Source organism: Somniosus microcephalus, chromosome 14 (assembly GCF_052327205.1).
Source record: "Somniosus microcephalus isolate GS21.2 chromosome 14, FLI_Smic_1.0, whole genome shotgun sequence".
Classification (NCBI taxonomy): Eukaryota; Metazoa; Chordata; class Chondrichthyes; order Squaliformes; family Somniosidae; genus Somniosus; species Somniosus microcephalus.
The window spans coordinates 92,832,488-92,957,351 of NC_141000.1; the positions used below are offsets into that span (position 1 = coordinate 92,832,488).

Consider the following 124,864-nt stretch of genomic DNA (forward strand, 5'->3'; position numbering starts at 1 on the left):
TTTACAAAGTCTTTTCACAGATCCATGCATGTTAGGTTTCGTTTCAGGGCCTGCCTTTTTGCAGGGCTTTGCTTTTAAAATCCTGTCGGTTTTGGTCACGAGATTTCAGAGGCAATTTTGGGTACCCTTTTTAATAACTTGTCCATACAGGGTCCCTTTATCCATGACTTTGGGAATGTGTGAATTTTGAGAACCCTACAGACCATGGAGGAGGATGGAATCTGTGGTGAGGGAGTTTTATGCCTTTTATTTACCTGCACTGCCACCTTTTCATGACCTGTGAATCTGCTCATTCAAGAGCGGTTTCAGTTCTTGCTGAAGAAAATGAATAAGATCTTCTTCCATTAGCACATAAGTAGCTGTCAATCTGTAGATGGAAAGCTCAGAAAGAGGGGAAGAGAATTAAATCTAATAGGAAAGTATTAAGGAATAACAAGCAAAGTGAAAAAGAAACACATTGTAGGAAAACAATAGTACAAGGGAGCCAAAGAAGACATAAAAAGGAAAGTTCCTGCGGGGTTGATGCAGTCATTAACATGTCAAGTAAATAGGTTTGTAGGTGGTTGAAGGAAAGTGGAGCAAATGGGCATATTGGATTCGGACTACTGCTTGTCTTGGCCCAAGACCGCACAAAGTGGAGGAGAAGCATCCGGGAAGGCGCTGAATACCTCGAGTCTCTTCGCCGGGAGCAAGTGGAAGCCAAGCGTAAACAGTGGAAGGAGCGTACTTCAACCCAAGCACCCCACCCACCCGCCCCTTCAACCACCGTCTGCCCCACCTGTGACAGAGACTGTAGGTCCCGCATTGGACTCATCAGTCACCTGAGAACTCATTTTTAGTGTGGGAGCAAGTCATCCTCGGTTCCGAGGGACTGCCTAAGAAGAAGACTGCTTGTGTGAAGGATAAACATTCGCAGGGAATGGTTGGGTCAAATTGGCCCATTTTTGTGTTGTACTTTCTGTGTAATTGACCTTGTCATAATACTTCTTAATCTTGAGGACTTCTATCAGTTCACCCCCTGAAACTGTCATCTCTAGGGGAAAAAAGCCTTTTGAAATCTTTCTTCATAACTTTAATCCCTTATTCCTGGTAACATTCTAGTGAATCTGAGCTGCACATTTTTATTGCTTTTATCCTTCCTATAATTGGGTTTCAATGAGATCACCTCTCATTTTTCTAAACTCTAGGGAATATAGGCCTAGTCTACTCAATCTCTCCTCATAGGGCAACCCTATATCCTTCCTATAATGGGGAGCCTAAAACTGTACACAATACGCCAATGCAATTTATCTAAGTTCTTGCACAAGTTCAACATTAATCCTTGCTCTTGTATTCTATGCCTTTAAGCACAAAAGGATTCTGCTCGCCATTTAGAATCTTCTTATCTACCTGCACTGCCACCTTTTAATCTGCACACCAAGACCCCTCTGTTCCTCTACTCCATTTAAAATTCTGCCACTTAAGGTATATTCCCTATTCTTACTTCCAAAATCTATTAATTCACATAGTCTGCATTTGTCATTAGCTACCCATCGTGCTAACCTATCTATGTCCTTCCTCTAACGTTACGCGTAGACAACTGTACTCTACTTCTACCTCCAGACACTGGATAGTGGTATTACTCCAGCTTATTTTCACTAAATCATAGTGATAATAATCACAGGAGCTTGGAGCAATGATGATACCCAACACCACCACACACCACCCGCCCCCCCCACCCCACCTTAACTGAGAAGGAAATGTGGCTTCCCCACCATCTCCCCTCACCCCTGTAATGATATCAGCAAATAGTGATGATATTTGTCTGTGTTTGATTACTTATGCCTTACAGCATATTTGTCTGTGTTTTTGATTACTTGTGCCTGACCAGCAGAGGTCATGGGAGAGACAAGCAGTCCAGAGGAGTTTTACTTTCAGTTTCATTCTTGATGCATCACAGCATAGTGTGTTCTGTAAAAAGCTGTAGAAAGTCTTGAACAAGACTTTAGATTAAACAACATTCTCTTTCAGAAATGAGTCTTTATTTAACCCAAAAAGAAATCAAAACAACCCCCTCCCCCCCCTGCATTTCCTGATGAGAGGAAACTCCAGCTTCCCCTCCCCCACTGTGCTAAAAATAATGCTTTCACCTTTCCGCACCTCCAGACTCTTTGAAGGCCCCTGCCTAGAAACAATCGTGGTGCTGAATGAGAAAGTCATGGATTCAAGACTCATTCAAGAGACTTGAGCACATCACCCAGGCTGAAACTTAAGTGCAGTATTGAGTGTGCTGCACAGTCAGGGGTGCCCTCTTTCAGATGGGATGTTAAACCAAGGCCTCGTCTGCCATCTCAGGTGGATGTAAAATATCCCATGGTACTATTTAAAAAAGAGCAGAGGAATCCTTCTGGTCCTGGCCAATATTTAACCCTCAACTAACCCAGATTATCTGGTCTTTTATCACATTACTGTTTGTGGGACCTTGCTGTGTACAAATTGGCTGCAGTGTTTTCTTACATTACAACAGTGACTACACCAAACAAAAAGTACTTAATTGGTTGTGAAGGTGTTTGGGATGTCCTGAGGTCGTGAAAGGTGCTTTATAAATCCAAGGGCCGCGAAATTCCCACGCTTAGCGCCAACTGATACGGCTGGTTTGAAGCAAAAAAATGGTGGCTGACTCGCTTCCGCCCACTTAAGGCATGGCCCGCGTTGGTCGCCATCTTGGGAAGGTGCATGCGCCGGCAGTATTCAGAGTAGGCAGGTTATGGCGTCAGTCAGCATGCAACACTGATTTGATGCAGGAGCTGCCATTTTGGATGTCGCCATGCCAAACAATGCTCTCTCCTACATACGCATACCTGAACATCATTCAGCTGCACTATTTAGAGGGATACATCTAACTTGCAGCTAAGTTGATTTTTTTCTCTTGTACTGGCTTCTGCAGAGTTTATATCGACACTGGCTTGCTGCAAGACATTTAGAAAGTTGTTAAAGTGTGCAGGGAGTGCTGCTGGACATTGGGCAGGCGTTCCCTCCTACTGGAAGGCCTCTGACTACACCACTTGCTCCCAGTCATGGGGGTTCTACTCGCAGTGCCCCTCACGCCAAAGCATGACAGGGAGATGGAGCAGAGGCAGCAAAGACAAGCAGCTCGCAGAGGGAGGAGGAGGAGGTGGAGGAGTGCGCTCAGCCGGAGGCCTTACCCCACTAGGGTCTTCAGGGAGCACTTCTCCTAACTGCACCCAAGCCAGAAACAGTGTATTATGAGGCTCCGCTTCACCAAGGAGGTGGTGACAGAACTCTGCCATCTCTTGGAAAAAGACCTGCAGCCTTGGAGCAGGGTCCCGACTGCGTTGCCCTCAAGGTGACCGTGGCCCTGAACTTTTCGCCAGTGGATCCTTCATGGCCAGAGGAGGTGATATAGCTAACATCTCGCATTTCGCCGTCCATCGCTGCATCCGGGAGCTCACAGAGGCTCTGTACTCCAGGAGAAGGGACTCCATTGTCTTCTCTCTGAATAGAGAGAAGCAAGAGGAGTGCACAACTAGCTTTGCCAGGATATCGGGCTTCCACATGGTGCAGGGCGCCATCGACTGCACACATGTGGCTTTGCGAGCGCCGCATATCAATGCTGAGATGTTATCATAACTGCAAAGGCTACCACTCTCTTAATTTGCAATTGATATGCAACCACGCCCAGCACATTATGATGGTGAATGCCCGCTATCCTGGCAGCAGTCATGATGCCTTCATCTTGCGCCAGTCTGGTGAGCCAGTAATCTTCCAGCGTTGAACCAGAAGGTGGCTGCTTGGCGACAAGGCTATGCTCTCTACACCTGGCTGATGACTCCCCTCCGCAACCCCATCACTTGTGGCCAGCAATCATATAATAACAGCCATGTTGCTATGAGGAAACACACTGAGCAGACCATTGGGGTGTTGAAGCAACGGTTCCGCTCACTTGACCGCTCGGGAGGAGCTCTCCAGTACTCACCGGAGCGGGTGTCTCAATTCGTGGTGGTCTGTTGCATCCTCCACAACTTGAGGGCGCAGTCTTGTCACCATGGATTCTGTGACCAGGGTTCAGGTGGAGGAGGAGGAGGAAGAAGAAGAGGAAGAGGAAGAGGAGGAGGAGGAGGAGGAGGAGGAAGGGAGGAGGCAGCTTGCAAATCCCTGTTTCGGACAGGCAGTCCATACATCATCAGACTCCGGTTCTCCTGACTGAAACCCCAGATCCCTGTTGCTCAACACTTCCACACCTTACCAGCCCCCTGTCACAGAACATCACAGCGTCCTCTTGGGCACAATGCTGAAATGAAAGCCATCACAAAACAAACATTCCAAACATAATTTATAAATGATTAATTCCAATATAACATTACAAAGTCAATTAATCACCCTTGTGCATTCCCTTAGTGTTTATCTTCCATGTTCCTTTGCCTATCCTAGTGCTCCTACGCAGTGCTACCCCAGTGACTGCAGCATGGCTGCTGACTTTCCATGGGGGAGACTGCAGGACGACCTCGAGCAGTTCTGGGCCTAGACACCCGGCTCTATATTGCACCACCTCAGCATGGGTGGCAGCAGTATGGGCTGGTTGGCAATCAGGCAACTGCAATTGTAGATGGAGTGGCAGTGGTGGAAGTATGAATGCTGTCATCCTCAGAGAGGACAGCAGGTTCTTGCTCCACGGAGCCACTGCCACTTCCCCGGGGTGGTGCCTCAACAATCCTAGTAATCTGTTGGAGGACGTATTGCTGAACTGCTGTAAGACCCTGCGGGCCCCTTTCCACACTCATAAACCCTGCCACAGTGGCGGCAGTCCAAGCTTCCACTGCAGCACTCAGAAGTTGCGTCACTTCCGTTTGTGCTGCAATGGAAGCTGCGACATCGTCCATCACACCCAGCATCATGGTTGTGTCCACAAGTGCTCTAATGGAGTTGCCCATCACTTCCATCCTGGAAATCATGGGCGCAAAGCCCTGTCCAATGTTGGAGCCAGACTCCTCCATCATCCTTGCCAGTGACAAGAGGGGAATTAGATAAGTACCTGAAGGAAAAAAAATTGCAGGGCTACGGGGAAAGGGTGGGGGAGTGGGACTAGCTGAAGTGCTCTTGCAGAGAGCCAGCATGGGCTCGACAGGCTGATGGCCTCCTTCTGTGCTGTAACCATTCTATGATTCTATTCTATGCGCGGTTTCTTTCATTGAAAAGTCAGTGAGCGGCCTGCTCGGTACCTCCAGACCGCTGCACAGCCGGGCAGCTCAGCAGGAACGTTGCTGGCTGTCTAAATAAGCACCAAGCATTTCAGTGTGCTGCACATCACCCTTCTTCTGAAGGCTGCCCCATTAAAGTCCTCATCTGAGCGTTCTGCAGCAGAACTCATGTGTGACTTCGCCCTCCGGAGAACTAACACCTGCGCTATCCTTTCCCCCTGGCCTGGCTGCAGTCCACTCATGCCCGGTGACCCACCACGAGCCGACCCCACCTCTATACTGCCCTCTAAAGTTCGCGCAGTGTCATTTTCTAAGCTGGTGTCTGGGAGTGCCAGATCGAGTGATGGTGTCTCTTCTTCTCCATCACTTTCCTGCTGTAGTTCTTCCTGCACAGGCTGGATTGCTAGCAGTTCTTGGGTATCTGAAAGGAGAAAGGCACATGGGTTGGGTTATGGTGGGGGGAGTGGGGGGAAAGCAAGATGTGCATGCTTACACCATCAGCAGCTTCTAAGTGAGAAGAAATTGTGCGATGTGGGGGAAGTGGGATGTGAGAAGAAGGATTAGGCATGAGCATACCATCATCATCAATGCTTTCAACCTCGCCGCTTGCCACGGCCTCAGTGACTGCCCCTCCAATTATCTGCAGCACATTCTCCTGCAGCGCAATAAGGTTGTGCAGCTGTGCTTGCCCCCCGCCTGTCTGTTGCTGCTCATGTCCCTTGTGTGTCAGTGCGGTGCAATGCAATTGGGTGATGTGTCTGTCATGATTGAATAGCTGAGATTGTGTGCAAGGTGTGAGATATGGGTGTAAGGCTTGCAGCAGTGGTAAGTGTGTGAGGGTGAGGTGAAACTATTATTGTGAGGTATGAGTCGTGATTGCTAGAGATTGTTGGTAGGTGAGTGATGGTGTGGTGCATTGAGCAGTGTGTGAGGCTAATGGCGCAGTTGGTGGGATATGGCATAAAAACAGAAAATGCTGGAAATACTCAGCAGGTCAGGCAGCATCTGTGGAGAGAGAAACAGAGTTAATGTTTCAGGTCGATGACCCTTCATCAGAACTGGAAAAAGCTGGAGATGGAACAGGTTTTTAAGCAAGTGCAGGGGCAGAGAAAGGGGGGAGGGGAGGAAAGAACAAAAGGGAAGGTCTGTGATAGGATGGAAGGCAGGAGAGATTAAGAGACAAAAGGGATGATGGTGCAAGGCAAAAGGAGATGGTAATGGGACAAGTTAAGAAACAAAAGCTGGCTCTAGATGAAGTGTAAATGGCGCTGGCAGAATGAAAGACAGCTGCCATGTGAGAGAGAGAGAAAAAAAATGGAATATGGTGGGATACGGCATTTGAAGATGCATTCACTGACCTTGACCATTAAACTTCTTGCAGCACTGGATCCATGTCCTGGCGGCAACACACGTGGCACTGATGGCTTGTGCAATCTTCTCAATCTGTGAGTAAAGGACCTGTGTCCTATATATCCCCTGAACCAAGGCCTCCAGTCGTGCACCAGAGAAATGGGGTGCCCTTTCTCTCCCCAGTTGTACTGTTGCTGCAGCTACAGTGACAATAAGGTACTTATGCAACAAACCACCTCTCCTTTAAGTGCTTAGTGATACAGGTTAGTAGTTTACCAACAGCTGAAGTAAGACCGACTGACCTATAATTACCTGGCTTACCCCGCCTCCTTTTTTTTAGAGGGATGCCACATTTGCCACTCTCCAGTCTTTTGGCACAATTTTACTTTTCAGAGCATTTTAGGAAATTATAGTCAGAGGCTTCCCTCAGGATGCTCGAATGGAAACTATCAGGTCCCAGTGATTTCTTGATGTTAAATTTATTTAGTGCTATTTTGTTGCAGATTTACAAAGCAGAAGTCCGAAACAGACTGATTCTGAATTGGTGCACAGTGACCTTCCAGCATGGATGAATAAAGCACAAAAAAAACTGCTCTTCCCTTCTACATACTCCGGCCCCTTTTCACATTGCTGGTTCTGATGACACTGCTGATGCTGATTCTAAACTTGCATCTTATTATGATGTGTAGAGTGGTAAAACCAGAATGTTTAGGAAAAACCATCATGTTGACCAAGGTTCAAAATAGCAGTGTTTAAAAATGTGATAGTTTGTCTCTCGTGGACCACCTGTTCCAAATAGAAAGTTTCAATATGGGCTTATTTCTGTTGTCTCTTTTAACAAGGGTTGGGTTTTCTCCAAATTTGGGTCCTGCTGGGTTATGTATTCCCACTGTATGGTGGGCATTGTGTTCCAGGCCTCTGCCCATGCTCTCTTTGGCCACATGCTAGGAGGTGCACAACAGTAGTCTGGTGAGGACGCCTTGGCCTTTTTCTCTCCTCCCTTCCCCATCAAACCTCTGCAAGTAGACATTGTAGCTTCTGCTGCACTGGTGCAGAGTTACACTGGGATCTGAGCAGAGTAGGGGTATTGAATTTGTGTCTTTCTACTGAGTGCTGAAACATTAATAAGAAGTGCCAGTTTCAATTCATTGTCCCTGGTGTTCTTTAGTGCTGCACTTAAATAGCAAGTGACCTCATTTTAATGAGGAACATTATCCAATTTTAAAGCTTTTGAATTGTAAGTGTTGTTTCTGACTTTCTCTTTTGTAACATGTAAACAGCAAGGCAGATGTGCATTGTATTAAAGAATTGAGGCTGTGCCAACTGATTGAAGTCCACAAATCTTCAGTCTGTCTGACTGTCTTCAGTTTTCTACACAATTAAGCTGTTGTCATTCACTGGTTGTTGGTGCTTATTGAACATTACTGACTGAAAATACTTTAAATTGTTAAGGATGCTCATGTAAAGAAAACTGAACTAATTAAAGCTCTCAAGATTATGAATGGAGGTATGAAAACTAATCCTGCTGGGATATAGTTTCATGAGCAGCCGGTGCTTTCCAGTACTTTGACCAAATATTTATCATTATTTAGCCTTGACAGTGAGTTTTAGGGTTTTGAAAGAAGTGGCTATAGAAATAGTGGATGCATTGGTTGTCATTTTCCAAAATTCCATAGATTCTAGAACGGTTCCCGCAGATTGGAAGGTAGCAAATGTAACCCCACTATTTAAGAAAGGAGGGAGAGAGAAAACAGGGAACTACAGACCAGTTGGCCTGACATCAGTAGTAGGGAAAACGCTAGAATCTATTATTAAGGACGTGGTAACAGGGCACTTAGAAAATAATAATAGCATTGGCAAAGTCAACACGGATTTATGAAAGGGAAATCGTGTTTGACAAATCTGTTGGAACTTTTTGAGGTTGTAGCTAACAGAATAGGTGTGGAGATGCCGGAGTTGGACTGGGGTGGACAAATGTAAGAAGTCACACAACACCAGGTTATAGTCCAACAGCTTTATTTGAAATCACAAGCTTTCAGAGCACTGCTCCTTCGTCAGGTGAAGTGGAGAAATATTTATCATTATTTAGCCTTGACAGTGAGTTTTAGGGTTTTGAAAGAAGTGGCTATAGAACAGAATAGATAAGGGGGAACCAGTGGATTTGGTGTATTTGGATTTTCAGAAGGCATTCAATAAGGTGCCACACAAGAGGTTATTAAACAAAATTAGGGCTCATGGGATTGGGGGTAATATACGAGCATGGATTGAGGATTGGTTAATGGACAGAAAACAGAGAGTAGGAATAAACGGGTCATTTTCGGGTTGGCAGGCTGTAACTAGTGGGGTATCACAAGGATCAGTGCTTGGGCCTCAGCTATTCACAATCTATATCAATGATTTGGTTGAGGGGACCAAATGTAATATATTCAAGTTTGCTGATGATGCAAAGCTGGGTGGGAATATAAGTTGTGAGGAGGATGCAACGAGGCTTCAAGGGGATATAGGCAAGCTAAGTGAGTGGGCAAGAACATGGAAAATGGAATATAATGTGGAGAAATGTGAAGTTATCCACTTTGGTAGGAAAAACAGAAAATCAGAGTATTTTTTAAATGGTTAGAGATTGGGAAATGTTGGTGTTCAGAGGGACCTGGGTGTCTTTGTAAACGAATCACTGAAAGTTAACATGCAGGTACAGCAAGCAATTAGGAAAGCAAATAGTATGTTGGGCTTTATTACAAGAGGATTTGCGTATAAGAGTAAAGACGTCTTACTGCAATTATATAGGGCCCTAGCGAGACCACACCTGGAGTATTGTGTACAGTTTCGGTCTCCTTACCTAAGGAAGGATATACTTGCCATAGAGGGAGTGCAACGAAGGTTCACCAAACTGGTTCCTGGGATGGGGGGATTGTCCTATGAGGAGAGATTGAGTAGACTAGGCCTATATTCTCTAGAGTTTAGAAGAATGAGAGGTGATCTCATTGAAAAGTACAAAATTCTTACAGGGCTTGACAGGGTAGATGCAGGGTGGATGTTTCCCCTGGCTGGGGAGTCTACTATCAGGGGTCACAGTCTCAGAATAAGGGGTCAGCCATTTAGGACTGAGATGAGGAGAAATTTCTTCACTCAGAGAGAGGTGAATCTTTGGAATTCTCTACCCCAGAGGGCTGTGGAGGCTCAGTTGTTGAGTATATTCAAGACAGAGATCGATAGATTTTTGGATATTAAGGGCATCAAGGGATATGGGGATAGTGCAGGAAAGTGGAGTTGAGGTAGAAGATCAGCCATGATCTTATTGAATGGTGGAGCAGGCTCGAGGGGCCGAATGTTCTTATGTTACCTGACCTATAGTTGGGCATCATAGTGAGCCCAACCCTGTTCTCACCCTATGCCACACAAGCTCTTCCAACAGGAGTCATTGGATAATGATCAGGAGGGGGAGCACTGGCTGATTATATATTCTTCCCCTCGCTAACTCAGGAGTGCTGAGGCTAACTCTGCACACACTGGGGATTAAACCTGGAACTTTCCCGGTCTGGTAAGCTTCAGGCACTGGCTGCATAAACTCATTCCGCTCTCTGGGAATCAATGGCCAGACTTTCTACCGACTTTTTTTTTCTCCTGGTCTGAGATGCAGTCTGAGAATGTAAAATACTAAATACAGACTGCTTCATTGAAGTATACAACCCTTTAATCATGATGTAGCAATCCTGAAGAATTCTGTGATCTGAACGACCCTTCCTTGCTTCTTTTTGACTGGAGGAGGATGTGTGTTGGGAAATAACATGTATGCGATGGCAATAGAAAATATATTCATTAAAATGTTGTTCCTTTTCATAGTATGATAAAGATTCAATTTCTGGATCAGAGTCCAAATGGAGGAGTTATCCAACTCCAAAGTTTTATCACGCAATGAGGCAGAAAGTGGAAAAAATAAAGACCCCTTGGGCACACAAATTGGTGCAGTGTGGCTACCAGAATCAGAGCTTCACCCCTGAAGAAAGGTCAGAGGGGAAAATCCTTATGAAAATGATTGAATGGCCAAAACTACCCAAGCCTGCTGTGCCCTTTGTGAAAAGCAGCGACCCATCACATACTCGCTTTGTTATTTTAAATTCTGGAAAGACTTTCTATGTTGGAGATCAGTTACAAGTGATGCTGCATGTGGTGTATGTAACCTGTTCCACCTTAAGAGAACTACCTTAAGAGATGTACTACTTTCTCTTGGCTGCTGTATACTGTAATACCGGTGGTGACCACACCGGTATATAACTGTTGTGTAGGGATCTGCTGGGCAGTTCAGCCCTGACCTCCGAATAGTAAAGACCTGTTAAAGTTATTCTTGTGGTCTGTGTCCAGTGATTTATAATAAGCATAACTGGGACACACAGACTTAACAGTGGCGACGAGTCTGATCTTACCCTGCGGCAGTTTTACATCCAAGGCAGCTTCGTCCTCAGAACGGGCGCCGAGAAGAGGCATCCGCCCTCATCATCCTGCTGAGCACCATCGAACGGGAGGCATCGAGAACCTGGGTTAAAAAGAAAAATTCTGACCACGAAGCCCTCCATCAGCGACAGGCAGTGATCATCCCTTCTACCACGGTGGTGGGTAAGCCGATCAGTGACACGAGCAGAAAGTCGGCCGCGTTGACTGTGGAGTGGGGGAGGGAAAACAGAGGAAAAAGGGCGGAGAACTCGACCACGGCCGGTGAAAAGGGCCGGGCTGCAATCGAGGCCGAGAGGTGCAGCGACTGGGGCAGCTTAAGGCACGAGAGCCGCGGAGAACTCAAATGCAGCCGGTGTAAAGGACCAGGCTGCATGCGGGGCTGAGAGGCGCAACAGCAGGGGAAGCGTGAATGCCCACGGGAACCGCGGGGAAGTAAAAGCAGCGTCGGGGAATTGAGAACCGCTGGGGAGGCGAGAACGGCAGCAGCACGGCAATCGCCATTGCAGCCAGCGGGGGAAGAAGGCAAATGCGGGAATCCGCCATTGTAGTCAGCGGGGGAAGAAGACGAGCGCGGGAAAGACCGCCAAGCGTGGGAAGCCACCATTTTAGTAGGCGGGGGAAGAAGACAAGCGCGGGAAGCCGCCATTTTGAGAAAAAGAAAAATTAAAAAACTTGCAAGGATGCCTAAACATGGGAACATTAATACCTTTGATAGCGATATCGAAGATTGGACCACGTATGTAGAACGCATGGAAGTTTATTGTAAAGCAAATAAGGTACCAGATGATGAGAAAGCACTAACCTTATTAAGCTCAATGGGTGCGAAGACATACGGGCTATTGAAGCACCTTCTATCACCAGATAAACTGGCGGATCAGACTTTCGCGAATATTGTTACTGTCCTGAAAAATCATTTAAACCCCACGCCGCTGATGATAGCGGAACGATTTAAATTTTACAGAAGAACGCAGCTGAAAGACGAAAGCAACGCTGAATTTTTAATTGAACTGCGTAAGCTATCAAAGTACTGTCAGTTTGGAACAGGACTAGCAGATGTGCTGAGAGATAAATTTGTGTGTGGATTGTTAAAAGAAGGAACACAAAAGCGACTGCTTGAGGAGAATGATCTTACGCTTGATAAAGCTGCCACTATTGCAGCATCGCACGAAGCCGCAGCGAGAGGCACTGCGGAAATGCAGCTACGGTCACCGGAACTCAGCACCAATCAAATGGTCTTGGGTACAGTAAAATGTTATCGTTGTGGAAAGACAACGCACGATCAGAACCAGTGCTGGTTCAAAAATCAGGAATGCAGAAAATGTGGCAGGCTTGGTCACATAGCTAAAGTATGCCGGTCAGGAAAGAAGACCAGCAACAAAAAGTCACCGCAGGAAAAGTACAGAAAGGTACACAAGGTGACAGAGAACAGTTCGAACGAACAGAAGTCAAATTCAGACTCCAGCAGTAATGAACTGGGTAGTCTAAGAGTACACAATGTTGGTGATGAAGCAGACCTCCAAACAATCTGGGTCACACTTCAGATAGCAGGAGTCCAAGTGAAGATGGAATTGGACACTGGATCGGCATTGACGGTCATGAATAAGCAAGATTACAAAAGGTTATTCCCACATATTCCCCTACGGGATACGGAGATTGTATTGAAAACATACACGGGGCAAAGAGTATACCCCATCGGGAAGATAGAGGTAAAGGTGGTCCACAAGGACAAAGAAAGCCGAGGAATGGACTTATATGTGCTACCTGAGGGAGGTCCACCACTACTGGGATGGGAGTGGATTAGGAAAATAAATATGGACTGGCATTCCTTAAAAGCACTAACGGTAGATTCCGGTAAAAAAGATGTCAAACCTAAACGATTGTCCAGAATATTGGACGATGCTAAAGAGGTGTTCCAACAGGGACTGGGAACACTGAGAGGAATTACGGCAAACATCAAGGTTGAAGAACATGCAAACCCGAAATTTTTCAAAGCCAGACTGGTACCTTATGCGATACGACCTGCTGTGGAAGCTGAGCTGGAAGGGCTAGAATGTTCAGGAGTACTGTCTAAGGTAGACTGGAGTGAGTGGGCCATGCCCATTGTTCCCGTCATGAAGCGTTCATCGAGCAACAAGCCGGGGGAACCGGGGAAGGTTCGCATCTGTGGAGATTTCAAGATCACTGTTAATCCGGTGCTTCACACGGTGCTGTATCCGCTTCCGCGGATTGAGGATATCTTCGCTTCGTTGTCTGGCAGGAAACACTTCACCAAGATAGACCTGGCGCAGGCGTACTTACAGATGGAAGTTGAGGAAGAGTCACGCCAGTATCTCACGATCAACACGCATAGAGGCTTGTACCGGTATAATAGACTGGTTTTTGGAGTGGCATCGGCTCCAGCAATTTGGCAGAGGGCCATGGAGCAGGTATTACAGGGAATTCCAGGCACACAATGTTACCTGGATGATATTCTGATTACAGGAGATGATGACGAGGAACACGTTGCAAATTTGGAACTGGTGCTCACCAGATTGAAAGAATATGGACTTCGAGTTAATCGCCAGAAATGTGAGTTCTTTCAGAAGCGGATCTCGTACTGTGGTCATGTCATTGACCAGGAGGGGCTTCATAAGTCTCCTGACAAGATCGAAGCTGTTGTGAAGGCTCCCGCTCCGGATAATGTATCCCAGTTGAGGTCGTTCCTAGGGTTGATTAACTATTACCATAAGTTTCTGCCAAATTTATCCACGGTGCTGCACCCGCTGAACGCTCTTTTGCAGAAGGGAGTACCATGGAAGTGGAGCGAGGACTGTAAGAGGGCCTTTCGCAAAAGCAAGGCATTGATCACCTCAGAGGAAGTGTTGGCTCACTTCAACCCAACGCTGCCTATTCGTTTGGCTTGTGATGCTTCTCCATATGGTATTGGGGCAGTACTCTCACACAAGTTGCCAAATGGCCTGGAGAGGCCAGTTGCGTTCGCATCCAGATCATTGACCTCTGCTGAGCGCAACTATGCTCAGATAGATAGGGAGGCTCTCAGCCTTGTGTGGGGAGTAAAGAAGTTTAATCATTACCTGCAGGGCCAAAAGTTTACGCTTCTGACAGACCACCAGCCGTTGGTATCCATTTTTAACCCTAAGAAGGGTGTTTCGGTGATGACAGCACAGAGACTCCAGAGATGGTCCCTTTTCCTAGGGGCACATCAATATCAGATCGAATTCAAAGGTACAAAGCAGCATGGTAATGCTGATGGGCTGTCGCGCCTGCCACTACCTACAGAGGAGGAGGCACCGACGGTTGACCCTGTTGAGTTATTTCACTCGACCATCATCGAATGTTTACCAGTCACCAATGCAAGTATTGAAAGAGAAACCAGGAACGACCCGACACTGTCCCGGGTCTACGAAGTGACAGTGAAGGGATGGCCAGCACATGGTGATCCACTGTTACCGGCATTCTCAGCAAGACGAGAACAGCTGTCCGTCTGTCAAGGAACATTGATGTATGGAACAAGGGTGATTATTCCTCCTAAGTTAAGAGAGAGAGTTCTAAAGGAACTGCATGAAGGTCATCTGGGGGGAGTCAAGATGAAAAGCCTTGCTAGGGCTTATGTGTGGTGGCCAGGTATCGACCAACAGATAGAGGATCTGACGAAAAGCTGCTCAGGGTGCCAAAAAGTGCAAAATGCACCTCCGATTGCACCGCTGCATCCATGGAAATGGCCTTCAACCCCATGGCAACGTGTACATATTGACTTTGCTGGTCCATTCATGGACTCCATGTTTTTAATTGCGGTGGACGCACATTCTAAATGGCCAGAAGTGATTAAGATGACTACCACTACCTCGGAAAAGACGATCGCGGTGCTAAGAACGATATTTGCAAGAAATGGATTGCCAGAACAAATATGTTCAGACAACGGACCGCAGTTCGTGTCAGAAGAATTCCAGAAATTCATGAAGAAGAATGGGGTGAAACATTATACCTCTGCCCCATATCATCCGGCTACAAACGGGTTGGCCGAGAGATTTGTACAAACGTTCAAAAAAGCAATAAAGGCAATGAGCGAAGATCAGATTCCACTACAACACAAGGTGGACAAATTCCTACTGGCATATCGAAACGCCACTCATGCAGTGACAAACCAAAGTCCTGCCATGATGTTCTATAACAGGAGGTTGCGGTCCAGGTTGGACTTGTTAAAACCAAATGTGCGGAGTGAAGTTGAAAACAAACAGTTCCAGCATATAAATAACAAGACCACTCGGAGTTTCGAAATAGGACAACCAGTGTTAGCCCGGGACTATAAAAACGAGAAATGGCAATCTGGAACAATTCGGGCCAGACAAGGACCCCTGATGTACACGGTAGATATTGGTGAAAATGTAATACGGCGTCATGCTGACCAACTGGTAGAATCGAGAACAAGGGTCGAACCCAGGGTTACGGCAGAGACAACCGTGGAAGAAGTTAGTGAACCTGAAGCATCTACCTCAGAAGTGAATGTACCTGATGATGATGTCCAATCCATAAGAGATCAACTAGATGAGTCACCCCAGCAACGAGAATCAGAGACCCCTGAAAGGCGTTATCCAACTCGAATCAGGAGGCCTCCTCAGAGACTGAATCTTTGAACTGTTTTGCATGAAGTTGTATATATATATATATCTATATGTTATTATGTTATGTTAAATAACTGTTAAGCTAAAAAGGGAGGATTGTGGTGTATGTAACCTGTTCCACCTTAAGAGAACTACCTTAAGAGATGTACTACTTTCTCTTGGCTGCTGTATACTGTAATACCGGTGGTGACCACACCGGTATATAAGTGTTGTGAAGGGATTTGCTGGGCAGTTCAGCCCTGACCTCCGAATAGTAAAGACCTGTTAAAGTTATTCTTGTGGTCTGTGTCCAGTGATTTATAATAAGCATAACTAGGACACACAGACTTAACACTGCATATGAATGATTTTGAAGGAAACCCAAAGCAATATGGGGGTGACTATCTCCAAGGCCGGATTCACACCCCAGCTTTAAAAGCCGGTTCAGCAGGAACAGTTATAGATAAACAAAATGGATCTCACTATCTAAATTTTAATTTATCTTGGCCAGGGAAAGTTGAAGTGTCTGTTTCCTTGGTTCATCCCAGTGAAGGGATCCAAGCACTTGAAAGGCTATGTGAGGAACGGCCAGATAGAGTGTATTTTGAAAGTACCTTCAAATATGGGGGCACTTCAGAAACCACTGTGTGTAATCTTTGTTTGCCTCAAACTAAACCGCTCTGTAACTTTACTGACGTCAGGACTGGGGAGCCCTGGTTCTGTTACAAACCAGAGAAGCTCCCCTGCACTGCTCGTATCAACCATGCTAAAAGAGGATATGAGAAAGGCCTCTTAATTGGAAAAGAGAGCCGTTATTTCCAAAGGTATGTCACTTACATTCTTTTATTCATATTTTGATTTCCATCTCTCATTCTGAGCCAGATTGTGATAGATGTATGGGGTATCGAAACAGATTTCACAACACTAGAATGTCAATTAAAAACTTGAAAATGAAATACCTCCCAGAGCACGACAATATTTAAATCATTTTTGGTGTGTTGATTTGGAGCCCTCATTATTTTAAGATGGAAAATTGAATAGCAAGTTATCGTCGACCACTCTCATACATCTATAAGGGTTGTCACAAGTGCAGTATTGGCAGAGGCCATAGAAATGATCCAGTTCTCAGACTAGGAGTCGTATGTGGTACAGAGAAAGGAGTTAAAATTGTATTCCAAGGCAAGATGCCAAAATAAATCTGCATATTAATACACGTATGATGGTTAATTGTGTATTTTTTTTCTTCTTCTGGTGATATTCTATATTAACCATTGAAGGTAATTAATCTGCTGCGATATGATTACTAGAATCTTGAATGTCTTACAATTCTCCTTAGAGTTGCAAAATCATTCCATTTGTACCCTCTGGTTGTATAGGATAGTGTTTAATGTCTGAGCTTAGAAGGATATTCAACCGTGAGGGCATCATAGCTGAGCTTGATTCTTTCTTTACCTGATACACCCACACTTTCTAACATTTGGTAGCAATCAGGCTTCATGTAATTGAGAGAGTTTGTTGAGAGTAAGGAGACCTGAGATGTATTACACAGCATTTACAATGAAGTTCCAATAATATAATAGACTTTGAGCAGATTTTCAGAAGTTTATCGCTGTCATCTAGTACAGGTAGTAACCTGGTGCTCTGGAATCTGTCCTTTTTTATATTGTGAAATAAATTTCAGAGCACCAATAATAACACAAAAACAATTGAGCTTGTACAAACATGCGCAGGAACAATGACTTAAAAGTAACTGTCTTTGGGGGAGGTCCATACAGACCTGTAGTGCAAAGCCAACATTACTGGCCTAAACAGAGGTCTCAGGCTAACTGCAGCCAGAAAAAAATAATCTCATTGCTGCCAAAGTTCATATTGGGCCGTTCATACTAGCTGGCAATGACGCCCTGCCTTTGACAATGTGAGGGGAAGGGAGGGAGACAAATCACCTCTGAATTGGTATTCCATGCTGCTGAGGTAAATCATTTATGTTGCAAGTCTGCTCCTGGCAGCAACTCTAAATGGAGGCACACAGTTGGTCAATGATAGGCTTGTTCTTGTAGCTGAGTGGATGAAAACTTGAGTGCTACACTTAAAGTCTTTTTCCCCCAACTTTCTCCTGTTATTTTCTTCCCTACCCTGCTCTCCTGATGGCATTGACTCCCTCATTGGGGCACATTCCCACGCAGACACTTGCGCTGATCCAAGTGGCCATTACTCATGTGTGAGCTTCGACAGTGAGTGTTGGTAAGCTATCTCTGACTTGGGGGACAACAGAGCCGAGCCTAAACCTGTCCCCGCCCAGCGTCCACACACAGACACTTCCAGTAGGGGTCGCTGTGTAGTTATTAGGAGCAGGATCTCTGGCTGATTTTTCCCTTTACTAACCCAAGGTGAAGGGATATTTAGTAGTCCTCGTCCCTTTAGGGCTACCCCAGATCAGGGATATTTCTCAGACGTTCACTTTCAACTAAAGTTTGAGGTAGCCAAATCCTAAAGACGCTTAATTGGGTCTAAAGGTCCGGGCTATCTCTCCTTAAAGGAAAGGAACAACCCGAGAATGTTACCATCCTCCAGATAGCGCTTTTAATAAGTTTAGCTAGACTGTAATGTCCCAGATATTATGAGGGTCTGGAAAACTCCCTCAGAATTCTGTAACTCTTCACCAAAGAGTGTACAGATTGAGTTCGCGAGTTATTGATACAGAAGACTTATGTGAGACAATTCTAAAAATATATAGAGATTTATTAAAAGAACCGATATGCAATTTACTGTTGGTGAATCAGTCAATCGCAACTTTAACAGTTCTAAAAAGAGAAAAAATACTATCTTATTATTAACAGAGAATCTTACTTTTAAATCTTAACTTCGCTACAGTATTACAGTTCTTAAAGTTTTCTATACAGGATATCCATCAATATCAAATACCTTTGTTCCCCGAGGTACAAAGAGTTGGAGACCACAGAGCCACCTCTGTGGTCGAGAATTGCTTTGTAGGGGTTGCAAAATTTCCCCTATTTCTCTGAAGATTGAAAATATTGGTCCACATCGTGGACGAAGAATTGGGTGATGTGACTGGCCTGCAGTGTTTTAAAATGTGCCGAGAACCACAAAAGACTGCTCTGAGATGGACAGAATGTGGACAACACCAGAGTTGTAGAGCTCTGTGGAAAATATTCACACACCTTAAGACAGTGCTTTTAGTAATAAAATTGTTCCCTGGAGTTTGGGCAATCACAAAAGATTTTAAAATGGCCAGAGAAAGCTTGGCCAAAAGGACAAAGCAGCAAAACAGCTCGCAGCGAGTTGCCTGTGTGAAAACGTGGGAGGATACAGGGGCTGTGAGTCAGACCTGCCAATCAAAGGGAGTTTCCCTCTCAGCACTTGAAGTTGTTTATTGACTTAAGCAATTGCCCACTTGAGAATTGACCGCAGGACAATCGATTTGTAACTGCTATGTTTACACAGCAATTCAAGGCACTCACAGTCAATGAGACATTGAAACCATGGAACCGGATCTTGAATGGGAACCATTTAAGCATTGAATGTGTTTAAATCACCCATCATTCTGGACAATAGGGCTGTTGAATTTCCCTTTTGTTTTAGCCCAGGTGGGCTCTGGATGTGGGTGGGAACATTTCGGCCCCACAGTGCAGACACACTAACCCAGTCCAACCACTTTGAGTTAGCCAATCACAACTTTTCTCTTGTGAATTGAAGCTTTTTGGGTGCGAATTTTCCAGACAGGCAAACAGCAGAGCGGGGGGGGGCTCACAAGGTATATATGATAGCTCCTGAGAAGCTATCGCTCTCTCTTTACTTCCTGGGACCACAGGTGAGCCTCTCTCTCTCGCTCTCTCTCACTTCGCTGGACCACATGTGAGCAGAGTTTCTGACTCCTCAGCAAAGCAACCTAGTAAGGAGTTGGGGGATGGTAATTAAGGGGATATTGCTAAGATTGTTTAATCAACATTGTAGTCACTTACCTCTCGTTTTTACCGTCTGCATTCCCCCATTTAAGCAATTTTACTGTAATTACTGTGTTCGTGTGGTATAGTTTGATATTTGATTATAGTTTCTTTTAGTTAATAAAACTTGATTTTTCTCTCATCCAAACCACGTGTCCATTTTTAATATCATTTATTATAAGTCCTGCAGTCAGAACTGGAAGGTGGGGTAGCGATTCGAAACCGCTGTTTGAAAATTGGTTTATTGGAAATTGGTTTACAGTGTAGCAGCAAGGCTGCAGACCAGGTGAATTACCTTAAACCAGCTAAAAGAAGCCCCCCTACAAAATGGTGACCATGGCAGGGCTGCAGGCCGTTTTTGATTTGATAAGTGGTCTGGATCTAAAGAAAGCATCAGCTCTTGTTTCTCTCATTTACGGTATGTGGGTAGCCCTGCGGATGTTAGCAGCAGCGTGTAGGCTGACCTATCGGGGTATAGGTGGCTGGGCTAGGAAGGGTGAGATGGGGGAGCAGGAGGAGTTTAAAGAGGCCAAGAATCAGGAGTCCCAGTTTGAGAAATGCCAGGCATTTATAGAGCGCCTGGTGCAGTAAGTCACTGAGACCAGGGAAAGTGAGATGAGACTGCGGGAAGAGAATGCCCGCCTCATCTCAGAAGTAAAAGAGCAGGAGGAAAGGTTTAGGGAAGTAAAGGCAGTCTATAAGCTGGCCTGTGCCCAAAGGTTTAGTAAAGCAGATCATGGCCCCTGTAGGGCAGAGATAGAAAGCCTTAACGTGGCTTTAAAGGTAGCAAGGGGAATGATTTGCCTGATCAGCCCGAAGGCAGGTCAGCTGGAATTTACTGGCAGCCCAAATCAAACCGCCCCAGAGGCAACACCCAGGGAAAGGCTGGCTAGGGAATTAGAGACCCCAAGAATGCAGCCCACTGCTCCGAGTTCTGAGGAGCTCTGGCAGCAAGGAGGGGTGGACAATGGAGTGGTAGGAGAATGCCAGCAGGTCCCGCTAGGTAGGCGGGGACCAGGACGAGTGTACCCCCTCCGACAACGGAGGTACGGTCCACCCATGAGGGGTGAACCTGAGAATAGGAATCCTCAGCCCACAGTAGGTTCAAGTTCATAGGCAAGTGCTGTGGCTTGTGTGGGGGGAGGAGCCATTCCTGGGCAGAGTAAGCTGTTTAAGCCAGGGAACAGGGAAGGAGAGTTCTGGGACCCCTGTAGAGCAGGTCCAGTAGCAGAAATCCGGGTCAAGGGAGGCACAAAGGGGATAGTTTTGGCCCCAGACCAAAGGCAGGTCCAAGTCCAAAACTCCCCATTTAAAGCCACCCGGGTAAGAGAACATGAGTTCGCTTACCAAACAAGTTCAAGTTCACAGCCTGTAAAGACAGGCTCTGTGGCTTGTTCTCAGGGAAAAGCTGTCCAACCCGCAAATTGGGACACTTCTCTACCCCAGTGGGACCCTAGTTTTGGCAAAAGTTCAGATTTGAAATGGTTAGGTGGCTTAGGAACAGAGAAACAGCAGCCTAGGATCAGAAATCTGCAGACTGCTGCCACTCCATCCACTGAAACTGCTTGCGCAGGCGCGGTTAACCAGCCCGTACCCCCAGCGGATCTTCTTTACTCTTCTCGCACAGGCGCAGTAGCGCGCCTGAGGGAAGAGGTTCCCCAACACTGGGCTCGCGCAGGCGCAGTCGCGAGCTTGGTACCCCCAGCGGATCATCTCAACTTTTCCCGCACAGGCGCAGTTGAGCGCCTGAGGGAAAATGTTCCCCAACACCGGGGCAGTCGCGGACCCGGAACTCCGAGAGGCCCTTACTCTGTTTTCCCGCGCAGGCACGGTCGCGCACCTGAGGGAGAGTTTTGCAAACAGGAGGTTCGCACAGGCGCAGTCACGAACCCAGAACCCCCAGTGACTCTTTTCCTCTGTGAGGCCGAGCGCGCAGGCGCAGTCGGCCATTTAAAGCTCCCTGCTGCTCAGTTTTTACGCGCAGGCGCACAGGCCTGCTTGGAAGACTCAGCAGTTCTTCCAACCCTTTACAAACAAATTGTTCCCGCAGGCGTGGTTGCCTGCGGGACCCCAGCGTCCCCTCTTCTGTTTTCCCGCGCAGGCGCAATCGCCTGTTTGAAGCCAGAGGCTTCACAGCCTCTGCCGTGGGACAAAGAGGAGGAGGTTTGCGCAGGCGCGGCCGCCTGCTTGAATACAGAGGCTTCACAGCCTCTGCCGAGGGACTCCGAAGAGGAAGTTCACGCAGGCGCAGTCGCCTGTTTAAAGGGACCAGCTTCCCAGCCAGCCTCTAGAATGGTTCACCCCATGATGTGGGACCCTGGGGGGGCAGGGATAGCAATTCCTCTTGCAGGGGGGCTGGTAACGGGTTTGGACAAAGGGGAGAAGGTTCCCAGCCAGCTAGGGCTGCGACCCTGGCTCAGGGTCCACCAGCCAAAGTTTCCCCCACTGAGACGCCCCTCAGAAGGTCTCAGCGGGCCCGCAAGCCCAAGAAAAGGTGGTCACCAGGGTACTTGCCACAAAGAGCAATCTCCCAAACTGGGGAGAAGCCAAAGGGCAGAGGTCCCCAATCAACAGCCGTAAGGTGCAAGGGACCAGAGACAGGAGGCAGACCAGCTTTGCTGCAGCCAGCAGTAATCTGCGACAGTGCCAGAGATTAGCCTGGCCATCCGGAGACGGGCAGCATTTGTATTATAGCTATGTGGGAATATAGCGTGCTTTTAAGGTGTATTTTAAGTTTTGTTGACATAACTAATTTTAAGTTTAAGTTTAAAGAGTTTAAGTTTACATGTGTGCCGAATGTTTGTATTTTGGTCCGAGGTCAAGGGACCCAACCATGTCTCCACCTAAGGCAGCAGGTCAGTGAGACCTGGCTGCATGTCCTTTTAAGTATTGCAGGAGATTGGATCATGAAGCAGCCATGTTCGCCCAGCCCGAGCTGGGCATCGAATGAAGATACGGATATGGAATGTTGGGGATCACCTCACCACTGGACGAATCCAGGAGACCCTGCAGCGATCTTCGGGAAAAACCGGACAGGGTCCGGAGGAACTTGCCTACTCCTCCTACGGGGAGGAGATGGCCCCAGCTGGGTGGGGCACGGCCCCCAACCCAGCATTATCCTCACCGAGGTTCACTTGCGGGAGGCCTCGCTGTTGAGGAGTCATGATGGGGAAGTGCGGGCGCCTTGTCAGACAGGGATGCGTTCCCCGGGGGTGGGTAGTGATGGCCCGGGAAAGATTGCATAGAGGGGGGGGAGACCGAAGAGTCGCGTGGGTGCGGTCGGGGGAGGGAGGAACTCACCCGGGGGCCCACGGGCAAAGAGGGTAAGTGTGGCTGGGAAGGATGAGTGGGTGGCCGGACCTGGGATCCAAGTTTCAGTGTGGGGCCAGGGAGAGCCGCCACACAGCCACCCATCATTTTCTGCAGCCAGTCGAGGGAAGACGGGAGGGGGAGGGATTGGGAGTCACGGTCCCATTCTCCCCGGTCTCGGTTTGTGCCAAGATAATTTTAAACATGAGGGGTACCCCGCCTCCATAAAGGGACAAGGGAATGGTTCGGGGCTGGCGGAGCAGGCTGGTCTGTAAATCCATTCTGTCTGTTTTAAAGTTTAAGATGGTCAAAGGGGGGTGGAAGGTACATTTACTGCTGGGTGGGAGGAGCAATACCCACTCGAATTTTGCGACCCATCATTGGCACACGATGGTCAGGGTTTATTTAAGCATGTTGTTTCAAATGTTTAATGATTTTTTTGTATTTTGTGTTACAACCCCAAGTTGAGCAGAGGCGTAGGAACTTCTCCGTGATTGGGATCATTTTGATTACATGGTGTAGCTAAGATTGCAACATTTTGTAATAAGTTATAATGTAAAATGTGTTTGTAAATTTGGAATACATTGTATAATTTTACAAGCGTGTAGGGGTATGAGACCCTTTATTGAAAACTGATGTCTCTGTAAGATGCCTACCGTACAATGGTTTTTCTTGAATTTTAGGGGAAAGGAAAGTCTGGGGGATCAGTGACAGATAGCTGTTAGGTAAATACAAGGGATGGTTGTTTGTGAGGGGGTCTGAAAATTTTGCTTACTCCTTTGAGTTGATACCACAAGCAAGTTGGGAGTATCAAAAGGGGGGAATGTAGGGGTTGCAAAATTTCCCCTATTTCCCTGAAGATTGAAAATATTGGTCCACATCGTGGACGAAGAATTGGGTGATGTGACTGGTCTGCAGTGTTTTAAAATGTGCCGAGGACTGCAAAAGACTGCTCTGAGATGGACAGAACATGGACAACACCGGAGTCGTAGAGCTCTGTGGAAAATATTCACACACCTTAAGACAGTGCTTTTAGTAATAAAATTGTTCCCTGGAGTTTGGGCAATCACAAAAGATTTTAAGATGGCCAGAGAAAGCTTGGCCAAAAGGACAAAGCAGGAAAACAGCTCGCAACGAGTTGCCTGTGTGAAAAAGTGGGAGGATACAGGGGCTGTGAGTCCGACCTGCCAATCAAAGGGAGTTTCCCTCTCAGCGCTTCAAGTTGTTTATTGACTTAAGCAATTGCCTACTTGAGAATTGACCGCAGGACAATCGATTTGTAACTGCTATGTTTACACAGCAATTCAAGGCACTCACAGTCAATGAGACATTGAAACCATGGAACCGGATCTTGAATGGGAACCGTTTAAGCATTGAATGTGTTTAAATCACCCATCATTCTGGACAATAGGGCTGTTGAATTTCCCTTTTGTTTTAGCCCAGGTGGGCTCCAGATGTGGGCGGGAACATTTCGGCCCCACAGTGCAGACACACTAGCCCAGTCCAACCACTTTGAGTTAGCCAATCACAGCTTTTCTCTTGTGAATTGGAACTTTTTGGGCGCGAATTTTCCAGACAGGCAAACAGCAGGGGTGGGGGCTCACAAGGTATATATGATAGCTCCTGAGAAGCTATCACTCTCTCTTTACTTCCTGGGACCACAGGTGAGCCTCTCTCTCTCTCTCTCTCTCTCTCTCACTTCACTGGACCACATGTGAGCAGAGTTTCTGGCTCCTCAGCAAAGCAACCTAGTAAGGAGTTGGGGGATGGTAATTAAGGGGATATTGCTAAGATTGTTTAATTAACATTGTAGTCACTTACCCCTTGTTTTTACCATCTGCATTCCCCCATTTAAGCAATTTTACTATAATTACTGTGTTCATGTGGTATAGTTTGATATTTGATTATAGTTTCTTTTAGTTAATAAAACTTGATTTTTCTCTCATCCAAACCACATGTCCGTTTTTAATATCATTAATTATAAGTCCTGCAGTCAGAACTGGAAGGTGGGGTAGCGATTCAAAACTGCTGTTTGAAAATTGGTTTATTGGAAATTGGTTTACAGTGTAGCAGCAAGGCTGCAGACCAGGTGAATTACCTTAAACCAGCTAAAAGAAGCCCCCCTACACTTTGCCCGATTAAAGCGAGTCTGATATCCCATTTGAAACTTCAATATTTATACCCTTTTCCAGTTGTATTTCCTTTAAGGTTTTCTGCTGATGCAAGTTAATTATCCCTATTCATCTTTCTGCTGACCTCTGCAATCTTACTGCCACATCAGCTTGTAATATTCCAGAATCTTGTCTCATCTTCAGGTGTTCTGAGTTTACCATATAGAACGGTGTGAAGGGCAGATGTTCCTTACTTTATATCATCTTTACGAGGGCAGATGTTCCTTATCTTATGTGCCATCTTTATGAAGTTTAAATTAGAATACCTTATCATTGTTTTTGTTCCCAAAGATCAGCCTGTCGGAGCCATGCACCTTCTGTTTCAATAAGACTATTTATTCAGGGTCAACAACTCTCTTATCTCAATAGCCAGAATTCTTTCATAGCTATTTCATCGTTAGGTTTCTAAATTTCCAAACCCAGTTTGTCATGTTTTAATAAGGCCAGAATTCTTTCATAAGATGGTGTATTTTTCACAAAGGCTGCTGCGGTCAGTTGCAGTGCCCCTACTGCTATCTCAGTTGAGAGACAACTCAGGACAGACATACCTTTCTGTGTGGCTCAGAGACAGAGTGCTGGATTTTGTGAATGGAGGCGAGTTGGAGGCGGGACAGCTGCTTGTTGTGTCAATGTCCCGCCTCCATCCTCACTTGACCAACCAGAGGGATTCTCCCCTGATTGAGCTTCTGTGAACCTGTCAAACACTGACATTCTCTTTAGTTTGATGAGTCCTTATAAATTTCACATTTGTAAATTTCACATGGCTATTGGAATGGAGGTTCCAACAGCCATTCTGTGAAATTGACAAGCAGGATGTTGGCTCTCCCGATCCACCGTGGCTAAAGGCTGTATGAAGAAAACAAGGTAAGTGAACACTTTTTTAAACTTATCACTAACCTTGCATACTTACCACTCCACACTTGCACCCATCACTCACATCTACATCTCACTTCCTGGTGCTTCCGACCGCTGCAGACCTCCTCCACATCTCCTCCAACCCGGCGGGGTTCTCCGAGGTTGGGAAGCCTTCACCTGTGAAGGTAAAGTGGCACTAACCCTTTTTTCTGCCTGTTAACTACCAGTTAACAGGCAGTTAAAAGGATTAAATGCCTTTCCCGCCTCCAGGAGACGGGACCCGGAGCTGCACATCTTCCTGCCTCCTGGCAAAAAGTCACGGAGGTGGGATGGGGGTGCCTTTGCCATCCACCCCCACTTTCTCCGAGTTTACCAGCTGTCCCACCTCCATGCCTGCCTCCTCGGGGCTTGGAAAATCCAACCCAGAGAAGTTACCTCTGATCAATCGAGATCGCTATCATTTAAACCATACTGTTGAAATTAAGTGGATGTACTTAAAAGGTTGACAGCACTCAAAGTAGAAAAGTCACCCGGTTCTGATGGAATGCATCCCAGGTTGCCGAGGGAACTAAGGGTGGAAACAGCGGCGGCTCTGTCCACAGTCTTCCAATCTCCTTAGATATGGGAGTTGTGCCAGATGACTGAAGGGTTGCAACTGTTACACCCTGTATAAAAAAGGAGAGGATAAACCAGAAAACTGCAGGCCAATCAGCCTGGTGATGGGGAAACTTTTAGAGACAATAATATGGGACAAAATGAATTGTCACTTAGAAAATCATGGGTTAATCAATGACAGCCAGCATGGATTTGTTAAAGGCAAATCATGCCTGACTAACTTGATTGAGTTCTTTGAGGAAGAAATGGAGAAGGTTGATGCAGGTAGTGCGGTTGGTGTTTAGTATAGGTTGTGTCTATTTGCAACACCAAATTTATGATTGGTCCCCTTGGAGGACAAGTCCAGATTTCTGATTGGTCCCCTTGGACACACCTAACAGTTTGTCAGGAATGTGTAATTTGGTCCTGCCAGCAAGATCTTTGCAATGTGTAATTTGATCCATTCATTGTGACAGCCAGGCTCCATAGTTCACAATGCTAACACTACTGCTTTCAGAGAACAGACAGGGCTCACAGTCCCGTGTTTGGAGCACTCACAATGTTCACACTGCCGAGTTCAGGTAGGAAGGGTTGAGGCCATGAAGGGATTTTAACATAAGGATGAGAATTTTAAAATCAAGGGGGCGAGTTTGCCAGCCTTGGGGAGGTGGGTATGGAGGTGGGACTATCGGGAAAATGGCAGAATTTGGGGGCGGTTGCGCAACCCGCCACCAACCCGCCTCCATGCCATCTTCCTGGGAGGCGGGTAGCCGCCCCGCGTCGGGTCCCGGCTCCTTGGAGGCGGGAAGGGATTAAAGCCTATTAATTGCCTGTTAACAGGCAGAAAATAGGATTATCCGCTTTTTGCCCTCACAAGTGCAGGCTTCCCGAAGGCTCCGAAACCCGCCAGCTCAGCGAGCAGGGGGTCTGCGGGGGGGGCGGGGGGGTGCAAAAGTGTGGTGTGAAGGTAAGTGATGGGTGCAAGAATGTAGAGGTGAGTGTCTGAGGTAAGTGCAAACTGCTATTAAACGTGTACTTACCTTTGTTTCTTCCTGCAGGCTTCAATCGGTGTGTAAGCGGAGCGTCTCGGACCTCCGCATTGGGAATGACAGATGGCCGTTGCATTCTCTGATGCAACTACCATCTCATTTCTGTAAAAGAAAGAAGCTTGATGGGGTCTTGAATTCAAAACCTCATCAAACTACAGAGAATGTCACTGTTTGACAGCTTCACAGAGCTGTCAAACGATGACAATTCAGTTGTCAAAAATTTTTGACAGATGAAACGTCATACGTTGACCTTCTCTGCAACTGGCTTTCCCTTAATTGGCCTGCTAAGCCCGCTGGGCGGGCTTAACAAGGTCAATCAAGGGAAAAAAGCGTGGGTTGGCCAGAAGTTGATGGAGGCGGGACTGAAGCCCGACAAGTGGGAGTCCCACCTCCAAAAGCTTCCCATTGGCAAAATCACCCCCAAGGTGTCAGTGGACAATGTTCTCCCTCATTTTTTTTTGCTGCACAGTCCTTTAACAAGCTGTGCGGCCCATACAAAATTTTGCGCATGCGCAAAATCTCCCATTCCAAAGCCGGTAAGCGGCCTGCGCGGGACCTCCAAACAGCTGCATGGCTGCACAGCTTAGTGGGAACATTGTTGTTGGACCATGAGTCAATGTAGGTCAAGGAGCACCGGGGTGATGGGTAAATGGCACTTGCTGCGTGTTAGTATACACAGAGTTTTGGATGAGCTCAAGTTCATTGAAGGTGGAAGATGGGAGGCTGGGTAGGAGAACATTGCATTAGTCAAGTCCAGCAAATAACACATCAATGGAATGTTATGCATCTTGAAGGACCAACACAGAATAATCTCTCATTTTTAAAAATTCTATTATTTATTGCACATCCCTAGTTGCCCTTGAGAAGGTGGTAGTGAGCTGCCTTCTTGAACCGCTGTGGTCTGGGGCAGGAGGGTGGGGGGAGAGGGAGAACGGGGTGCAGGTGTAAAAGCGGTAAAAGTGGAAAAAAGTGATCCAGGCCTAAGAGAGGGCGGGAGAACATGATCTATCTTCTCATTCAACCCCTCACCCCCACTTTAGACCTGGATCACGTTCTTCCTCCCTCCCCACTGCTCTCACCATGCTTCCCCCCAACAAGCTCTTGGCCTTCTCCCCCCAACTTCTTGACCTTTACCCCCTCTCTGAGCTCCTCTCTGCCCCTGCGAGCTAATCTCCCCTCTCTCCAAGCTCTTCTTTCTTCAAGCTCCTCTCTCCCCCATCCTCTCTCCTCCCTCTTTGATATCCTCTCCTCTCCCCCTTTCCATCCCCTCTCCTCCCCCCCTTTGATCCTCTCACCACCCCTGATCCTCTCTCCTCCCCCTTCGATCCCTTCTCCTTCTCCCTCCCTGTGGTGATTATTCTTTATGTTTAGTAAGGAGTACTGTGATTGGTTGTTTGTTTCCTGCCTTGGGATATATGCTGTAATCTCATTGGTAGTTGATGTCATGTGATTTGTGGTGGCCATCTTAAATTCAGTTCTTTCCAGCTTTGGTTGGGACTGGATGTGGAAAGATGTGCTACAGGATTTTAAAGTTAATAAAGCCTAGATTAGAAAGGCAAATCTATTCTTTATTTCAATTTATTAACTTTATGTCAGAATGGAGCGATATCTTCAACCAGAACGATTCAATGCTGACCCTAATTCTGCTGGAGTGGATGATAAATGGAAACACTGGTATTGTACATTTGAAAACATTTTGGGCGTGTTGGATCAAGAGTCTCTAAATAAGCTGAATATGCTGATCAACTACATTGCTCCGGATGTGTATAAGTATATTTTGGACTGTAAAACTTACGAAGTGGCTATTTCTACATTGGAAAAGATTTTTGTTAAACCAAAGAATGAGGTATTTGCACGTCACCTTCTATCTGCCCGTAGGCAGCAGGTGGGAGAATCTTTGGATACTTATTTACAAGCACTTCGGTGCCTTAGTGTTAACTGTAATTATAAGGCCGTGACGGCTGAAGAATATAAGGAAGAATCGGTACGGGATACTTTTATTAATGGAATACTGTCTAGATCAATTCGTCAGCGGTTGTTAGAAAATAAGACTTTGGATCTTAAGAGTGCTTTTGAGCAAGCTTCTACATTGGATGTGGCTCAGAGAAGTTCGGATTCTTTTGCTCTTTTTAATCGGCCTGCGACTGTGGTTTCGGCAGTTCTGGATGAAAAGGAATTATGTGGACTTAATAGGAGTGGTTTACTAGATTCTGAAACAGTTTCTACTTCGGCGGCTGTTGCCTCTAGGATTCAGAAGTGTTATTTTTGTGGGAACGTCCGGCACCCTCGTCTGAAGTGTCCTGCTCGGGAGGCTGTGTGTAGTAAATGTGGCAAGAGAGGTCATTATGCACGTGTGTGTAAATCATCAGGTTCAATTACCTCCTCTGTGACTATTCAGCCTTTAGATAGGGCGTTTATTGCATCAATTTCTGCTGCATTTGCTCATGGCCTAAACAAAGCTATAGTTACGGCCCAAGTTAATGGGTTGGAAGTGAAGGCCCTTATAGATACGGGCAGTACCGAGAGTTTTATAAGTCTTCAGTTTGCGAAGGAGAAGCATTTGAAAATTTCGCCTGTTACGTATCAGGTGTGTATGGCTCAGACAACTCTCACTTCACAAGTAGCTGGTTGTTGCCTTGTGAAATTGATTCTTTCAGGTAATACGTATACTGATATACGCCTATCTGTTTTGCCTAATCTCTGTGCGGATATTTTGATTGGTCATGATGTGCTTCAGTTACACGAGTCTCTTCGTTTTTCATTTGGAGGGACTAAGCCACCTTTATCTATTTGTGGATTAACCTCTTTATCCATTTCTCCATTATTACTTTTTTCCAATTTGATGCCGGATTGTAAGCCAATTGCTACCAAGTCAAGAAGGTATAGCAGTCAGGATAGAGAATGTATTAATTCTGAAGTTCAACGTCTCTTATTCGAAGGAATCATTGAACCTAGTTGTTCGCCTTGGCGAGCACAGGTAGTTGTCACGACTAACGAGAGACATAAGAAACGAATGGTGATAGACTATTCCCAAACTATTAATAGGTATACTCAATTAGATGCGTACCCCTTGCCTAAGATTGATGAGCTTATCAACAAAGTATCTCAGTATAAGGTTTTTTTGCACTATTGACTTAAAGAGTGCTTATCATCAGATTCCTATTGTTAAGAAGGATCAACCATATACGGCCTTTGAGGCTGGCAGAAAGCTGTATCAGTTTTGCCGAATACCATTTGGTGTTACTAATGGTGTTGCTTGTTTTCAACGGGCAATGGATGCTTTTATAAGTGATAACTCTCTCTCTGACACCTTTTCATACTTAGATGACATCACAGTGTGTGGCAAATCAAGGGTGGAGCATGATTCTAATTTAAAAAGATCCCTTCAAGCTGCGGAAAAAGTTGGTTTAACTTTTAATAAAGAGAAATGTATCTTTTCAACCACTGAGGTAAATCTATTGGGGTATATTATCTCGGGAAACAAGATTAAACCAGATCCAGAACATCTGCGACCATTGATTGATTTACCTTGTCCTACTAATTCTAAGGCTTTGCAACGAGTTGTTGGACTGTTTTCTTATTATTCTAATTGGATTGCAAATTTTTCACAGAAGATCCAGCCTCTTATTCGGGTTACGACATATCCTCTATCATGGGAGGCCAGGACGTGTTTTGATAATTTTAAAAAGGATATCCTTGGAGCAGTTGTGCATTCTATTGATGAGCAGGTTCCTTTTGTGATTGAGACGGACGCTTCTGATTTTGCAATTGGGGCTACTCTGAACCAAAATGGAAGACCTGTGGCCTTTTTCTCACGTACCTTGAACAATAGTGAAAAAAGGCATTCTTCAATAGAGAAAGAGGCGTATGCAATAGTAGAAGCACTGCGTAAATGGAGACATTATTTATTGGGGCAACATTTTACGTTGGTAACTGATCAAAAGTCTGTGTCCTTTATGTTTGATGTCAAACATTTTGGAAAGATTAAGAATGATAAAATAATGAGGTGGAGGATTGAGTTGGCATGTTACCATTTTGATATAGTTTATCGTCCGGGGAAGGATAATGTTGCTGCTGATGCGCTGTTGAGGGCTTATTGTTCTGTGATTCACGGAGATACGCTTATTAATCTTCACAATGCCTTATGCCATCCTGGGGTTACAAGGATGATACACTTCGTACGCAGTAAGAATTTGCCCTTTTCAGTTGAAGACGTCAAGTGGATGACTTCATCATGTTCTATCTGTGCTCAGTGTAAACCGAATTTCTTTAAGCCTCAACGAGCTCATCTTATAAAGGCTACTTCTCCTTTTGAACGTTTGAGCGTCGATTTTAAGGGGCCTCTTCCTTCAACTACTCAAAACCGATATATATTTACTGTTGTGGATGAGTTTTCAAGGTTCCCTTTTGCTTTTCCTTGCGCAGACGTATCAGCTGCTACAGTTATCAAATGTCTGACTCAACTTTTTGTCATCTTTGGGATGCCTGCGTATATCCATTTGGATCAGGGAAGTTCTTTTATGTCTTCCCAGTTGAAGGAATACCTTCAGAGTCGGGGAATTTCTACTAGTAGAACTACCCCGTATAATCCCCAGGGTAATGGACAGTGCGAACGATACAATGGGGTGATCTGGAAGGCAGTTATGTTGGCTTTGACATCCCGGAACCTTAAGAATACACAGTGGGAAATGGTACTGCCTGATGCCCTGCATTCCATTAGATCATTGCTTTCAACGGCTACTAATGTGACCCCCCATGAAAGGCTCTTTAACTATCCGCGGAGATCTACTACGGGATATTCGGTACCTTCATGGCTTACTATGCAGGGACCTGTGCTGCTTTGACGCCATGTTAGATTGTCAAAATATGATCCTTTAGTGGAGGAGGTGGAGCTGTTGGAGGCAAATTCCCAATATGCTCATATTCGATTCCAAGATGGGAAAGAAAGCACTGTTTCAATTAAAGACTTGGCTCCTTGTGGTGGCCAGCCCTCTTCTGAGGATATTAACAATAGTCATGATTCAGATAATGTGGATGCTGTTACAGGCACTACGAATATTTCCAATCCGATTGCAGATAATTATACTTCTATTAGTCAGCCCTCGATGGATGTTTATGACCGTCCCAGTTTACTTTCTGATGGGATTTCTAATCCGGAAACCGTTGAAAATCGGGATATGGATAGCCTTCCTGCAGAAGATACTTCTGTGTCTCCTGGTGTGGGAGGGCAAGGAATTTCACCAAGGTTAAGAAGGTCGACACGAACAAGATATCTGGTCGACCGATTGAAAATGGACTTTTAAATTGATAGTAATGTTTTAAAATTGTTGAAATATTATATTATATTGTTTTAGTTGAGAGATACTTAATACTTATGTGCAATGTTACTATTTGTTGTTGTTCACTTACTATTGTGTCATGTTGAATAGTTTTATTCTTGTCTGTGCATAGTTTTAGTTGTAAATAATTAATTATAAATTGTAAAGGTTATTTAGGTTGGAGCATATTTTAAAAGGAGGGGTGAATGTGGTGATTATTCTTTATGTTTAGTAAGAAGTATTGTGATTGGTTGTTTGTTTCCTGCCTTGGGATATATGTTACAATCTCATTGGTAGTTGATGTCATGTGATTTGTGGTGGCCATCTTAAATTCAGTTCTTTCCAGCTTTGGTTGGGACTGGATGTGGAAAGATGTGCTACAGGGTTTTAAAGTTAATAAAGCCTAGATTAGAAAGGCAAATCTATTCTTTATTTCACTCCCCCCCCATCTGATCCCCTGACTTTCTCTGCACAGAGCCGAGGAAAGCATGGTAATGCAGTCCGCAGCCAACGCACCGTTTGGTACTGCGCATGCACGACCGGATCGAGTGCGCATGCGCAGAGGGAGTCAAAACACCATGCAAATAATCACTCCATTTTGTATATAGATTTTCAAAAAGCATTTGATAAAATACCACATCAAAGACTTGTTAGCAAAATTGAAGCCTATGGATTAAAGGGATATTGACAGAATTGATACAAAATTGGCTAAGGGACAGAAAGCAGAGAATAGTGATGAATGGATGTTTTTCAGACTGTCGATATTTGGGCCACTGCTCTTTTTGAAATATGTTAATGACTTGAACTTGGGTATACAGTTTTCAGATGACATGAGACTCAGAAAAGTAGTAAACATTGAGGACGAAAGTAGCAGGCTTCAGGAGGGCAACTGGTGAAATGAGCAGACACAAACCAGATAAAATTTTAAGCAGTGAAGTGTGAAGAGATGCATTTTGGAAGGAAGAATGAGGAGAGACTGTAGTGTCCGCGTATCAATAACACACGGACTGCAGGAGAACGGTAATAACAGGTGTTTACTGAACAGAGGGTATGCTGGAACTAACTGTACAAATTACTACACGGTGTTATATACAGGTGTGGTCACTACTGGTACTGCAGTATACAGGGGCTGTAAAAGATAGTTCCTCTCTTAAAGGTACATACATTACAATTCCTCCCCTTTTAGATAAACAGTACATAACATTCATTTAACAATTAAATAATAACTAATTACAATTACAATTTTCTTTGTACTATATACATCAGCTGAAAGTAATCATTTATAAATTCAGTCTTTGAGGAGGCTTCCTGATCCTGTCTGGATAGCGCCTTTCTCGAGTATCCTGTTCTTGCGGCGGAGTCGATTCTGACTCATTGTCATTGGTTGGTTCGTCAGCTTCCAATACCACTGATTCTGAGGTAGACGCAATCTGTACTTCGGGTTCATCACCAGGTATGTATGGGCGAGGCATGGGGTTGACTTGTTCCTGTGACTCTAGAATCTGGTCAACATGGCGTCTCACGATGCTCTCTCCAATGTCCACTGTGTACATTAGTGGTCCCTGCCATGTGCATATCGTTCCTGGCTGCCATTTTTCTGTTCGGTAGTCGCGGGCCAAGACTGGTTGCCCTATCTTGAAGCTCCTGGTTGGCTTCTCATTGATGTGCTGGAATTGCTTATTCTCAACATCTCGTCTTATGTTTGGTTTGAGCAAATCCAGGTGACATCTTAACCTTCGGTTAAAGAACATCATGGCTGGAGCTTGGTTGGTGACTGCATGTGTCGCATTCCGGTAAGCAAACAAGAAATTATCCACCTTGTGTTGCAGTGGTATGTTGTCGTTATACATCGCCTTTATTGCTTTTTTAAAGGTTTGAACAAACCTCTCAGCCAATCCATTTGTGGCTGGATGATATGGGGCGGATGTGTAATGCTTTACCCCATTATTCCTCAAAAACCTCCGGAAATCCTCGGACACAAATTGTGGTCCATTGTCGGAGCAAATCTGTTCTGGCAAGCCATTCCTGGCGAAGATGGTCCGTAGGATTGCAATAGTTTTCTCCATGGTGGTGGAGGACATTTTGATGACCTCTGGCCATTTCGAATGTGCATCCGCGGCGATTAAAAACATTGAGTCCATAAATGGACCAGCAAAATCAATGTGTACCCGTTGCCATGGAGATGAGGGCCACTCCCATGGGTGTAGCGGGGCCTGTGGTGGAGCGTTTTGGACTTTCTGGCATCCTGTGCATCTCTTGGTCATTTCCTCGATTTCTTTATCGATTCCCGGCCACCACACAAATGCCCTGGCTAGGCTCTTCATTTTTACTCCTCCCAGATGACCCTCATGAAGCTCATTGAGCACTCTATCTTTCAACTTGGGTGGAATTACCACTCGGGATCCACACATCAAGGTCCCCCGGCACACTGACAGCTGTTTGCTCCTTGGCGAGAATGCTGGCAACAGTGAGTCGCCATGTGCTGGCCATCCCTTCACCGTCAAATCATAGACCCGAGAGAGTCTCGGGTCATTTCGGGTTTCCTTCTCTATACTTGAGTTTGTAACAGGTAGACATTCGACTATGGTCGAGTGGAATATCTCAACGGGGTCCACTGCAGGTGCTTCCTCCACCGTAGGCAGCGGCAGGCGTGACAGCCCATCAGCGTTTCCATGCTGTTTCGTGCCCTTATACTCTATGTCATATTGATGTGCCCCTAGAAAAAGGGACCATCTTTGCAGCTGTTGCGCCGTCATCACCGGAACGCCCTTCTTTGGGTTAAAAATGGAGGCAAGAGGCTGGTGATCAGTCAGTAAGGTGAATTTCTGTCCGTGCAGATAGTGATTGAACTTCTTCACCCCCCACACCAGGCTGAGGGCCCCCCTGTCAATCTGGGCGTAGTTACGCTCGGCTGAGGTTAACGAGCGTGACGCAAAGGCTATTGGCCTCTCTGAACCGTCAAGGAATTTGTGCGAAAGCACCGCTCCAATGCCGTAGGGAGACGCATCACATGCCAACCGAATTGGTAGTGTTGGATTGTAGTGGGCCAATACTTCTTTTGAAGTTATTAGGCATTTACATTTCTGAAAGGCATGCTTACACTCATCACTCCATTTCCATGCTACTCCAGTTTGCAGCAGGGCGTTCAGTGGGTGCAGAATTGTAGACAAATTTGGCAAGAACTTATGGTAGTAGTTCACCAAACCGAGGAACGACCTCAGTTGTGACACATTTTCCGGTGCTGGAGCCTTGACTACTGCCTCAATCTTGTCTGGGGATTTATGTAACCCCTCTTCATCAACCACGTGGCCACAATACGAGATTTGTTTCCTGAAAAACTCGCATTTGGGGCGGTTGGCTCATAGCCCATATTCTTGTAATCTAGTGAGCAACTGCTCCAGGATGGCAAGGTGTTCACTGTCATTTTCGCCCGTAACCTGGATGTCGTCCAAATAACACTGGGTCCCCGGGATCCCTTGCAGGATTTGTTCCATCGCCCTCTGCCAAATAGCCGGAGCTGATGCTACCCCGTATACCAGTCGGTTGTACTGGTAAAGGCCTTTGTGAGTGTTTATCGTGAGGTATTTTCTAGATGCTTCTTCTACCTCCATTTGTAGATACACTTGGGCCAGATCAATCTTCGTAAAGCGTTTCCCTCCAGATAGTGAGGCGAAAATATCTTCTCTCCGCGGAAGTGGATATTGTACTGTGTGAAGGACTGGGTTCACAGTTACCTTAAAGTCCCCACAGATGCGAACCTTCTTTGGCTCCCCAGGCGTGCTGCTCAATGATTTCTTCATTACAGGAATGATGGGTGTGGCCCACTCGCTCCAGTCCACCTTGGACAGCACACCCGAACACTCCAGACTCTCCAGCTCTGCTTCGATGGCTGGGCGGATCGCATACGGTACCGGTCTGGCCTTAAAAAATTTTGGGTTTGCGTTATCTTCAATTTTTATCATTGCCGTTACGCCTTTTAGAGTCCCCAGTCCTTGCTGGAACACCTCTTTCGCGTCAGTTAGAATTTTTGACAGTCGTCCAGGTGTGACGTCGTCATCCTTTTTGTCAACCACAGTTAGCGCCTGAATGGAATGCCAATCCAATTGTATTTTTCGGATCCATTCATGTCCCAATAATGGTGGTCCTCCATCTTGTAGTATATATAGATACAGTTTGTGTGTTTCCTTGCCGTTGTATTTAACGGGCATCCTTATTGTTCCTCTGGGGTAGACTTTTTGCCCGTATATGTCTTCAAGACAATGGACATGTCCTTCAAGGGCATGTGTGAGAATAGCCGCTCTTAGTCTCTTCGATTCATGACTGTTAGGGCTGATCCTGTGTCCAATTCCATCTTTACTTGGGACCCTGCTATCATGAGGGTGACCTAAATGGTTCGGTGATCCTCCTTTGCGATCACGTTGTGTAACTTTAGACAACTTAGTCTCCTGCTCCCGGAGTCATTATCACTCTTCTGATCTTCTGAACTACTGTCCGTCATCTTTTGTACTTTCTTGTACTTTTCCTTAGTAGTTCTTTTAGTGTTGGTTTTCTTTCCCGACCTGCAGACTCGTGCTATGTGTCCCACTTTTCCACATTGCCTGCATACTTTGTCCTTAAACCAGCAATCCTTCTGGTCATGGGTTGTTCTGCCGCAGTGATAGCACTTTTCTGCTCCATATGCCATTTCATTGGTGCTATATTCTTGCAGTTTCTGTTGTATTTCCGCAGCTCCCCGTGCTGCTGCTTTGTAGGATACTGCCACGCTGAAAGCCTTTTCTAGCTTAAGGTCCTTTTCCGAACGTAGTCGTTTCTGGGTTCCTTCACTCTGGAGCCCGCAGATAAACTTATCCCTTAAGGTATCTGTCAGTCCTGCTCCAAACTGGCAGTGTTTCGATAACTTGCGTAGTTCCGTAAGATAGTCAGCATTACTCTCGTCTTTGTGCTGGTTTCTTTTATGGAACTTGAATCTTTCTGCTATCAGCAGCGGTGTAGGGTTTAGATGTTCCTGTAAGATATTGACAATCTCTTCAAAGCTTTTCTCCATTGGTTTAGCTGGGGTAATTAAATTCCGCAATAGGCCGTACGTTCTCGCGCCCATCAAATTCAATAATACCGATGCCTTCTTTTCATCGGCCACCTCATTTGCCTTGCACTACACTTCAATTCTTTCCACATACGTGGTCCAGTCTTCTATTTCGTTGTCGAAAGCAGTGATGCTGCCACTCTTCGGCATCTTTGGTGGTTTAAAATGGCGCCTCCCGTGCTTTTCCTTCTTCCCCAATGGATTAAAATGGCGCCTCCCGCGCTTTTCCTTCTTCCCCCTGCTGCCAATGCTGCTCCTAGCATTCTAAATAGTAATGGCGGCGCCCCGCGGATTTCTGCGCGTCTCTCTTTTGTTAATTAATTTTCTTAGTTTTATACTTCTTCGATGCTGTCCACTGCGCGTCTCTTTTCCTTCCCCCTTTTTTATTTTCTTTAACGCTGCCCGGCTCTTGAGCACCGGCCGCGCCCTGTGCGCTCCACCTTCTCTCTCTCCTTTCCTTCCCGACGACGCTGCTCGGCCCCCTTGTAGAGCCGCTCGATCGAGCTCTAGCCCGCCGCAGTCCAGGAAGGGTCAGCGCACTACCTGCTACCAGCCCGATCTGCTGGAACACCTTGACTGGAGAGCCAAGCCCAGCTCGCCACAGCTTCCCCTGCGATTATCTGAACTCCGATGGATCACTGGGCGGTTGCCCACGGTCGACGCCCGTTGCTCTGGCTTCGACCTCCAAGAAGCTTCTTTTCAGGGATGGATCCCCGTGAGGTGATGCAGTACTGCAGGTGAGTTTGAACCTGCTCGTCGCCACTGTAGTGTCCGCGTATCAATAACACATGGACTGCAGGAGAACGGTAATAACAGGTGTTTACTGAACAGAGGGTATGCTGGAACTAACTGTACAAATTACTACACAGTGTTATATACAGGTGTGGTCACTACTGGTACTGCAGTATACAGGGGCTGTAAAAGATAGTTCCTCTCTTAAAGGTACATACATTACAATTCCTCCCCTTTTAGATAAACAGTACATAACATTCATTTAACAATTAAATAATAACTAATTACAATTACAATTTTCTTTGTACTATATACATCAGCTGAAAGTAATCATTTATAAATTCAGTCTTTGAGGAGGCTTCCTGATCCTGTCTGGATAGCGCCTTTCTCGAGTATCCTGTTCTTGCGGCGGAGTCGATTCTGACTCATTGTCATTGGTTGGTTCGTCAGCTTCCAATACCACTGATTCTGAGGTAGACGCAATCTGTACTTCGGGTTCATCACCAGGTATGTATGGGCGAGGCATGGGGTTGACTTGTTCCTGTGACTCTAGAATCTGGTCAACATGGCGTCTCACGATGCTCTCTCCAATGTCCACTGTGTACATTAGTGGTCCCTGCCATGTGCATATCGTTCCTGGCTGCCATTTTTCTGTTCGGTAGTCGCGGGCCAAGACTGGTTGCCCTATCTTGAAGCTCCTGGTTGGCTTCTCATTGATGTGCTGGAATTGCTTATTCTCAACATCTCGTCTTATGTTTGGTTTGAGCAAATCCAGGTGACATCTTAACCTTCGGTTAAAGAACATCATGGCTGGAGCTTGGTTGGTGACTGCATGTGTCGCATTCCGGTAAGCAAACAAGAAATTATCCACCTTGTGTTGCAGTGGTATGTTGTCGTTATACATCGCCTTTATTGCTTTTTTAAAGGTTTGAACAAACCTCTCAGCCAATCCATTTGTGGCTGGATGATATGGGGCGGATGTGTAATGCTTTACCCCATTATTCCTCAAAAACCTCCGGAAATCCTCGGACACAAATTGTGGTCCATTGTCGGAGCAAATCTGTTCTGGCAAGCCATTCCTGGCGAAGATGGTCCGTAGGATTGCAATAGTTTTCTCCATGGTGGTGGAGGACATTTTGATGACCTCTGGCCATTTCGAATGTGCATCCGCGGCGATTAAAAACATTGAGTCCATAAATGGACCAGCAAAATCAATGTGTACCCGTTGCCATGGAGATGAGGGCCACTCCCATGGGTGTAGCGGGGCCTGTGGTGGAGCGTTTTGGACTTTCTGGCATCCTGTGCATCTCTTGGTCATTTCCTCGATTTCTTTATCGATTCCCGGCCACCACACAAATGCCCTGGCTAGGCTCTTCATTTTTACTCCTCCCAGATGACCCTCATGAAGCTCATTGAGCACTCTATCTTTCAACTTGGGTGGAATTACCACTCGGGATCCACACATCAAGGTCCCCCGGCACACTGACAGCTGTTTGCTCCTTGGCGAGAATGCTGGCAACAGTGAGTCGCCATGTGCTGGCCATCCCTTCACCGTCAAATCATAGACCCGAGAGAGTCTCGGGTCATTTCGGGTTTCCTTCTCTATACTTGAGTTTGTAACAGGTAGACATTCGACTATGGTCGAGTGGAATATCTCAACGGGGTCCACTGCAGGTGCTTCCTCCACCGTAGGCAGCGGCAGGCGTGACAGCCCATCAGCGTTTCCATGCTGTTTCGTGCCCTTATACTCTATGTCATATTGATGTGCCCCTAGAAAAAGGGACCATCTTTGCAGCCGTTGCGCCGTCATCACCGGAACGCCCTTCTTTGGGTTAAAAATGGAGGCAAGAGGCTGGTGATCAGTCAGTAAGGTGAATTTCTGTCCGTGCAGATAGTGATTGAACTTCTTCACCCCCCACACCAGGCTGAGGGCCCCCCTGTCAATCTGGGCGTAGTTACGCTCGGCTGAGGTTAACGAGCGTGACGCAAAGGCTATTGGCCTCTCTGAACCGTCAAGGAATTTGTGCGAAAGCACCGCTCCAATGCCGTAGGGAGACGCATCACATGCCAACCGAATTGGTAGTGTTGGATTGTAGTGGGCCAATACTTCTTTTGAAGTTATTAGGCATTTACATTTCTGAAAGGCATGCTTACACTCATCACTCCATTTCCATGCTACTCCAGTTTGCAGCAGGGCGTTCAGTGGGTGCAGAATTGTAGACAAATTTGGCAAGAACTTATGGTAGTAGTTCACCAAACCGAGGAACGACCTCAGTTGTGACACATTTTCCGGTGCTGGAGCCTTGACTACTGCCTCAATCTTGTCTGGGGATTTATGTAACCCCTCTTCATCAACCACGTGGCCACAATACGAGATTTGTTTCCTGAAAAACTCGCATTTGGGGCGGTTGGCTCATAGCCCATATTCTTGTAATCTAGTGAGCAACTGCTCCAGGATGGCAAGGTGTTCACTGTCATTTTCGCCCGTAACCTGGATGTCGTCCAAATAACACTGGGTCCCCGGGATCCCTTGCAGGATTTGTTCCATCGCCCTCTGCCAAATAGCCGGAGCTGATGCTACCCCGTATACCAGTCGGTTGTACTGGTAAAGGCCTTTGTGAGTGTTTATCGTGAGGTATTTTCTAGATGCTTCTTCTACCTCCATTTGTAGATACACTTGGGCCAGATCAATCTTCGTAAAGCGTTTCCCTCCAGATAGTGAGGCGAAAATATCTTCTCTCCGCGGAAGTGGATATTGTACTGTGTGAAGGACTGGGTTCACAGTTATCTTAAAGTCCCCACAGATGCGAACCTTCTTTGGCTCCCCAGGCGTGCTGCTCAATGATTTCTTCATTACAGGAATGATGGGTGTGGCCCACTCGCTCCAGTCCACCTTGGACAGCACACCCGAACACTCCAGACTCTCCAGCTCTGCTTCGATGGCTGGGCGGATCGCATACGGTACCGGTCTGGCCTTAAAAAATTTTGGGTTTGCGTTATCTTCAATTTTTATCATTGCCGTTACGCCTTTTAGAGTCCCCAGTCCTTGCTGGAACACCTCTTTCGCGTCAGTTAGAATTTTTGACAGTCGTCCAGGTGTGACGTCGTCATCCTTTTTGTCAACCACAGTTAGCGCCTGAATGGAATGCCAATCCAATTGTATTTTTCGGATCCATTCATGTCCCAATAATGGTGGTCCTCCATCTTGTAGTATATATAGATACAGTTTGTGTGTTTCCTTGCCGTTGTATTTAACGGGCATCCTTATTGTTCCTCTGGGGTAGACTTTTTGCCCGTATATGTCTTCAAGACAATGGACATGTCCTTCAAGGGCATGTGTGAGAATAGCCGCTCTTAGTCTCTTCGATTCATGACTGTTAGGGCTGATCCTGTGTCCAATTCCATCTTTACTTGGGACCCTGCTATCATGAGGGTGACCTAAATGGTTCGGTGATCCTCCTTTGCGATCACGTTGTGTAACTTTAGACAACTTAGTCTCCTGCTCCCGGAGTCATTATCACTCTTCTGATCTTCTGAACTACTGTCCGTCATCTTTTGTACTTTCTTGTACTTTTCCTTAGTAGTTCTTTTAGTGTTGGTTTTCTTTCCCGACCTGCAGACTCGTGCTATGTGTCCCACTTTTCCACATTGCCTGCATACTTTGTCCTTAAACCAGCAATCCTTCTGGTCATGGGTTGTTCTGCCGCAGTGATAGCACTTTTCTGCTCCATATGCCATTTCATTGGTGCTATATTCTTACAGTTTCTGTTGTATTTCCGCAGCTCCCCGTGCTGCTGCTTTGTAGGATACTGCCACGCTGAAAGCCTTTTCTAGCTTAAGGTCCTTTTCCGAACGTAGTCGTTTCTGGGTTCCTTCACTCTGGAGCCCGCAGATAAACTTATCCCTTAAGGTATCTGTCAGTCCTGCTCCAAACTGGCAGTGTTTCGATAACTTGCGTAGTTCCGTAAGATAGTCAGCATTACTCTCGTCTTTGTGCTGGTTTCTTTTATGGAACTTGAATCTTTCTGCTATCAGCAGCGGTGTAGGGTTTAGATGTTCCTGTAAGATATTGACAATCTCTTCAAAGCTTTTCTCCATTGGTTTAGCTGGGGTAATTAAATTCCGCAATAGGCCGTACGTTCTCGCGCCCATCAAATTCAATAATACCGATGCCTTCTTTTCATCGGCCACCTCATTTGCCTTGCACTACACTTCAATTCTTTCCACATACGTGGTCCAGTCTTCTATTTCGTTGTCGAAAGCAGTGATGCTGCCACTCTTCGGCATCTTTGGTGGTTTAAAATGGCGCCTCCCGTGCTTTTCCTTCTTCCCCAATGGATTAAAATGGCGCCTCCCGCGCTTTTCCTTCTTCCCCCTGCTGCCAATGCTGCTCCTAGCATTCTAAATAGTAATGGCGGCGCCCCGCGGATTTCTGCGCGTCTCTCTTTTGTTAATTAATTTTCTTAGTTTTGTACTTCTTCGATGCCGTCCACTGCGCGTCTCTTTTCCTTCCCCCTTTTTTTATTTTCTTTAACGCTGCCCGGCTCTTGAGCACCGGCCGCGCCCTGTGCGCTCCACCTTCTCTCTCTCCTTTCCTTCCCGACGACGCTGCTCGGCCCCCTTGTAGAGCCGCTCGATCGAGCTCTAGCCCGCCGCAGTCCAGGAAGGGTCAGCGCACTACCTGCTACCAGCCCGATCTGCTGGAACACCTTGACTGGAGAGCCAAGCCCAGCTCGCCACAGCTTCCCCTGCGATTATCTGAACTCCGATGGATCACTGGGCGGTTGCCCACGGTCGACGCCCGTTGCTCTGGCTTCGACCTCCAAGAAGCTTCTTTTCAGGGATGGATCCCCGTGAGGTGATGCAGTACTGCAGGTGAGTTTGAACCTGCTCGTCGCCACTGTAGTGTCCGCGTATCAATAACACATGGACTGCAGGAGAACGGTAATAACAGGTGTTTACTGAACAGAGGGTATGCTGGAACTAACTGTACAAATTACTACACAGTGTTATATACAGGTGTGGTCACTACTGGTACTGCAGTATACAGGGGCTGTAAAAGATAGTTCCTCTCTTAAAGGTACATACATTACAGAAACAATATAAACTAAATGGTACCATTTTAAAAGGGGGGCGGGGACAGAGAGACCCGGGGGCTTGTGTACAGAAATCTTTGAAGGTGGTCTGGAGAAGTTGAGAAGGCTGTTTAAAAAACATATGGGATTCTTGGCTTCCTAAGCAAAGGCCAAGAGTACAAAAGCAAGGAAGATACGCTAAACATTTCTAAATCACTGGTTAGGTCTCAGCTAGATTATTGTGTCCAATTCTGTGCACCACGCATTAGGAAGGATGTCAAGGCCTTGGAGAAGGTGTAGAGAGATTTACTAGAATGGAGCTATGAATGAGCCACCTCAGTGACCTGGAGAGGCTGGAGAAGCTGGGATTGTTTGTTCTCCTTCGATCATAGAAGGTTAAGGAGAGACTTAATAGAGGGGTTCAAAATCATGAAGGATTTTGATAGCATCAATAAGGAGAAACTGTTTCCACTGGCTGAAGGATCAGTAACCAGAGGACACAGCTTTAAGGCAATAGGCAAAGAAGCCAAAAGATTACGCAGCAAGTTATGATCTCGAATGCACTGCCTGAAATGTTGGTGGGGATAGTAACTTTCAAAAGGGAATTGGATAAATATTTGAAGGGAGAATATTGCACGGCAATATGGAAAGAGCAGGGGAGTGGGATTAACTGGATAGCTCTTTTAAAGAGATGGCACAGGCACGATGGGCCGAATGGCCTCCTTCTGTGCTATAAAATTCTATGCTTCTAGCTGGTTCATGTTGGAGTGATGCGGTGCCTATAAGTTGTGCAGAAGTTATTCAGGTCCCTCTTAACAGAACCATCCCCACCATTCTGAAAACAAAGCTCTGCTTACTGAGGGGATTGACTGAAAAGTGAAATCCACTCAGCCCATATCCTGACACGCACCGAATCCCTTTCACCTACTGTAAGGGTTTGCAATATTTCAGAAAATTTCTGCAGCCCCCGAAGATTATTGATTAAAGAAAACTTGGTTGGAATGTACCTTAAAAACCCAGGGCATCAAATATGGCTGTCAGGCCTCGTGGCAGAAGACAAAGACAGTCTGTCTGAACATCTACCATCACTAGCTGAAATACTTGAGGTACTTAAAACTGTCAATCAACTGCGGTTTAGGAAGTTCAACAGAGGAACAAAAGGATTGTTTGTTTACATGAGCTCTCTACAATGTTGACTCAAGGGCTTAAGCACTTGAAGCTGTCAATCAGTTGCGGTTGGGCGGTGACCACAAGACAATGGATTGTTTACAAAGCACTTGAGTGCTGTTGACTGAACACTTAGGATTTGTTTGTCCAGCACTTGAGAAATCGGTGGGACATTTTAAACTGAGCACAAACCAGTTTAAACGAATGGGAAACACATTCAAACCCATTACAGTCAATGGGGACAGATCGGTCCCTTTTGTATAGCCCAGATACATCCAGATTTGGGCGCGAAGATAACGGCTCCCAATGGGGTATAAAGATAGCCCCTCAGGAAGCCACTCTCTCTCTCTCTCTGCTGCCTTGCCTCCGGTGCCCTGCCTACAAGAGGAACAGCTCAGCAGCCCGCCCAAAGAAGTGGAATACCAGCAGTTATTTTTGAATTACTTGGGTATCTCTACTTCGGGGCGGTGAAGAATCTAAGACAGACCACAGGGGCACGGAGCAGGCGTTCACTGGTGAGCATAAGCTTTCTGGCCCATTACAAGGCAACCTAGATAGGTATTAGGGGTGGGAATTAAAGGGGAATTTTGTTAAATTGTAATTTTAGTCAATTTTCCCTCAATGTGTCCGTTCCTCCTCCCCGCTAAGTAAAGTGTGCTGTATTAAGCAAAAGTGTGCTGTCTTAAGGAAAGGTGTGCTGTATTAAGTAAAGGTGTGCTGTATTAAGTAAAAGTGTGCTGTATTAATTATTTTTAATTCATTTATTCTTTCTTTCAATAAATACTAGTCTTCTTTGCACCCAACCACGAGTCTCGTTTTGTCTACATCGCTACTGAAATAAGTCCGGTGGTCAGAACCAGAAAGGGGAGCGATTCAAAACCGCTCGGGGCCTGGAGCAGCTCAGATACTTCTGACTGGCCAGAGACAAACCCCAGGGGCAACCAAAACCACAGACCCCACCTCTTCCCCCTTTTCTACAAAATGACGACCACGGCAGGACCGTTGGCGACAGTGTGCGATGTAGCAGACGATGGTCTGGGTCTGCAGAGAGCAGCAGTTATTGTTTTTGTTTTTATCACACTCATCTGTTTGTGGTTAAGTTCCCGCAAGCTGAGGGAAGTTGAAGCAGAGAGTTGGGATAAGGAAATGGAGATTGAAGTATACCAGGCCAAGATAGAGTGCCTGGTGGACCAGTTTAGTGAGGGCAAAAGCCATACGAGGTATGAGTTAGAGTACCTGAAGTGCCTAGTTGCAGAGGCCAAGAGCAATGAGATGAGGGTGCGGGGGGAGAATGCCTGCCTCATACAAGAAGTAAAAGAGCAGGAGGAAAAGGTTAGGGAGGTAAAGGCAGCGTATAAGCTGGCCTGCGACCAAGGGTTTGAGGAAGCAGATCATGGCCCCTGTAGGGAAGAGATAGAAAGCTTGAATATGGCTTTAAAGAGGGCAAAGGGGATGATATGTCTTATCAGCCCAAAGACAGGTCAGTCGGACTTTACCGGCAACCCAAATAGAACCGTCCCACAGGCAACACCCAGAACAAGATTGGTTAGGGAATCAGAGGTCCCACGACCGCCACCCACAGCTCCTAGCTTACAGGAGCTCTGGCAGCAAAGGGGGGCGGAGGATGAGGTGGTAGAAGAAGCACAGCAGGCCCCGCTAGATAGGTCGGGACCAGTGTACCCCCTCCGATAATGGAGATACGGTCCGCCCGTTGATGATGATGACCCACGGACCATCCAGAATCAGTTTGTGGTGCCGTATGGCATCCACCAGCTCAGGGACATGGTTAGCCACATCCCCAAGCTCACTAAAAAGGGAGACCCCTCTCTGCACTTCAGGGAGATAGAGCAAGCAGCTTGTGTTAATGACTGCGATGACACAGAGCAGGCTAAAATGCTGCTGTTTTCCCTGGGAGGTGATCTCCTCCAGGCCCTATCTGGCGAGTGCAAAAGGGGGCAGAAGGATTATGAGGATCTGAGGAATGAGATATTGGAGGCCATGGGGCTCAATGATGGTAGTCCGTTCGCCTGGGTAGAAAGAATGCTGCAGCTCCCAGGGGAGTCTCCACAGGCGTTCGCAGACAGGCTGTTGCCAGTCTACCAGAGCGCATGCCCGGGAATGCCAGGGCGGGCAGCACTGAACCCAGTCCAACTAACTCACTGGCTCCGTTGTCTTATGACAAACAGCCTACCCCAGATCCAAGCCCAGGTTGCGGCTTGGTTTGACCCCCGAAACCCCCAGACCACCAAAGAAGCGGTGATCCACTGGCTCACAGTAGCCTTTAGAAACATGAGGTATATCGAGGCACCCCAACCCAAGGGAAAAGTCCATGAGGTTAAACCTGGGAGCCAGAGTAAGAAAGAATGGCACCAGGAGGGGAACCGTCCCTCCCAGGCTAGGTTAAATTGTTATGGGTGCGGGAAAGACGATCACTGGAGAAAAGACTGTAAGAATCCCTGGAAGGATGACAAGGGAAAAGATCCCACAGCCCCAGCCCAAAAGGCAGGGCCAGATATCCCTCCCGCTGTGATCGAGTCATTTTTACAGTCCCTACGATCTCTCCTCCTGGCCAGCCAGTGCTGTAGTTCCCTTGGCCCCCTCTGCTGCCCCACAATGACTAGAGCCAGCGCAGCCTGTCGACCTGTGTCCCCGTGAAAATGCTGAGGGGAGCAGGCCCTATGTTAAGAGGGGGGTGAAGACGGTGCAGGGGAGATATTCTGTGGACACTTAAGCTTCCAGCACGGTGGTCCACTCAGAAGACCTGACCAATTCACCCCGGTCTAACAAGGTCCCATTTAGGTTAATGGGACCCACAGGGAACGAGCAGGCTGGGGAAAGGTCAAAACCTTTGGCCATAGGTTTAGGATCCCTCCATACCACATGGGAGGGTAACCACAAGGCCAACGAGGTGGCCAAGCAGGGGGACAAGGAAGGAGAGTTCTGGGACCCCTGTAGAGCAGGCCCGGTAGCAGCAATCCAGGACAAGGGAGGCACACAGGGGATAGCTTTGGTCCTGGACCAAAAGCGGGTCCAAGCCCAAGATTTCACCTTTAAGGCCACCCTGGTATGGAGAAAGGAGTTAGAACAGGGTTACTGGCAGGCTGCTAGTTATATTAAACAATGCAAGCTGTTTAAGCCGGAGGCAGGGAAACAGGCAGCTGGGATTGTACCTGAGATTAGAAATCCTCAGCCTGCAGCGCGTACACTCACACAGACTGCACACGCAGGCGCGGTCACGTGCGTGAAGGGAGAAGTTCCCCAGCACTTGGCCCGAGCGATTCCCCCTCTCTTGTGGGACTCCGGGGAGGAGCCTGAACCAGGTTTTAGACCTGAAGCGGAAGACTCTCAGCCATCGGCAGCCGGTGGCAAGGGATTGCCTGTCCCCAGCCCAGGTTTGGGAAGGGCGGGACCCAAGGGAGAAGGTCCCCAGCCAGCAAGGACTGTGACCCGAGCTAAGGGTCCGCTCGACAGGGTAGCCCCACCAGCGACACTCCCTAGGAGGTCTCTTCGGGTACCCCAGCCCAAGAAAGTATGGTCACCCACTTTCCAGTGGAAAAGGGCGGACTCCCGAGTCAGGGAGAAGCCAAAAGACAGAAGTCCCTAACCAGCAGCCATAAGCTGCGAGGGACAAGAAGTTGGGACCAGTCCAGCTTCGCTGCAGGCAGTAGCCTGCAACAGTCCAAACAGGGATTAGGCTGGCCGCCCGGAGACGGGTAGCGCTTGTATATAGCTTTGTTCAAGTAACGTGTATAGAGGATTAAGTTAGAATGTGTTAATTTTAATTTTATATTGCAATTCGGTAGTGTTAATTATTAGAGTATATAAGTTTTAAGTATGGAACTGTTCCAGAGTGTTGTCTATGTGAGCCAAGGTCGCGGGACCCAATCACATTCCCCCGAGCCAGGGAACCTGGCTAGATGTATTTTTTTTTAAAGTCTTTTTCAGAGTTTCGGAAGGTGCAGAGGACCATCGTGTCTTTGGATGCTCGGGGAAGGGAGCACCCCTAGCCCACAAAGGGAAGGGTCTGCAGGAGGCAGATGCCCACAGCAATTAAACTGTTATTGGAAATCCAGATTGAGATTAAGAGTTTACAATAAGCTTGTTAATTATTTTATATTTTGTATTATGTACTGGTCCCAACTCCAGAGGAAATAATGTGTAAATTTAGTTCCTAACTGTGAGATTGTACTACTTGTTTAGAGTCAATTGAACAAATTGCATATGCCTGTGAATTGTTGTGTTCATAGATTGTGAAAGTTTGAAATATATTTATGGCTGAAGAATGGTGCCATTTATTAAAGTGTCAGGCAATTACATTATAAAAAAAGGAAGCTCGTTTTCTTCCGTTTGTATTTTTAACAGATATGTTTTGGCTTGGTGGTAATCCCATTAAAGATGTTGTATCTGTCACGGGGGTGCTAGTGGACCCAAGCGCAGGAAACCAAACAGGGACTCCAGACGGGGTAACACTCGAAAAATGCTTCACTAGAGACTCGAGAACACCGGAGACACAGGTTACTTGCAGGCAGGCGAAGTCAGGACTGAGCCCAGAGGACAGGAAACAGGAAGCTTAAATAACGGGCCTGATTGGTCACGTGACACAATTATTCAAATGAGACACAGAAGAGCCAAATACTTTAACAAGACATAGGTGAGGAGAGGTCCAAAGGCATGGCAGCAGTGCACTGAGGCCTCCAAAACCGCCCTCAGGCGGCCGGCTGAGGGAAGCGCAGCTGGAACCCCTGACAGTACCCCCCTCCTCAAGGGACGGCACCTGACGTCCCAAAAGCCTAAGATGATTCTTATTTTATTTATTTATATATATACATATATATTTTTAATACTTTATTTTTTAGCGAGACTCGAGAATTAAACACAGAAACACAATGAGAGTGCGGGAGAACTCGAGAGTTCAGCAGCACAAAACACAGCGAAAGCCCAAATATTTGCCCAAGAGAGCTCGAGAGTTTATCTTGCCCAGGAGAACTTGAGAGTTTATCTTGCCCAGGAGAACTTGAGAATTTATCTTGCCCAGGAGAACTTGAGAGTTTATCTTGCCCAGGAGAACTTGAGAGTTTATCTTGTCCAGGAGAGCTCGAGAGTTTATCTTGTCCAGGAGAGCTCGAGAGTTTATCTTGTCCAGGAGAGCTCGAGAGTTTATCTTGTCCAGGAGAGCTCGAGAGTTTATCTTGTCCAGGAGAGCTCGAGAGTTTATCTTGTCCAGGAGAGCTTGAGAGTTTATCTTGTCCAGGAGAGCTTGAGAGTTTATCTTATCCAGGAGAGCTCGAGAGTTTATCTTGTCCAGGAGAGCTCGAGAGTTTATATTGTCCAGGAGAGCTCGAGAGTTTGTCTTGTCCAGGAGAGCTCGAGAGTTTATCGGTACAAAACAGGAGAACAGCGAACACAGCGGGAGCCCAGGCCCAGGAGACTTGAGAATTAAACACAAGGGAGCCCGGGTCCAGGAAAACACAGGGGAGGCCAGGGAATGAAGGCTCCCTGGCTGATCAGGGCAGTGGGCAATTGGCTGGCTGGTTTCTGCTGGGTCCATGTATGGCTCAGTCCTGCTGTCACGGGGGTGCTAGTGGACCCAAGCGCAGGAAACCAAACAGGGACTCGAGATGGGGGTAACACTCGAAAAATGCTTCACTAGAGACTCGAGAACACCGGAGACACAGCAAGAGCTGTACTTGCAGGCAGGTGAAGTCAGGACTGAGCCCAGAGGACAGGAAACAGGAAGCTTAAATAACGGGCCTGATTGGTCACGTGACACAATTATTCAAATGAGACACAGGAGAGCCAAATACTTTAACAAGACACAGGTGAGGAGAGGTCCAAAGGCATGGCAGCAGTGCACTGAGGCCTCCAAAACCGCCCTCAGGTGGCCGGCAGAGGGAAGCGCAGCTGGAACCCCTGACAGTATCGTGTTAAAACTATGTCACAAGTGGTGCAGGGGCATTGGACCCCTCCATGCTGGAATTATTGTAAATACTCAGTGGTGCAGGGGCATTGGACCCCCTTCCTGCTTGAATTATTGTAAATACTCAGTGGTGCAGGGACATTAGACCCCTCCATGTTTGAATTATTGTAACTAATCATGTTTTTCTATCGATAGATGCCTACCGTGTACTGCGATTCTCTCTGGGTAAGGGGGTTGGAGGTGTCGAGGAATCAAAGATAGATATAGATAAGAATAAGGAAAGGTTGTTTGTGGGGGGGTCAAAAATTCTTTCTCACCTTTGAACAGGATACTACAAGCAAGTTTTAGTATCCTAGGAGGGACTGTAAGGGTTATATTTTGGAACATTTCTGCAGCCCCTGAAGATTATTTGATTAAAGAAAACTTGGTTGGAATGTACCTTAAAAACCCAGGACATCAAAAATGGCTGTCAGGCCTCGTGGCAGAAGACAAAGACAGCCAGTCTGAACATCTACCATCACTAGCTGAAGTATTTGAGGTACTTAAAACTGTCAATCAACTGCGGTTTAGGAAGTTCAACAGAGGAACAAAAGGATTGTTTGTTTACACGAGCTCTCTACAATGTTGACTCAAGGGCTTAAGCACTTGAAGCTGTCAATCAGTTGCGGTTGGGCGGTGACCACAAGACAATGGATTGTTTACAAAGCACTTGAGTGCTGTTGACTGAACACTTAAGGATTTGTTTGTCCAGCACTTGGGAAATCGGTGGGACATTTTAAACTGAGCACAAACCAGTTTAAACGAATGGGAAACACATTCAAACCCATTACAGTCAATGGGGACAGATCGGACCCTTTTGTATAGCCCAGATACATCCAGATTTGGGCACGAAGATAACGGCTCCCAATGGGGTATAAAGATAGCCCCTCAGGAAGCCACTCTCTCTCTCTCTCTGCCGCCTTGCCTCCGATGCCCTGCCTACAAGAGGAACAGCTCAGCAGCCCGCCCAAAGAAGTGGAATACCAGCAATTATTTTTGAATTACTTGGGTATCTCTACTTCGGGGCGGTGAAGAATCTAAGACAGACCACAGGGGCACGGAGCAGGCGTTCACTGGTGAGCATAAGCTTTCTGGCCCATTACAAGGCAACCTAGATAGGTATTAGGGGTGGGAATTAAAGGGGAATTTTGTTAAATTGTAATTTTAGTCAATTTTCCCTTGATGTGTCCGTTCCTCCTCCCCGCTAAGTAAAGTGTGCTGTATTAAGCAAAAGTGTGCTGTATTAATTATTTTCAATTCATTTATTCTTTATTTCAATAAATACTGGCCTTCTTTGTACCCAACCATGAGTCTCATTTTGTCTACATCGCTACTGAAATAAGTCCGGTGGTCAGAACCAGAAAGGGGAGCGATTCGAAACCGCTCGGGGCCTGGAGCAGCTCAGATACTTCTGACTGGCCAGAGACAAACCCCAGGGGCATCCAAAACCACAGACCCCACCTCTTCCCCCTTTTCTACACTATCACCAATGTTCCCACTAATCTGCGCAGCCATGCAGGTATCTGGAGGTCCCACGCAGGCCGCTTACCGGCTTCTCAGTGGGAGATTTTGCGCATTCGCAAAATTTTGAATGGTCTGCACAGCCCGTTAAAGGGACCCCAAAAAAAAATTAAGTGGAACATTGCCTATCACCCCTGTGTTCACTGACCTACATTGATTCCTGGTCCAGAAATGCCTCAATTTTAAAATTCTCATCCTTGTGTTCAAATCCCTCCATGGTCTTACCATTTCCTATTTCTGTAACCTCCTCCAGCCCTAGAATCCTTCGAGATATCTGTGTTCCTGCAATTCTGGCCTCTTTTGCATCCCGATTTCCTTTGCCCCTCCATTGGCTGTCTAGGCCCTAAGCTCCAGAATTCCCTCCCTAAACCTCTCCACCTCTCTCCCTCTCTCTGCTCCTTTAAGGTGCTCCTAAAACCCTACCTCTTTGACTAAGCTTTTGGTCACCTGTCCTAACATCTTCTTATGTGGCTCGGTGTTAAATTTCATCTGATCACGCTCCTGTGAAGCGCCTTGGGATGTTTTACTGCGTTAAAGGCGCTACATAAATACAAGTTGTAGTTGTTAGTTACTGAGACTCATAATTTGAGAGAAGTGAATTAATATCAGTAGAAATGTAATTCAATGGCCCGGAATGTACAGTTGGTAATAATAATGAACAAACAGCATTCGCTGTTATTACCCCTTTGAAACTGACAGCAACTTCAGGATTGAACGCATCCTAATGTGGAAATCCTGAAGTTGCAGCCAGTCATTCTCTGCTCTGACACTGGTTGCACTATGAACACCCCCCTTCCCCATCATCACAGCCAGTAATCAGTGTAATCAGTGAAATCAGTGAAACAGAGGCCTGGAAATTCCTGTGGCCCCACACTGCCACCATAAGAGTGACAGAGTGGAAATTATTGCCCACCGAAATCGGAGGTGGTTGGCCCTGTCAGAAATTCCAGGGTCAGCTAATTTAAATAATGCTGGCGAGGCAAGGCAGGGATCCAATGATCAGGGGACCTGATGCGTTGGAAGAGCCCAGATAATGCAGGAAGCAGTTGGAACAAGTGCATAACTTTCCTAGTTAAAGGGCTGAGCAGCCTCTTGGAAGAGGAAATTAAATATCTGGTGCTAAGGAAGGAAAATGGCAAGCTTCTAAATGTTCAAAGGATGATACGGAATTGCTGCTGATACAAATTGGAGAACAGAGGGATGGCATTGTTGGAAAACCAGGGAATAGACTGTCACATGCAGAAGCACAGACCAGGTGGAAGGAGGTATGGTAGCAAAGTGGTTATGTTACTGGACGAGTAATCCAAATCCCACCACGCCAGCTGGGGAATTTAAATTCAGTTAATTAAATAAATCTGGAATTTTAAAAAAGCTAGCACCAGTAATACCAGATTCGTCGTAAAAACCCATCTGGTTCACGAATGTCCTTAAGAAAATCTGCTGTCCTTACCTGGTCTGGCCTATATGTGACTCCAGAAGCACAGCAGTGTGGTTGATTCTTAACTGCCGTCTGAATTGGCAGCTCACCACCACCTTCTCAAGGGCAATTAGGGATGGGCAATAAATGCTGGCTTTGCCAGCGACGCCCACATCCAATGAAGGAAAAAAAGGTAATTGTGAGTGGGATGTCCATTTATAACCTCAGGACGTCCCAAAGTAAACCAATGTTCCCTTTAAGCTCACCAAACAAAAGGTCCATGTGAAGAATTTTGAATGGGCTGCGTGGTCCAAAAATGAGAGGGAGCGTTGGTAGTCACTGTTGTAATGTAGGAAACGTGGCAGCAAGCTTTTACAAACAGCAGTGTGATCATGACCAGATAATCTATTTTTGTGATGTTGATTGAGGGATAAATATTGGCCAGGACACCAGAGATAACTTCCAGGCTCTTCTTTGAAATATTGCCACAGGATCTTTTACATCCACCTGAGAGAGAAGACAGGGCCTCGGTTTAACTTTTCACCTGAAAGACGGCACCTCCGACAATGCAGCACTGCCTCAGTACTGCATTGGAGTGTCAGCCTAGAATTTTGTGCTCAGAGGCGGGAGTGCTACCAACTGAGCCACAGTTGATACTAAGGAGCCTCTTGCAGTGTCAGGAGAAGTTTAATGACCTCACTACGTAAGACTGCTTTAAGATGAATAACAGGGCAGATAATTGAATCAGAGAAGCACATGGGCATTCATAAGCACAATTGTCAATTGTCGCCTTTCATGATATCACATGTCCCTTATCCCAGAAGCAAAGTCATACACTGACGTGTCCCAACCTAGATCCTTGCTCCCTGACACCTACGATTACAGCCATTTCTTCCACGAATCCTGACTGTTTGTAACTACAGGATCTGTTGACTGCAGCAGCCAATTAGCACCATGCATTCCTGCAGGAGAAGACAGCACACAATGCCATGGAATGAGGAGGATGGACCAACATCTGGCACTTGACACCACATGTGGAAGAAGCAATTGGCTTCAAATCTGGGCTGGCAGTTGGTGATGGAGATTTGGGAGCCTCTGTGTCTCATGTGGATTCATGAGACCATCAACTGTTCGTTTTTGAATGTTTTATGTATCCTTTAATCTCTTTGCCAGCTATTGCTTCCTCAGAAGCAGTAGCTGCTCATTTTATTCTTTCCACAAGGATGTTGGTGTCATTTCAATTCAGGTGAAGACCAACCCTTCAGTGCAGCCTTACCTTATTCCCGAAGTTGCTCCAATATTCAGGGATGTGAAACCTTCCCTCCTGCACCACACCTGCCCCCAGTCATTGACCCAGGAAGGCCTCCTACCCACACCCATAACACAGAATGCACCTCGACTGCGCCCCGAGAGGAAATTTTACCCTTAAATTTGGATAGGATTCTACAAGTCAGAGCAAAAGATATTACAACTGAAATCAGCTGATTTTTTAAAATTATTAATTTGGTTGCATTGAAGTTCAATTTACGACATCCCTCAGCTGCGTTGTTGTCTGCACTGGTGCAGTTTCGCATCCCATGCTATCAACAAAGGCCATAAGCTGAAATTTGTGGTGACTAAATTGATCATTCTATCTTAATATGAATTGAAGCAGAAACTGTGGGAAGTCATGGAAATACTGCTTAGAGACAACATAGGTATTAATTAAAAAATTAACTTATCATTATTGATAACTGATGGCTGCAATGGATCACTCAGTATGAATCTGTATTCTCTGTGATTCAATAGTTTTGCCTGTCTCTGTGATTGGCTCATTTTCCTTGTATTAAAGTCAGGTGTTTTTGCCTGAAGCCTGCTGACTGAAAGCTCCAGGGTAGATTTTTCTCTTCCCTGTGTCTGAGGAATCAGCATCCCCCAGGAGCAGGGAAGAAGAAAAAGGCAGACTGGGGCAATTGCAGGCTCCTGCCTGGGTTTTCCTCTTTCTACACTCTTTGGGTGTCCTAGAGGATGTGAGCCTGATGAACCTTGGTGCAATGGCCTGTTCTGGAAGGTCTGCAGGAGTCCCCAGGAAGGCTAAAGATGTTGCAGGTAAGTATAACATTTTGGTTTTACTCCATCCCCAAGGATGGTCGAAGCACTCAAGGTCAATCTCAGTGGCATTCAAGCACACAGACAAGAAAGTTTACAATTTCAAGCATTGATTCTCAACCCAGCCCTTGTTATCATAGTAGAAATACCCTTCTTTCTATTGGTTTTGTTTCCTGAACAATTTTTGCTTTGTTCACATTTCCGATTATGCACACACTCATATTGTATACTTCATAGGTTTTGTCCATGATATAAGCTACCCCCATTACAAAAATGGCTGCATCATCATAGACTTCTTGTGTCCTCCAGTGTATTTGCCAGTACTGATGAGCAGGAAGCACAGGCCTTGCACTGATCAACACTTAGGATGATTGGGTTGGAATTATTGTGCTTCTACAAAACGGTTTTCAGTTTTGTTGCTTTCTGTTCAACTCATTTATCAAATTAAGGTACAGTATTAGCACACATGCTGGTATGCCGCTGTGGCCTAACCAGTGTGTGGGAATATTTTGAATTAGTTTTCCTTTATATTTAAACTATCGAATTCATGGGATTTGGTTCACAGACAGTGATAGGAAGATTACATAGTATTACATAGGATATACAGCACAGAAACAGGTCATTCGGCCCAACCAGTCCATGCCAGCATTTATGCTCCACTCGAGCCTCCTCCTGTCCTTTCTCATCTAACTCTATCAGCATAACCCTCTATTCCCTTCTCCCTCATATGCTTATCTAGCCTCCCCTTAAATGCATCTATACTATTTGCTTCAACCACTCCCTGTGGTAGCGAGTTCCACATTCTCACCACTCTCTGGGTAAAGAGGTTTCTTCTGAATTCCCTATTTGATTTCTTGCTGACTATCTTATATTGGTGGCCTCTAGTTTTGCTCTTCTCCACAAGTGAAAATGCTCTCTCTGTATCTACTCTATCAAAACCTTTCAAATATTAAAGACCTCTATTGGGTCACCCCTCAGCCTCCTCTTTTCAAGAGAAAGGAGACCCAGCCTGTTCATCCTTTCCTGATAGTTATACCCTCCCATTTCTGGTATCATCCTTGTAAATCTTCTCTGCACCTCTCCAGTGCCTCTATATCATTTTTATAATATGGCGACCAGAATTGTATGCAGTACTAAAGTGTGGTCTAACCAAGGTTCGATACAAGTTTAGCATAACTTCCCTACTTTTCAATTCTCTCCCTCTAGAAATAAACCCTAGTGCTTGGTTTGCTTTTTTTTATGGCTTTGTTAATCTATGTCAATACTTTTAATGATTTGTGTATTTGTACTCTGAGATCCCTTTGCTCCTCTACCCCATTTAGATTCTTATTTTCCAAGTAATATGTGACCTCCCTATTTTTCTTACCAAAATGTAACACCTCACATTTGCCAATTATATGCCCATTCTGCAAGTTTATTGATGTCTTCTTGTAAGATGTTATGGAAAGGAGAAGAAAGCTAGCTTTAGTCAGTTCTTCATACAATCAGACAATCATTTTCTGAAGTAAAGCCTTCAAGTCATTTTTCTGTATTTTAGTAATTGATTTTGTAACAAGCATTCACTCAGAAGAACAAGAGGATTGTAGAAATGTGATCTACAAGTTGAACAGGTCTGGCTATACAATCAAAAGTTATAGAGCGTATCTACACGTATGTTATATCGAAAGAAACCTTATCGTTAGGGGACTCTCATAGGCGTATATACTTTGTCGTCAGACAAAAATTATTTGGAGAGTATACAAAAACCGTTCAAAAATTCTCAAAAATCCACTCATTAGCGGTTGACCAATCCTACCTCTCATTAGCGTTGAGTGACGTGCTGCTTCACCAATCCTACAGTTCACTCACCTGATGGTTGACCAATCAGCGAGTCATGGGCGGGTCCTAATCCTCCAGTCTCCCTAAACTTCGCCGCCATTTTTTCCATCCCCACAGGGACAGCAGCAGCAAAAGAAACCCCCACATTGCGGCTCCCGATCCCGCTCCCGCCCCGCCGGAGCAGCAGGTAAGTTGGGCTCACTCGGGCCGTGCCTCACAACCGCTGGGCCCGACACACACAGTGGTCGGGGGAGCGGCAGTGGCCGGCCGTCCTCGGCCCTGAAGCGCTAGGCCCCGCACGGCCGCTATCACAATGGCACCGGGCCTCAGGCGCTAGGCAGGGAGAGGGGAGGGAGGGAGAGGACACCACAGGGAGAGGGGGAGAGGGAGAGAGAGGGGGGACAGACAGGGGCAGGGAGACCGCGCAGCCCAAAATTGCCCTGGCAACGCCGGGCACCCCCAGCTAGTACACAATAAATGGTAGGCTACTAAGAAGTGTAGAGGAACAGAGGGACCTTGGAGTGCATGCCCACAGATCCCTGAAGGTAGCAGGATGGTTAGTTAAGGCGGTTAAGAAGGCACACGGGATGCTTTCCGTTATTAGCCGAGGCATAGAATATAAGAGCAGTGAGGTTATGCTTGAACAGCTAGAATACTGCGTACATTTCTGGTCACCACATTACAGGAAAGATCTGATTGCACTAGAGAGGGTACAAAGGAGATTTACGAGCTTTCGAAAACATCTTCAGCCAGAAGTGTCGAGCGGATGATCCATCTCATCCTCCTCCTGAGATCCCCACCACCAGAGAAGCCAATCTTCAGGCAATTTGATTCACTCCACATGATATCAAGAAAGGGCTGAGTGCACCGGCTACAGCAAAGGCTGTGGGCCCCGACAATATCCCGGCTGTCGTGCTGAAGACTTGTGCTCCAGAACTAGCCGTGCCTCTAGCCAAGCTGTTCCAGTACAGCTACAACATTAGCATCTACTCAACAATGTGGAAAATTGTCCAGGTATGTTCTGTCCACAAAAAACAGGACAAATCCAATCCGGCCAATTACTGCAAAGTGATGGAAGGTGTTGTCGACAGTGCTATCATACGGCACTTACTCTGCTCACCGATGCTCGGTTTGTGTTCCGCCAGAACCACATGGCTCCGGACCTCACTACAGCCTTGGTCCAAACATGGATAAAAGAGCTGAAATCCAGAGGTGAGGTGAGAGTGATTGCCCTTGACCTCAAGGCAGCATTTAACCAAGTGTGGCATCAAGGAGCCCTAGTAAAATTGAAGTCAATGGGAATCAGGGGGGAAACTCTCCACTGGCTGGAGTCATACCTAGCACAAAGGAAGATGGTTGTGGTTGTTGGAGGTAAATCATCTCAACCCCAGGAGAGATGCAGTAGTTCCTCAGGGCAGTGTCCTAGGCCCAACCATCTGCTGCTGCTTCATCAATGACCCTCCCTCCATCATAGGGTCAGAAGTGGGGATGTTCGCTGATGATTGCACTGTGTTCAGTTCTATTCGTAACTCCTCAGATAATGAAGCAGCCCATGCCCGATTGCAGCAAGACCTGGATAACATTCAGGCTTGGGCTAATAAGTGGCAGGTAACATTCATGCCACACACTTGCCAGGCAATGACTATCTCCAACAAGACAGAGTCTACCCACCTCCCCTTGACATTCAATGGGATTACCATGACCGAATCCTCCACCATCAACATCCTGGGGGTCACCATTGACCAGAACCTGGACCAGCCACATAAATACTGTGGCTACAAGAGCAGGTCAGTGGCTGGGTATTCAGTGGCGCGTGTCTCACTTCCTGACTCCCCAAAGCCTTTCTAATATCTACAAGGCACAAGTCAGGAGTGTAATGGAATACTCTCCACTTGCCTGGATGAGTGCAGCTCCAACAACACTGAAGAAGCTCGACACCATCCAGGACAAACCAGCCCTCTTGAGTGGCACCCCATCCACCACCTTAAACATTCACTCCCTCCACCACCAGCGCACCATGCCTTCAGTATGTACCATCTACAAGATGTACTGCAGCAACTCGCCAAGGCTTCTTCGACAGCGCCTCTGAAACCCGCGACTTTTACCACATAGAAGGACAAAAGCAGCAGATACATGGGAATACCATCACCTCCAAATTCCCCTGCAAGTCACACACTATCCTGACTTGGAAATATATCGCTGTTCCTTCATCGTCGCTGGGTCAAAATCCTGGAACTACCTCCCTAACAGCACTGTGGGAGTACCTTCACCACACGGACTGCAGCGGTTCAAGAAGGCGACTCACCACCACCTTCTCAAGGGCAATTAGGGATGGGAAATAAATGCTGGCCTTGCCAGTGACGTCCACATCCCATGAACAACTGAAAAAAATGCTGCCAGGACATGAGAATTTTAGCTATGAGGAAAGATTGGATAGGCTAGGGTGGTTTTCTTTGGAATAGAGGAGGCTGAGGGGAGATTTAATTGAAGTGTATAAAATTATGAGGGGCCTAGGTGGAGTGGATAGGAAAGACCTATTTCCCTCAGCAGGGAGATCAATAACCAGGGGACATAGATTTAAAGTAATTGGTAGAAGGATTAGAGAGGAGTTGAGAAGAACTTTGTTTACCCAGAGGGTTGTGGGAGTCTGGAATTCAATGCCTGTAAGAATGGTAGAGGCAGAAACACTTATCGCATTTAAATAGTACTTGGCTATGCGCTTGAAGTGCCATAACCTATAAGGCTATGGACCAAGACCCAGAAAGTGGGATTAGGCTAGATAGCTCTTTTGGCCAGCAGGCACGATGGGCCGAAAGGCCTCCTTCTGTGCCATAAATTTCTATGACTCTGGGGCCCAATGCTTGAGTCCTGGGGAACTTCAACAGGGAGCCCTAAAATGCAATTTAGTGGATTGGGCCCAAGAGCGATTTTGACTTGACCTCCTCCAAAATCATAGCCCAATAAACTCAAAATTGAGAACAGGTTCAAAGAATGTGCAAGTGCCTGTCATCTCCTCCACACCACCTCCAAATCAATTAACATCTCAGGTCGCCAGCAATGGAGTTGTAGTGACATGCAGTAAATTCTGCCCATACCTGCCAATCTGTTCACTTTTCATGTGGACATCAGCTTTTACAACCCCTTGTCACAATGTTTACTCTGGAGGTTGGGAAACAAGCCCTGTGAAGTAGCCCCATAATCCACTGTGGCTCACTTCTTCCACATATGCTCAGAAGAGATGAGCCACAGTGGATTATAGGGCAACTTCCCCAGTTTTCCTGCCTATAGGGGCTGAAAATCATTATGCTTCAACCCACAACCTCAGAAACAAAACAGAAATGGCAGCTATGATCAGGATTATCCTGATCCAATCATTTAAAGATGCAGTTTTTTTTCAAATAATTTTATTATTCATTATTTTAGAACTGTAGGACACATTTTTACACCATGAAAGCACTTTTCTCTTATATAACATATATATAATCCACCATCCTGTCAACAGCCCTGTTATTATAACCCCAAAGACTTAACCCAAAAAAGGTCATTGTTTTAAAGTTTTCATAGAAAAATGAATAGAATTGTAGAAATCCATGTAGTAAAAAGGGAACTTCATGCCAGCCACTGTAAATCCATTGCCCTGACATAGAAACATAGAAACATAGAAGCTAGGAGCAGCAGTAGGCCATTCGGCCCCTCGAGCCTGTTCCGCCATTTAATAAGATCATGGCTGATCATCCAAATTCAGTACCCTGTCCCTGCTTTCTCTCCATATCCCTTGATCCCTTTAGCCTTAAGAAATATATCTAACAACTTCTTGAATATATTTAATGAATTGGCCTCAACTGCCTTCTGTGGTAAAGAATTCCACAGGTTCACCATTGTCTGGCTGAAGAAATTCCTCCTCATCTCAGTCCTAAATGGCATACCCCTTATCCTTAGCCTCTGACCCCTGGTTCTGGACTCCTCCGCCATCGGGAACATCTTTCCTGCATCTAGTCTGTCTAGTCCTGTTAGAATTTTATAAGTTTCAATGAGATCCCCACTCATTCTTCTAAACTCTAGCAAATACATTCCCAATCGACCCAATCTCTCTTCATATGTCATTCCTGCCATCCTAGATATCAGTCTGGTGAATATTCGCAGCACTCCCTCCATGGCAAGAACATCCTTCCTCAGATAAGGTGATCAAAACTGCACACAATACTCAAGATGTGGTCTCACCAAGGCCCTGTACAACTGCAGCAAGACATCCTTGCTCCTGTACTCGAATCCTCTTGCTATGAAGGCCAACATACCATTTGCCTTCTTAACCGCCTGCTGCACCTGCATGCTTACCTTCAGTGACTGGTGCACAAGGACACCCAGGTCTCATTGCACTTCCCCTTTTCCCAATCTATTGCCATTCAGATAATAATCTGCCTTCCTGTTTTTGCCACCAAAGTGGATAACCTTGCATTTATCCACATTATACTGCATCTGCCATGCATCTGCCCAATCACCCAACCTGTCCTAATCATACTGGAGTTTCTCTGACCACAGGCTATGACTCGTGTTCTAGGAACTGCTAGGAACTGGACCTGGATTGGTCAGTAGGAACACTATCTCCAAACTAACAACTGACCAAGGTTGCCTCAGTAGTCAAATCTCTTTGCTATGAGGACAGGTGGACAATAAAAGGCTTGGGCATCATTTCACCATAGGTTGAAGGCTTATATTGGTTCAGCCACGTTGGTTGCCTATATTATGGTTGTAATTTTGAAAATCAGAAATAAAAATATTTCTTAAAACTGACAAAGCTTTATTTCTCTTCATTATCCCCACCTAAAATATATAAAGAAAAAATAGGTCTATCAGACCCAGCTAACTTAAACCCCTTACTGTATTCCCAATGGAAACCCTCATTTTTTTGCTTTCCATTCATCAATATTGTTCCTTTAACTTTTATGTCCTTGCAATCTCTCTGCTAATATTATTCACTTTCTTGCCTTGTTTTTGTGTCTATTGGTGGGAAGAGAAATCAAGCAGCAAATGTTCCCATTCTCTTTACCCACAGACTTTCTCTTCTCCCTCAACAATCTTTTCAGTCTTTGCAGGTTTCTTTCAATGTTTCAACATGAAAGCCAAAGTTACCTCACTTCTCCTGTTTCTTCTCCACAGCACTTCCCCAGTCCTCTGTCCCTCACAATCTTTAGCCTTAGGTTTGTATTCTATTGCACCCTTGTCCCTCGGTGCGTTCCCTCCTCGCTCTCCGTATCCTGAGCTTTCAAATAGCTTTCATCATTGACCTGAGGCAAAGTTCCATTGATAATAAGGGAGGTGGAGTTTGCCACACTTCCAGCACCACAAAACAGTGTTGTACTCTACCTTGCTTTGGGAAAAGCCCCTCTGCAATACAGTAAATAACCATGTACAGCAGTTCCTTTAAAAAGACAAACTCCATCACCCTTGCTCCAGTCTTAATGCAAGAGAGCCCCAGGTGGGCAGAGGAAACGCTTCAAGGACATCCTCAAAGCCTCCTTGAAAAAGTGTAACATCCCCACCGACACTTGGGAATCCCTGACCCAAGACTGCACAAAGTGGAGGAGAAGCATCCGGGAAGGCGCTGAACACCTCGAGTCTCTTCACCGGGAGCAAGCGGAAGCCAAGCGTAGCCAGCGGAAGGAGCGCACGTCAACCCAAGCACCCCACCCATCCGCCCCTTCGACCATCGTCTGCCCCACCTGTGACAGAGACTGAGACAGAGACCGCATTGGACTCATCAGTCACCTCAAAACTCATTTTTAATGTGGATGCAAGTCATCCTCGGTTCCGAGGGACTGCCTAAGAAGATAATGGATCATTTCTACAAAACAAAAATAAAAGCCTCTTTTGGTTACAATCACAATGAATACGCCCACACTTGAACAATTCAAAAATTACCAGTTGTTTTAAAAAGACAATTGGTTTAAAAATGCACATTAATTCTAGTAGTTACACAAACCTAAGAGTTCTGATGGCACTGTTTAGATTTTAAATCACATGATAACCAAAACCTGGTTGGAACAGATCTAATACAGTATTTATCCCTTTTCAGAAGGGCACACATATGAAAGAAACACATCTATTTGATTCTTTACAATGACTCGCTTGGGGTGTAAGTTATGTGGCAGGTAATGTGCTAGTGTCATCTCCCATGCATCCACAAATGCCACGTTGATGCCTGTGAACATCTTTCTCAGCACTAAATCAAGCTGAAAGTTGTACCAGTCACTGCTGAAGAGACTGATATTTCCTGGAAGGGCCTGGAGATTGGCAGTCTTTATTACAACCAGTGTATCTGGACTCCTGCGTAGCAGCTGTAGAATTGACCTCCGGATATTCTGTAGTCTTCGGATGTATGGTTCTACTGCAATATTGCTGAAATGGGACCATATGGTCAAGGCTATAACTGTGTTTTTTCCTCCCTTAATTTCATCCAGTTTATTTGCAATGTACTGAATATCCAAACTTGAAATTGGGGCGAATCGAAGTGGTTGGCCATGAAGATGAAAACCCATCACGATGTTGTTTACCAAGTCCACAGCAAGGTGAGGGCCGATGTGCTGAGGATTGCCAAGGTCAATCTTTTTAAGACCTAAAGCAGAAATTATAATGTTATTTAACAGGCTTAGCCATAATTTTGCTGATGTTAACAGGTATGAGGCTGGGCGGAGCACATCCTTTCAAACAGCATCACTGCAAAACATACAGTCAAAAAAAAAAAGAAACTTGTGGCCTGTGATTGGGCTGGAGGCTGGAGCCAGGGACTGGAACCTGGGACTGTGGCTGAGAGATACCGGCCAGAAATTCATCTCGAGGGTGGGGTTGCGCATCGGATCGGTCGCCCGTTATACGCAGTGCCTAGCAGTCAATGGAACTGACTACCAGGCGCTGTGGATAATGGATGGTCGATCCAATACCACCCATTATGTGCCGCTGCCCGAGACAAATTTCGAGGCCACGGAGCAGTTAAGCTGCGAAGTGTGTTACCATTAACAGATTAGGTTTTTGGAAAAGGACAGAAACATGTTTATATTCCAATAAATAGATGGGGTTTCAACTAAGTTTACAACTTTCCTATATTCAATCCTCTTTGCCTCGGGCATTAGAATCGTTTGTAACTGCTCCCCAGTGAGAAACAGCACCAACTGGTGGAGTACCGATTCATTCCCGTCAGGAACTTTACCAGTTTTGAGCTATTGTTGAATGAGTTGATTTGAGCTGGAGAATGAGAACGGGGCACTACAATTAGCCTCTATGCCTTGGACTACAGAGGAGAGGAACAAATAAATTAAAGATATCCAAATATTATTCAATAATGCCCCCGTTGGAAAGTTCCTGCACCATGGATGTTGTACGAGGATAATATTGGGTTTGATTGCGATGCCAATCACAGTTGATTCACTTGTCAACACTCACCATCTAAGCTAACTCAGTAAGAATGATTCTTGGGCTATTTAGTAGAGTGATGCCAATGACTTTGGAACCAAAGCCAAACATGAGAGGGAAGGCGATTAGATGGTGGAAGGAGGGGAATTGAACCATTACCGTGACCCAGGGCCAAGCACATAAACTCAGACCTGCAGCTGTGTATCAGGTTCCAGGACTGGGGCCTTCCCCCTGCTGATGGAGGTACCAAAAGCCACAAAACATCCTGCCTGTCTTTGACCTGCCCCCGGGACCCCCGCTGACATTCCAATCGGAGGGGTGCAGGGACAGACCTTAGCTCCATGTGAACATTCCTTTGGGAAAGTGAAGTGGGAGGCTGGGAATCCCAACTCCCGCTTCATTAGCAGGCCCATCATAGGTGTGATTACTGCAGGCACAGACCCAGCTCCTCTCACCAGGGAAGCCCTGGAAATCCTGGGGCAATTAAAAGGGCCATAGACCTATCAAAACAGGTATCCACCCATTCCTGCTCTTTGCACTCAGGGAAATGGTCATTCCCTTGGTTCAAAGGGCAAAAAATATCTACCATATTAAGTCCAAGCTGGAATGAGACTTTCAAATAAAAGTATTAATAAAGGTGCTCAAAAACAGAGACAATGGCTGGAATTTTCAGAGGGAAGAACGGATGGGTTGGAGATATGGGGGGGGAAGTGAAAATTGAAAAAATGTGAATCCCGGCACCAACTTTCACCTTTCACTCAGGAGGAACGGCGGGGGGATGGGGGGGCTGCCAACCCACTGCTAGGAGGCGGGTTGGCAATTTAAATGTTATAATGAGGCCTGAAGCCTCTACTTTAACTTTGCAGGTTTAACTGTAGGCGGCTGGGGATTCCCGGTGGCTACAACGAGGCAGCCTCAGTGAATTTTTCCAACACTGAAGGGGCTAATTTGTATTGCGGATGTATATCCTTAGTTGCGAGTGTATATAACAGACGCGTATCGATTTGTACAGTCAGTGCCGAAGTTCCAGTTACCCAGTAAAGATCACTTGAAGTTACTCTCAGTCTCTGCTGCTTTATTATTTTATGTAGTTGTGTGTAGCGGTACAAACACAACAGATTGGCGACGAGAATTATGAACCTACATCTTCCTATTCTGGCATCGCATCCAGAGGACACCGAAACTTGGAAGAAAGGAGCGAGAAGGTAGAGAAAACGGAGTACGCTTGCTAAGCTAGGCAGGGGATACGTAAGTCAAGTGAAAAGTGCACAGGACTTGCATGATGCTAGCTAACTAGTAAAGAAAGAAAAACGGGTTTGGAAAAAAAAATGGCGATGATTGGCACGATTGCAGCATTTGATAGCAGCATTGAAGACTGGGCAACTTATATTGAAAGAGTGGAGTTGTACTGTGAGGCTAACGGAGTGGAGGTAGAAAAGAAAGCCACTGTTTTGCTGAGTGTTATGGGCGCAAAGACATACGGGCTACTACGTAGTTTATTAACCCCTGAAAAGCCAGCAAACAAAACATTCAAACAAATAGTGGACACACTCCAAGGCCATTTGAGCCCCAGACCACTGCTCATAGCCGAAAGATTTAAATTCCATAAACGGAACCAGAGCAAAAATGAAAGCATTTCTGAATATTTGGCAAAGTTGCGCAAATTATCAGAACATTGCCAATTTGGAGTGGGCTTATCAGACACATTGAGGGACAGATTTGTGTGTGGTATGCAAAGTGAAAGCACACAAAAGAAGCTCCTGTCTGAAAAAGATCTCACCTTGGAGAAGGCTCTAAGTATTGCAATTTCAATGGAAGCAGCAGCACGTGGCGCATTAGAAATTCAACAAAAATCCCTGGAATATTCCACTAACAAAATGTCACTGAAACAAGAAAAGAAGTGCTATCGCTGTGGTAAAATGTCACATGGGGGCAAAACCTCCAGCACAAAACCAGGAAAGCCACGAAAAGTGCACATCTGCGGAGACTTTAAAGTGACTGTTAACCCAGTCCTCCACACAGTACAGTACCCATTGCCTCGCATTGAGGACATCTTTGCTTCCCTGTCAAGAGGGGAACGCTTCACAAAGATTGACTTGGCCCAGGCCTATCTCCAAATGGAAATTGATGATGCATCAAAGAAGTACCTGACAATAAATACACACAATGGCCTTTACCAGTACAATCGGCTGGTATTCGGAATAGCATCAGCTCCTGCAATCTGGCAAAGGGCAATGGACCAAGTCCTGCAGGGGATCCCAGGTATTCAGTGTTATCTTGATGACATCATCATTACTGGCAAGAATGACAACGACCACCTTTCCAACCTTGAACAGGTGCTCATCAGGTTACGGGAGTATGGGCTCCGAGCGAACCGAGACAAGTGTGAGTTTTTCAAAAAGGAAATCTCATACTGTGGACATGTGATTGACAAGGACGGTTTATACAAGTCTCCAGACAAGATTGAAGCTGTGATTAATGCACCAACACCTGAAAATGTGTCTCAGTTGAGATCATATCTTGGACTGCTGAACTACTATCACAAGTTCTTGCCCAATCTATCCACAGTGTTACATCCACTAAATGCACTGCTACAGACAGGGTCACAGTGAAAGCTGTGAACAAGCTTTTCAAGAGAGTAAAAGACTCATTACTTCAGAAAAGGTGCTAGCTCACTTTGACCCATCCTTACTGTGGTGTATGTAACCTGTTCCACCTTAAGAGAACTTAAGCCTGTTCCACCTTAAGAGATGTACTACTTTCTCTGGCTGCTGTATACGTAATACCGGTGGTGACCACCGGTATATAAGTACTGTGTAGTGATATTGCTGTTAGTATAGCCCTGACCTCCAACTAGTAAAGACCTGTTGAAACGTTATTCTTGTAGTCTGTGTCAGTAATTAATCTTAAATACAACTAGAACACACAGACTTAACAGTGGCGATGAGTCCGATTCTTACCCTGCGGCAGTTTATATCCACGGTGGCTTCGTCCACAGAACGGGCGTCGAAGAGAGGCATCCACCCTCATCACCCTGCTGGAAGACACGTCGCGTGGCAGGCATCGAGAACCCGGAGTGCAGAAGATATCCTGAACTCGAAGCCTCCATCAGCGGCAGTCAGCTATCTTCCTTCTACCTCGGTGGTGGGTAAGCCGGTCAGCGACGCGAGCAGAAAGTCGGCCGCGTTGGCTGTACAGACGGGGAGGGAAGACAGAAGAATAAGGGCGGTGAGATCGATCGCGACCGGAGATAAGGGGCGGGCCGCATTCGGGCCGAAAGGCACAGCGCGGGGACATCGATCGTGGCTGGTGATAAGGGCCGGGCCGCATTCGGGCCAAAAAGGCGCAGCGTCTGGGGCGACTGAAGGCGCGAGAGCCGCGGTGAAGACGAACGCAGCCGGTGCTAATAACCGGGCTGCAAGAAGGGCTGCGAGACGCGACATCGGGGAAGCGCGAATGCCCGAGGGAGCCACGGTGAAGCGGAGACAGCGTCGGGGAGTTACTAACCGCTGGGAAAGGGGAGCAGCAGCGGCACGCCAAATGCCATTGCAGCCAGCGGGTGAAGAAGGCGAGCGCGGGAAAGACCGCCAAGCGCGGGAAACCGCCATTTTGTTGGCGGAGGACGAAGACAAGAGTGGGAAGCCGCCATCTTGGAAAAAGGGAAATCACTAAAAAAAAAAAATTGCAACGATGCATAAACATGGGAACATTAATACCTTTGATAGCGACATCGAAGATTGGGCCACGTATGTAGAACGCATACAAAATTATTGTAAAGCAAATAAAATCCCAGATGATGAGAAAGCACTAACTTTATTAAACTTAATGGGTGCGAAGACATACGGGCAATTGAAACACCTTTTATCACCAGATGAACCGGTGGAGAAGACGTTCGAGGAGATTGTTACTGTCCTGAGAAATCATCTAAACCCCACGCCGCTGATGCTAGCGGAACGATTTAAATTTTACAGCAGAAAGCAGCTGAAAGATGAAAGCAATGCTGAATATTTAATGGCATTGCGTAAGCTAGCAAAGTACTGTCAGTTTGGAACGGGACTAACAGATGCGCTAAGAGATAAATTTGTGTGTGGATTATTAAAAGAAGATACACAAAAGCGACTGCTCGAGGAGAATGAGCTGACGCTTGAGAAAGCAGTCACTATGGCAGCATCACACGAAGCCGCAGCAAGAGGCATGGCAGTAATGCAGCTACGGTCACCGGAACTCAGTACAAATCAATTGGTTTTGAGTACTGTAAAATGTTATCGTTGTGGAAAGACAACGCACGATCAGAACCAGTGTTGGTTTAAAAACCAAGAATGCAGAACGTGTGGCAGGCTTGGCCACATAGCTAAAGTATGCCGGTCAGGAAAGAAGACCAGCAACAAAAAGTCACCGCAAGGAAAATACATAAAGGTACACAAGGTGACAAAGAACAGTTCGAACGAACAGAAGTCAGATTCAGACGCCAGCAGTAATGAACTGGGTAGCTTAAGAGTACACAACGTTGGTAAGGATGCAGATCTCCAGACAATTTGGGTCACTCTTCAGATAGCAGGAGTCCAAGTAAAGATGGAATTGGACACTGGATCGGCATTGACGGTCATGAATAAGAAAGATTACAAAAGGTTATTCCAACATATTCCCCTATGGGATACGGAGATTATATTGAAAACATACACGGGGCAAAGAGTGTACCCTATCGGAAAGATAGAGGTAAAAGTGGTCCACAAGGGCAAAGAAAGCCAAGTAATGGACTTATATGTGCTACCTGAAGGAGGTCCACCACTACTGGGACGGGAGTGGATTAGGAAAATGAATATGGACTGGCACTCCTTAAAGGCACTAACGGTAGATTCCGGGGAAACAGATGTCAAACCTAAACGATTGTCCAGAATATTGGATGATGCTAAAGAGGTGTTCCAGCAGGGACTGGGAACACTGAGAGGAATTACGGCAAACATCAAGATTGATGAACATGCACACCCAAAATTTTTCAAAGCCAGACCGGTACCCTATGCAATACGACCTGCTGTAGAAGCGGAACTGGAAGCGCTAGAGCGTTCCGGTGTACTGTCTAAGGTAGATTGGAGTGAGTGGGCTACGCCCATTGTTCCCGTTATGAAACATCCTTCGAGCAACAAGCCAGGAGAACCAGGGAAGGTTCGCATCTGTGGAGACTTCAAGATCACCGTTAATCCGGTGCTTCACACGGTGCAGTATCCGCTTCCGCGGATTGAGGATATTTTTGCTTCGTTGTCTGGCGGGAAACACTTCACCAAGATAGACCTGGCGCAGGCGTACTTGCAGATGGAGGTTGAAGAAGAGTCACGCCAGTACCTCACGATCAACACGCATAGAGGTTTGTACCGGTATAATAGGCTGGTTTTTGGAGTGGCATCGGCTCCAGCAATTTGGCAGAGGGCCATGGAGCAGGTATTACAGGGAATTCCAGGCACACAATGTTACCTGGACGATATTCTGATTACAGGAGATGGTGATGAAGAACACCTCGCAAACTTGGAACTGGTGCTCAACAGACTGAAAGAGTATGGACTTCGAGTTAATCGGCAGAAATGTGAGTTCTTTCAGAAGCGGACCTCGTACTGTGGTCATGTCATTGACCGGAAGGGGCTTCATAAGTCTCCTGACAAGATAGAGGCAGTTGTAAAGGCTCCCGCTCCGGATAATGTCTCTCAGTTGAGGTCGTTTCTAGGATTGATTAACTATTACCATAAGTTTCTACCGAATCTATCCACGGTACTGCACCCGCTGAACGCTCTTTTACAGAAGGGGGTACCATGGGAATGGAGCGAAAACTGTAAGAAGGCATTTCGCAAAAGCAAAGAATTGATCACCTCAGAGGAAGTGTTGGCTCACTTCAACCCGACACTGCCTATTCGGTTGGCTTGTGATGCTTCTCCATATGGTATTGGGGCAGTACTCTCACACAAGTTGCCAAATGGCACGGAAAGGCCAGTCGCGTTTGCATCCAGATCATTGACCTCCGCTGAGCGCAACTATGCGCAGATCGATAGGGAGGCTCTCAGCCTTGTATGGGGAGTGAAGAAGTTTAATCATTACCTGCAGGGCCAAAAATTCACACTTCTGACAGACCATCAGCCGTTGGTATCCATTTTTAACCCTAAGAAGGGTGTTTCGGTGATGACAGCACAGAGACTCCAGAGATGGTCCCTTTTCCTAGGGGCACATCAATATCAAATAGAATTCAAAGGTACAAAGCAGCATGGCAATGCTGATGGGCTGTCGCGCCTGCCACTACCTGAAGAAGAAGAGACGACGAAAGTTGACCCTGTTGAGTTATTTCATTCGACCATCATCGAGTGTTTACCAGTCACCAATGCAAGTATTGAAAGAGAAACCAGGAACGACCCGACACTGTCCCGAGTCTACGAGGTGACAGTGAAGGGATGGCCAACACATGGTGATCCTCTGTTACCGGCATTCTCGGCAAGGCGAGACCAGCTGTCCGTCTGCCATGGTACTTTGATGTACGGGACAAGAGTGATTATTCCTCCCAAGTTAAGGGAAAGAATTCTAAAGGAACTGCATGAAGGTCATCTGGGGGGAGTTAAGATGAAAAGTCTTGCTAGGGCTTATGTATGGTGGCCGGGTATTGACCAACAGATAGAGGAGTTGACGAAAAGCTGCGCTGGGTGCCAAAAAGTGCAAAATGCACCTCCGATCGCACCGCTACACCCATGGGAATGGCCTTCAGCCCCATGGCAACGCGTACATATTGACTTTGCTGGTCCATTCATGGACTCCATGTTCCTAATTGCGGTGGACGCACATTCCAAATGGCCAGAAGTGATCAAGATGAATACCACTACTTCAGAAAAGACAATTGCGGTGTTAAGAACAATATTCGCAAGGAACGGATTGCCAGAACAGATATGTTTGGACAACGGACCACAGTTCGTGTCGGAAGAATTCCAAAAATTCTTAAAGAAGAATGGGGTGAAACATTATACCTCTGCCCCATATCATCCGGCGACAAACGGGTTGGCCGAGAGATTTGTCCAAACATTCAAAAAGGCAATAAAGGCCATGAACGATGATCAGATTCCGCTACAACACAAGGTGGACAATTTCCTAATGGCATATCGAAACGCCGCTCATGCAGTAACTAACCAAAGTCCTGCCATGATGTTTTATAACAGGAGGTTGCGGTCCAGGTTGGACTTGTTAAAACCAAATGTGCGGAGGGAAGTGGAAAACAAACAGTTCCGGCATATTAATAACAAGACCACTCGAAGTTTCGATGTAGGACAACCAGTGTTGGCAAGGGACTATGGAAACGAAAAATGGCAGTCCGGAACAATTCGGGCCAGACAAGGACCTCTGATGTACACAGTAGATATTGGTAACAATGTGATAAGGTGTCATGCGGATCAACTGGTAGAATCGAGAGCAAGGGTCGAACCCATGGTTGCGACAGAGACAACTGTGGAAGACGTTAATGAACCTGAAGCATCTACCTCGTCAGGGAATGTACCTGATGATGACGTCCAATACATAGGAAACCAACTAGAGGAGTCACCTCAACAACAAGAATCAGAGACCACTGAAAGGCGTTATCCAACCCGAATCAGAAGGCCTCCTGAGAGACTGAACCTTTGAACTGTTTATACCTGAAGTTATATATGTATATATGTTATTATGTTATGTTAAATGGGGATATGACTGTTAAGCTAAAAAGGGAGGATTGTGGTGTATGTAACCTGTTCCACCTTAAGAGAACTTAAGCCTGTTCCACCTTAAGAGATGTACTACTTTCTCTGGCTGCTGTATACGTAATACCGGTGGTGACCACCGGTATATAAGTACTGTTTAGTGATATTGCTGTTAGTATAGCCCTGACCTCCAACTAATAAAGACCTGTTGAAACGTTATTCTTGTAGTCTGTGTCAGTAATTAATCTTAAATACAACTAGAACACACAGACTTAACACTTACCTATTCGACTGGCATGTGATGCTTCACCCCATAACATTGGTGCCGTGTTGTCACATAAGTTCCCAGACGGCTCAGAAAGACCAATAGCCTTTGCGTCAAGATCATTGACTACAGCTGAACGCAATTATGCACAGATTGACCGAGAGGCCCTCAGCCTTGTGTGGGGAGTCAAGAAATTCAACCACTACTTGTATGGTCAACAGTTTACACTGTTAACTGACCACCAGCCTCTCGTTTCAATCTTCAACCCAAGGAAGGGCGTTCCAGTGATGACGGCACAATAACTACAGCGATGGTCACTCTTCCTAGGGGCTCACCTGTATGATATTGAATACAAGGGGACCAAGCAACATGGCAATGCCGATGGTTTGTCACGTTTACCACTGCCGACCTCAGAGAGAACAACAACAGTTGACTCAGCCGAGGTATTTCACACAATAGTTGAGCAGCAACCCGAACAGCAGCAGCAGCCACAGCCCGACAAGCCCAAATCCCCCGGGGAGAAGAAAGTCATCGCAACAAAGGTTCTTGGAACAGTAAAGTGGTTCAACGTACGAAATGGCTATGGATTCATCAACAGGAATGATACAAAGGAAGATGTATTTGTACATCAGACTGCCATAAAGAAGAATAACCCACGGAAATATCTACGCAGTGTTGGAGACGGTGAAACTGTGGAGTTTGACGCAGTGGAAGGTAAAAAGGGTGCAGAGGCGGCAAACGTCACTGGTTCAGGTGGAGTTCCAATTCAAGGAAGCCGATATGCCGCGGACCGAAATCGTTACCGCCGTTACAACCCTCGCCGCTGAGGGCCACCACGTAATTACCAACAGAACATTGACGGTGGAGAGAAAAGAGTCTGGAGAGACGTTACCCAGAGAGGCAGAGGAGGCCTCCCCAGAGACTTGACTTGTAAAAGAGCTGTTGACAAAATAAAATGTTATGTTGGAATTTGAATTTTGTTACTGTAAAGACAGGCTCTGTATGTTAATTATAGAAATTTTGCGTTAATATACTATTAAACTAAAGGGGGAGGAAGTGTAATGTATACAACATTGAAGGGACTACTTTGTATTGTGGATGTATATCCTTAGTTGCGAGCGTATATAACAGACGCGTATCGATTTGTACAGTCAGTGCCAAAGTTCCAGTTACCCAGTAAAGATCACTTGAAGTTACTCTCAGTCTCTGCTGCTTTATTATTTTATGTAGTTGTGTATAGCGGTACAAACACAACACTCAGCTTCAGGGAGCAATGCTTCTGGACCGGCAGGAGCAGGGCTGCTTCCTCCCAGCCCCCCAAGCACTCCCACCATCAGCCCCCCCACCCCCCACCGGGCTTGGAACATCTCCCCCCCCCCCTCGCCGGGATCGCGTCTCAGCCCCGGGGTTGGAGATCGTACCACACCCCTCCCCCCGGGGTCAGAGATCGTACCACCCCCCTCCCCTCGGGCTTGGACACCCCCGCCACCATCTGGGGCCCAGCACTTACCTAGCCCTGTGGCCTCCTTCACCAAGTTCCCCGCACGACTGGAAGCCAGCCTGTCAATCAGCCGGCCCCAGCATGCCAAGAAACCTGAACTCCGGGTGGGTGGGACCCGGGAAAATCCAGCCCAATGCTATCGTTAACTTTAAAAGTTATTTATGTATTTGTTTTATATTTCCCACTTTATTTTGAGCCCTTAGTCAGTGGAGTAAGAGGGTAAAATGGCCGACCAAAACAATTTTCTAAAAGTATTTTGATTTATTTGATTGGATCACCTTTCTTTTATTGGTAGGTGAGTCATTTAAGATTGGTTGTTTTCATAAGCTCAGAGTCGTTTCTCATCAGTAGTTTTCTAACTACTTTTCTTGGTTCAAATTTGTACTTGAGCCAATTATAAAAGCATAATTGACAAATTTCAAGTGTCACGTGCATTTAATGTGTGATCCATGCTACATTCAAAATGATAGATAGATAGACCGACTAGCCAACCTAACCTGGAATAAATTCAGTCACATATTCAAACCACTGACGCATAGTTGAATCTCCAAACATATAAACTTTTTTTCTACGAAGACAGTCTGTAATTCTTGCAGGAGTGTCAAAGCGGCGAATGTTGCAGGTTGTTGACATCCACTGGTCCTTATAATAAAAGCCAGATGGTGATACCATAGGCTTTCCCTGGACACATTCTCCCAGAACTGCAGCTGAAAATAAAGAGATCGAAGATACAGGAATCGTGATGCATTGTACCTTAGGTTATCAATACATTTTCATTTGGCGAATCACAGTTTCTATGGCAATGGCAAATCCCAGCAGGACCATTAGTTGTTGCCACAGAAAGTACACCTACACAAAGAGAAAAATGATCCAAGCAGTATTCTGAACAATGTTGTGCCAATGGGTAAATGCACCACCTGGTGTGGCACTGAGCTATCTAGGTAAGGAGGACCCACTTTTGATCATTGGGCTGTGCTGAATTAGCTCGTCTCAGCTGGGTGGTAGTAGAGCCGCTACACAAGACATTATATTGACCATATAGTCATGTCCCATTGAGTACAGCCTCTTGTATACATGGCTGTCAACTAAAATGTTTTACTTTCTCCAGAAAAGATGAAAGAAAGGAGGAAATCAACTTTTAAAGTAGCACCTCACTCCTGACGCCTAACTATTGGCTTCTTTGGAATAGCTTCTAGTCCAAGTCTACTCTGCTCCCCTTGAGCATAGAGACTAGGGCCGGAATTTTCATTACCTAGGCAGGTCGGGTGTGGGCGGTCAGCATGGCAGGTCGGGACACCATTGTTCTTATCATCCCGCTCCTCAGATCAACTTTCCCTTAATGGCGCCTATTAAGGCAGGCCTGCTCATTTCCCAGCCCTATTAAATAGTGTGGGTCAGATGACATCATCGATGACTCATTTCCAGCCAGGATGTTTAAAGCAGCCTTGGCCATGTTGCATTTGAAGGTCCATCTTGGAGTGTGCTGGCAGTGCATTTCAGCATCTGCTTACTGCTCAGCCTTGCACATATGGCTTCACTGAGACAGGGGGCTGCACCCAGGTTTTCGGATGACTCACTACATATTCTTGTGGAGGGAGTCAGAGGATGCAGGCAGGTCCTCTTCCCTGTTGATGGGCACAAGAGACCTCCCCAGGAGACAAAAAGAGCCTGGCTGGATATAGCAGAGGAGGTGAACAGCAGGATCTGACAACCACCCCTCACATTCATCCTCATCCTAATGCACTCATACCAATTAACACCACACAAGGAGGCCATTTGACATTGGCACCCCACTCCATCATAGTCACCCTCTAAAGATGTAACCTACACACTCCTTACACTCATGCCATCATTCTCACTCAAACTTCTCTTCTTTCCCTCCTTGCAGGAGAAGAGAGCCCACAATAACAGGGAGAGAACCGGAGGTGGCCCTCCATCATTCGCCATGTTGACAGCAGCAGAGAAGGCCACCCTGGAGGTCTGAGAGTTGCAGAGCATCTGGTGGTGAGAAACAGAGAGAGGGGGGTCTCTCAGCAACCTGGTGACAGAATTACACCTCATACAGCCATGTGGCATATAGCAGTCACTCATATGGGGACTGATGTCAGCAGCCAGTGAATGTTCATCATGTGCATAATGGTCTTATTACCCATTCTTAATATCACATTTATAAATCATCTCTTTACTCTCCCACAGGTACATCAAGAGCCCCCACCACCCCCCACTGTCTAGGCAGAAGAGGAAGACGCCTCCTCAGAGGAGCCTCCAGCATCTAAGGGCGCACCATCACCAGACATAAGCGCACCCAGCACCAGCACAGAGACAAACACCTCGGTGGGTCCCACGCGAGATAGAGTTGTGTTGTCACCTGGTGTCTCACAAGTCACAAGTGAGCAAGAGGAGATGGTGGAGACAGGGAAAGCAGTGGAGACTCCTCGCCGGAGGGCGCAAGAAGTTCCCAGCTCTGCTCAGCTGCATGCAGACGCTGAGCCTCGGGGGCCATTCAGAAAGAGGGGGATCCTGGAGGTGGAGGAAGAAGTGCAGGAGGCTTTGACCGGTTTTGCGGCCGCAATGACTGCAAATGTGCAGAGAATGGAGGAGTCCATCTCCAACATGAGCACCACCGTGTCTCAGGTGATGGCGACTGTAGGCTCTTTCATGGAAAGGATGGCCACTTGCATGGAGCAGCTAATGCGCCACTCACAGGAGCACATGGTCTTCATGGAGGACAGATGGCAGAGGCTCATAGACCTTCTCTCTAGGTGGGATATCAATGTAGAAGTGGGTCCTCATGGCCCCACTGCTGTGCAGCAAGGTGCTCTCCAGCTCAGTGCTAGCAGAGAAGTGCGGGTGAGCCATGAGAGGGATGATGGAGAGAGGGGACATGGAAGTGGAGGCTCCTCTCAAAGCGCTTACACTTCTCCCCCATTGCCACCCCCTCAGTCAGAGCCCCAGATGCCTCCTGGATGGGAACGCAATGGTCAAGTCCGCCCCTGCACAGTCACAGGGGGAGCAGACTTTGGTGAGGCCATCAGAGGCTCCAAAACCCGAAGGACGTCCACCAAAAGCATCTACGCAGTCGCAGCAAGGAAGTGAGCAGGCTGCCTCTACCTCTGCTGAAGCCACAGGGATTGCACCTCGTAGAAGAACGCGTAAAAGTAAACTGACACAGAAGTAGATGCACAAGGGTAAGCACATGGATGTTTAAAGAATTGTTTTTATTAAGGTTCCGTTACGGTTATGTCACGGATAAAACTATTTATTTAACACCACTTTGCGGTCATGCCCATTTTTGTCTGCTACTTTGGAAGTGGCTTAGTGAGTTGGAGTGAATGGTGAGACATAACGGGCCAGTAATTCCGGTCCCAACGCGCGAGTACGGACGGGGTACTCACGCGTGGGCTGGATGGAAGTGCCGGTTTTCAGGATGCACAGCGCATGCGCTGAAAACCGGCATTTCCTGTCCTCTAAACCAAGGGGTTAAGAGGCGGAACGCGTGTGACGTATCAGGCAGCGTGTGCGCGCTGAAATTCGTTTTTTTGTAAAGAGTTGCCCGTGCGTAAAGGCCTCCGATTTTTATGCTTGAAAAAACCAGACGTAAGTACTTAGTTTTACAGGTAAGTGGTCTATTAATACAATTTAGAAATTTTTTTCCACAGGTTTATTATTTTTAAAGAATTTACAGTAAGGTAAGTGTATTTTTAGACCCGATTTGTTAAAAAAAAAAAAAAATTTTAATTTGATTAATTGTTTAAAATAGTTTTTTTTAACAGTTATTCATAGTTCATTTATTTAGTGGGATTTTTTTTAACTTTTATTTGTAGTTTAAGTGCTGTTTTGGGCACCCTGAGTTTTCATGAGTTTGACAGTTCTTACTATCAAACTCATGAATGAACTTTTGCAACCTCCCATTGGTTGCCCAGTGCCCACATGGTCCCAGCCGGCTCATCAAAATAACTACGCTTTAATTCTGTTTAAAACTACTTTACATTCTTCAAAATAATGTAAAAGTATTTAAAACTTTATAAAAGTTACCTAAAGATTAATAAAAATACAAAAAATGTATTTAAAATGCTGCTCTGCATGTAAAATTGCTTTGCAGCTTGTGTTAAAAATTAGGGGTGTGGCCTATGTTAAGGAGACCTCAAGGGGTGTGTCTAACTTAGACTCCGTGCTCGAGGCTTCGCGCTGGCTGCACTCCTGGGCGGCGTGACGTCAGACGCTGCCCGGGAGTAATCAACTGAAAACAGGAATTGCAAGCATCCCGGGAGCAGAACGGCAGGCGCGCCAGGTAAGTGCACATCGGGGGCTTGCACACGCGGCAAGCCCCCGAACCTAATTTCTGGGCCAACGTTACCTCCAGCAACGGGGTTCAGTATGAAAGGAATGGCTTGGTCATTGTCGGGATGCGTTATGGTGTTGTTGGGAGGGAACATGGCACAGCATGTGGCAGCCATATGGGTGTAATGCAGGAAGTTAAGTAAATCTGGCCACGATAAGGCCATCCCTGGCATGCTGGGCAGCAATGTGCTCAGGTGCTGCTGGCATCTGGACTTCAGATTCCTCCTGCTCCTCCTCCTCCTCCTCGACTTCCAGCTGATGCTCCTCCTCCAAGAGGCTGTGCACTCAGAGCTTTGCTCCTCATGCAGCACTAATCCTCCAAACTGCTGCGCTCTGTTGTGCAGCACGCAGTAGACGATGACGATTCTGGAGACCCTGGCTGGTGTGTACTGAAGGGCTCCTTCAGATCTGTCAAGGCATCTGAAGTGCATCTTCAGCATTGTTTGCTCTATGACACATCTGGTGGACATGTGGCTTTCATTATATCTCTCCTTGGCCTCGGTACTTGGCCTCCTCATTGGTGTCATGAGCCACGTCTTCAGTGGCTAGCCCTTGTCTCCTGTAAGAAACCAAGAAATAACGAGACAAAAAAGTCTCTTCAGACTGATGTTAGAATAACTGGATAAACTGGATAGACGCAATGGGCTGGATTTTCCAAGCCCCGCGGAGGCGGGCATGGAGTTGGGACAGCCGGTAAACTCGGAGGAACAGACAGAAAAAAGGATTAGTGCCATTTTATCTTCACAGGTGAAGGCTTCCCAACCTCGGAGAACTCCGCCGGGTTGGAGGAGAGGTGGAGGAGATCTGCGGCGGTCAGAGGCACCTGGAAGTAAGATGTAGAGGTGAGTGATGGGTGCAAGTATGGAGTGGTAAGCATGCAAGGTGAGTGATAAGTTTTAAAAAGTGTTCACTTACCTTGTTTTCTTCCTACAGCCTTCAGCCATGGTGGATCGGGAGGGCCGACATCCTCCTTGTCAATTTCACAGACTGGCTGTTGGAACCTCCGAACCAACAGCCATGTGAAATTTACAAAGTTGAAAGGTTTGATGAATCCTGAACACAAGGGCTCATCAAACTAAAGAGAATGTCAGTGATTGACAGTTTCACAGAGCTGTCAAATGCTGACATATCTTCTTTCAAGAAGTCTTGACAGATAGCACATCTGATGTTGATGTGCTCGGTCAGTGACTTCTTCCCTAATTGGCCTGCTGAACCCACGGGGTGGGCTTAACAAGCTCAATCAAGGGCAAATCCCTCTGGTTGGTCAGGCGAGGATGGAGGCAGGACATTGACACGGCAAGCAGCAGTCCCGCCTCCAACTCGCCTCCATTCACAAAATCCAGCCTTTAGAATTTGCTGATGTTCTTGGTTCCCTGTGGCTGTTATAACATTCTGCACCGCGGCGGTGACCTTGTTTCCAGACTAGCTGTCTACTGTTTGTGTGCTAGAAAGGTTGTTGACTGTATCTTTGATAATCTACCCTAGGCCCACCCCTAAAAAGAGAGTAAAAGAGATATCTAAAGAGCTGTTAGCACAAACAGTGAAGGGAAGAGCTGTTCGAGCACAGCAGCCATCTGTCCGATCGGGACTGATACCAGCTGCTTGTCATGGTTGTATGTCTACTATGTCTATCTTGATTATGTGTTGTACTTACTTAAACTGCCGCTCCTTAATAAAATGTCTTACAACTCCTCAGACCCTTTGGGTAATCTGTGTGTGTCCTGTGACCAAAATCTTACACTTCAAGCAGCGGTGCGAAGAGCTGAGAGAGGGTGGACTGGCACAGCACAAAAGAGTCATGACAGCTGCCAGGGAATTTGGCGTACATATGCATGATGATCTTCCTATGGTTGCAGACGAGCTGCACATTGTCAATTGCAAGGGCTTCCACTCCCTCAAAGACTCCTAGGTGATGATGGGGTGCCCTGATGGCCACATGTGAGCAGTCGATAACGCCCTGCACCCGTGGAAAGCCAGCCAGAGCGGCAAAGCCGAGCGCCTGCTCAGTAACACTGGCTTCATCAGTGGCAAAGTTGATGTAATTGGCTGAATTGTCAAACAGGACATTGGTGACCTGTGTGATGCATCTGTAGGTGGCTGACTGCGAGATGCTGCAAATGTCTGCTGCAGATCCCTGGAAGGAGCCTGAGATGAAGAAGTTGAGGGTGCTGGTGACGTTGACAGCCACTGGTAAGGCGTGTCCACCCGGTCCGCTGGGCTGCAGGTCTGGTTCCACTAAGCTGCAAATGTCTGCGACGATCTGGTGTGATAGCCTGAGCCTCCTTGGCACTGCTGCTCAGTCATGTTGAGGAAGCTCATCCTCTGCCTATATACCCTGTGTTGGGGATATCATCTCTGATGCGGTGCAGCCCTACGCTGATGCCCTCTGTCCTGTGGAGCATCAGGGTGTTGAGGAGAAGGTTGGTGGTGTTGTTGGTGCTGCTGGTGTGCCTGGTGCTGCTGGTGTTGGGGCTCATCATGGTTCGATTCTAATGACCAAGGTGAGACAATACAAATGGCACCCATGCTGGTGTAACAGATGGCAGGTCAAGTAAAAATCAGAGAAGCAATCTGTCAATGGTGTGATAGTTAGTAGCAATGAGGTGAGAGTGGCTTCCGAAGTTGCAGAAAAGACTTACAAACTGTAGACACCTAAATCTGTGCTCAAAATGCACTCAGCAAGAGGCTTTCCCTTGGGAATGTAAGCAGGTGTCATGTGGGAGTATTTATTGTGCTTTCCATGATTTGCAGTAATGACCTCGCTCAATGGCCACTGAGCTTCCGCCTCAGCTTGACAGATGTGGTTCCCGGGCTGCATGATTCCTGTGGTCATGCAGTGAAATTTAAAAAGGTCTGGTTAAAAACACGGTTAAGGGTCCGACAACAAGGTAATAATGGTCTAAATTAGGTCGCCCGCCTCTGGCGTTCGGGTCCATGCCACGCTGGCAAACGCGCCAGAGTTAAAGGCGCAAGGAGGCGGGATGATGGCAGGCTCCCGACATGCTCCAATTTATTCTGACTTTTACTCCCGACACGCCTCCAATCCCGCACGCACAGCAGCGTGAAAGTTCCGGCCAGGGTTAGGAAAGATGCTACTAAGCTGGTATCCTTGTTATAGAATACAATATAGAGAATATAAACAGTTCATGGGATATCTCACAGATGGTATGTATTCAATCCAAAGCTCAGGAATGTCTCCCATTTCCATCCATTTTTGAGAAACTGTATTTTACAACCAAAGTTGGGTTCTGCATTCTGAATGCATTTACCCAGATCTGAATAGCAACAGCAACAGATTCAGGTATTTAGCAAAATGCTGAACTGAAGTTGCAGTCCATCGTTTATTTTTGGCTGTGTTTTATGACACCGCCAGTACAATTAATGAAGTGTAGTGGCATTGCCAGGAAGTGGGAGGACAATACTTACCCAACAATCCACCCTGAATGTGTAATTTGATCCAGTCAGGCTGTACACTGACAGTACTGCATTCAAGTTCTCTACATGGCTGAGTTCAATGTGTAATTTGATCCAGTAATTGGCAAGCAGGCTGCAGATCTGCAGAAGAACGTGGAACTCAACAATGCATAGACCATCAACACTGCACAGCAGTAACAGTCCCGAGTTCAGATAACACACAGCGCTAACAGTCCCGAGTTCAGAAAAGGCACAGCGTTAACAGTCCCGAGTTCAGACAAGGCACAGCGCTAACACTCGTGAGTTCAGATAACACACAGCACTAACAGTCCCGAGTTCAGACAAGGCACAGCGCTAACACTCGTGAGTTCAGATAACACACAGCACTAACAGTCCCAAGTTCAGACAAGACATAGTACTGACGCTCGTGAGTTCAAATAACACACAGCAGTAACAGTCCCGAGTTCAGATAACACACAGCACTGACACTCGTGAGTTCAAATAACGGACAGCGCTAACACTTGTGAGTTCAGGTAACGCATATTGCTATCATTCTCGAGTTCAGACAAGGCACAGCACCAACACTGATGTGTTCAGACAAGGCACAGCACCAACACTGATGTGTTCAGACAAGGCACAGTGCTAACACTCATGAGTTCAGATAACACATAGCGCTAACACTTCCGAGTTCATTAAAGGCACAGTGCTAACACTCTTCAAACACTAATATTGGAGGTGGTAGAGTGTCGTGCTTACAATAGAGGAGCCAATATAGCACTAATGCTAATACACAGATCTCCATCGAAAGCATGTACAGGAAACTATCGTTTAACTGGAGGTTAAAAGTCCGGAAAACTCTATCTACCGGCAAAATTCAGGAGCCATTTTCTATAGGTTTTTTTACTTCTCGTTGCTTTTTTTTTCCCAGTCAGGCTCTGCAAGGTCTGTAGCTAAGCAACAGCTTCAGCTAGAGACACTTGCAGCTGCAGCCGACTGTTTTGAAGCTGTTGCTAAGCAACAGGGTTTGTTGATTCACACGGAGCTGAAAAGCTCTGTATGTTTTAACATTAGGGCTGGATTATACAGCAGTTTTGATCTAACGGCACCAGCTCGGTCCCGTCAGTGCCGGATACCAGAAAGTTTCCTGTATCTAGTCTGCTGACTTAAACATGGCGGCCTGGTTTCCTATTTCTCTTCTATATGAGGAGGGAGCTCTGCTGAAATGTGTTAAATTTGTTCCACCTGTCACTGGTCAATATAGGCAAATATGAGCTTAAGGAGGGTATTCTAGAGCTTAGGGCCTAAATGGCTGAAAGCATGGCTGCCAGCGAAGAGAGTGGAGGATGCACAAGAGGTCAGAGGTGGAGAAATGCAGAGTTTTTGGAGGGTTGTAGAGCTAGAGGAGGCCACATCGTTAAGAAGCTGCGAGACCATGTAAGGATTTGAACACTAGGATGAGAATGTTAAAATCAAGGTGTTGATGGACTGGGAGCTGGGAGTTTTGGATGAGCGCAAGTTTATGGAGGGTGAAAGATGGGGGGCCAGCAGGAGAAAATTGGAATAATCACGTCTAGAGGTAACAGAAGCATAGATGAGGATTTCAGCAGCAGATGGGCTGAGGTAGGGGCGGAGACGGGCAATGTTTCAGACAGTGGAAGTAGGAGGTCTTTATGATGGAGAGGATATAGGATCTGAAGCTCAGCTAAGAGTCAAATAGGACAATGAGGTTGCAAACAGACTGTTTCACCCGGAGACTGTGGCCGGGGAGGGGGATGGAATCAGTAGCAAGTGAACGGAGTTCAGGGCAATGTTTAATTGGCGGTATTTGCAGCTCATCCAAGATTGGATGTTTGACAAGTAGTCTGACAACATAGAGGCAGTAGAGGGGTCATGAGAGGTGGTGATGGTGTGGTAGAGCTGGGTGCCATGAATATACATGTGGAAGCTGAAATTATGTCTATGGATGATGTATCGAAGCAGAAGCATGTAGATGAAAAATAGAATGGGGCCAAGGATACAGCCATGGGGGACTCCAGAAGTAACGGTGCAGGGGCGGGAATAAAAGCCATTGCTGGAGATATTCTGGCTATGACTGGATAGATAATAGTGGACCAGGTAAGGGAAGTCCCACTCAACTGGACAACAGGGTAAAGGCGTTGGAGGAGGCTGGTGTGGCCAACCATGTTAAAAGCTACAGACGAAAAGATGAGGAGGGATAGTGCGCCACAGAGAGTATCATTTTTTATTTTGATTAGGTCAGTTTCAATGCTGTGGTCAGAGTGGTTCGAACAGGGGTTGCGGGAAAGATGATAGACAGGTATGGGGCCAACGGACAGCAGCATTTCCTTCTACTCCACTGCTGCAGAAAGCACAGTGTCTTTTGGAATACAGGTGATAGCTGTTGGGAATTGCAGGCAAAACAAACTGCACAGTGCCTCCTCTTCACTCCTACAGCTGCTCTGCCAGTTGGGTTATGTGTATCTATGAATGCTGCTCAGCCTCCTTCCATTGCTCCTTCGCTTCCTTATTCAAAAACAAAGAGAACCTAAAAGAATTATGGATCAGCAAGGACACTTGACTTGCCTTGAATCAAGTGTTGATCCCTCTTTGTGTGAAGAACAATTTCTTGATATCATTCCTAAATTTGACTCTGTTATATTCTCCTACACTAGTGCTCCTCCTGTGGCTCTTCTCTGCACTGGTCCCAGCACATCAGCAGTTCCCTTGTGCCTTGGTGTCCAGCACTGCACAAGGGGGTCAAGGTGTAGTCTGAGCAGCAGACGGTTCACAACTTCCTCTGACATAAAGGCCTGGAGTTTCCTTATGAAAACCACCCATTTCAGGGTGGGTTAGAGGTGGTCTGGCAAGTGAAGTGGGGCAGGGCCCCTCAGCCAAAGCTCTGCACCAGAACTGGCCACCTCGATTTCTGCCATGATTTCCCTCACATGACCGCACTGTGGCCCTGACTATTCTGCTGACCTGGCAGCACGCCCCTCAAGTGAAATGAACAGGCGAGTGGAAGGGGGGGTTAATTGCAAGCACACAGGGTGCGATTCTGGAACACAGATTTGACCGGGAGTCATGCCTACTATGTTGAAACTGTAGTTTCTGAGCGGCCAAGGCTACTTTGTAAGACTTCCATCTCTGGAAGCAGGAACTGTTGACACTACAGAAGTGACAACAGCACCTGTACTCTCCTCCTCATGTCTGGCCGAATGCTAAATTTATCTCCTGAACTGCCAGAGTCATCAGGGTCTTCCTCACTTCATGTTCGGCCTCCCTCATTGCAATTTAGATACGTGCTTTGGATTCCTCCAATTGTTTCATCATCAACACCATGAGAGAAGAGACTGTCGCCACTGCCTGCATGTGAGACCAAAGCTCCTGAATCATTTATCTTTAGCAGCCTAGGCCCCTGAGATTTTGGTCTTGGAATCCTCAGCTGTGCATCATAAGTTTGTGCTGCTCGTCAGTATTGCAATGCTTCCCTGCGCCTTGTCAGCGTACATTAGTAATCTCAGATAATCTTATAAATTATGCAATGTATTAAACGTGTAATCCAAATTAAGCAGTTACACATCTTGGCAAGGCTCACTTGTCATTCCAGTTCCTCACCCTGCCACTGCCCCCCACACTCAGAATGTACAGCCATGTTACTTGGGACACTATTTGTTTATATGTTGGATATATTGAGGGTGGCGAGGGGGAAACCAAGCAAAATGAGGTCAACACCATTGTTTTTTCTTGATCAGACAGCAGGATTCCTGATTTTGTTTCAAAGGAAACACACTGAAAGCTGATAAACAAGACAAGCCATGGATTATAACGAATGCTGCATTGATGTCCTTGAAATGCTGTTTATTCAGAGGTTAGCACTAAGTTTATCAATCTGCAATACCAGTCCTCTACTTACTGCAGCAGGATTTCTGCATCAAATGCACAAGGCAATTGTTCATAACATGGTGAAGAACAGCATTATATATTTGTGAAATATGATTATGAATAATAAGTGGATGCAGATGTTCATCCTGTCAAATTACTTCATTCCGGCAAAGATCCCCGCCTGGACTTTCAACTTCAATGGGGGTGTATAATGGGCGGTAGTGGATTGGCCACCAGTTATACACCCCATCCAACTTTCCTTTCTATTGAAGTCAACACTTGGAATTCATCGCTGCTGTTTCTATGGAGATCTGGTTAGGTGAAGTCAATGGAAGGAAAGCTCAGGCTGGGTGTATAATGGGTGGCCAATCTGAAAGAGCAAAAGTTCAGTTGATGCACATCTAAACACACAGCGTGAAATGACGTATCTCAGGCTGTATTGAGGAAAAAAGGATTCTGTTTTCAATCATATTTTCAAACCACAAATTAAAATACAGGTAGACTACCCTTTATCCGGACTTCCGAAAACCGAAACCCTCTAAAAACCGAAGGTTTTTTCGTTCAGCGAAAATCGTGCGTACGACTTACGCTGAACGAAAAAACCTTCGGTTTTTAGAGGGTTCCGGTTGCGGAAGTTCGGATAAAGGGTAAGTCGTGCGCACGACCCCCCGCCGACCCCCCCGGCCCCGACAACCGCCGACCCCGCCAGCCCCGACAACCGCCGACCCCGCCAGCCCCGACAACCGCCGACCCCGCCAGCCCCGACAACCGCCGACCCCCCCGCGGACCCCAACAACCGCCGACCCCGCCAGCCCCGACAACCGCCGACCCCGCCAGCCCCGACAACCGCCGACCCCCCCGCGGACCCCGCCGGCCCCGACAACCGCCGACCCCGACTGACTTACGCTGAGCGTCAGCATAAGTCGTGCGCACGACCCCCCGCCAACCCCCCCGCGGACCCCCGCCGACCCACCTTCCGAAATCCGAAATTCTCCTTTATCCGAAACTCGGCTGGTCCCGAGGTTTTCGGATAAAGGATAGTCTACCTGTAGTTAAAATACACCATAATGACCAAGTCTCCAGTATTATGCATGAGGTAACAGAGAGGGTTGATGAGGGAAATGCAGTTGATGTGGTGTACATGGACTTCCAAAAGGTGTTTGATAAAGTGCCACATAATAGGCTTGCCAGCAAAGTTGAAGCCCATGGAATAAAAGGGACAGTGGCAGCATGAATGTGAAATTGGTTAAGTGACAGGAATCAGAGAGTAGTGGTGAACAGTTGTTTTTCAGACTGGAGGAAGGTATTTTCTTGATATATATTAATGACTTGGACTTGGGTATACAGGGCACAATTTCAAAATTTGCAGATGACACAAAACTTGGAAGTATAGTGAACAGTAAGGAGGATAGTGATAGACTTCAAGAGGTCATAGACAGGCTGGTGGAATGGGCAGACACATGGCAGATGAAATTTAACGCAGAAAAGTGCGAACTGATACATTTTGGTAGGAAGAACGAAGAGAGGTAATATAAACTAAAGGGTACAATTCTAAAGGGGGTGCATGAACAGAGACCTGGGGATATATGTGCACAAATTGTTGAAGGGGGCATGGCATATTGAGAAAGCAGTTAAAAAGGCATATGGGATCCTGGGCTTCATAAATAGAGGCATAGAGTACAAAAGCAAGGAAGTTATGATGAACCTGTATAAAACACTGGTTCGGCTTCAACTGAAGTATTGTGTCCAATTCTGGGCACCGCACTTTAGGAAGGACGTGAAGGCCTTAAAGAGGGTGCAGAAATGATTTACAAGAATGGTTCCAGGGATGAGGGACTTCAGTTACGTGAATTGACTGGAGAATCTGGGGTTGTTCTCCTTAGAGCAGAGAAGGTTGAGAGGAGATTTGATAGAGGTGTTCAAAATCATGAGCGGTCTAGACAGAGTAGATAGAGAGAAACTGTTCCCATTAACAGAAGGGTCGAGAACCAGAGGACACAGATTTAAGGTGATTGGCAGAAGAACCAAAGGCGACATGAGGAAAAACATTTTTACGCAGCGAGTGGTTAGGATCTGGCATGCACTGCCTGAAAGGATGGTGGAGGCAGATTCAATTGTGGCTTTCAAAAGGGAATTGGATAAGTACCTGAAGGAAAAAAATTTGCAGGGCTTCGGGGAAAGGGCGGGAGAGTGGGACTAACTGAAGTGTTCTTGCAGAAAGCCGGCACGTGCTCGACGGGCCAAATGGCCTCCTCCTGTGCTGTAACCATTCTATGATTCTATGATGTCAAATGGCTTGTACAGTTATCGATGTTTTATGTACTGTCTTGTTTTGCACACTTTGTACAAAAATAATAAATTGCAGGACAATGGAGTATTACAGTTTAAACTCTTTTATGAAGCATCAGGTCTGTGATCTCAATCATACAGCACAGTGGGGACAAGATGGAGTCAGGACCCCGAGCCTGGGTCTTCCAAAACAATAGCAGTCCTTACAGATGCCTGCAGGCCAATGACAACTGAGCATGTGATCACATGTGAATATAATAGGTATTCCTAACAGATGCCTGTGGGCCAATGATAATTCGATATGCAAATGTTACATGTACAAAGTTTTGGATCAGTATTAATCATACCTGAGTTCATCAAGAGAACACATTTTTGCTAGATAATTCCTGCTTGCTCTAAATAAGCTCGTACCCAAAATGTTAATCAAATTTAGTACATAACCACATGGGCCATTAAATTACACTTTATGTGAAAAAGAGCCCCAAATCCCAGAGTATTTGCAGCAAAGAATTACTCCTTTATTCTGCTTACTCATACTCCCTCAAAAATACCAAACCTTCAATTTACTAGTCAAGCTATCTTACCTGCTCGAGGTGAAGGCTCTACAGTTACATAACCTGCAGAATTGGGTCTTATAGCCTTCTTGATGTTGACTCTGCTGAAAATGTAAATATATTGTACATTAAGCCATTGTGTTCCTCAAACTTTAACTTAAATTTATTTCAACAGGAAGGTTTAAATGGTAGCCACCCTGATAGATCAGAGGTAAAGTCTCCATCTCCAAGTCACACCAGGAATGTAAACCTGTCCTGCGTTGTTTCTCAGCTGAGATAGCAGTAGGGGCACTACAACTGACCAGAGCAGCCTTGGGTTAGTAAAGAGAAAAATCAGCCAGAGATCCTGCTCCTAATAATTACACAGCGACCCCTACTGGAAGTGTGTGTGTGTGGACGCTGGGCGGGGACAGGATTAGGCTCGGCTCTGCTGTCCCCCAAGTCAGAGATAGCTTACCTACACTCACTGTCGAAGCTCACACATGAATAATGGCCACTTGGATCAGTGCAAATGTCTGGGTGGGAATGTGCCCCAGTGAGGGAGTCAATGCCATCAGGAGAGCAGGGTAGGGAAGAACATAACAGGAGAAAATTGGGGGGAAAAGGCTTTAAGTGTAGCACTCAAGTTTTCATCCACTCAGCTACAAGAACAAGCCTATCATTGACCAACTGTGTACCTCCATTTAGAGTTGCTGCCAGGAGCAGACTTGCAACATAAATGATTTACCTCAGCAGCATGGAATACCACTTCAGAGATGATTGACAATATGGGAGTAAGGGGTGGAGACAAATACATGGCACCATTGCCAGCTAGTATGAACTGCCCAATATGAACTGTGGCAGCAATAAGATTCCCTTTTCTGGCTGCAGCTAGCCTGAGAGCTCTGTACATCTGTTTAGGCTAGTAATGTTGTTTTTACACTATAGGTCTGTATGGACCTTCCCCAAAGACAGTTATTTTTAAGTCACTGTTCCTGTGCATGTTTGTGCAAGCTCAATGTTATCATTGGTGCTCTGAAATTCACCCCCCAAATATAAAACAGGACACATTCTAGAGCACCAGGTGCTTCAGCACATTGCATTACTACCTCAAATAGATGACAACTATAAACTTCTCAAAATCTGGTCAAAGCCTATGACATCATTGAAAATTCATTGGAAAAGCTGTGTAATATCTATATTCATTCAGTCATGGGATGTGGTGTCGTTGGCAAGGCCAGCATTTATTGCCCATCCCTAATTGCCTTTAATGAGGTGGTGGTGAGCTGGTGCTGCTGTTAGGGAGGGAGTTCCAGGATTTTGACCCAGCAACGATGAAGGAACGGCAATATATTTCCAAGTCAGGATGGTTCGTGACTTGGAGGTGAACTTGCAGGTGGTGGTTTACTAACTGAAGCCTGCTGCCCTTGTCCTTCTAGGTGGAAGAGGTCACGGGTTTGGGAGGTGCTGTTGAAGAAGTCTTGGTGAGTTGCCACAGTGTATCTTGTAGATGGTACATACTGCAGCCATGGTACGCCGGTGGTGAAGGGAGTGAATGTTTAAGGTGGGGGATGGGATGCCAATCAAGCGGCTGCTTTGTCCTGGATGGTGTTGAGCTTCTTGAGTGTTGTTGGAGCTGTATTCAGCCAGGCAAGTGGAGAATATTCCATCACACTCCTGACTTGTGCCTTGTAGATAGTGGAAAGGCTTTGGAGAGTCAGGAGGTGAGACACTTGCCACAGAATACCTAGCCTCTGACCTGCTGTTGTAGCCACAGTATTTATGTGGCTGGTCCAGTTTTTGGTTAATGGTGACCCCCAGGATGTTGATGGTGGAGGATTCGATGGAAGTAATACCATTGAATGTCAAGGGGAGGTGGTTAGACTTTCTCTTGTTGGAGATAGTCATTGCCTGGCACTTGTGTGGCACGAATATTACTTGCCACTTATCAGCACAAGCCTGAATATTGTCCAGGTCTTGCTGCATGCGGGCCTGGACTGCTTCAATATCAGAGGAGTTGCGAATGGAACTGAACACTGTGCAATCATCTGTGAGCATCCCCACTTCTGACCTTATGATGGAGGGAAGGTCATTGATGAAGCAGCGGAAGGTGGTTGACCCTAGGACACTGCCCTGAGGAACTACTGCATCGATGATTGGCCTCCAACAACCACAACCATCTTCCTTTGTGCTAGGTATGCCTCTAGCCAGAGCAAATTTTTCCCCCTGATTCCCATTAACTTCAATTTTATTAGAGCTCCTTGATGCCACACTCAGTCAAATGCTGCCTTTATGTCAAGGCACTTTCACCTCACCTCTGGAAGTCAGCTCTTTTGTCCATGTTTAGACTAAGGCTGCAATGAGGTCTGGAGTTGAGTGGTCCTAGCAGAACCCAAATTGAGTATCTGTGAGCAGGTTATTGGTGAGTAAGTGTCATGTGGTAGCACTATCGACAACACCATCCATCACTTTGCTGATGATTGAAAGTAGACTGATGGGGCGGTAATTGACCGGATTGGATTTGTCCTGCTTTTTGTGGATAGGGATATATCTAGCCTATCTCGGGTCGTCTTACTCTCAACAAACTCTCTCAGTTAAGCCTTCCACCTATCAATTTAATCTGTCAGTAAGCGCAAGTGTATTAGATAAGACCAGAATCAGGCTCAGTTAGGATGCCCTCTTGGCAGAATATCATACTAAGCTCAGACATTAAATTTGGAACTTGAGCAAGGTACAGGAAGGCTATGAGACCATTATCACCATTTCTTCGTGTGAGTTGCAGCCTTTGAGAGGAGGGAATTTTTAAAGAAACACTGTCCGATACAATCAGGGGGTACAAAAAGGATTACTTTGTAACTCTAAGGCAAATTGTAAGACATCTAGGCCTAGAAATTCGGTAGGCTTAGCACCGCATTTGAGGCGCTAGAGGGCCTAGCGCCGGAGTTATGGCCAGTTGAGAAATTCCCTGGGGCCCTAAATCGGCGTTGCACCGGTAGCGCTGCGCCGGCACCAATGACGTCATCGGTGTGCGCAGCGTCCCGGTTGCCGTGGTAACCCGGCCCCAAGCCGAAATTCAGTTGCGCCCGCCTCGCCCGTGGCAGGCGCAACTAAGACTCTGGCAACAGAGTCTTCCCCCAGTGTGCGCCGGCGCATAAAGGTGGAGCGGCGGCCGGCCGCGTTCCCGGCGGCCGCCTGCCCGCACCTCCCTTCCCGGACTCCTGCATTCCCCCCCCCGCGGCCCTGATCAGTGTCTCATGCGAGCCCGGCACTTCCCCGAGGTGCCGGGCTCAGATGTCGGGTCAATCCGCCGGACAGTTGTCGGCTGCAGGCAGCTCCTCCTTAACAGGAGGAGGAGGCCTGCAGTTCCCCCGCCTGCCGCACCGCATCGGGTGCCGCAGCGGGGGATTAGCGCCGGGAAACCCAAGTTCACGCCCGTTTTGAGGCGCTAAAGGAGGGTTTTAGCGCCCGCCGCCGTCTGGGCCCGGCGCACCCGAATTTTTGTCGCGCGCTGCCGCATTACCGCTGGCGCAAACTTTCTGGCGCTACAGCCCTGGCAAGACCAGAACCCAATTTCTAGGCCCTAAGGTCCTAATACATCCCATATTCATATCACACATGTTTAATTGTCTTCAGTATTTAACTTAGAAAAAAATACCTAATTGAAGACAAGTAAAATGTTATCACTCATGTGTTATAAATTTACCATCACCAGGAAACAAAAGCACTTCAAAATTACCAATTATATATCTTCTATTAATATGCAGAATTCGGTTTCTTGTCTTGGAATATTATCCCCAAAAGAAATATTATTATATATTGCATTTATTATTTTCTTGACTTTTAACTCCTTCCATTGTACCACTCCCAACCTGAGAACTGGATCATTTCTATGGCCTCTGCCAATACTGCTCGTGAGACAACCCTGAGAGGTGTATGAGAGTGGTCTACAATAACATGACATGTGTGAAGGAGCACCTGAAATGTCTTAATTTATTGAGGGCTCCAAATCAATGAACCAAAAAGGTTTAAATACTGTCGTGCTCGAGGAGGTATTTCATGTTCAAGTTTATATTGACATTCAAATGTTGGGAAGTCTGGTTCTACACCTTATACATATATAACAATCTGCATCAGACCGAGAGATGGAAAATCAAAATAGAAATAAAAGACGTACCTTTGGAAATAACGACTCTCTTCTCCAATTAAGAGGTCCCTCTTATATTCTCCCATCGCATGGTTGATACGAGCAGTGCAGGGGAGCTTCTCTGGTTTGTAACAGAACCAGGGCTCCCCAGTCCTGAGATCGGTAAAGTTACAGAGCGGTTTAGTTTGAGGCAAACAAAGGGCACATACAGTGGTCTGTGAAGTGCCCCCATATTTGAAGGTACTTTTATAATACAGTCTATCTGGCCGTTCCTCACGTAGCCTTTCAAGTGCTTGGATCCCTTCACTGGGATGAACCAAGGAAACAGACACTTCAACTTTCCCTGGCCAAGATAAATTAAAATTTAGATAGTAAAATCCATTTTGGTTATCTATAACTGTTCCTGCTGAACCGGCTTTTAAAGCTGGGGTGTGGATCCGGCCTTGGAGATAGTCACCCCCATATTGCTTTGGGTTTCCTTCAAAATCATTCATACGCAGCATCACTTGTAACTGATCTCCAACATAGAAAGTCTTTCCAGAATTTAAAATAACAAAGCGAGTATGTGATGGGTCGCTGCTTTTCACAAAGGGCACAACAGGCTTGGGTGGTTTTGGCCATTCAATCATTTTCATAAGGATTGTCCCCTCTGACCTTTCTTCAGGGGTGAAGCTGTGATTCTGGTAACCACACTGCACCAATTTGTGTGTCCAAGGGGTCTTCCTTGTTTCCTCTTGCTGCCTCATTGCGTGATAAAACTTTGGAGTTGGATATCTCCTCCATTTGGACTCTGATCCAGAAATTGAATATTTATCATACTATGAAAAGGAACAACATTTTTAATGAATATATTTTCTATTGCCATCGCATACATGTTGTTTCCCAACACACATCCTCCTCCAGTCAAAAAAGAAGTTAGGAAGGGTCGTTCAGATTCTTTTTCAGGATTGCTACTTTTTGATTAAAGGGTTGTGTACTTCAATGAACGAGTCTACATTTGATATTTTATATTTTCAGACTGCATCTCAGACCAGGAGAGAAAACAAGCTTGGTGAAATTCTGTCCATGGACACCCAAACATCTCAGTGAGCTTATCCAATCAATGCCTGAAGCATACCAGACCAGGAAAGTTCCAGAATTAATCCCCAGTGTGTGCAGAGTTAGCCTCAGTACTCCTGAGTTACCGAGGGGAAGAATATATAATCAGTCAGTACTCCCCCTCCTGATTGCTATCCAATGACTCCTGTTGGAAGAACTTGTGTGGCAAAGGGTGAGAACAGGGTTGGGCTTCACTATGATGCCCTGCTACAGGTCAGGCAGCCTGCTAACACTCATCTTCCTTGCTGTTTACATGTTAAAAAGAGAAAGTCAGAAACAAAATTTACAATTCAAAACGTTTAAAATTGGATAATGTTCCTCATTAAAATTAGGTCACTTTCTATTTAAGTTCAGCACTAAAGAACACCAGGGGCAATGAATTGAAACTGGCACTTCTTATTGATGCTTCAGCACTCAGTAGGAAGACACAAATTCAATACTCTGCTCAGATCCCAATGTGACTCTGCAGTGGGTGCGGCAGAAGCTACAATGTCTACTTGCAGAGGGTTGATGGGGAAGGGGAGGAGAGAAAAAGGACAAGGCGTCCTCGCCAGACTACTGTTGTGCACCTCCTAGCATGTGGCCAAAGAGAGCATGGACAGAGGTCTGGAACACAATGCCCACCATACAGTGGGAATACATAACCCAGCACAACCCGAGCTTGGAGAAAACCCAAACCTGGTTAAAGAGACAAAAAGAGAAGTAGGACCATATTGATACTTTTCATTTGGAACATGAGAGACAAACCATCACATTTTTAAACACTCCTACTTTGAACCTTGATGGTTTACTCTAAACATACTGGTTATACCACTCTACACACCTTTATATTACGCAAGTTTAGAATCAGCAGCAGCAGTGTCATCAGAACCAGCAATATGAAAAGTGACCGGGGTATGTAGAACGGAAGAACAAGTTTTTTCGTGGCTTGTTCATCCATGCTGGAAGGTCACTGTGCACCAGTGCATAATCAGTCTGTTTAGCACTTCTGCTTTGTAAATCTGCAACAAAAAAGCACTAAATAAATGTAATATCAAGAAATCACTGGGACCTGGGTTTCCATTCGAGCATCCTGAGGGAAGCCTCTGACTATAATTTCAAAAAATGCACTGGAAAGTAAAATGGTGCCAAAGGGGTAGTGGTTAGACTCTCGCTTGTTGGAAATAGTCATTGCCTGGCACTTGTGTGGTGAGAATGTTACCTGCCACTTATCAGCCCAAGCCTGAACGTCATCCAGGTCTTGTTGCATGCGGGCATGGACTGTTTCATTATCTGAGGAGTTGTGAATGGAACTGAACACTGTGCAGTCATCAGCGAACATCCCCATTTCTGACCTTATGTGGGAGGGAAGGTTATTGATGAAGCAGCTGAAGATGGTTGGGCCTAGGGCACTGCGCTGCGGAACTCCTGCAGCGATGTCCTAGGGTTGTGATGATTGACCTCCAACCACCATGGGGTCCGGAGTCAATGTTGAGGACTCCCAGGGCCACTCCTTCCTGATTGTCTACCACTGTGCCACCACCCCTGGTGGGTCTGTCCTGCCGGTGGGACAGGACATACCCAGGGATGATGATGGAGGAGTTTGGGACATTGGCTCAAAGATATGATTATGTGAGTATGACTATGTCAGGCTGTTGCTTGACTAGTCTGTGGGAGTTTCTTCACACAGAGGGTGGTGAATCTTTGGAATTCTTTACCTCAGAGAGCTGTGGCAGCTCAGTCATTGGGTATGTTCAAAACAGAAGTCAATAGATTTCTGACTAGTAAGGGCATAAAGGGATATGGCGATATGGCCGGTGAATGGAGTTGAGGCAGAAGATTAGCCATGATCTCATTGAATGGCGGAGCAGGCTCGAAGAGCTGAATGGCCTACTCCTGCTCCTATTTTTTATGTTCTTTACTATCCGAGGCCTTGCAAGCGTCCAGCAGCATCCCCTATACACTTAAAAAAAATTAACATCTATTGTAGCAAGCCACTACTTCAATAAGAATTTTTTAAAAAGTCCAAAAGCTTAAATGCAAACTTACCTGAAAGATGTGTGTGTCCCTTTAAGAGGATGCTGACAGGGCCTCTGAGAGTCTGCTTGCACACTGGGTCTAATTGGCAAGCTCAGGACTCAGTGCAAATGTCCAAGTTCGCCATGGTGACAACGCCGACTAATGTCACCGCTCCTTCATTTTACTTTGCAGGGCAGTGCATCTTACCGGCAGCGCTGTTGGGCCTAGGAAAATGGAAGGCGTCGCAGGACCCGCCACCAGTGGGTGGAAGTGCGGCAGCCGCCCTCTTTTCGCGATTTTTTGACGGTAATGGGTGGCGTAAAGCCCCCAAATTTTTAACCCGATTTACTTGCCTTAGAGGCGGTGCAATAAAGGTTCACTAGATTGATTCCTGGGATGCGAGGATTGTCCTATGAGGAGGATTTTGTAGATTGGGCCTGTACTAACATAAGAACATAAGAAATAGGAGCAGGAGTAGGCCAATCGGCCCCTCGAGCCTGCTCCGCCATTCAATAAGATCATGGCTGATCTGATCCTAACCGCCAATCTACTATCACAGAAGCATCTCCCAAATCTAACAGAATTAGACACACGAAATAGCAGCAGGATCGGGCTACACGGCCCCTGGGCCCGCCCCGCTACCCACAGGGCCATGTCCGATCCAAACCTGGACTCATGTCCAGATTCCTGCCCGCTCCCCGTAACCCTTAATTCCCTTTACTTCTAGGAAACTATTTCTGTTTTAAATTTATGTAATGATGTAGCTTCTACAGTTTTTTGGGGCAGCATATTCCATGGACCTACCACCCTCTGAGTGAAGTAGTTCCTCCTCATCTCAGTTTTGAAAGAGCAGCCCCTTATTCTAAGACTATGCCCCCTGGTTCTAGTTTCACCCATCATCGGGAACATCCTCCCCACATCCACCCGATCCAAACCCTTCACAATCTTATATGTTTCAATAAGATCACCTCTCATTCTTCTGAACTCCAATGAGTAGAGTCCCAATCTACTCAACCTCTCCTCATATGTCCATCCCCTCATCCCCGGGATTAACCGAGTGAACCTTCTTTGTACTGACTCGAGAGCAAGTATGTCTTTTCTTAAGTATGGACACCAAAACTGTATGCAGTATTCCAGGTGCGGTCTCACCAATACCTTGTACAACTGAAGCAATACCTCCCTATTTATATATTCTATCCCCCTAGCAATGAAAGCCAACATTCCATTGGACTTCTTAATCACTTGCTGCACCTGCATACTAACCTTTTGAGTTTCGTGCACCAGGACCCCCAGATCCCTTTGTACTTCAGTGCTTTCCAGTTTCTTGCCATTAAGATAATAACTTGCTCTACGATTTTTCCTGCCAAAGTGCATAACCACACACTTTCCAGTATTGTATTCCATCTGCCAAATCTCTGCCCACTTACTTAGCCTGTCTATGTCCCCTTGCAGGCTTTTTATGTCCTCCTCACTCACTACTTTCCCTCCCATCTTAGTATCATCTGCAAACTTTGATATGTTACACTCGGTCCCCTCCTCCAAATCGTTAATATAGATTGTAAAGAGTTGGGGACCCAGCACTGACCCCTGCGGAACACCACTAGTTACTGATTGCCAGTCTGAGAATGAACCATTTATCCCAACTCTCTGCCTTCTGTTAGATAGCCAATCCTCTATCCATGCCAGAATATTACCCCCAATCCTGTGATTTTTTATCTTAAGCAATAATCTTTTGTGTGGCACCTTGTCAGATGCCTTTTGGAAGTCTAAATACACTACGTCCACTGGTTCCCCTTTATCCACCCTAAATGTTACTTCCTCAAAGAACTCCAGCAAATTTGTCAAACATGACTTCCCCTTCATAAAACCATGCTGACTTTGTCCTATTAAATTATGATTATCCAAATGTCCTGTTACTGTCTCCTTAATAATGGACTCCAAAATTTTACCTACCACAGATGTTAGGCTAACCGGTCTATAGTTTCCAGCCTTCTGTCTGCTGCCTTTTTTAAATAAGGGCGTTACATTAGCAGTTTTCCATTCTGCCGGGACCTTTGCTGAGTCCAGGGAGTTTTGGAAAATTATTACTAATGCACCGTAAGAGGGACCTGGAGCTTCCGGTCGCCTGTCACTTTAATTCACCGCTCCACTCCCACTCAGACCTCACCGTCCTCGGCCTCTTGCATTGTTCCACAGAAGCTCAGCGTAAGCTCGAGGAACAGCACCTCACCTTCCGATTAGGCACTTTACAGCCTTCTGGACTCAAAATAGAATTCAACAATTTCAGATCATAACATATATATATATTTTTTACCCACACTTTTGTTCTGTTCTTCTCTCCCACAGGGCATCTGTCTTCCATTCTGCCAGCGCAATTTACACTTCATCTAGAGCCATCCTTTGTTTCTTAACCTGTCCCATTACCATCTCCTTTTGCCTTGAATCTCTCTTAATGTCTCTCAATGTCACTTAATCTCTCCTGCCTTCCAGCCTATCACAGGCCTTCCCTTTTGTTCTTTCATCCCCTCCCCCATTTCTCAGCCACTACACTTGCTTAAAAATCTGTTCCATTTCCTGCTTTTTTCCAGTTCTGACGAAAGGTCATCGATCTGAAACGTTAACGCTGTTTCTCTCTTCACAGATGCTGCCTGACCTGCTGAGTATTTCCAGCATTTTCTGTTTTTATTTCTGTTTTTATTTCTGTTTTTATTTCAGGTTTCCAGCAACTGCAGTATTTTCCTTTTGTATTGTTGTAAAGTGGATTGCCTTTGTCTCCGAGCAGCCACCCTTGGGTTCCTTGTGGTGGCTGGAAGATTGCTGGCACAGCATACTGACACAGGATGAAGGCATCATGACTGCTGCCAGGATAACGGGCACTCACCATCATGATGTGCTGGGCGTGGTCGCACACCAAATGCACATTAAGTGAATGGTAGCCTTTGCGGTTGCGGTACATCTCAGGATTGACATAAGGCGCCTGCATAGCCACCTGTGCGCAGTCGATGGTGTCCAGCAACTTTAAATAACTCTAGAAAGCTCCAAACAGTTCAACAAACTTACACAGCGCCAGCAGAAATCAAAAAGCAAGTTACATGAAAGTTGTTGATGGTCCCTTTAAATATCACTGGTGGGGGTTTCTCGTGCAGCTCAACGCACATTCAGCTGTGTGTGCTTTGGAGAGGACGTACAGTCGAGCGGCGATGTCCAAAATAACAGGTCGTATCACGATCTGCCTCATTTGCATTCTTCTGCCGAACGCAGGCAACAGCCGCGCTACCGACTGCCCTAAATGGTGACTGCCACGGCCCGCACCGGAAGTGGCTGGAAGCGAGGTGGCTGCCATTTTTTGGCTGAAACCAACCTTAAATGCCGGGGCAAAAGGGGGGAATTTTGCAGCTTAAATATTTTGTTACCCAGTCGCTTAAAAATAAAAAAATATCCATCCTCCATCCCATGTTCAAGCCAGGAGGCAATTTTCTCCAAGGCCTCTCACCTTGAAACCAGATGCAGAAGAGCAGCATACATTAACTTATCTTTTTCTTTTTCCTTCCCTCTCCAGGGAACCAAACAAACCGCCACACTGCACATTCCCCAGTGATAAGATAAATCAGGAATCTCTATTTCCACCAGCGAGTGATTCAGTAACTAAATTTAAAATTATCAACTAAAGAACAAAGGAAGCGATTCGATAAGGCCCGAAAACGGGCGCAGGGATCGCGATGCGGGATCTGCCCATACCCGTTGAAAGTAATGCAGGCAGCACGCGACATTCGTGCCGCCTGCTAATTAACATGATTGTAGCATTGAGCCCAGTGCTGAGAGTGCTGCTGGTTGGCTGAATGCTCAGCAGGGGAGGGCCAATTTCGTGGGAAGTGATCTCTATTTAAAGCTAGCCTGCATTTTGAAATACAGTCTGCACTTCGTAAAGGGGAGGTGCTTTCTGAAATAAGCACCTCATTGTTATTATTGTAAAGGAAACTGTAAGGTAGCTATGGCTCAACAGGGCAAAGAAAGGACACCTAGGTTCTCAGAAGAAGCACTGAAGGCTTTAGTGCAGGGGGTCAAAAAGGAGGACACAGGTCCTCTACCCGCAGGGGGCCAGGAGGCCCTCCAGACTAACTATAAGAAGGCAGTGGGTGCAGATTCTGAAGCAGTCAGTGCCACCAATCTTTCCCCCAGGACATAGATCCAGTTCTGCAAGAAGTTTAATGACCTCACACAAATGGTCAAGGTCAGTGAATGCATCTTCAAATGTCATATCCCACCAACTGCACCACTAGCCTCACACACTGCTCAATGCACCACACCCCCATCCCTCACCAACCAATAATCTCTATCAATCATGACTCATACCTCACAATCATTGCTTCACCTCACCCTCACACAAGTACCACTGTTGCAAGCATCACATCCACATCTCAGAGCTTGCACATAATGTAAGCTATTTAACCATGACAGCCACATCACCCAAACATATTGCACCACACTCACTGACACACTTCCCTTTCTCTTTCAGGCTAAGGTGGCTCATAACCGGTGCCAGCAGCAGGTAACAGGTGGGGAATGGGCACAAATGCATATCCTGACCCCGCTGGAGGAGACAGTGCTAGACATCATTGGAGGGGCCATCACTGAGGCCATGGCGATCGGCAAGGCTGAAACCATTGCCGATCATGGTATGCTCATACCTAATCCTCCTTCTCACATCCCACCTCATCCCACAATCTCTTCTCACTTACAAGCTGCTGATGGTATAAGCATTCACATCTTGCTTCCCCCCCCCATCCTCCCCGCCACTCTCACCACAACCCTACCCTTGTGCCTGTCTCCCTTTCAGATACCCCAAGAACTCCAACCAGCCCAGCCACTGCAGGAAAAAGAAGAGGAGAGTGATGGAGAAAAAAACACACCATCACTCGATTTGTCATTTGCAGGCACCCAAGAAACTGGCACTGTTCAAAGGGGCTTGCAGGGTGTCACAGCAGTCCAGCAATCTGTCCTCGAACAGATTACTAGGATTGCTGAGGTACAACCCCAGGGGAGTGGCAGTGGCCCTGTGGAGCACAAACCTGCTGTCCATTCTCAGGATGACAGCATTCTTCCTCCCACACCTGCCACTCCACCAGTTCCCTTACTGTTGCCTGTCAGACAGCCCACCCAGACTGCTGTCCCCCATTGCCGAGGTGGTGCAGTCTGCAGCCGGGCCTTCTAGGCCAAGAGCTGCTCGAGGTCATCCTGCAAAGCCATCTGCAGCATCCCCCACTGAAAGTCAGCAGCCTTCCACTAGCCATGCTGCAGCCACTGGGGTAGCACTTCGTAGGAGCACTAGGATAGGCAAAGCACACGAAAGACAGGCACTAAGGAAATGCACAAGGGTGATTAGTTGACTTTTTATGTAGTATTGGAATGAATCATTTATAAATTATTTGGAATGTTTGTTTTGTGGTGGCTTTCATTTCAGCATTGTGGCCAATTGGACGCTGTGATGTTCCGTGACAGAGGGCTGGTAAGGTGGGGAAGTGTTGAGCAACAGGGATCTGGGGTTTCAGTCAGGGGGACCGGAGTCTGATGATGCACTCACAGACAGCGGATCCAGAAAGTGGATTTGCAGGCTTCCTCCCTTCCTCTTCCTCCTCTCCCACTTCCTCCTCCTCTTCCACCTCCTCCTGAGTTGGTCGTGGAACCTATGGTGGCAAAGTCTGCACCCTCATGATGGCCAAGTTGTGGAGGATGCAGCACGAATTGGGACACCCGCTCCGGCGAGTATGGGAGGGCTCCTCCCAAGCAGTTAAGGCAGCAGAACCGTTGCTTGAGCACCCCAATGATCTGCTCGATGACATTCCTCATGGTAGCACAGTTCTCATTATGTGTTGATACATGGACAGAAAGGAAAAGGAAAGTCCAGGAGAACTAGGCATGAAGGAAGAGTAGTACCATATAAGGTGCTGCAATAATAAAAAGGACCAATAGGAGACAGAAAGGACTTTCCGCAGCACTCACATTGGAAATGTATAAATAGCTTACTGCTACTAACAATAGATGGTACAATGTAAGGAGCGCATATCTGTAGTGTATGTGCTTTAAGTCAGAACTACTTTTTACAGCTCCTGTATACTGTAGTACCGGCAGTGACCACACCGGTATATAAGCTGTGCGCATGCCTCTGTGCCCCAGTCTAGAGATTACCCTCCTCCAGTAAAGACCTGTTATTTGTTTATGTACAGCATCCGTGTAATTATTTATCCACTGAACCACGGATCTAACAGTGGTGACGAGTGTTGATGCGAATCTACCTGCAACATAAAAAAAAATAGTCGAGTCCAGGAACACGGGCGTCGACCGCGAGCAACTGCCCAGCAGTCAGGCAGAGATCCAACTTCGCTGGGGAGGCTGTGGAGAGCCGGGCTTGGTTCCCCAGCCAGAACGAGCAGTAAGAGACCGACGACAGGTCCAGAGCAGACCCTTCCCGAGCAGCGGCGGCTGGAGCCGACCGACAGCAGAGAGAGAGAGCCGGGCAGCGTCGACGGGGTAAGAAAGAGGGTGAAGAGAGCAGGGCGCAGCCGGGGGTTGATCACCGAGCGGCGTCGAGGAAAAATACTGCAAACCGGAGAGATAGAGGGTAAGAAACAGTCGGGTTCTAGACTGAGCGGCGTCGACAAATATCAAGAGAAGAACACGCAGAGTACAGCCAGGGGTCACGTGCTGATCAGGGTCTGCGGGGCGAAGCAAGGGGAGATGCCATTGAGCCGCGGAGAAGCAGGGAGAGCGCGGGAGACGCCATTGAGCCGCGGAGAAGCAGGGAGAGCGCGGGAGGCGCCATTGAGCCGCGGAGAAGAAGGAAGAGCGCGGGAGACGCCATTTTGCGAAGCCGCAGCGGAGAAGACGGGCGAGCGCGGGAAGGAAGGAAAGCACGGGAGATGCCATTTTGTGCCAGCGGAGAAGAAGGGGAAGCGCGGGAGGCGCCATTGGTTATAGTTAACGTACAACCAAGGATGCCGAAGAGTGGCAGTATCTCTACGTTCGACAATGAAGTCGAAGATTGGGCGACATATGTGGAACGTATTGAGGTGTACTGCAGGGCGAATGAAGTGCCAGATGCTAATAAAGCACTGGTTCTGTTAAATTCCATGGGTGCAAAAACTTATGGGTTACTGCGAAATTTAATAACCCCAGAGAAGCGGGTAAACAAGAATTTTGAAAGCATAGTAGAAATCCTACAGGACCACTTAAACCCCACACCGCTGCTGATAGCAGAACGATTTAAGTTCCATAAAAGGAACCAACACAAAGACGAAAACAATGCTGAGTACCTAACGGAACTGCGCAAGCTATCGAAATACTGCCAGTTTGGAGCAGGACTAGCAGACACGTTAAGGAACAAGTTTGTGTGTGGGCTACAAAGTGAAGGAACCCAGAAACGGCTTCTATCAGAAAAGGACCTTACGCTGGACAAAGCTTTCAGTATGGTAGTATCACACGAAGCAGCCGCAAGGGGCGCTGCAGAGATACAACGGAGACCGCAAGAATATGGCACCAACGAAATGACCTATGGAACAGAGAAGTGCTATCGCTGCGGCAGAACAACACATGACCAGAAAGATTGTTGGTTCAAGGACCAAGTGTGCAGACAGTGTGGGAAAGCAGGACACATAGCAAGAGTCTGCAGGTCTGGGAAGAAAACCAACAGTAAGAAATCTCCACAGGAGAAGTACAAAAAGGTACACCAGGTGATGGACAGTGGTTCAGACGAACAGAAAAGTGACACAGACTCCGGAAGCAAGGAGCTGGGTTGTCTGAAACTACATAATGTAACCGAAATGGAGGATCACCAGACTATCTGGGTTACACTCAAGATAGACGGAGTCCAAGTGGAAATGGAATTGGACACAGTGTCAGCTCTAACAGTCATAAATCAAAGAGACTACAAGCGGCTATTTTCACACATACCTTTGAAAGCTACAGAGATTTGACTTGAAGACGTGTACGGGGCAAAAAGTCTACCCCAAAGGAAAAATAAGGGTGAAAGTGTCATATAAAGGTCAGGAAATACCTAAAATGGATATATATGTATTGCCAAATGGAGGACCACCACTGCTAGGACGTGAATGGATCCGGAAGATACATTTAGATTGGCATTCCATACAGGCACTGAAGGTGGAGGCCAAAAAGGATGACAACGTCACACCTGGACGACTGTCAAAAATGCTAACTGATGCAAAAGAAGTGTTCCAGGAGGGACTAGGAACACTAAAAGGAATGAAAGCAACAATTAAAATAAAGGAATATGGGCTGCGAGCTAATCGCCACAAGTGCGAGTTTTTCCAGAAACAGATCTCGTATTGCGGCCACGTCATCGATGAAGAGGGGTTACATAAGTTCCCTGACAAGATAGAGGCAGTAGTCAAGGCTCCAGCACCGGAAAATGTGTCACAACTGAGGTCGTTCCTCGGGCTGGTAAACTATTACCACAAGTTCTTACCAAATTTGTCTATGGTATTACACCCGCTGAACACCCTACTGCAAACAGGGGTACCATGGAAGTGGGATGACGAACGTAGACGAGCTTTCCAGAAGTGTAAAGAATTGATCACATCAAAAGGGGTGTTGGCCCATTTCAACCCAGCACTACCAATTCGTTTGGCATGTGATGCATCACCCTACGGCATTGGAGCGGTGCTGTCGCACAAATTCCCAGATGGGCTGGAGAGGCCAGTAGCCTTTGCGTCTCGGTCACTAACCTCAGCTGAGCGCAACTACACCCAGATTGACAGGGAGGCCCTCAGCCTAGTATGGGAAGTAAAAAAATTCAACCACTATCTGCATGGACAGAAGTTCACCTTGCTGACTGACCACCAACCACTTGTCTCCATCTTTAATCCTAAGAAGGGCGTGCCAGTAATGACTGCACAGCAGTTACAAAGATGGTCCCTGTTTCTAGGGGCAAATCAATATGAAATAGAATATAAAGGCACGAGACAGCATGGGAATGCTGATGGGCTATCGCGCCTTCCACTGCCTACTGTGGAGGAAGCACCAGCAGTGGACCCTATCGAGATATTTTATTCGTCGATAATTGAACGATTGCCAGTAACAAACGCGGATATAGAGAAGGAGACCCGCAATGATCCGACGCTGTCACGGGTATATGAATTGACGGTGAGGGGATGGCCAACACATGGCGGCTCACTGTTGCCAGCATTCTCATCCAGAAGAGAACAGCTGTCAGTATGCCAGGGGACAGTGATGTGTGGATCCAGAGTGGTGATTCCACCCAAGTTAAGGGAGAGAGTGCTAAATGAGCTACATGAAGGTCATCTGGGGGGAGTGAAAATGAAAAGCCTAGCTAGGGCTTATGTGTGGTGGCCGGGAATCGATCAACAAATCGAAGACCTAACTAAGAGCTGCTTAGAATGCCAGAAGGTCCAAAATGCACCACCACATGCCCCTCTACACCCATGGGAGTGGCCCTCCTCTCCATGGCAACGGGTGCACATTGATTTCGCTGGTCCATTCATGGACTCAATGTTCTTAATAGCAGTGGATGCTCATTCAAAGTGGCCTGAGGTGATAAAGATGTCTTCAACCACTACAGAGAAAACGATTGCAGTCCTACGGACCATATTTGCCAGAAACGGGTTGCCAGAGCAGATCTGCTCTGATAATGGACCACAGTTTGTGTCCGACGAGTTCCAAAAATTCATGAAAAGGAATGGGGTAATGCATTACACATCCACCCCGTATCATCCAGCCACCAATGGATTGGCTGAGAGGTTCGTGCAAACCTTTAAGAAGGCGATAAAGGCCATGTGCAACGAGGAAATTCCACTACAGCATAAGATGGACAATTTCTTATTAGCCTACCGAAACGTGACACATGCAGTTACCAACCAGACACCGGCCATGATGTTCTTTAACCGAAGGTTGAGATCTCGTCTGGGCTTGCTCAGACCAAATGTGCGAAGAAATGTTGAGGACAAACAATTCCAGCACATCAACGAGAAGCCAACAAGGAGCTTCAATGTAGGGCAACCAGTCTTGGCCCGGGACTATCGAACAGAGAAGTGGCAACCCGGAACGATATGTACAAGGCAGGGGCCATTAATGTACACAGTGGATGTCGGGGAGAACATTGTGAGACGCCACGTCGATCAGATCTTAGCATCACAGGAATGCGTCAACCCCATGTCTCGAGTACCTGGGGATGAACCCGACATACCGGTAGTATCTACTTCAGACCCAGTAGCAGTGGAACCCGATGAATTACCCGATGAAAGGGGGTCAGAATCGCCTCTGCACCAAGAACAAGAACCTTCGGAAAGGCGCTATCCCGAAAGGGTCAGGAAGCCGCCCCAAAGACTGAATCTATAAATGGACTTTTGTTATTGAATGTACATGTAAAAATGTAATGGTTATTTGAATATTAAGGGGGTATTATTAATCTAAAAAGGGGAGGAATTGTAGTGTATGTGCTTTAAGTCTGAACTACTTTTTACAGCTCCTGTATACTGTAGTACCGGCAGTGCATGCCTCTGTACCCCAGTCTAGAGATTACCTCCTCCGGTAAAGACCTGTTATTTGTTTATGTACAGCATCCGTGTAATTATTTATCCACTGAACCACGGATCTAACAATATCTATGTCTAATTGTAACCTGTCTGCATAACTACTGTGTGTGCTGAAGCAAGAATAAAAGTGTTGTAACCAGAAACTGTCATACAAGGTGTGTTTGAGATGGGAATAGTAGTTGCTCGGCTAGTAGTGTTAGTAACATTGGTGATAGCACTATGCATAATAAGTAAATCTAGGAAAGAAAGACGTGGAAGAGAGGAGGACAAGAAAAAAATGGATGAGTTAAGGGTTAGCGTGGCAGGCTTGTCCTTCGGCACTTGCGCGGAGAAATCCAGTAGTGACGATGACGAGGAGAATCCAGTCCTCACGTTGGCACCCTCAATTCCTGGTTCCCCACCGCGGGAGGGTAAATGTGGCAGCGAGGAGGACAACAGTTTAAGTCAATCTCCATCGTACATAGTTAGCAGCAGCTTAGATAGTATAGCCAATCACACTCTGTCCCATGCGGCAGGTAACAGTATGGGTAGGCACTTAGTGGTCCCCATAGTAACCAAACGCCTGTGCACACATGGCACGAAGGGCCAGACAGACAGACAGACAGATATATATACACAGACACATATCAACAAGTTAGTAGGGACCTAACTCTCTCGGAATTATGCAACTTAGTGGCCAACTGCCTAAATATGATGGGGTAGGAAACACAACCAGCTATTAAATAAAGTACAATAGCTACAGCAGGCAAACACCTTGACAAACATGGATGCTGGTGGACTGCTACAGGCTGTCTTACCTCCAGGCTTGACACTGCCTAAGCGATTTATAGAGGGACCAGAATTCTCAAAACATGATGTGTGCGAGGAAATGGTGTTGAGGCTGTGGAATATAGGGTAGTGGCGGATATGGGAAAAATAGTGGACTATAAACCCAAGGACAAGCACCCAACTCAATATCTGAGAGCCTTTGTGGAGGTGTATAGTCAAAACCATGGGGCTCTCAACGAGTGGCGTTAACCGGAAATTATCCCATGTTTTGCACCTTGGTGATTAGCAGGTACAAAACCCTTGCCAGTCCTGCCTATGAGCAGATGCTCCAACTGTACGCTATGGAATTAACAGCAGCTAATCCCTGGGTAGGAATAGGGGCCTCCAAAATGCCCTCCTAGCCTGGTACGAATCCCAACTCGATCAGAGACACCCAGTAAATCCGAAGGCTGTGGTACATGCAACTGGGGAAGTTTAAGGTCCCTATTAGGACAAGGGCACTATGGGAATGTGTCTCCCGGAATAATGCACCCATATGGCCCGTAAAGAAGCCTGATGACTCTTGACGACTGACTATCGATTATCGCCAGTTAAATAAACATACCACGCCTCCAGTGGTAAGCCATCCTGACATGATATCCAAGTTATGGGGTACAGCGACTGTATATTCACCCTTGGACATCTCAAATGGATTCTGGAGCCTTCCAGTGCATCCATACAGTCAATATAAATTTGCATTCGCCTTCAAGGAACAGCAATACACTTAGGTAGGGTTACCCCAGGGATTTCACAACTGCCCCACTTTATTTCATCAGTGTATGGTGGGCATATTGCAATCCTGCTCACGACCTGACAATGAGAGTCAGTATGTCGATGATCTATTGTTGCAGTCGGAATCCATGGAGGAACATTACCTCCTCTTGGAGGAAGTTTTGAGCCTCTTAGAAGAAGCTGAATTTAAGATCAATCCAAAAAAAGCTGCGCTTGTGCAGAAAAACTTAACCTTTTTGGGTGTTAAAATTGAAGAGGGAGGAAAGACCCCAATCCAGCCAAGGAATGATTGGTGGCGGAACTAACAACACTGTGGGACTACCTTCACCACACGGACTGCAGTGGTTCAAGAAGCCACCTTCTCAAGGGCAATTAGGGATGGGCAATAAATCCTGGCCTTGCCAGCGACACCCACATCCTGTGAACGAATAAAAAAAACTACCAAGACCACATACAGTTACAGCTTTGCGGTTGTTCCTTGGTATTATGGGATTTTGTAGGGAATTTATTGAAGGGTTCAGTGAGGTGTCAGCCTCCTTGTATCGCCATCTGCAAGGAACCTAGGAAAAGAGGAAGTCTTTGAAGGCAAGGGCTTGGGATCGCATCAGGCATTCGAAAACCTTAAAAAAGCACTCACACAAGCTCCAGCCTTGCGGAGTCCCGATCCTCTAAGCCCTTATGGAGCTTGCAGTATCGGAACATTGCCTATCCGCCATAGTATTGTAAGAGGTGCATCCTGGTAGGATACTTTTCGTGTACACTCACCCCTGCGGAGAGATCGTACGAGACAATGTACCAAGCAGGTCTTGGGGGTTCATTGGTTAGTCAAGCACACAAAATATTTGGTAGGATTTAATCAATTGATCCAACATACCCCTCACACCCCAATGGTGTTATCATTGAAGGGCCAGTGAAAGGAATGTGCCTGTCGTGATGGGGAAGATGGAAAATGGAACTGGGCAGTAAAGATATTATGGTCCGACACTCCCACACCTAACAATTGGCCCATATGTTACTGTACAAGGGAGCATCCCATACCTGTAAAGTGGAAGAGGCTGTATCCAGTGGACCTATTAAAACCATACTACTTATAATAATAATAATAATAATAATAATAATCAACTTTATTGTCATTGTTGGTGCACAAGTACAGTACAACGAAATGTAGGCTTGCGGCTCCCGAGAGTGTACATTTAGATTAAGACATATAAACATTCAACATTCATTTGGCTTGTAATGCATTAACATAAACATAATAAAATGCATTGGTAGATGTGCAGGCTTTAGAGTTTATTTGTGGAGTTCAGTAGGATGACAGCCCTGGGAAAGAAGCTGTTCCTAAATCTGGTCGTTCGGGTGCGAATGCATCTGTAGTGTCTCCCAGATGGCAGGAGGGTGAACAGACTGTGGCTGGGGTGGGTAGGGTCTTTGATGATGGACCGTGACCTCCGTAAACAGCGTTTCTGGTATATGTGCTCTATGGTCGGTAGCCGGGTGCCGGTAATGCGTTGGGCAGTTTTGACTACCTGCTGCAGGGCTTTCCGGTCATAGTAGCTACAGCTGCCATACCATACTGTGATACAGTTCATCAGGATGCTCTCTATTGTGCAGCGGTAAAAGTTAGAGAGGATCAGGGGTGACAAGTTACATCCCTTCAGCCTCCTTAGGAAATATAGGCGCTGTTATAAATCTCATCATCATGAAGAACCGACTCATGAAATAACACTGGACGGCCAGCTGGTGGTGCCGTTCAAGGAGTTTAAATACTCGGGCGTGGGCCCAGCTTGCCTAGGGACATTTTGTAAGACAGGAACTAGTGAAGTACAACTAGACCTCCATGTTTTGAAACAAGTTGATTAAAGCCTTGCTTTATACTCGAACCAAGTGCATAGTGAGTTTTATTACGTCACTACTATTGGGCTCCACTAGTGTCTATGTGGATGGTTCCAGGTTCTACGAACAGGTACAGTTCTATATCAGCGCTGCATGCTGGATTCGACAGTACAATCGACGTGTCCTCAATAAATATCCACCTCAACATTCTGCCCAAAAAGCGGAAGTTCTCCAGATCATTATGGGGAATGTCAGCATATACTCCGACAGTTCATTTGTGTGCAATTCCCTCACAGGATATCTGCCAATCTAGCAAAAGCATAGCTTCTGCACTGCAGAAGTGAAACCACTCGCCAATCATTCAGAGATTCAAATGATTTGGGATATCGCCAGCGAGCGACCAGAGCAAATTGCCATTTTTAAAGGTGAAAGCCCATCAGCGGGAGGGTACTAGCCAAGAAGGCAACCCTAATAATGTGGCTGACGATTTGGCCAGAAAAACGGCAATAAACGGGGATCCATGAGAACCACACACCTTATGGCCACTGGCACCGGGGCGGCAGACTTCAGTCATACTGGATATGAAAACCTGTCAGGATACTGACCCCGATGTGGTAATGGCCAAAGAGGCTATGCATCACGGGAAGGATCGTCCCTTCTCCCCACCTCACTTTGCACCAAATAAGGAATCACTTGTCCTACATGAAGAGGTTTTGCATATGTGGTATCATGGGGATCAGTTTAAACCCTATAAAAAGGGCGCAGATGTTGAATAAAGCATAAATGCTACATATGGTCTTGTATGCGCAGGTGAAGGAGTGCCAAAGATGTTGTACATCCTGCTACTGTTCCTGACTGGGAGTATATATGGAATGAATGCTAAAGGCAAGCCGCAAAATGATTTTACTATTACTATAGAGGGGAAACAGACTTTACAGACACTGTTGGTTCAGAACTTCACCATGTCATTATACATGATAGGATCGCTTAGTTGGACAAGACCAGGGGTTGTGTCTTGAATGCACCTGTCCAGACTCCAAGGGTGTCACATTCCATAAGGAGAAACCAGAAATGGAAACAAGAAACTGACTGAAGGGAGACATCGGCAAAGAGTCACATCAAAGCGGAACTAAGTTACGTTGGTCTAAATTTCTGCCGCATAATGAGACAAACGTGTGTCAGTGTAAAATTGGGGGCTCTGGGAATACACCATGCTGTGTAACGGCATTAATAAGATTGGAGGGTAAAAGAAAAGGCAAATGCCACATTTATAAAGGGCAAGAGGAAAACAATGTGGTAAAGGTGGAAGAAGGATTTGGGGTACAGTTGAAATGTATTTGTAGAATTCACAGATTATAGATGAAATGCTAGGAGAATTATTAAAGGAATTGTTAGGAAAGAATAGGAATAGGAGCCAAGGCAGAGTTAGCAGGAATGAACAGGATAGATATAGAGGGCATGTGGGAACATGATGAGGTTATGAGGAGACAACTAGAAGGATTATTGGCAACAATGAAGCAACAAGAGGGTGACAACCTGAGGGAGCATCAGAATGCATTACTGTCTACGGAATAATTCGTGTGGGAGCTGGGGAAGATCCAAGAACAACTGAGAAAATGGTTCGAAGGAACTGCGGATACAGAATATGATGTGATGCGCCAGATGGGAATGGCATTTTAGGACAACTGAAATGAGGGCAGAGGCAAGGATATCATATTGGTTGTATTGGTGCTACCCCTGATAGCAAAGAACGGGAGTCAACCTTGGAAGGTGTACCAGATAGAATGAATAAGGGTGATGAAGACTCCAACAAAGGCCCAATGTACAACAACATGAGGGATATCCGCAATACCTGATTAAGAATGATGGAACATGGATTGCATCAGACATGGAGTGTTGCACTTTGAAAGGAACTACATGGACCTGTATGTGTGACGTAGTAAGACAACGTACCATTCTGGCTTGTGGATTTACGCTGGATGATGATTTCCCAAGATGCAAACTGGGCTTGGAAATATGGGAGAAGGGAAGAACAAACTGGGAATATAAATGGCAAAGGAAAGAAATGTGTGACAACCACGGCAAACACGACGGTAGGAACAACTGAATGCCCCGTTACACAAACATCGCTCTGCATATGACCTGAGAGAGGAAGTATAAAGATAGGAGGCAAACCTCTGGTACCGGATTATCACAATAATGTAACACACATCCAACTGAAATTGCCATTGGAAGATGAGGCAATCCAAGCGATTCCACATATCAGGTATTATATACCCACTCTATCCCTCAGTTCTGTGACCACCTCCTTGGTGAAGCAGAGCCACTGAACACACTGCTCCTGGCTTAGGTGCAGGTAGGAGTAGTGCTCCCTGAAGACCCTAGATAGGTAAGGCCTCCTTCGGAGAGCCCTCTTCCTCTCTTTGTGAGCAGCTTGTCTTCTTTGGTGCCTCTGCTCCATCTCCCTGTCATGCTTTGGCGCGAGGGGCACTGCGAGTAGAGCCCCCAGGACTGGGAGCAAGTGGTGTAGTCAGAGGCCTTCCAGTAGCAGCCAACGCCTGGCCAATGTCCAGCATCACTCCCTGCACACTTTAACAACTTTTCAAATCTCTTCCAGCAACACAGTGATCCTACAAACTCTGCAAGAGCCAGTACATAGCAATAAGCAATTAACCTGCAAGTTGGATGTATCCCTTTAAGTAGCACTGGTGGGCTGACCGACATTTGTCCCTCAATCAGTTATCTATTGAAACCACAAATAACAATCATGTTACATTGTTACAACTAAAGCTCGAGGAACAGCACCTCATCTTTCGATTAGGCACTTTACAGCCTTCAGGGCTCAACATTGAGTTCAACAATTTCAGACTATAACACCTGCCCCCATTTTTCAGACAGCTGTTGATGATTCTGCCATCCCCATTTGCAACACTTAATCACTCCTGCCTCCTACCTTAGCACAGACTGTTCCTTCAGTTCCTCCCCTCCTCTCCCCCTTTCCCTGCCTCTGCACCTGCTTAAAACCTGTTACATCTCTAACCTTATCCCATTCTGATGAAGGTTCACAGACCTGAAACGTTAACTCTGTTTCTCTCTCCACGGATGCTGCCTGGCCTGCTGAGTGTTTCCAGCATTTCCCAATGTTACATTGTACCTGCCTGGCCTCTTGTTCCTCTCCTTTATTTTCAAACAGGAATCCCTGAACCCTAGGAGGCCTGTGAAAGATTCCCAGAGGATCCCCGAGCTCCTCAAATTTCCACCTGTCATCAGATTTGTTGACTTACTCGCAAATTATTCATGTAGCTGTACGCTAATAAAACATGTTTTTCACAATGATTGCAGTATTTTCCTTTGAGTAGCTGACCCTGTCTCTCAGATGCTAGGACGAGCTGTTTCAATACTTGTAGGAGATCCCGGCAACTGTGTTAATATTGGCAAGAGAGCCCCACGCAGAAACCTTTGAATGCCACTGCTTTATTAGAACACAATTGTTCCCTCCCGGACTCTAATCACTGAACTACACCACCTACCAGGAAGTTGTGCTTAATTTTATAAACATCAGAAATGAAACGTTCAGACCTTGCCGTAAAACGTTTATAATTAATGATTGGATTCAATCACTCAGAAGTCAATGTTTAATCTGCCCAGTAATTTAAACATTGTCTTAAATGTATTAAATAATATTCACATCAAGCGGTTCTTCGTCAGGCGGTCGACTCATGAGCGCTTAAAATGATATTTTAGGTCAAAAGTGGGTATTTTTCGGAGACACCCTATTTTAAGTAACCTTCATCGGATATGTTATATATACACCTTAAAAAGTAATTAAAACTTTACCTTTTTAACATAGAAACCGGAACAACGTGTCCCCGGCAGTGTTGAGTTACCTGTAATTTACAATCATTTCTCTTTCGTTATTGTCCACGACCCGTTTAAGTCTAAAAATGTCTGAAATTAACCAGGAGCTTTGATCTGATATCTGTAGCTCCTCCCTGCCCTGGTAACCAGCAAACATGAGCTCGTATTTCTCATGTTACGCCCGAAAAAGAAAAGGAACTCCTCCCTGCTTCTGAGCCTCGAAGTCTGAACTTTTGGGAATTCTCAATAGTTTGACAGTGGTGTCATACACACGCTTACTACTCTTATAGAGTGAAAGAAACCTGCGTTCAGTGATTCTGCGATGTGAGAACTGATTTCAGTCTTTAAAAAAAACTACTCGTTCGTCCAATTCAACAGTAATTTAACTTGGCAATTGGATAACTATGAAAACTTCCCAATTATGAAGGGTTCAGTAAACCTTATTTTGTTGCTGTTGATACCATGGGCAGTGGACAGAGGAATAAGTGAACCTGCCCAAAGTTCTCTCTATTCATTTTAATGGAAGGACAATTGGACAAGCTGGGCAATCGCCCACAGCATCTGTAAGACGTGTAAATTTTTACTCCCGTCTAACAGTACTTAGAATTTGGACCCGTATTGGAACAGACAACTCGAGACAAAGATTTCAGGGTAACTGTTCTTTATGTAAAATCAACAGCGATTACAAGCAAGTACAAGCATACATACGTACGAAAACCAAAGGGTGATCGGTTCAGCGGTGACTAGTAGGTTCTCTTTGTGCAACCAATCAAATCGCCCGACTCACTGCAGCAGCCCCGAGTGTCTTTCGACTGCACTTTTTGTTCCCCAAAACCTCGCAGACCGCCCAATACGTACATGTCCCAGACCACGTTAACAATGGCCAGTAGTTGTGTTTCATTCTCCTCTCCTTGTCTGTTAGTCAGTGGGCCTCAAGGCCAGTTTCGTCATTGTCTGAAGAGGTTTCTGTTAACAATGGTTTGAAGGTTTATTTTACACAACTCTCAAGGCCCACTTCCTTATCTGAGATTTTTATGGAATTTGCCCAGTAACACGGACCTCAGACTCTCAAGGTATGCCGGTGTATTAAATTTGGTCAACTTTGAGTTTAGTCAAGTTACTTTACAGCGATGATATATTCTTACAAAGTACCCGAATGTTGGGTCACAGGCACTTACACCTCGTTGTCGTCTTCTTCTTTCCGTGTCTTGGACAGCTTGACCAACTTTCTCCGTTTGCATCGTCTGTTGATGCGGCAAGTTATTATCAGTAAGTATAACACAATCACCAGCTGAACAATGACCAAGACATGGGAGATAATCCTTATCCATGGGCGAACCTCGATATTCCTATCGAAATTCAACCAGGACGAATCATCCCCAACCCTGGATATTTCCTTTTGTCGCTCCTGGTTTTATAATGCATCTGGGACTGATTGACGCGCCTCATTAACTCCACCAAGTTTTCTTGCAGCGGTGGGATGTCATAGCCGCACTGAGTCACATACTGATACAATTGCTCTTTTAACTCATCCTTTACAGTACTATTTACTTGCTTATGTGAATAAATGCTTTAGAACACCCGCGCTCTAAGTCTCACAGGTCTGACTGGGGTAAAACAAAAGGTTCCTGCCACAATAGGACAAGTCAGTTTGTTACCGTGTTAGTATTCCTGGTGCATAGTCGTCACACAATATTCCCCCTTCCTTCGATGTGCAGATTGTATGGGGAGGTGCCACCCCGGAGTCCCTTTCATGGTACAATTCCACAACACCCTATCCCAATTGAACCCGCAAGCAGGGGCTGCATGTTCCGCCACATTGTAGGGACAGATGAATGTATCCCGAGCTTGAGCGCATCTGGTAAGATTTGGGGCCACCCATGTGGTCCCATCCACTCGGGTCACGTATTGTGGGGGTTCATCATACTCTACTAGCTGGTCTCAACAATGCACCGACATGGAATAGAGGACTTGGGGCCGTGATTTCAGGCAGAACAGGATAATATAATACCATCCCTAAAAGGGTGATGTTTCCATGGCTCTGCCAATCACACTCGTGTTTCACCGGGTGACTGTGCGGTGGTCACTGCTACCAATATTGTCATGGACAGATGCATCTGCAACAGGTAGATTGGTGAGGACGAGGTCAAGTAGGTTTTTCCCTTATGTTGGTTCTCTCACCACCTGTCACAGACCCAGACTGACAGCTATGTCCTTCAGGACTCGGCCAGCTCAGTCAGTAGTGGTGCTACCGAGTCACTCCTGGTGATGGACATTGAACTGCCCCACCAAGAGTACATTCTGTGCCTTTGCTATTCGCAGTGCTTCTTCCAAGTGGTGTTCAACATGGAGGAGTACTGATTCATCAGCTGAGGGAGGGCGGTAGGTGGTAATCAGCAGGAGGTTTCCTTGCCCGTGCTTGACCTGAAGCCATGAGACTTCATGGGGTCCGGAGTCAATGTTGAGGACTCCCAGGACCACTCCCTCCCAACTGTATACCACTGTGCCACCACCACTGGTGAGTCTGTCCTGCTAGTGGGGCAGGACATACCCAGGGATGGTGATGGAGGAATCTGGGACATTGGCTGAAAGGTATGATTCTGTGAATATGACTATGTCAGGCTGTTGCTTGACTAGTCTATGGGACAGTACTCCCAATTTTGGCACAAGACTCCAGATATTAGTGAGGAGGACTTTGCAGGGTCGACTGGGCTGGGTGTGGCATTGTCGTGTCCAAAGCCGGTGCCGAGGTCAATGCCGGGTGGTCCGTCCGGTTTTATTCTTATTATTCTGTTTCATAGCGGTTGTGTACAACTGAGTGACTTGCTAGGCCATTTCAGAGGGCAGTTAAGAGTCAACCACATTGCTGTGGGTCTGGAGTCATATATAGTCCAGACCAGGTAAGAACAGCAGATTTCCATCCCTAAAGGACATTAGTGAACCAGAAGGGTTTTCACGACAATCTGATAGTATCATGGTCACCATTACTGTCACTAGCTTTTTATTCTGGATTTATTTAATGAATGAATTCAAATTAAAGTGCTTTCGGAATACACTCGGAGGGTAAGGCCCCCTGTTGAGAGCACTGAAGGCCCCCTCCTCCCTCTGGGCACATGTTCCAGTCTTTCCTGCTGCCTCCACTCCTTCTGCCATAGATCGTAGAGGGCGAGGTCGACTGCCAGTACAGCCCCCCAATAATGTTACCAAGTGTAGCAGTTTGATTCTTTGAAGAATAAATGTAGCTACTTTTTAGTTGCCACAACACTCCTGATGCAAAAGAACCTTGAAATTACTGAATAAAACTGTTGGAGTATGTGAAACTGACAAGAAACCACTAAAATTGCACTAACCTGATGGCTGTGAGTCATTACTGATGATCCCTTTAAATAATGTCCCTGGAGCCAACTTCCTGGTGCTTCACACCAGCTCTCCTTGTTGGTGTTTCCTTCAGGTACTAAGGTAGGTGGCGACAATCAAGTTAGCAGATCGGGTGGTAAGTGAGTGTTGCACACACACTGATGTCATGATCCACCTGCATTGATGTTCCCAGCGATAACTCTTACCACCGGCACTATGGGGTGGTGGGATTTGGCGTACGGCACTGGATTCGCCTCGCCCCGGCGATATTGCTCTAGCGCCCCGTTAGACAGGACGCGCTAAGGTACCAAACTTTTCCTCCTTTGAGTTTGATGAGCCAGTTTACTTGTTGAGAGCATTGAGAATTCCACTTATTATATGCATCATACACCTTGCAGTAGCAAATGTCTTTCAGGGATGGCTTAGTGATACTTGGAAGCCTTAAAGAAGAATTAGGTAGATTAGTGCACATACTGCCAACAGCTCAAAGTTTACACTGTTACCTTAATTGTATTCCCAATGGAAGTCCTCCTGTTTTTTCTATCCATTCATCAATGTTGTTAATTTATTCTTCTTTAATTCTTTATAGCCTTTGTAATGCTTCTGCTAATCTTGTTCAATTTCTTTCCTTGTTTTTGTGTCTATTGGTAGGAAGAGAAATCAAGCAACAAATGTTCCCATTCTCTTGACCCACGGACGTTCTCTTCTCCCTTAGCCATCTTTTTCATTCTTTCCAGGTTTCTTTCAATGTTCCAAGACCAGGGTGTAACATGAAAGCCAAAGTTGCCTCACTTCTCCTTTTCCTTCTCCACAGCACTTAACCAGTCCTCTGTCTCTCGCAATCTTTAGCCTTAGGTTTGGAATCTACTGCATCCTTGGTCTTCAATACGTTCCTTCCGACCTACATCCGCAACTCTTCCAACGCCCTCTGCCACTTTAATAGTTTCCAGTTTCCTGGCCCCAACCATCTCCTTTTCACTATGGATGTCCTATCCCTCTACCCCTCCATCCCCCACCAGGATGGCCTGAGGGCGCTCCGCTTCTTCCTTGAACAGAGGCCCAACCAGTCCCCATCCACCACCACCCTCCTTCGCCTGGCTGAACTTTGTAAGGGGGGTTTTGGTTGGGGTCATCAGTCAGCCATGTGTCTGAGCTGTTCCAGCCCCGTGCGGTTCAAATCGCTTCCCCTTTTGTTCTGACCGCCGGACTTATTTCAGTAGCGATATAGACAAAACGAGACCAGTGGTTTGGTGCAAAGAAAACCAATGTTTTATTGAAATTGAAGAATAAATTGCTATACAGTGAAAATAATTATGAATACAGCACACTTTTACTTAACAGGGAGGAGAAAAGACGGACACATCAAGGGAAAATTGACTAAAATGACAATTTAACAAAATTCCCCTTTAGTTCCCACCCCTTATACCTATCTAGGTTGCCTTGTAATGGGCCAGAAAGTTTATGCTCACCAGTAAATGCCTGCTCCGTGCCCTGCGGTCTGCCTTGGATTTTTCACCGCCCGAAGTAGAGATACCCCAGTAATTCAAAAGTAACTGTGGGTATTCCACTTCTTTGGGCGGGCTGTGACGGTCCTCTTGAAGGCAGGGCACTGGAGGTGAGGCAGTAGAGAGAGAGAGAATGGCTTCCTGAGGGGCTACCTTTATACCCCATTGGGAGCCCTTATCTTCGCGCCCAAATCTGGACGTATCTGGGTTACACAAAATGGGTTTGAATGCAACTATAATGCGTTTCCCATTCATTTAACTGGTTTGTGAATGGAGCTGTCCCAGTTTTGAAGTGTCCCGCTGGTTTCTTGAGTGCTCGGTAAACAATACTTGAGTGTTAGGTAAACAATCCTTTGTTCTGTGGTTACCGCCCAACCGCAACTTGATTGACAGCAACCACTTGAGCCCTTGAGTCAACACTGCTGAGGGCTTGTGTAAGCAGAGTCCTTTGTTCCATGTTGAAACTTCCTAACCGCAGTTGTTTGACAGCTTCAAGTACTTAAGTACTTAGAAGCTGGGTTTTTTTAAATCCTTTCGTCAGCCAGTGCTGGGAGATTCTCCTTTCATATTCATACAGGCTGTCTTTCTCTTTTGCCACAGGGCCGGCTACAGCCATCTTTGATGTCCTGGGTTTTTAAAGTACATTCCAACCAGGTAATCTTCGGGGGCTGCCGAAATTTTGCGAACCTTACAACTTGTTCTCATATTGAACAACTTCTCGTTTGACTCTACTCACTTCCTCCAAATTAAAGGTGTTGCTATGGGAACCCGCATGGGTCCTAGCTATGCCTGCCTTTTCGTGGGATATGTAGAACATTCTTTGTTCCAGTCCTACCCAGGTCCCCTCCCTCACCTCTTTTTCCGGTACATCGAGGACTATCAGTGCCGTTTCCTGCTCACGTCCTGGACTAGAAAATTTCATTCACTTTGCTTCCAATTTCCACCCTTCCCTCACCTTCACATTGTCCACCTCCGACTCTTCCCTTCCCTTCCTCGACATCTCTATCTCCATCTCTGGGAATAGGCTATTTATAAACATTCACTATAAGCTCACTGACTCCCACAGCTACCTGGACTACACTTCCTCCCACCCCGCTTCCTGTAAGGACTCTATTCCATTCTCCCAGTTTCGCTGTCTCCGCCGCATCTGCTCTGATGATACAACCACCCATACTAGTGCTTCCGACATGTCTTCCTTCTTCCTCAACCGAGGATTCCCCTCGACTGTGATTAACACGGCACTTGACCATGTCCGTTCTATTTCCTGCACTTCTGCTCTCACTCTTTCCCCTCCCTTCCGGAACCATGATAGGGTTCCCCTTGTCCTCACCTTTCACCCCACCAGCCTCTACATTCAACGGATCATACTCCGCCATTTCCACCACCTTCAGTGTGATCCCACCACCAAACACATCTTCCCCTCACCTCCGCTTTCAACATTCTGAAGGGACCGCTCCCTCTGTGACAACCTGGCCTACTCCTCGATCACCCACAACACCCCTTCCCCTTCGCCCGGCACCTTCACGTGCAAGCGCAGGAGATGCAACACATGCACTTTTACCTCCTCCCTTTCCACTGTCCAGGGCCCCAAACACCTTCCAGGTGAAACAGCGATTTACCTGTACTTCTTGCAATTTAGTATACTGTATTCGCTGCTCACGATGTAGTCTCCTCTACATTGGGGAGACCAAACGCAGATTGGGTGACCACTTTGTGGAACACCTCCGTTCAGTCCGTAAGGGTGACCCTGAGATCTGGTCGCTTGTCACTTTAATTCTCCACTCCACTCCCACTCTGACCTCTCCGTCCTTGGACTCTTACACTGTTCTAAGGAGGCTCAATGTAAGCGATTAGGCATTTTACATCCTTCTGGACTCACCATTGAGTTCAACAATTTCAGACCATAACCTCTGCCCCTACCATTTTTATCATTGTTTTTCTCTTTCTCACATGGCAGCTGTCGATCATTCTGCCATTACCATTTACACTTCATCTAGAGCCATCTTTTCTTTCTTAACTTCCCCCATTACCATCTCCTTTTGCCTTGTACCATCATCCCTTTTGTCTCTTAATCTCTCCTGCCTTCCATCCTACCACAGAACTTCCCTTTTCTTCTTTCCTCCCCTCCCCCCTCTCCCTGCCCCTACACTTCCTTAAAAACCTGTTACATCTCCAACTTTTTCCAGTTCTGACGTATGTCAGCGACCTGAAACGTTAACTTGAAAGGATTATTGTAATGTATGTACCTTTAAGGGGGGGAACTACTTTTTACAGCTCATGTATACTGTAGTACTGGCAGTGACCACACCTGTATATAACGTTGAGTAGTAATCTGTACAGTTCAGTTGCAGTCTGAGCCACGTTGAGTAAACACCATTTGTACGGTTCTCCACAGTCTGTGTCTGATTATACACGGACGTAACATTGGCGACGAGGCAGATTCGAACCTACCTGCAGCTCTGCATCACCTCCCGGGGATTCGTTCCTGGAGATCGGTGGATTGGAGGTCAAGGCCAGAGACTCGGGCGTCGACCACGGGCAGCCGCCCAGTCATCCAGCAGAGACTCGAGAATTGTGGGGGAGGCTGTCGAGAGCCAGGCTTGGCTTTCCAGTTGAGGTGGTCCAGCGAAACGGGCTGGCAACAGGTAGTGCGCAGACCCTTCCTGGACAGCGGCGGGCTAGAGCCCGACCGAGCGGCACAGCAAAAGGCCGAGCAGTGTCGACGGGGGAGAGAGAGAGAGGGCAGAGCGCACAGGGCGCAGCCGGTGTTCAGGGGCCGAGCAGCGTCAGAGAGAGGGAGAGAGAGAGACGCGCAGGAACCCGTGAGGTGCCGCCATTGCCACGAGAGCGGCGTTGGCAGCAGCGCAGGAGAAGCGCGCGAAACCTACAGGGCGCCGCCATTGCCACGAGAACCGGCAGCAGCGGGGGAGGAAGGAAAGCGCGGGAGACGCCATTTTAAGCCATTGGGAGACGCCATTTTAAACCACACCCAAAATGCCAAAGAGTGGCAGTATCACCACATTTGACAATGAAGTCGAAGATTGGATTACATATGTCGAACGAATAGAGGTGTACTGCAAGGCAAATGAGGTGTTAGATGACAAGAAAGAGCTGGTATTGTTAAATTTAATGGGTGCAAAGACGTATGGTTTATTACGAAATCTAGTAACCCCAACGAAGCCAATGGAAAAGAGTTTTGAAGACATAGTAACGATACTAAAGGAACATTTAAACCCCACACCGCTGCTGATAGCAGAAAGATTCAAGTTTCACAAACGGAACCAGCATAAGGATGAAAGCAATGCTGATTATTTAACAGAACTGTGCAAACTATTGAAACACTGCCAGTTTGGAGCGGGACTGGCAGATACCTTAAGGGACAAGTTTGTGTGTGGGCTTCAAAGTGAAGGAGCCCAGAAATGGCTTTTATCTGAAAAGGACCTTACGCTGGAAAAGGCTTTCAGCATTGCGGTATCATATGAAGCAGCAGCACGGGGCGCTGCACAGATACAACAGAGACCGCAAGAATATGGCAAAAACGAAATGTCATATGGAACAGAGAAGTGCTATCGCTGCGGCAGAACAACACATGACCAGAATGATTGCTGGTTCAAAGACAAAGTGTGCAGACAGTGTGGAAAAGTAGGACACATAGCACGAGTCTGCAGGTCGGGAAAGAAAACCAGCAATAAGAAACCGACCAAAGGAAAGTACAAGAAGGTACATAAGATAACGGAGAATAGTTCAGACGAACAAAAGAGTGATAACGACTCCGAAAGCAGGGAACTGAGTTGTCTGAAACTACATAATGTGATCGCAACAGAGGATCACTGAACCATTTGGGTCACTCTCAAGATAGCAGGAGTCCAGGTAAAGATGGAATTGGACACAGGATCAGCCCTAACAGTCATAAACTGACGGGACTACGAGCGGCTATTCTCACACGTACCCTTGAGAGACACAAAAATTATTTTGAAGACGTACACGGGACAAAAAGTCTATCCCAAAGGAAAAATAAGGGTGACCGTTATATATAACGGTAAGGAAACATCAAAACTAGACCTGTATGTATTGCAAGATGGAGGACCACCATTACTGGGACGTGAATGGATCCGGAAAATACAACTGCATTGGCATTCCATACAGGCACTGGCTGTGGCTGACAAAAAGGATGATGACGTCACACCTGGGCGACTGTCAAAGGTCCTAACTGACGTGAAAGAAGTGTTCCAGCAAAGACTCGGAACACTAAAAGGCATGACAGCGATGATTAAAATTGAAGAAAACGCAAGCCCAAAATATTTTAAGGCCAGACCGGTACCTTATGCGATCCACCCAGCCGTCGAAGCAGAGCTGGAGAGTCTGGAGCGTTCAAGTGTACTGTCCAAGGTAGACTGGAGCGAGTGGGCTACACCCATCGTCCCTGTGATGAAAATGTCGTTGAGCAGTGCGCCTGGGGAACCAAGGAAGGTGCGCATCTGTGGGGACTTTAAGGTAACAGTGAACCCAGTCCTTCACACCGTACAATATCCACTTCCGCGGATTGAAGATATTTTCGCCTCGCTATATGGAGGGAAACGCTTCACTAAGATTGATCTGGCCCAGGCGTATCTGCAAATGGAGGTAGAAGAAGCATCAAAAAAATACCTCACGATCAACACCCATAAAGGTCTCTACCAATACAACCGGCTGGTATTCGGGGGAGCATCAGCTCCGGCTATTTGGCAGAGGGCAATGGAACAAGCCCTGCAAGGGATCCCAGGGACCCAGTGGTTTTTGGACGACATCCTGGTCACGGGCGAAAATGACAGTGATCAACTTGGCAACCTGGAGCAGGTGCTCACTAGATTGCAGGAATATGGGCTCCGAGCTAACCGCCCCAAATGCGAGTTTTTTAGAAAACAGATCTCGTATTGTGGCCACGTTATCGATAAAGAGGGGTTACATAAGTCCCCAGAGAAGATTGAGGCAGTAGTCAAGGCTCCAGCACCGGAAAATGTGTCACAACTGAGGTCGTTCCTCGGGCTGGTAAACTACTACCATAAGTTCTTGCCAAATTTGTCTACAATACAACACCCACTGAACACCCTACTGCAAACTGGGGTGCCATGGAAGTAGAGTGACGAATGTAGATGAGCTTTCCAGAAGAGCAAAACACTAATCACATCGAAAGAGGTACTGGCCTATTACAACCCGGCATTACGAATTCGGTTGGCATGTGATGCGTCACCCTAAGGCATTGGAGCGGTGCTGTCGCACAAATTCTCGGATGGCGCAGAGAGGCCAATAGCCTTTGCGTCACGATCACTAACCTCAGCCGAGCGTAACTATGCCTAGATTGGCAGGGAGGCCCTCAGCCCAGTGTGGGGAGTGAAAAAGTTCAATCACTATCTGCACGGGCAGAAATTCACCTTGCTGACTGATCACCAGCCTCTTGTCTCCATTTTTAATCCGAAGAAGGGCGTTCTGGTGATGACTGCGCAATGACTACAAAGATGGTCACTTTTTCTAGGGGCACACCACTATGAGATTCAATATAAGGGCACGAAACAGCATGGAAATGCTGATGGGCTATCACGCCTGCCACTGCCTACTGCGGAGGAAGCACCAGCAGTGAATCCTGTCGAAATATTCCATTCGACTATTGTTGAATACCTACCCGTAACTAACGCTTGTATCAAAAAGGAAACCCGAAATGACCCGACACTGTCTCGGGTATATGAGTTGACGGTGAAGGGATGGCCAGCACATGGCGACTCACTGTTGCCAGCATTCTCGACAAGGAGAGAATAGCTGTCAGTGTGCCGGGGAACCTTGATGTGTGGATCCCGAGTGGTAATTCCACCCACGTTAAGGGATAGAGTGCTCAATGAGCTTCATGAGGGTCATCTTTGAGGAGTAAAAATGAAAAGCCTAGCCAGGGCT

At 46.5% G+C, this 124,864-nt stretch overlaps 1 protein-coding gene across 1 annotated transcript; it reads right to left on the reverse strand.

Annotated features, from left to right (window-relative positions):
* Window positions 1–61,137: 61,137 nt before the first annotated feature.
* LOC147107703 (NXPE family member 3-like) lies at window positions 61,138–114,341 on the reverse strand. Its single transcript, XM_086006928.1, has 6 exons — window positions 114,057–114,341; window positions 95,108–95,285; window positions 93,217–94,004; window positions 89,094–89,167; window positions 75,081–75,290; window positions 61,138–64,326 (listed from the first exon to the last, which is right to left on the reverse strand). The coding sequence occupies exons 2-6, from the start codon at window positions 95,222–95,224 to the stop codon at window positions 63,773–63,775; spliced, it is 1,743 nt and encodes a 580-aa protein (XP_085863054.1). The 5' UTR covers window positions 95,225–95,285; window positions 114,057–114,341; the 3' UTR covers window positions 61,138–63,772.
* Window positions 114,342–124,864: the final 10,523 nt, after the last annotated feature.

Coding starts and splice junctions, on each gene's coding strand:
- LOC147107703 (XM_086006928.1), bottom strand. CDS start 95,224: ATGGATGAACAAGCCACGAAAAAACTTGTTCTTCCGTTCTACATACCC. Junction 75,291..89,093: donor AGAGCCTTCACCTCGAGCAG/GTAAGATAGCTT, acceptor CTTTATTTTCAG/CTGCAGTTCTGGGAGAATGT. Junction 64,327..75,080: donor TGTGACTGAATTTATTCCAG/GTTAGGTTGGCT, acceptor TTTCTGCTTTAG/GTCTTAAAAAGATTGACCTT.